The sequence below is a fragment of the Engystomops pustulosus genome, chromosome 7, assembly GCF_040894005.1.
Source record: "Engystomops pustulosus chromosome 7, aEngPut4.maternal, whole genome shotgun sequence".
Taxonomy (NCBI): domain Eukaryota; kingdom Metazoa; phylum Chordata; class Amphibia; order Anura; family Leptodactylidae; genus Engystomops; species Engystomops pustulosus.
Window position 1 is genome coordinate 14130475 of NC_092417.1, and position 128415 is coordinate 14258889.

The 128415-nt window shown below is 44.8% G+C and overlaps 3 protein-coding genes across 13 annotated transcripts; 2 read left to right on the plus strand and 1 right to left on the minus strand.

Moving 5' to 3' along the window:
- Positions 1-7407: 7407 nt before the first annotated feature.
- LOC140069320 (SLAM family member 9-like) lies at positions 7408-38948 on the minus strand. 2 transcript variants are annotated; one of them, XM_072114872.1, is made up of 6 exons: positions 38847-38948; positions 17956-18276; positions 17379-17429; positions 15273-15413; positions 9120-9178; positions 7408-8121 (listed from the first exon to the last, which is right to left on the minus strand). In XM_072114872.1, the coding sequence occupies exons 2-6, from the start codon at positions 18137-18139 to the stop codon at positions 8110-8112; spliced, it is 447 nt and encodes a 148-aa protein (XP_071970973.1). In that variant the 5' UTR covers positions 18140-18276; positions 38847-38948; the 3' UTR covers positions 7408-8109. The 2 variants fall into 2 exon arrangements, with proteins under 2 accessions (XP_071970973.1, XP_071970972.1); XM_072114871.1 differs by lacking the exon at positions 38847-38948 and adding an exon at positions 23247-23340.
- LOC140069319 (uncharacterized) lies at positions 38521-60057 on the plus strand. 9 transcript variants are annotated; one of them, XM_072114862.1, is made up of 7 exons: positions 38553-38628; positions 41620-41683; positions 51308-51377; positions 55082-55405; positions 57939-58238; positions 59452-59533; positions 60029-60057. In XM_072114862.1, exons 3-7 carry the CDS (start codon positions 51329-51331, stop codon positions 60033-60035), a joined length of 762 nt encoding a protein of 253 aa, XP_071970963.1. In that variant the 5' UTR covers positions 38553-38628; positions 41620-41683; positions 51308-51328; the 3' UTR covers positions 60036-60057. The 9 variants fall into 9 exon arrangements, with proteins under 9 accessions (XP_071970964.1, XP_071970963.1, XP_071970965.1 ...); XM_072114864.1 differs by having other exon boundaries at positions 38610-38628; positions 41617-41683; XM_072114861.1 differs by lacking the exon at positions 38553-38628 and adding an exon at positions 38890-39028.
- A 24353-nt stretch (positions 60058-84410) lies between these two features.
- Positions 84411-109707, plus strand: LOC140069321 (uncharacterized). 2 transcript variants are annotated; one of them, XM_072114874.1, is made up of 8 exons: positions 84411-84521; positions 86518-86574; positions 96599-96706; positions 98097-98402; positions 101234-101355; positions 105902-105932; positions 106330-106389; positions 106779-109707. In XM_072114874.1, exons 2-8 carry the CDS (start codon positions 86538-86540, stop codon positions 106880-106882), a joined length of 768 nt encoding a protein of 255 aa, XP_071970975.1. In that variant the 5' UTR covers positions 84411-84521; positions 86518-86537; the 3' UTR covers positions 106883-109707. The 2 variants fall into 2 exon arrangements, with proteins under 2 accessions (XP_071970975.1, XP_071970974.1); XM_072114873.1 differs by lacking the exon at positions 84411-84521 and adding an exon at positions 85328-85470.
- Positions 109708-128415: the final 18708 nt, after the last annotated feature.

The window sequence follows — 128415 nt, forward strand, 5'->3', positions numbered from 1 at the left end:
AAGGGATTTCCAAAGATACCCTCACATCCTTGCAAGCCCTACTTGAGTTACAATTTTAGATCAATTCAGAATAAAGGCATCTAGAATGATAAGGAAACCGTTGACCAAATGATAGACATTGGGGGTCATTTACTAAGGGCCCGATTCGCGTTTTCCCGACCTGTTACCCGAATATTTCCTATTTGCGCCGATTTCCCCTGAATTGCCCCGGGATTTTGGCGCACACGATCGGATTCGGAAAAACCACTGCATTTAAAAAAAAAAAAAAAAGTGTTGCGGAGCTTGCACTTACCTTCACTAGGAATAGGCCGGTGAACTTGAGTGCGTTCCGATGCTCTTCAGCGCAGCAGCGCCACCTGGTGGACGTCGGAGAAACTGAATCCCGGCCAGACCCGAATCCACCGCAGAGAACGCGCCGCTGGATTGCGAATGGACCGGGTAAGTAAATCTGCCCCATGGTGTCTTACGTGGTCAAGATATGGTTCTATTTTTTATAGTTTTCCATTGATAATACTTCTATGATCTAAGGTTTTCCTGTTAAGTTTAATTCTGGTATTTTTTGTAAGCTTTTCCCCAGCAATTATCTTGTGGAGAGGAAAGAAACGCGTCAGGTGTGGTGGGAGGAGAAGTGACCCTACATGTGAATCAAGCTGGGACCAGAGATATCACTTGGATGACTCTACATAATTTAGATGTAATTGCTACAACAGAACCAGGAAAATTAAAACGGGTTATGAACAAGTCGTATGCAGGACGATTGACGGCGACTTCTGATGGCTCCTTAAAGATAAGCAATCTGACTGGAGGAGACCAAGGTATTTACATGGTTTATGTAAGGAGACAAAGCGCCAAGTCGTGTAAACAACTGTATAGACTTACAGTGTACGGTAAGTTCTACCCTTTAATAGGTGGTTCCTTAGATTCTAAATCAGTGGTGGCGAACCTATGGCACGCGTGCCAGAGAGGGCACGCACAGCCCTCTCTGTGGGCACGCGTACCATCTTCCTGTTCCATTTCCCTGTTAATCACTGCAGCTCAGGCAATGTAGGAAAATCTGCCGCTTGCCGAGAGCTTCAGTGATCTCTCATACTGTAGTCTGCATCTGACCTGCTCTGTGCTCACAAGTGCTGCCTTAGACACAGAGCAAGTCAGTGCCCGCCCCTCAACTCCCTCCCCCTCCTCCCCTGCAGCCGGGAACTCCGTGAGAATGAGGGCAGAACATCCAGAGCTTACACAACGCTCCGTGAGTACATGGAAGTAGGAGCTGTTCTGTGTGCGTTACACAGGCAGCAGGCAGCTTTGGGACACTAAACAACTACAGGTCCTTATTGTTTAGTGTCCCAAACTGCCCTGTATGACAGCTTCCCATGGTCACATATATACTGCCCCTGGCTGGATCCCTTGTTGCTGTGCCATGCTGCCAGTGATGCCAGGGTGCACTACACTGCCCTCACTGACAGCATGGCACAGGTGCCCCCCTCCAAATTGAATTCAACAATCCTTCATATTGCCCCTGATATTTGGTCACTGTATGGGGGTAGTGCTCTTCACTAGATGGGGGTAGTGCTCCTCTCTGGATGGGGGTAGTGCTCCTCTCTGGATGGGGGTAGTGCTCCTCACTGGATGGGGGTAGTGCTCCTCACTGGATGGGGGTAGTGCTCCTCACTGGATGGGGGTAGTGCTCCTCAGTGGATGGGGGTAGTGCTCCTCAGTGGATGGGGGTAGTGCTCCTCAGTGGATGGGGGTAGTGCTCCTCAGTGGATGGGGGTAGTGCTCCTCAGTGGATGGGGGTAGTGCTCCTCAGTGGATGGGGGTAGTGCTCCTCAGTGGATGGGGGTAGTGCTCCTCTCTGGATGGGGGTAGTGCTCCTCTCTGGATGGGGGTAGTGCTCCTCTCTGGATGGGGGTAGTGCTCCTCACTGGATGGGGGTAGTGCTCCTCACTGGATGGGGGTAGTGCTCCTCAGTGGATGGGGGTAGTGCTCCTCAGTGGATGGGGGTAGTGCTCCTCAGTGGATGGGGGTAGTGCTCCTCAGTGGATGGGGGTAGTGCTCCTCAGTGGATGGGGGTAGTGCTCCTCAGTGGATGGGGGTAGTGCTCCTCACTGGATGGGGGTAGTGCCCCTCATTGGATGGGGGTAGTGTCCCTCACTGGATGGGGGTAGTGCTCCTCACTGGATGGGGGTAGTGTCCCTCACTGGATGGGGGTAGTGTCCCTCACTGGATGGGGGTAGTGTCCCTCACTGGATGGGGGTAGTGTCCCTCACTGGATGGGGGTAGTGATCCTCATTGGATGGGGGTAGTGTCCCTCACTGGATGGGGGTAGTGCTCCTCACTGGATGGGGGTAGTGTCCCTCACTGGATGGGGGTAGTGTCCCTCACTGGATGGGGGTAGTGTCCCTCACTGGATGGGGGTAGTGCTCCTCACTGGATGGGGGTAGTGTCCCTCACTGGATGGGGGTAGTGTTCCTCGTTGGATGGGGGTAGTGCTCCTCACTGGATGGGGGTAGTGCTCCTCACTGGATGGGGGTAGTGTTCCTCACTGGATGGGGGTAGTGTTCCTCACTGGATGGGGGTAGTGTCCCTCACTGGATGGGGGTAGTGTCCCTCACTGGATGGGGGTAGTGTCCCTCACTGGATGGGGGTAGTGTCCCTCACTGGATGGGGGTAGTGCTCCTCACTGGATGGGGGTAGTGTCCCTCACTGGATGGGGGTAGTGCTCCTCACTGGATGGGGGTAGTGTCCCTCATTGGATGGGGGTAGTGCTCCTCACTGGATGGGGGTAGTGCTCCTCACTGGATGGGGGTAGTGTTCCTCACTGGATGGGGGTAGTGCTCCTCACTGGATGGGGGTAGTGTCCCTCACTGGATGGGGGTAGTGTCCCTCACTGGATGGGGGTAGTGTCCCTCACTGGATGGGGGTAGTGTCCCTCACTGGGTGGAGGTAGTGTCCCTCACTGGATGGGGGTAGTGTTCCTCACTGGATGGGGGTAGTGTCCCTCACTGGATGGCTGTAGTGTCCCTCACTGGATGGGGGTAGTGTTCCTCACTGGGTGGAGGTAGTGTCCCTCACTGGATGGGGGTAGTGTCCCTCACTGGATGGGGGTAGTGTCCCTCATTGGATGGGGGTAGTGTTCCTCACTGGATGGGGGTAGTGTTCCTCAGTGGATGGGGGTAGTGCTCCTCAGTGGATGGGGGTAGTGCTCCTCACTGGATGGGGGTAGTGTCCCTCATTGGATGGGGGTAGTGTTCCTCACTGGATGGAGGTAGTGTCCCTCACTGGATGGGGGTAGTGATCCTCACTGGATGGGGGTAGTGTCCCTCACTGGATGGGGGTAGTGTCCCTCACTGGATGGGGGTAGTGTCCCTCACTGGATGGGGGTAGTGTCCCTCACTGTATTTGCTCCTGCTTAGTGATATTATTAGTGATATTGGTCTGTTTATTATCAGTATGGTGGTATTTATCATGTTGTACTGGTAATGGTCATGATACTACTTTATTATATGTCCCTTATAGAGGGGGATTGTCAGTAATTATAGGCTCAATAGCCGGGTTGGCACTCTGCAATGATAGCGTAGACTTTGGTTTGCAGCTTGGGCACTTGGTCTCTAAAAGGTTCGCCATCACTGTTCTAAATCATTGTACTCTTACAGCACATCTGTAAGCCCAGATTTTCTAGAAGAACTACTATATTTCATTGCTAAATCAAATCTTCTATATCCTTTTGATGTAAAATTATGGAAACCTTCCGACCTATAAAGGAACAACTTATCACATCAGTGTATTAACGTTACATGACAGTACCGTAATTTACAGTAGTGGGTGGTATTATTTTACTAATATTACTACCAACTGGTGGCAGTATGACACAAATACTCATGGTGTAGACTTGTACCATGTTAGCCAGAGGAGAATGTCAGGCTTCAGGGGTAGTGGACCCACTGGACCACAGTGGACGATGACATAAGCCGACACCTGGGACCGGACTATAAGTGGCACCCGGTTTTCACCAGAGCCCGCCGCAAAGCGGTTTGGATTGGCTGCCCTGTGGGACCACCAGGCCGTTCCACAGGTGCGACATGTCCATGGTGGTAGCCAAGGCGAGGTACAGGGACGCAGGAGGTCAGGACAGGCGGATGAGCGTAGTCAGGAACGGAACCGGGGTCACAACAGGAAATCACAATAACAGCACAGAGCATGGAACACAGCTATCTCTAGGGCACAAGGCACGAACATCCGGCAGGGTGTGCAAGGAGAGGCAGATTTATATAGAATTCTGGGAAATGGGCAGTTCCAACTAATTGTGCACTGGCCCTTTAAATTTTCTGAAGCCGTCGCGCGTACCTTACATGATGCACGGCCCAGGGACCGGGATCCGGAGCGGGGAGAGGTAAGCAGCGCGAGTGCCCCGCTGGCGTATATCGAGGGGCATGGTTGAGCCCGTAACCCGAGATATGGGTCACGGGAGCACCCGAGACACAGAAGAGTAAAGGAATCGGATGAGTACATGAACTTTCGAGAATACTAGTTCCCTTCGTCAGACATGATGTTATGCCATCCTGTTCATTTTTATAGGGCTCCTGCCAGTTTCCACCAGTCTTTACCAGTTACTTTACAATCATTTTGTTCCTTATTCTACAATAAGTAAAAAAAGTACTTTTTATTACATTTTTATATATATTAATGTTCTACAGTCTAAGTCATCATCATCAGTCAAATCATGAAGCAACATAGTGCATGTATACATAATTGCGCCTTTAATGGAGCCGACCTGGGTGTGGTCCTTATCTAAATATAGGGATACCGGTGTCTCTTTACCTCTCTTACCATTGTAAGACGAGCTAGCCAGCTTTGGAAATAAAGATAGGGGGTTAAACGATTCATAGAACAGGCCATCAATGTAGGATTGGTGGGTTCCCTTACTTAGAACCCCTATAGATCAGCTGCCATTTATATGGCAGTAAAGCTGTAGTGACTTGGTTCAGCCACTACAGTATGAGTGGCGCTGTCTGCTTCCATTCTCTGTACATCAGCTACTGAGAATTGCTGTTCTGTGGGGGTGTTGGGGATTAGACCTCTACCAAAATGATATTAAAGGAAATTTACCATTTGTTTTTATGCATTGTGAACCAAACATACCTTGAGAATGCTGTAGCTACCCTGATGCAGAAACATATCTTGTTTAATCCCTGCGCTGAGTGGTTTTGCTCAAAAAACTGTTAGAAAATTCAGGACTTGGGAATGCTGGATGCAGGCTGCCTACATACATTACTACCACAAACACAGAAGCTTCCTGAACAGTCCAGGACTAATCAACCTGAGCTGCATGACTTATACACAGCAGCTGGGGGATGGTGCAGCGATTGATTACTTCTGACTGTCAGGGACAACACAGTGATGACGTATTCTCGGCTTATGCTGGGCAGGACTAGGCTGGAGCAGCACATAATTAAGTTAAGAGGAGAAGCGCCGAGCAGCCACAGGAGTGACAGAGCCTCATTATCATAATTTTATAGTAGTTTTTTCAGCAAAACCCCTTGGTTCAGGGATTAAACAAGATATGTTTCTGCATCAGTGTAGCTACAGCATTCTCAAGGTATGTTTGGTTCATAATGCATCAAATCAAATGGTAGGTTTCCTTTAAGGACCTATGCTATGGATATATTATTAATAAGTTAAACTATATCTGCATCGCAACGTAACTATAGATCAGAATGCAGACACACGGCTTGATCCCTCCCAATGCAGGGTGAGAACTAGACAGCAGTAGCTTCAGCCAATCGGCAGTCCCTATGATGTTATTGTGGAGTTTCCATTGGTTGCCAAAACTTCCCGGAGCCTCTCCAACTTTTTTAAGATTTCTAAATCGGTTTGGCGACCCGTCTCACTTCTATTTTTCTGTTTCCCTTATGCTGACCGGATGCTCGGGGCAGATTTTAGGACGATAAATATCATCCGCCTGTCATTGTCGGCCTGTGTGCTGGGTCTCACCTGCTTCATACTGATCCATCACATGATGTATGTAGTAGAATGGTCCTGTGATCAGCGTGGAAGATTGGAGACGATGGAATTGGGGACGAGAAGATGTGTGCAACCATCAAGAGCCATGACTTGAAGATTTTATACTACGGGATCGGAAAAAATTACCCCAGAAATTTTCATAGTCTTGTCGGTTGTTGCTCTTTTTTCTTTTAAAATAAAATATTCATTGTCAATGTAAAATTCATATTGACTTAATTTCTCTTTACATCGTTCCATTCATGACCAGAATCAAGGTCTAGTCTGTCGAGCGAAGGGAATAGATAGAGACCCTGTTCCCATTAGAGGGGGTGTGTGAGAGGAGCATTCTTCTCTTTATATATGTACACAGGATGGGTTAGTAAAGAAAGAGTTGAAGTTTCATGCAGTTAGGGATGGGTAGGTGATGGGTTTTAAGAGCACGTTTTAGGTCAGAATAAATAAAATCAGCCTTTACGTTAATTTCAACCAAAAAATAGGACTTGATGAAAAGTATCCAGATATTCTTGTAAAGTTCTGCATGACTCTCTCTCTCTCTCTCTTTGACTGTATCCTGCTCCATGTAGCTATTAAGTGTGGGAAATGCCAGGGCGTGGTCACGACTATCAGGACCGGGAACCTGACTTTGCTGGTCGTGGCCATGGGCCTCACACGAGAAGGTAGACGGTTACCAGGGGCGGATTAAGATTGCATGAGCCCCGAGCTGTATGAATATTATAGCCCCTACAAGTCTCGGATTCATTTACATATGGCACCCGAATAAAGCTTCTTGGGAAATGGAGGATGTGTCTCCTGGCTACTCCTGAGAGTAGAAACAGATGTACTTGGATTTCATGTGTGAGGGCTCTTCTTGGTATAAAGTTTGATGGGTGGCCATGGGCCCCTTGGAAATCATGGGGCCCAGTCTACCACCCAAACCACCTATAATATAATCCACTACTGGCGGTTACTGATGGACCTCCTATGGGTCCTTCTGCTTTCCCACTACTATGCCAAGCTCCTGTTGTTGGCCTCTGGTACCAGATCTTAATTCCCTGAATTTGGGATCCTGAAACTGTTCCCTGCAAGGAGGTTTTGTCCTGGCTGGACACAGTGGCATCAGGTGCCTCCATGCAGGTGCCACATTTTGGTATATTTAGCCTCATTTATTATGATTCTTCTTGGGCACAGACTGATCATAATGAATGAGGTTATCAATGTATTATACATGTTGTTACTATAATTGTTATTAAAGTTTTTTTCTTGTAATAAATAAGAATATCCAAAAGTAATATGTTATAGGGTTATAGAAAGAAGCATAATAAAATAGAGGATGCTATACTATAAAAAATGATATTTTATTTATACAAAAACATTTGTATATAAATTACATTAATACAATATATTACACCCTATGGTGATATTACATTTGTTATGCTAGTACAATAAATGCTGACTTCTCGGAAGAGGGGTGGGTCAGGGGAGGGTCACTGGCAGCTCGGACTTCACATTGGGGCTCATTTACTAAGGGTCTGCGGACCGTGATTCCGTCGGGTTTCCCGAATACTTCCATTTTGCGCCGAATTGCCCTGGGTTTTTGGCGCACACGTTCAGATTGTGGGGCGCATCAGCGCCGGCTTGCATGCGACAGTAATCGGGGGGCGTGGCCGTCAGACAACCCGGCGGATTCGGACAAACTGCGGAATTTAAAAACGGAATTGTGTAGCAAGAACAAGCACTCACATGCACCAGGAAGAAGAAAGTGAACTCCGGCGGACCTCAGCGCAGAAGCTACACATGCAGGAAATTGGACGCACAACCTTAGTGAATCGCGGCAGACCTGAATCCTCGTCGGACAACGCACTGCGGGATCGCAACAGGAAGTAAATCTGCCCCATTGTCTGCTTGCAAAGACTAGAACATGTAACCTGTGACATAGAGCTCCTTGCCCATTGTGTGATTGCATGGGGCCCAAGTGCCTCTGTTGTAGTACAGCACAAGCCCTTTAGATACTTCCTATACAAGAGACTGAGGACACACAAGGCTCATTGTTTCCTCCATATTATCTGGAAAATGTTTTGTGAACAAAGAATTTCTTCAGCCATCGGATGCATCTTAGCTTTCACCCTATTCACATGAATAAAGATGGTTAATGATTAGTAACAATAATGTGTATCACCATCCTGCACCCCAAGTGTCCCTGTCCTGTCCCCCCACATGTCAGTGTGTCCCTGTCCTGTCCCCCCACATGTCAGTGTGTCCCTGTCCTGTCCCCCCAAGTGTCAGCGTGTCCCTGTCCTGTAGCCCTAGTGTCAGCGTGTCCCTGTCCTGTCCCCCTAGTGTCAGCGTTTCCCTGTCCTGTCCCCCAAGTGTCAGCGTGTCCATGTCCTGTCCCCCAAGTGTCAGCGTGTCCCTGTCCTGTCCCCCTAGTGTCAGCGTTTCCCTGTCCTGTCCCCCAAGTGTCAGCGTGTCCCTGTCCTGTCCCCCAAGTGTCAGCGTGTCCCTGTCCTGTCCCCCAAGTGTCAGCGTGTCCCTGTCCTGTCCCCCCAAGTGTCAGCGTGTCCCTGTCCTGTCCCCCAAGTGTCAGCGTGTCCCTGTCCTGTCCCCCAAGTGTCAGCGTGTCCCTGTCCTGTCCCCCCAAGTGTCAGCGTGTCCCTGTCCTGTCCCCCAAGTGTCAGCGTGTCCCTGTCCTGTCCCCCAAGTGTCAGCGTGTCCCTGTCCTGTCCCCCTAGTGTCAGCGTTTCCCTGTCCTGTCCCCCAAGTGTCAGCGTGTCCCTGTCCTGTCCCCCAAGTGTCAGCGTGTCCCTGTCCTGTCCCCCCAAGTGTCAGCGTGTCCCTGTCCTGTCCCCCAAGTGTCAGCGTGTCCCTGTCCTGTCCCCCAAGTGTCAGCGTGTCCCTGTCCTGTCCCCCCAAGTGTCAGCGTGTCCCTGTCCTTTCCCCCAAGTGTCAGCGTGTCCCTGTCCTGCCCCCCCACCCCCAAGTGTCAGCGTGTCCTTGTCTTGTAGCCCCAAGTGTAAACATGTCACTCTTAGCACCCCAGGTGTCATTGTGTCCCTGTCCTGTCCCCACTTTCATTGTAAATACAAATAAAAACATATTATATAATAGTAATGGTAATAACTGACCTGTCTCTCTAAGTAGTAAACATCATTGATTTTAAAGACTGGTCCTTCCATTTCATCTTCTGGAAATGAAGAAATATAAGTGTTATCTCTAAATAACATTTCAGCTCCCTGTGCATATATTAGCAGTGCATGGTGTGTATAGGAGGAGTGACACTATGGCAGGTCATTATAGGACTTGTATAGGACTGGTTTAGCAGTTTTCCTTTCCGCAGCCTCTATCTGTAATTCTCGGGTGTCTCGGAGCCGGTGGCTGGAGACTAGATGCTATGATGTCTCCCATACACTGCACACAGAAGGTAGAAGAGAATCTGATCCATAACTCTCACACTCATCAATAGGATCATTTAGGACAGGTAGGATTACAGTCCACCAGTGGCCAAGGTAACGTGGCCAATCATAGTTTATATCCCCTGAGCCTCTGTCAGACAGTAATGCTTTCTACGGAGGGTCACCTGATGATCCATATAGATGGTGCCATTATTTCATTTATGTTCAATGAAAATAAATCACCCAAAATGTGTCTCCATTGTAAGGTTTCTTGAAAAGGTGCTCTTAAAAAATACATTTTGCTTAGCCAAGTATGTTGAGAAAAAACATCTACCACCAGGATGAGGGTTTGTAAACCAAGCACACTGACATACTAGTGTGTGCCCCCTCTGGCAGGATCAGCTCTTCTTTTAGCTTCTTATGTCCTTGTTTTTATGAAAATAGGCTTTAAAAATTATGCAAATGAGTCTGAGGGGCTCCAAGCTCAATTAACAGCTATGGAGCCCGGAGGCACTCAGGCTCATTTGCATAATTTTTAAAGAGCATTAGAAACTAAAAGAAGAGCAGATCCTGCCAGAGGGGGCGCACACCAGTATGTCAGTGTGCAGGGTTTACAATCCTTCATCCTGGTAGTAGATTTACTTTAAGAAATGAAACCTTTATTGGCTAACCAGATAAACCAGTTTGCTGCAAGTGTTTAGGGCACACAGACCCCTTCATCAGGCACGTTACAAATGAAGCCCTGAGAGAAATACACAACACTTGAGAGATGTTACTCCAAGATAATTATTACATATGGAGAGGCATAATTAAGATAAGCCGGGGAAATAGAAGTAGAGGTTATGTTACACAATGAAGGGCATTAGCGGGGATGTGTCTCTGAGGTTTGAAGTTTATCCATGTAATGGGCCATAAACCAAGGTGGGGGAGATTTATCAGAAGTGTCTGGGAGCAGAACTGTTCTAGTTTCCCATGGCAACCAATCAGAGCTCAGCTTTCATTTTCTTACAGCTGTTAAAAACATTTAAACCTGAGCTCTGATTGGTTGTCATGGGCAACTAGAACAATTACCTCAGACACTTCTGATAAATCTCCCCCCTTGTGTCAGTGAATGTGAATGTTATCATTAGCTTGAATTCCCAAGATCTTCTATCTGTCCTTCTTAAATGGATATTCTCATCTGGGCATTCAAATTTTATTTAATTCATCTAACATATACAAACATTTCTTCAATTGGATGTTATTTTTAAAAAATTTACCTACGAGAAAATAGTTTCCCATGAATGTGGTCATGTTGTCCTTGATAGTTGTCCTTGTATACGACCATTCCTGCACTCTATGTCCTATTGAGTCCTGCCCGACCACCTGGATTCTGCATTCATCACCACAGGACGGCTGTGGGGCCTGCAGTATCTCCCGGACATATCATATGCAAAAACTATTTGTTTCTTTGTTCAATCATCCCAGCAGCTGTGGTCGTATCCAAGGACTTCTGACCTTTGTTTCCCACATGACTACATTTATGAAAAATTATCTTTACATCTTTTCATAACATCAAATTGAAGAAATGTATCAATGTGGGAAATGAATTAAATGTGAATGTTCAAGGAGAAAACCCTTTTTAAGGCACCTTTCTGTATTAGGGCCTTTAAATATTTTACCCTGTGGCCTGTTCCAGAGAAATGTTTTCCTGCAGGTGTTTTCATCTACTGGCTTATGGTCTGTCTGTGTGACTACATCCTGCTCTGTAGTTTTTGTTGAGTCCCCACAATGAATATAACAAAAACATAAAGAGGACAAGTGCAGAGCGCCCCTAGTGGTCATGTACAAATCATAAATGAAAATCTTGAAGAAAATTGGTGCGGATCTCTATGCCATTCTTCATATTGACAACCAACTACAAGCTGTCCACTACTTAAGGACACCCGACTTACAGACGACTCCTATTTAGGACCGGGCCCGGTCCTGTTTTTTCATGTCCATTTTTCACTCCCCACCTTCAAAAATCTATAACTTTTTTATTTTTACACGTAAAGAGCTGTGTGACGGCTTGTTTTCTGCGTAATTGCACTTCATAGTGATGGTATTAAATATTCCATGCCATGTACTCGAAAGCGGGAAAAAAAATTCCAAATGCAGTGAAAATGGTGAAAAAAGCGCATTTGCGCCATTTTCTTGTGGGCTTGGATATTACGTCTTTCACTGAGCGCCCCAAATGACAGGTCTTCTTTATTCTTTGGGTCGGTACGATTAAGGGGATACCACATTTGTACAGGTTTTATAATGTTTTCATACATTTCCAAAAATTAGAACCTCCTGTACAAAAATAATTTTTTTGATTTTGCCAACTTCTGGCGCTAATAACTTTTTTATACTTTGGTGTACGGAGCTGTGGGTGGTGTCATTTTTTGCGACATTTGATAATATTTTCAGTGATATCATTTTTAGGACTGTATGACCTATTGATCACTTTTTATAGATTTTTTTATATTTTTCAAAATGGCAAAAAAGTGCCATTTTCGACTTTGGGCGCTATTTTCCGTTTACGGGGTTAAACGCATTGAAAAACCATTAATATATTTTGATAGATCGGGCATTTTCGGATGCGTTGATACCTGATGTGTTTATGATTTTTACTGTTTATTTATATTTATGTCAGTTCTAGGGAAAGGGGGGTGATTTGAATTTTTAGTTTTTTTTATTATAATTATTTAAAAAAAACTTTTTTTTATTTTTATTTTTACTATTTTTCAGACTCCCTAGGGTACTTTAACCCTAGGTTGTCTGATCGATCCTATCATATACTGCCATACAACAGTATGGCAGTATATGGTGATTTTCCTCCTCATTCATTACAATGCACATTGTAATGAAGGGGTTAAAACGAAATAGCCTCGGGTCTTCGGAAGACCCGAGGCTACCATGGAGACGGATCGCCGCTGTGATAACACCCGCGATCGGTGCTAGCAGCCCGTGAGCCCTCTCCATGCAGCGGGACCCGACCGCCGCCGTGAATACACGGCGGGTGGTCGCGAACCAGTTAAAGACGGACCCCTCTGCCCACTGTGACCTCTGGTGAAGCTCTCTGGATGTTACTATAGTCCCAGACTGCAATGTACAGCTGTAAGGTGTCTGCAATGAAGCTTTACTGGTCCCAATACAGTAAAAAATTTTGCAAACTCCAATTGTCACTGGGGCAATTTCGACTTACATACAAATTCAACTTAAGAACAAACCTATGGACCCTATCTTGTATGTAACCCAGGGACTGCCTGTAAAGGAAATATTCCTAGATCTACCCCTCCAGGCTTACAAAAAGCCACAAAATGTGAGGAATCTTCTGTTCTTCTGCCCTCTCACTACCAACAGAGACGTTTCTCTGCAACAGCAAAAGACTTGTATCTATGTTCCATCATCGACCACAGTCAACAAAATGTGCACTGCAGGAAATAGCCCTTTGTGAAAATGATCGCCTCTCACATTTTATCCGGACCAGTAAGGTCTGATGTGATGCAGATAATTCCTTAGCATTTATGTGTCATCACACCAACTCATCGGACAGTTCTGAAAGCAAAGGTTAGGAAGAAACTGAAACGGTCTGGGACACCAGGGAAGGTCCTTAAAATGTAACTAAGCTTTTGCCAAAATTGTGTGAATCTATTGTGCAGATGATGAAAATTAACTTTGTAATATATTTTATTAAAGAAATCAGTTCCCATGACCTTCTTTTCCCCCTGCCTTTCTTCCTCATTTATTTAGTTTGTATAAGTCATCTTTCTCTCTATATATACCACTGACAGCTGATTCAGAACCTGATAATGTTCCTAATTACTTTAATCTATACAGATCACTGGATTGTCTAATGTCCTCTAGGGGTCCTTACTACTATTCCTTTTTCTAACTTCCGACAGACCTGATACGCCATCTGTTAGAATTTAAAGGTCCTTAAAATGTAACTAAGCTTTTGACAAAATATTTGTGAGTCAACTGTGGAGACGATGAAAATGAACTCTGTAGTATACTTTATAGAAGAAATCAGTTTCCATGACTTTCTTTTCCCCCTGCCTTTCTTCCTCATGTATTTAGTTTGTATAAATCATCTTTCTCTCTCTGTACACCACTGATAGCTGATCAAAACCAGATAATATTCCAAATGACTTTACTCTTTACAGATCACCGGATAGTCTAATGTCCTCTAGGCGTCCTTACTACTATTCCTTTCTCCAACTTCCGATAGGCCTGCGATGCCACCTGTTAGAATTTAAACGTCTTTAAAGTGTAACTAAGCTTTTGACAATTTGTGAATCAACTGTGGAGATGATGAAAATGAACTTTGTAATATACTTTATTAAAGAAATCAGTTCCCATGACTTTTTTTCCCCCTGCCTTTCTTCCTCATGTATTTAGTTTGTATAAATCATCTTTCTCTCTCTGTACACCACTGACAGCTGATCACAACCTGATAATATTCCTAATGACTTTACTCTTTACAGATAGTCACCAGATAGTCTAATGTCCTCAGAGAGCTGAATAATCAAGGGAAATATTCTCTAGATATTGAAAGAGTTAACATGAATATTCGTATCTGCCTAAGGTGGACTATCTCTGAATGTTTTCTGATACACGCCAAAAGGAATTGCAGAAAATAAGACACATTAGTATATATTAATGCTTACTATTATTATCTGCACTATCCATTTATGAAGTTACAAAATGCTTCAAAAGTTTAGTTGCTCTTTAAAGGGAACCTGGCACCTACTTATACCCCTCCAGGAATTACCACTATTTCAATTCAAAACTGGTGTACAAGCTTTGAAAGCCCTCCCTAAGTGTTTAACTTCCTGTATCTCAGGTTCTGTAGCTCACAGAACCACAAGTCGATGCGATTTGAAAAAGGAGATACTATCCTATAATCTGATACCATGGAGACCATGATTCAAAGTATAATAAATGGGGATCTGAAATTATGCCAAACCCCTCTAACCTCCCACCCTAACTCCTTTCAGGTAAAGGTGAGTCAGATTGAGAGGTCATGAGGGGGGGATCACTTTAGACACCTAAATATTGGGTTCTATAGTAGCTAGAACTGTGTTTCTGGTACCAGATATAAGATAAGTCTCATCTTTTGAAATGCATTAGGCCAGTGGTTCTGTAAGCTCGAGAACCAAAGATACAGGGAGTTAAAAAAAAGTCTGGAATGGGATCTTTATTTGTAGCTTATATTTCAAACTATGAATCTACTTGCTCTACTTGCTACTTGACGAAATTCTCTTTTCTAATATGATACTAGAATCATGGTTCTAGCATGACTAGTCTCTGGCAAAAGATTTCAGCTTTCAGCTCATTTCCACAACTTGGTCTTCAAAACTTGGTAACCGACCACTGAGCTCAACTTGTCTGTGACCTGGCCCCTGTTACCTCACACCAATGTCTACCGGCTCACTTTAAGACTACCCAGAGAGGAAAGGTCCATTTCATACTGTAGAAACATCCAGAACCCGATGTCCTAAACCAAACCAGTCTGGTGGCACAGTGGGTCTACAATCCATTGTCCATTATACCTAACAAAAGCAATGGCAGAAGTTTGAGTTAGTGGTATTATTGAACTGTCTTCTTCACCTGCAAACTTAGCTCTGGTTCTGATGAAAATCCAAACCAAAATTGGCAACTCAAGAATATAATTGGGAAAAAACACAACAAATACCCAGGTTCCACAGCAAGTGAATGAGATTTATCTATCGTGGATGGGCAACCCTTAGGACCCCACTGATGGATTTCATGGAAGTTATCGAAGCCAATGAGTTTGTGATTGAGAGTCTACTCCCATTTGAGGTCCATAGACCACCAGCACCATCAACTAGGATCAGGAAAGCTCCACTCACTCACCTTTCCCGACAGGCTCTTCAGACTCACATGGATCTTGTAAATGTAGTTTGTGATGGAACTTCAATAACAAGATCAAGCTGACAATTATTATCGGAATAATGACAGCCGGCACTACCATTGTCACAAGATGCTGTGGCCGACCTAAGAGGGTGAACACAAATGTTTTGTATTACACAACTTTTTTGGTTATGAAGTATAAACAACTTCATCTATAACAACTTAATCTAATTTTAATCTCAGGTTATGGTAATTTAAGGTACTTATCACTGGTATAAATCCTGCCACGTTTATGAAATTAGCAATATACAGATTTTTGTATTATTATAACGTTCATAACCATATATATATCTTTTCACTGTTTATCGCACTTCCTATATGACTCTAGTTGCCATATTCATCCTTATCAGCATTATAGCCAAAGGTTTCTATGCGTGGGGCGTTTCTCACGCATGCGCTCCAGGTCCCATAAATTTCTGTCAAGATCAAGTGCCGTGGTCTCGCGATACTACATACCTGTGCGGGCCGACCGCGTTCCCGAGCTCTCGCGGGATCGTGACACGTGACCCGAGTTCTCGCGGGATCGCATCACGTGACCCGAGTTCTCGCGGGATCGTGGCACGTGACCCGGGATTTCCTGAGCACATGGTCGTCCATCCGCCCGTTCATTGGCTCATGTTTCCTTTATATTTTTATGGTACTAATTAGACGCTACCCCCCAGACGAAGGCTCCTCCCGAGCCGAAACGCGCGTCGGGGACGCGGTTGAAACCTGGCAGCGGAGCTCTGCACTACCCCTCACTGGTAAGAGCTGGCACACATCCACAGACAGCCACAAACTCCGGTACTTACCTCTTACAGGAGTTGTTGCGCATCTCTCATAGATACCCATTCTATGGAGATACTATACACCCATTACACCTCTGTGTCCAGCTCCACATTTACTTGCTTGAGTACAATTTTTCTCCTCTGCCTAGGTATATCCGCTTTTCATCTGTGCCAAACCACTGTGTTTTATACTATATATTACATTATATGTATACACACCAGCGCCATTTCTATTGGCATTTTTTATGTTTTTGTATTAATAAAGATTCAAATTTTATATCAACACTCCTAACTTTGTTTGTGTCCATTTCCCCTGCAAGTAAGGGGTACCCGTTGTTGCTTATGTAGTCTTGGACTAAACAACCTATGTACGTAATGAGAGTGGGCCACGCTACACAAGGATTCCGTTTAGTTACCATACACACCATAACTAGTGCAATTTGCAAAATCAGTGGGCCTTCATTTCTGTATCCATTCTGCTTTTTAATCTATAACAACCAAATTTTAATTTTTTAAGATGAAAAGGTACCGGGCATAGAGAGAAATCGGTCAATCATGAGTAGCACAAGACAGGGGAAGACCGTAAATTGGTCAATCATGAGTAGCACAAGACAGGGGAAGACCGTAAATCGGTCAATCAATAGTAGCACAAGATAGGGGAAGACCGTAAATCGGTCAATCATGGGTAGCACAAGACAGGGGAAGACCGTAAATCGGTCAATCATGAGTAGCACAAGACAGGGGAAGACCGTAAATCGGTCAATCAATAGTAGCACAAGATAGGGGAAGACCGTAATCGGTCAATCATGTGTAGCACAAGACAAGGAAAGACTGTAAATCGGTCAATCATGAGTATCACAAGATAGGGGAAGACAGTAATCGGTCAATCATGAGTAGCACAAGATAGGGGAAGACAGTAATCGGTCAATCATGAGTAGCACAAGATAGGGGAAGACAGTAATCGGTCAATCATGAGTAGCACAAGATAGGGGAAGACAGTAATCGATCGATCATGAGTAGCACAAGACAGGGGAAGACCGTAATCGGTCAATCATGAGTATCACAAGATAGGGGAAGACCGTAAATCGGTCAATTATGAGTAGCACAAGACAGGGGAAGACCGTAAATTGGTCAATTATGAGTAGCACAAGACAGGGGAAGATCGTAGCTCATAAATAGGCCAGAGTGATCAAGAAATAATAAGAAAACTTTGACACTTTAGCAGAGCAAACACTGACAAGTTCCCTTTAACAATTATATAGTATGTTAGAGGTTTTCTCACCTGTAAACTCTTCGCTGGAGTTGTGATAAGACACGTTGTCATACACCTTATCTACAACAAATCACATGTGAAAATTGTAAAAAATATAGAAGAAAAATCCCTGAAAGGATTGGCAAAAATAATAAAATGAAAAAAAAAAAAAAATTCAAAAAGAAAACCATCTACACTCTACCAAATCCCTGAATGAGTTTTCACATCTTCAACCAAAAACTGAAGTGGCGTGAGACACATATCACCCTGAACCCCAAACTTTATGCTTTTGGTTGTGACTTCCTTTCATATCAAACAATTTGCTGCATTCACATTGTGGTTAACCTTCATATGATCCCACAACATGACGTCCTACATCGCCAACAGCCCCACAGTCATATAGATCTTGGTCGTGAAGACTCATAGACTACTTATGATCCTTTCAAATACAAATATCCCAAATCTAGGACACTCCTCAACAATGTCTACATCACATCTCCTAATAAGTTGGCATCAGCTTTATCTCTGCTTAGATTGCATTCAAAATGGCAGCTTGAAAAATAAACACTTAAAAAAGATAGACTTTAAGGAAATAAGTACAACTCACCGTACACCGTGAGATTATACACCTGTGTGCATTGCTTCGTTGTCCTTATATTCGCCTTATAGGACCCTTGGTCCTCTCCGGTCAGATTAGTAATTACTAAGGAGCCGTCACTTGTAGCTTTCAGTCGTCCTCTATAAGGTTTTACTATATTCTCAATGATGTTTCCTGGTTTTGTTACAGCCATAGTGATCACATCAGGATCTCTTAGAGTCACCCAACTGATGTCTCTGATGTCAGGGAGATCCACATGTAGAGTCACATCTCCTCCCAACACTCCAGTCACGTTCCTGCTGTCTCCACAAGACGACTCACTAGCCCCATCTGAAAGGAAAGAGGAATCTCTGTTCTTAGAACATGGCCTAGAGATGCAGCCACAATTCAGGAGAATCCAATGGGAATACAATATATATTAAATACATTTATATATATGGCCGTCATAGGTGGCCATAAACTCAAGATGGAAGTTGACCGATTGGTGAACTATGGGTTCGTAGACTCAAATAAACATTTTAGCCCATCACAGAAGACACTACTGTGGTGTATGAAGCCTATAGGAGGATCATGTGACACTATAGATAATACAGTAAAGTACAAGTAGACCCCATACACATGTAACAGCTGTTGGGTGAAAAATTGTTGATCTTATTCAACTTTCTCCGACACGTAAACGATCTGCTTGGATGAAAGTGCATGTGCAGTCGGAGGTGGATTTCCTAATAACGTGTCCCATGCAACTGTCTTGGGCCCAGAGACCAACAGGGCAACACAAATTTCACCAGGCAGATCAGGGTGTTTAGGGACACCCAACAAAACATCTACATCTACATTAATCAGGCGCCCCCTGCACTGCTCAGGGAGTCTGCACCAATTTTTTTGGTGCACCTTTAACAAAGAGCATACGACACATTTCTGTCGAGTCACAGCAATAAATGTAGTGCTTGGTACGACTCTGCGCCGGAATGTCCTTTTATGGGCAGAGTTTGGTGGAGCGGTGGATATAGTGCAACCGCAAGACAAAACTGGCGCATATTTTGGCATATGATGTCAGAACGTCCACTGCTGCAAACAGGATGTGATATCCACCTTATTGGATATTGTGGAGATTCCTAAAGACTTTAATCTTGCAAAATGCCTTTTTGGATTACTGGATGAACTATGGCCTTGTGATGTGAGAATTCGCCTACGTGAGACTTTATTTATGGCTCGTAAGGCCATAGCCATTACATAGATGGATCCACCTAATTGCTCCCAATGGAAAAAACTACTTAATGCCATAGTTGCAATCAGGATATAAACAGTGGTGGAACTAGAATCTGATGGGCCCCAGTGCAAAGTCTGTGCCAGGCCCCCCGACTATAATGTATGGCTTATAGTAATAGTCTTCTCATATGGGAAAGTGACACCTTATGGGCCCCCTAAGGCTCTCGGGCCCTGGTGCGATTGCAACCTCTGCACCCCCTCATGTTTCGCCCCTGGATATAAAACCAGATGCCACACTGAGAAATTTGGCAAAATGTGGGATAAGTGGTGTGGTTCCCCTGTGACTTTGTACTCGACCCTTTCCTCCGCGCTTGGTAACTTTTCTTGATATTGTGTTTGATGCCTCCAGACTGATTGTTATTTTGTTTATTTTAGTGTTTAGTGTACCTGAAGCGCAAAGTTTGGGCTTGTACCAAACTTGGCAGGTATGGATCCCCCAGACCCGACCCTGAACTTGGGTTGGACTCAACTTCCTCCACGGTGAATGGCCGCCATCATTGTCAGCACTGATAGCCGTTATGGTTTAGGGTTTTCTTTCGGTAACACACCCAAATTGAATTTTAGAATTTTGGTGGCTCCACTTCATCACCATTCCTTACCCAAAAGATATGTTCAGGGGAATCTATTTGAAGGGGACTCCCATATCAATTATAGCTTTTCAACCATTTACACCACTCTACAGATCACAATACCTGTAGTTCATACAGAATAGAATTTGCTTAATGCTCCCTTAGCACTTTCCCCCCCCATCTGCCTAATATGGGAGGGAGGAATTCTTCTGCATAACAGTATAACAGCCTGTGAGTCTACATTATGGTGGGGCTCTGGTAACGTCCCCCATAGCACTTCTGGCTTATTAGCATTATATCATCTATTTTTAGTCGAAGATATAAGAAGCTAATATAAGAAGATACCACAGTCACGGTGCCTGGATCTATGAGTAATGTCCTTGGTTTATCATGGCTGATGTTTAAGGTAGATTTCCTTTAAAGTATATTAAAAAAAAAACATATAAATTTGTTATTTTTCTGATCGAACTGACCCAAAGAATAAAGGGGAGGTGTCATCTGGAAAATCTGTAACTACAAACCCCATAAGACACAACTGTGTAGTGGTCATTTCGTTGGTAGTAACTGCCATTTTATAGTGTTTTTTGCTGTTTTTCTACAGAATGGAGATAATATTTTGGCTGGCTATTGTGGTTATATCTGATATACTTCAATTTTTTTAAAAAAATTCTGTGGGTGCAGCAGACAATATGCCATAGGAGATGCGTTTCTGACCTTTAAGCAGTGACCACACAGGACATGCACACAGTCACACGAATAATGGGCAAACCCCCCTGCACTAATCAGTAACAGGTCAGGTTATGCTTCAGGCTTCCACGAGGATGCACCCATCACACCGTTGTCTGAGTCTACCCAATGACCCAATCTTGTAGCTGCAATATTTTAGGATTCTTCGCTTCCTCTATCCCCCCTCTCTGCAATCTCACGCTTCTACCCAACGTCTCTGAGTAACATAAAAGGAACTTGAAAATCTGGACTGTTCTCGTCTGTACTAATCAAATGAAGGTCAGTCTAAGGGTATGTCCCCATCGAAGTTCTTCAAAGGCTCACAATGGCCAACTGGACCTCTAACCACTACCCTACTTGATCAACCACTACAGTGCCGATACAACAGCAAATGAGCTATTCATGGATACTAACTGCTCCCACTACCCGCGCTCCACCCCACACCACATGTTACCTGTAGTCATGCTCAGTCTGTTTAAAATTTGTAAAACTTTTTATATAAAATAAGGTTTGAAAAAGGAACCAATTGAAATAATGATGGATTAACAGAACGCATATGACTACATATGTACTAACTGCACATGCCCCAAGAATCTATCGACATGACAACAGTGGCCCATTTCAAATATATCTAATAAAATGTTTCAGTGTCATATTAAAGAGGAAAATCTCTTCTTTAAGATTGCATCGGGATTGTGTTTTTGGGTGCAACAGAACCAGAGGTATCCGCTGTTGAATTTGTAGAAAAAGTTGCAGTCACAGTAAATTTGAAGGTTTTCTCCATTAATAGCGAGTTAGGCCCTATCCGCAGGGGGTCTCAGTGATGGGACCCCCATGGATCATGAGAATAGGGGTCCACTATATCTCAGTTGCAACCCAGATGACCAGACCTGCCAGTCACACATGCACCGGCTGCTCCATTCATCTCTATGGCAGTACCAGAGATAGCCAAGTAAAACAGACTTCCGTTCTCATGATCCGTGGGGGTCCCATTACTGAGACCCCCACCGATCTGCAAGTTGGGCTTTATCCTGTGGATAGGGCCTAACATGCTTTGACTATAGAACCCCTGTTCTGTAGAACTGTGCAAATCTCTGGGTCGGTGATACGTAGAAACACAATCTTAATGTGATAGGAAAGAGGAGATTTCTAGGTGCCAGGGTTCAGGAGATATAGACCTTTTAAGTCTGCCTCATCCAGCCTGTCTTCTGAAGGCAGAATGTAGAACAAGAATCTGCAGGGCGACAGAGCTGACAGTCTGCAGAAGTATCTGCACCCTCTGAATCTGTAGGAAGGGTGACGGATTGACACCATGCATATGACGTGTATCATATTTGGGTAAAGATCTATCTAGTTTTACTGCTTATTAAAAAAAACTTCAATGGGGAAAGGATAGAAAAAAACCATATTTTGTCATTTATCTGCTAATTTTATGAAGAAAAAACATGTTATTAACCCCTTCACACACCAGGACGTACTATAACATTGTGGTGCTGCAGGGGGTGTATGGAGAGAGCTACACAGTGGGTGATGGCTGTATATCACAGCTGACAACCACCTTTAACTGCCCCAGTTGGTGGGGCAGGTAACGTGTTCAGATTGGGTAACGGCACCTCATAGGCCTGCTATGCATAATGATCTCCAATAGTCTGCCGATGACAGGCTATTCGAGAGTAAAATGACTACTGTATATACTCGTGTATAAGCAAAAAATGCACTGAAAATACCTACCTCGGCTTATACACGAGTCAACAAAAAAATAAAAAAGTTAATACTCACCCTCCAGTGTCCGGATCATTGGCATGGGTGCCGATCTATAGCGCGAGGCTCCCGATCTTCTCCGCGGGTCCCAGCGGCTTCTCTTCTTTCTTCTCTTGCCAGCAGAGTCGCATCCATGTGATCTGCCGGCGGGCGCACACTATAATGCGGCGGTGTTGCTGTATACTACATGGCGGCTGGCTGTATACTACTTGGGGGCTGGCTGGCTGTATACTACACCCTCGGCTTATACTCGAGTCAATAGGTTTTCCCAGTTTTTGGTTTTAAAATTAGGGGTCTTGGTTTATACTTGGGTCGGCTTATACTCGAGTATATACGGTATATACTGCATTACAGTAGTATTGCAGTATATAATGTGAGCAATCAGATTCTCCAGGGTTATAGTACCCTAGAGAGTTTGGAATAATCGAAAAAAAAAAAAAATTAGAAAAAATAAAAATTAAAAGTTAAAATCACCCGCTTTTCCTAGAACACATATAAAAATAAACAATAAAAATCCTGAACATTTTATTGCGCGTCCCAAAAAAGCCTGATCTATCAAAATATAAATAAGATTATTTCCAACTGCGAACGCCGTAATGGAATTTAACGCCCAAATGTCTGAATCTCCACTTTTTTGCCATATTACCATCCACGAATATTTGAATAAAAAGAAAAAAAATTATCAAACAGTCATTAGGTCGCAAATACAAATTAAAACATAAGTGAATCCCACAAATAATGACACCTCACATAGGTCCGTACAAGTGTGAAAAAGTTATTAAAATTTGGCAAAATTCTATTTTTTTGTACAAAAGATTAAAAAAGTTTTAAAATCTACTAAAACCTAATAAAAACTTTATGAATTTAGTATCCCTGTGATCGTACCGACCCAAAGAATTTAAGTAAAAAAAAAAAAGTTTTTCACCTGGACTAAAGAAAAGTAATGAATCACGACGACAAGGTGATCGGACTTACCGGCGTGATAACAAAGTACGACGAAGGAGCAAATGAAGAATCTCTCCATCACTTACTTCTCCTTCCTGTGTGACTGATGTGCCTCAGACGTGTTATGAGCAGCCTGAGAAGATGACTAAATGATGTGAGACTTCCGTTTTTTTACAGTAAAAGTAAGAAGCAACATTAACCCTCCGCTGCCCAGGGGGGGGCTGGACATTGGGGCCATATTCATACTACTAAATATCCGATGTAACCCTACACTCAGCACATTCTACTAACTGGCGCCTTCATACAGATTTACATCAGATTTTCAGCATATCTCACGGCAGCCACATGCTAAGACAATACGGAGCGATTATTATTAAGATCGGCCATTTTTTTTGTGTGCATTGGACAGCAAACACCCTGAGGGGCTTAATGAGATTTAGATCTCATTCTTATCAGTGATGATATAGTAAACTTTGTAGCTTGTCTAAGGCCTATTGCACACGAATAAAGAACGTATAAAAACGTCCAGCATGCGGCCTCATGCATTCCGACGGGCAAAACGGCCATCCATGTACATGACCGTATTGTCCACCGTACTGTTAGTGGGACGTAAAAATATATAGAGATGTCCTATTTTCCACCTTATTTCCGTCCATATGTGCCATAGAAGTCTATGGGAACGTAAAACAATACGCGCTGCATGTGTGCTGTAAATGTTTGTGCACCGTATGCTGCCGTATATTCATTCAGTATCCAGGGAGACCCACTGGCCAGAACACCATATTTTTATGGATATGGTGCCATACAGGTGACATACGTTCTTTATTTCCGACAAGAATACAGCTGTATATACAGAAATATACAGGGGGTCATTTACTAAGGGCCCGATTCGCGTTTTCCCGACGTGTTACCCGAATATTTCCGATTTGCGCCGATTGTACCTGAATTGCCCCGGTATTTTGGCGCACGCGATTGGATTGTGGCGCATCGGCGCTGGCATGCACGCAACGGAAATCGGGGGCGTGACCGAACGAAAACCCGACGTATTCGGAAAAATCGCCGCATTTAATAACCGAAAATGTGTCGCTTGGGAAGCGCTTACCTCCACCTGGTCCGGCACAGTGTATTGCACAGATGCATTTCAGCACAGCAGCACCACCTGGTGGACGGCGGAGGAACTGCCATTATAAATCCCGTCCGGACCCGAATCCTGTTCAGAGAACGCGCCGCTGGATCGCGAATGGGCTGGGTAACTAAATCTGCCCCACAGTGTATACAGAAAAGACCATATGGTCGTGTGCATAAGGCTGGACTTAATCCACCACCATGAGTAAAGCCTCATGTACACGAATGTATGAAAGGGTAGCTTACGGCTCATTCATTTCAATGGGCAATACGGTTATCCAATTACATGGTGGTATTTCCCACCGTATCGTAAGTGAGCCGTATAAAAATATAGAGCATGTCCTATTTTCTCAACTGTTTCTGTTCCATACAGCCCATAAAAATCAATGGGAATGTATAAGATACGGGCTAAGGCTACATTCAGACGGCCCTATGGGCGACGTATATACACCCCCCCCATGGGCCAGCAATGGGCGCGCGGCGCCATAAGGAGCGGTACCGTACCATTCCGTAGAAAGATAGGACATGTGCGCTGTGTATTCCTATGGAAAGGGGCGGGGGTGAGCAGCGCTCTCCCCCTCCTCCTCTCCCCCGGCGCCGATGTATGCCTGTCGTACTATGGTATGGCAGGCATACATTGTGTGCATGTAGCCTAAATATGCGCTGCATATGTCTGTGCACCGTATGCTGCCATATATATATACATATGTGCAGTATCCAGAACCAGTCAGCCATCCATATTCTACCGGCCCACCGTATTTTAAACGGTGACATACAGATGAAAATCGTCACGTATATAGGGATTCATACATAACGGAAACACAGGACTGGAGAAATCACACGTTCACATGAATGCAGCCTATATTTGTCTTATTGTTTTTATGTTACCCTAACCTGGCGCCACGAGAGGGAGGCACCACGTGATCATTCGTCATGGTGGTCACTTCCCCACGTGAGGTCATAGGTGGGCCTTTTAAATCAGTTTGTTGTACTAATAGATCATGAATAAGACGCTTCACGTCAAAACACGTTGATCTTCAGGCCAGACTGTTTGTGTTCTTGCAACTTTTTATATAATAAAGACGACTCGTTTACCATATTCATGGGAGTCTTGAATGTGCCGGACAAGCTTGGATTGTACACAGTTGGAGCATCCGTGGACTTCGGAGGTGTGACATGCAATACTTACATTAGAGATCAGGTTCAAGTCGAAAAAGCCTTTGGAGATATGGCTTATATGTGATTTTTTTTAACAGCCACTTTTTTGATTGTAAAAAAGCCAAAAACGAAAGCTTTGCAATTTTTACACCTCTAGTGGCACAACAATTCTGTTACTGCTACTCTGCTACTTTGCAAACTCTTGCTTGCTCTTGACGCATACATCTCAGAAACTTCTCTAGAATCCGCCCATTTCTCACACTGAAACTTGGGCCACCCGGTGTGAACACGAGGTATTGTTGGTGAGAGAAGGCACTCCCTCCCCACCTAACACCTCTTTTGAATCAACCACGGACCCCTATGGGCCATAGGTATATATATATATTCTCCCTCTGATGAAGCTTGATGGTGGAAACGCGTCAGGGAGGTGTGTTTTGTGCCACTTAGGACAAGGGACAGATTCTTGGGACTGCCCTTGTAAGGGCGGGAGACTTTTGGGGTGTAGGGTGAACTTAGACCACATTTCACACCTCCCCCATCGGTCCATGAAAAACAGAGGATGGACCTTCTTCCGTCTTAGGCCCTTTCAGAACTGGCTACACTAGGAGTGGTAAGTGTGGATCCAAGAGGGGTCTCATGCAGTTTACGCCCCCTCAGGGTATGTAACTAACCCAACTTACCAATCTCCAGTTTTTTCTGAGGTTAGTCTATTTTGTACTTATTTGTTGGCAATATATTTGCCCTTGTACTTCTGTGCATTTGTTCATATAAGGGTGAATTTGCACTAGGGTGCCATTGCTTGGTGCGTTTTTGAATTATCACTGTGTGTGTGTGTGAGCTCTTGGTACGTTAGGTACTTTTTAGAGGAATATAATTAAACTTATACCTTTTAACTGTCAAAATTTTGTCTTGCTGAGATTTTTGTATATACTTGATGACAGAATTATTTATGAAAAAGACTGCTTTTGCTATTTGTGACTTAATTCGAATCTCCCACACGTGCCTCCAAGACTTTTCTAGAGCTGCACCAATTCTATAGAATGCTCTGCCCCGGGCTATCAGACTAACACTTGCTCTTGTGTCACCCCCACATCCTCATAGACTGTAAGCTCTTGTGTCACCCCCTCATAGACTATGAGGATGAGGGGGTGACACGAGCTTACAGTCTATGAGGGGGTGACACAAGAGCTTACAGTCTATGACAGTGATGGCGAACCTTTTAGAGACCGAGTGCCCAAACTACAACCAAAACCCACTTATTTATCGATGAGTGGCAACACAGAAATGTAATGACTGATTTATACTCCCTTCTCTGTCACATCTTTCATTCATACCGGCACCTGAGGACACCAATAAAGCGGAAAATAGAAGAAATTTGGATGATCATTGTAGCTTCCCTCCAGGGTCCTATAAACAGGAAGAATTGTCAAGGCCGGAGCAGGAGCTACAATTATAATCCAGATGTCCACACCTTCCCACTCCTCCAGTAGTCCCAGGTAGCGCTGTCACTTTAAAATAGCTCTGTGCACAGCAAGTCCTGGGCTGTCTTGACTGTCTTGAGTCCTCTCTGGTGATGGCCTGGGTGCCCACAGAGAGGGCTCTGAGTGCCACCTCTGGCACCCGTGCCATAGGTTCGCCACCACTGGTCTATGAGGATGAGGGGTGACATAAGAGCTTACAGTCTATGAGGATGAGGGGGTTACACAAGAGCTTACAGTCTATGAGGATGAGGGGGTGACACAAGAGCTTACAGTCTATGAGGATGAGGGGGTGACACAAGAGCTTACAGTCTATGAGGATGAGGGGGTGACACAAGAGCTTACAGTCTATGAGGATGAGGGGGTGACACATGAGCTTACAGTCTATGAGGATGAGGGGGTGACACAAGAGCTTACAGTCTGTGAGGATGAGGGGGTGACACATGAGCTTACAGTCTATGAGGATGAGGGGGTGACACGAGCTTACAGTCTATGAGGATGAGGGGGTGACACAAGAGCTTACAGTCTATGAGGATGAGGGGGTGACACAAGAGCTTACAGTCTGTGAGGATGAGGGGGTGACACATGAGCTTACAGTCTATGAGGATGAGGGGGTGACACGAGCTTACAGTCTATGAGGATGAGGGGGTGACACAAGAGCTTACAGTCTATGAGGATGAGGGGGTGACACGAGCTTACAGACTGTAATCTCCAGTCCGGAGCTGAAACGCATTGCAAGTATATAACAATAAAAGTGATAATATACTCTCTAGGTACCTCTTTTCAATGATAATAATTAGAGAACAGCAATGACTGGAGCACAGAGAAAGATTATAATTACATTATGTGAAGGTCCCAGCAGTCACCAATCAGGAGGGAGGGCACAGGACCTCCGCACCGGCCACAGGACATCACTAGTCCCTCACACGGCTCTGCTGGGATTCCACTCCACTCTTTTTCCTTGTCACCAAGGATTTTCCAAAGGTTTTCCATTGGGTTGAGATCAGAATGTGGTCATTTCATTGTTTCAATGTTTTTTTTCAAGGAACTGCTTCACCCATTTTGTGACAGGGGGCATTTCCCTGCATGAAAATTGCTGCAGATTGAGTGAATGACACTTGCACTCAATCTGTCATGAAGGCATATGAGAAGTCCAACTCCTGCTGAAGAAAACATTCCCCAAACCATGACACTTTTTCCACCACCTTTCACTGACTTCTTTGCAGACTTTGGATTCAGTTTTTCCCCATTTTGTCAATGTTTCGGAATGGCACAACATTTTTGCAATCAATAAAATCTGGAAAAGTATGTGCCAGGTAAATTGAGTTTGTGAAATTACTAAGCTAATTAGCATCGGGTGCCACATAAACTCCAGTGTCACGGGTGGTCCCGTGCCCCTCGCAGGAGCAGCGCCAGCGCCTCTCACCTGTCGCCACTCCCGAGTCCCGGCCTCCAGAAGTTGAAAGAGCCAGCGCAGCATTAATTGGCGTTGGCCATTTTCCCACAAGGCCATTTAAACCTGCCCCTCCCATCACACCCTGCCGGATCTTTGTGCCTCAAAGCTCCCTAGCAATTATCCTACGTCCCTGTGCCTCCAGTGTTCCTGTGTATTCCTGCGTTCCAGTGTGTTCCTGCTCCCAAGTTGCCGTGATCTCCTGTAGAAATTCCTCTAGCCCAACAAGAGTGGGAGGCCGAAGGGGGGGTTCTGTGACGGGTGCTTCCGCGAACCATATCGCGGCTCACCCGTGCCCCTCGCTCCCCACAGGCGCAGGGCCTCTCCCCGCTCCCGAGTTCCAGCCTTGCTCCGTGTGCACGCCGGCTTCAGGCAATTGAAAGGGTCAGCGCACCATTAATTGGCGCTGGCCATTTTCCCTTCACCTGCCTCTACTATCACATCCTGCGGGATCTTTGTGCCTCACAGCCTTAGAGAAAGCTCCATAGCAATTATCCTATGTCCCTGTGCCTCCAGCGTTCCTGTATATTCCTGAGTTCCTGCTCCTGAGTCCTGTGTTGCCGTGTCCCTCCGTGTTCCTGTCTTACCAGTGTTCCTCCGTGTTCCGCGGGCCTGTGTTCCTGTTCCCATCTACCATGACCTCCAGTTGCTGATCCCGGATTGGACTTGACCCTGCATCTCTGCCGTCTGCCCTGACCACGAGACTGTCTTCAGTTAAGGTACCTCGACCTCGGCTGTCACCACAGGCTAATCACACCCGTGGAGCGACCTGTTGGTACCCTGCTGCAGCAAGTCCATCCCGCTTTGCGGCAGGCTCTGATGAAGTCCAGGTGCCACTTAGACTCCGGTCCCAGGTGTTGGCTACTACCATCTCCCGCGGTGGTCCAGAGGATCCACTGATCCCGAATCCTGACAACCAGTTACTGGCAGGTATCTGAAAGTGTTCTCTAAATTTGATCAGTCTTCTGTTACAATTATGTTACATATTTTTTGTGCTTTAGAATATATACACTTTATGAATACAATACTTAAATGCTGGTCTGTGCAGGATGTGCTCTTCTTTCAGCTTCATTTGCCCAGGTTTTTACACAAAAAGGCATTTAAAATTATGCAAATGAGCCTGAGGGGCTCTGGGCTCCATAGTCGTTAATTGTGACTGGGGCCCAGAAACAAGGGCATAGGAAGCTTAAAGAAGAGGTGGACCCTACAGGTCAGATGTCAGTGTGCTTGGTTTATAATCCTTGATCTTGGTGGTAGATGTCCTTTAAAATACTGATATATTACTCATGTTAGGATATAGTCACATAGGGCGGCACAGTGACCTTTACATTTAGGAAATTGTTTGTTTTCTCATTTGTATCTCCAGTATATCACCAGGCACTTCATTTTTATGGTGTATAAATTGGGCTGATTCAAAAAAGTTACCCACCTGGAAGTTGCATATTTCACCAAAATAATGTGCGACAAAAGGTACTTGACCACCACACCAGCAATCCAATTTTGGCATCAGCTTGCTGAATAGTAGTAGTAATGAGTTAGACCAACTTTTTATGAGTAATATTTATTTTTATTCATTGTATTTTTATAAAAGCGGGTTTACCCCTCTACTCAGTTATACATATACTCAGGCCAGCTATTAAAGGGAACTCCCGTCCAGCCACCACTGTACAACACTATACCTCCAGGCAATCCATATCTGAAGGTCTTATTATAGACCAAAACATCACTATTGGAGTAGATATTTGTTCTCTTTATGTGAATCTAACATTGAAGCACTAAAACATAATCCAAACATGAGGGAGAGGGGGGCCTCACTTGTGTAATAAAGAACTCACCTGCATTTACGTGTACTATAGGTTCTGGTTAAAAGCCTGAGACCTAGTGACAAGCTGTTGTCACTGTAGTATGCCAGAGCCTTTCAAGTGATACAAGGTACCACGATCACTACACAACACCATGGTCTTCAGGCCACAAGGAAGGTTTCCCATTTCAAAAATCTTCTAGGGCCAATGATCCTGTTGAAAGTTGAATATGCTGGCAGCAAAATCACAAAAATCATCAATGGGAATCAAATTTTATAACCAATAGAGTCCTGGATTTTAAATCACCCACAAAATTAAAGCTGAAAAACACAGTACAGGCTGATCCAACTTTGTAAGACAAAATGAGGCTCAGTATTATGTGTGGCCTCCACGTGCCTGTATGACCTCCCTACAATGCCTTGGGAAACCACACAAGTGGCTCAGGTAGAGTAGCTCATCCAGGATGACACATCAATGCGAGCCGTGGTCAGATGGTTTGCTGTGTCTGTCAGCGTAGTATCTAGGCACTGGAGGAGCTACCAGGAGACAGGCCAGTATACCAGGAGATGTGAAGGGGGCTGTAGGAGGGCAACATCCATGCAGCAGGACCGCTATTTCCGCCTTTGTGCAAGGAGTAGGGCGGCACGGTGGCTGAGTGAGTAGCACTTCTGCCTTGCAGCACTGTGGTCCTGGGTTCGAATCCCACCCAGGTCAACATCTGCAAAGAGTTTGTATGTTCTCTCCGTGTTTGCGTGGGTTTCCTCCGGGTACTCCGGTTTCCTCCCACACTTCAAAACATACTGTTAGGTTGTTTAGATTGTGAGCCCCATGGGGACAGGGACCAATTTGATATGCTTGTGCAGCGCTGCGTAATATGTGTGCGCTATATAAATAAAGAATTATTATTATTATTAAGGAGGAACAGGAGGAGCCCTGCCAAAACTCTGGAAATGTGCATGTGTCTGCACAAATGGTTAGAAACCGACTCCATGAGGATGGTATGAGGGTCCGACGTCCACAGATGGGCGTTGTGCTCACAGCCCAACACTATGCAGGACGCTTGCCATTTGCCAGAGAACACCAGGATTAGCACTGGTGCTCTGTGCTTTTAACAGATGAAAGCTGGTTCACACTTAGCTTGTGACAGACGTGAGTCTGGAGACGCCGTGGAGAGCGATCTGATGCCTGCAACGTCCTTCAGTATGACTAGCTTGGAAATGGGTCAGTAGTGGTGTAGGGGCCACACAGCCCGCAATGTGCTCACCAGAGCTAGCCTGACTGCTATTAGATACCGAGATGAGATCCTCAGACCCCTTGTGAGACCATATGCTGGTGCGGCTAGCCCTGAGTTCCTCCTTATGCAGGACAGTGCTAGACCTCATGAGCGTGTCAGCAGTTCCTGCTAGATGAAGACATTGAAACTATGGACTGGCCCGCTTGTTCCCTAGACTTGAATCCGATTGAGCACATCTGGGACATCATGTCTTGCTCCATCCACTAATGTCACGTTGCACCACAGCCAGTCGAGGAGTTGGCAGATGCTTTAGTCCAGGTTTGGGAGGAGATCCCTCAGGAGGTCATCCTGAACCTCATCAGGAGCATGCCGAGCATGCCTCATTTTGACTTTTAAGGACATTACACAAATTTGGATCAACCTGTACTGTGTTTTTCCACTTCAATTTTGTGGGTAACTTCAACTTCAGGCCTCCGTTTGATTTCCATTGATGATTTTCTTTGGCAGCACATTCAACTTTGTCCAGAACAAAGTATCCAATGAGAATGTTTCAATCATTCAGATCTAGGACGTGTCATTTGAGTGTTCCTTTTATTTTTCTGAGCAGCGTATTTCAATGTCTATGTCTAATGAAAGTCCTGTTTTTGTGATCAGGGGAGGTGTCTGGAGTCGGACCATCATCGATCTTCTGTAGTCTGCTTCTCCTCATTAGCACCTCACTGCAGAACATGCAAAGCAAGATAACACCACCAAACTCCGGCACTGTGGCTTTTGACACATTACTGAGCATGTAGCATGCTACCAGCCTGTAGCTACACCCTTAGGCCACTTCCTTATGGTTAGAATTTGGTTAGTATTTCACATTAATATTTGTCAGCTGAAATTATAGAAGAGCCACTACAGAAAAAAATCTAAAAAGCAGAAATTGTCCAGCAGAGTTCTGCAATTAGTATTTTAATAAAATCCAATACATCCAGGTGGACAAGAAGATACCACACAACGTATTTCAGCAACTGGCCTTAACCATGGTCTCATCATGATCTGCCCGACCCAACTGCTGGGGAAGGGGGATTTATCAGGGCTTGTGCAGAAGTTTCTGACATGAAATGGGAGCAATATCCGGCGTGCAGGAATTGCACCCTTTATGTCACCTCTATGCCAAGGGGCAGGAGTGGGTCGTTCCTGCCCCATGTCTGCACACTACTCGTAGGAGGTCCACAACAAGGAATTTCAAAGCCAAATCCCGTCCATGAAATTTAGCTCCCATTAACGGGTACACCACAGGCATACTCCTAGGGGGCAGTCATCTTCCTTTTTACTATGTTGCAGATACTCTCCTAGCAGCACTCATGCACATTTACTGAACAAGAGGACAAAACATCAGATCGGTTTTGCCTGGAAGTGATGTGTCTGCCCCCAGGATTTTACTTTAATTCAGCAATTCCTCTGGCATTGAGCTCACCCTCTTCACCCTTACCGCCCCCTTTTTTTACACATGCCCACCTTCTCCTACGTGGCTTTACCCCTGCTCATCAAATTCTTCTTCAAAGTTCTTGTGAACTGACAGACAAGGACCCGGATCCTGCTCTTTCATAATGCACAGAACATTGAATTAAGAAGTACAATCTGTACCAAATTTTAGGCCTCGCGCAATTATCACTACTCCCCCTGTAGTTCTCTGTAACATACAGTCCCATGTAAATCATTACTCCTCCTCCTGTAGTTCTCTGTATCATACAGTCCCATGTAAATCATCACTTCTCCCCCTGTAGTTCTCTGTAACATACAGTCCCATGTAAATCATCACTTCTCCCCCTGTAGTTCTCTGTATCATACAGTCCCATGTAAATCATCACTCCTCCCCCTGTAGTTCTCTGTAACATTCAGTCCCATGTAACTCACTCCTCCCCCTGTAGTTCTCTGTAACATACAGTCCCATGTAAATTATCACTCCTTACTTCTGTAGTTCTCTGTATCATACAGTCCCATGTAAATTATCACTCCTCCCCCTGTAGTTCTCTGTAACATACAGTCCCATGTAAATCATCACTCCTCCCCCTGTAGTTCTCTGTAACATACAGTCCCATGTAAATTATCACTCCTTACTTCTGTAGTTCTCTGTATCATACAGTCCCATGTAAATTATCACTCTTCCCCCTGTAGTTCTCTGTAACATACAGTCCCATGTAAATCATCACTCCTCCCCCTGTAGTTCTCTGTAACATACAGTCCCATGTAAATTATCACTCCTTCCTCCTGTAGTTCTCTGTAACATACAGTCCCATGTAAATCATCACTCCTCCCCCTGTAGTTCTCTGTAACATACAGTCCCATGTAAATTATCACTCCTTACTTCTGTAGTTCTCTGTATCATACAGTCCCATGTAAATTATCACTCCTCCCCCTGTAGTTCTCTGTAACATACAGTCCCATGTAAATCATCACTCCTCCCCCTGTAGTTCTCTGTAACATACAGTCCCATGTAAATTATCACTCCTTACTTCTGTAGTTCTCTGTATCATACAGTCCCATGTAAATTATCACTCCTTACTTCTGTAGTTCTCTGTATCATACAGTCCCATGTAAATCATCACTCCTCCCCCTGTAGTTTTCTGTAACATACAGTCCCATGTAAATCACTTCTCCCCCTGTAGTTCTCTGTATCATACAGTCCCATGTAAATTAAAACTCCTCCCCCTGTAGTTCTCTGTAACATACAGTCCCATGTAAATCATCACTCCTCCCCCTGTAGTTCTCTGTAACATACAGTCCCATGTAAATTATCACTCCTTACTTCTGTAGTTCTCTGTATCATACAGTCCCATGTAAATTATCACTCCTCCCCCTGTAGTTCTCTGTAACATACAGTCCCATGTAAATCATCACTCCTCCCCCTGTAGTTCTCTGTAACATACAGTCCCATGTAAATTATCACTCCTTACTTCTGTAGTTCTCTGTATCATACAGTCCCATGTAAATTATCACTCCTCCCCCTGTAGTTCTCTGTAACATACAGTCCCATGTAAATCACCACTCCTCCCCCTGTAGTTCTCTGTAACATACATTCCCATGTAAATCATCACTCCTCCCCCTGTAGTTCTCTGTAACATACAGTCCCATGTAAATTATCACTCCTCCCCCTGTAGTTCTCTGTAACATACAGTCCCATGTAAATCATCACTCCTCCCCCTGTAGTTTTCTGTAACATACAGTCCCATGTAAATCACTTCTCCCCCTGTAGTTCTCTGTATCATACAGTCCCATGTAAATTATCACTCCTCCCCCTGTAGTTCTCTGTAGCATACAGTCCCAAATAAATCATCACTCCTCTCCCTAAAGTTCCCAGTAACATACAATTCCATATAAATCGTCACTCTGCCCCCTGTAGTTCCCAATAATATAAAGTCCCATGTAAGTTATCACTCCTACCCCTGTAGTTCCCAGTAGCATACAGTCCCATGTAAGTCATCACGCCTCCCCATGTTGTACCACACTATCCCATGTATATCATCCCTCTTCTCCCTCCCTGTAGTTCCCAGTAACATGCAGTCCCATGTAAATCATCACTCTACCCCCAGTAGCTCCCATACAATTCCATGCAAGTCATCACTCCTCACAACATACAGTCCCCAAAAGGTTATCACTCCTCCCCATGTAGTTCCCTGTAACAGCGGGACAGGCGTTAAAAACCGGGACCATCCTGCTAAATCCCATGTAACATACAATCTCATGGTTTGGAGCGATGTTTTTGGTCCTAGTTACAATATGTGAAGAAGTCAGTGCCAGATATTGTACATTTGTCCATGTGGAGCTTGGAGGGATAAAAGATTTTCCACTCAAGGCTGATGTCAAGGTTCTGGGTGAAAGGGAACTACTATGATGACATCTCTCTGCTCTCTCTCGGAGCTTCTTCTCCAGATCTTCATTGTGTGGAACAAAAGAGCTCCTCTATGAATATATATCCATCCCATGGAATGGAGTAGCAGCCCACAGAAGGGTGTGTTACAGCCCCATGTCCAAGATAGGCTGCATCCTGTGTCCTGCACCACGTCGAAAGCAGCTCAAAAACTCTAATATTTATTCAAATAATAGACATATGTAGATAAGCTATTGATCGGTGTACGGAACTAAAGAGATATTTTCCTCACTGAAGGCACCATCTGGAAACTTTCCCAAATGACACCAATACAACTATATAGAGGTCACTGTGCTCTTAGGAACCTTGAGTGCTGCAGACATTCTTTTGTAACCTTGGCGAGATCTGTGCCTTGCCACAATTCTGTCTCTGAGCTCATCGGGCAGTTCCTTAGACCACATAATTCTCATGTGCTCTGACATTAAATAAAAAAAAATAAAACTTAATACTCACCCTCCAGCGATACTCACACCCGATGATCTGCGCTGTTCCCGATCCTCTGCGCGGTTCCCGGCGGCTCCTCTTTAATATTATGAGGGCATTTCAAGTCACTACAGGCAGTCCCCGAGTTACACACAAGATAGGTTCTGTAGGTTTGTTCTTAAGTTGAATTTGTATGTAAGTCGGAACTGTATACTTTATTATTGCAACCTAAATTTTTTGGTCTCTGTGACAATAGGATTTTAAAAATGTTAGATTGTCATAAGAACCAGGATTAACAATAAAGCTTCATTACAGACACCATTGATAACATTTATAGCTGTTTATTGTAGTCTAGGACTAATGTACAGTAACTTACCAATATCCAGGGGTCGTCTGTAAGTCAGGTGTTCTTAAGTAGGGGACTGCCTGTATATGATTTTATTTTTCAAGGATTTGTCTTGAAAGTTGTTCTTTTGTTAGCAATATATCCAGCTCCCCGCACAATTTAGTAACAGATTCTCATTCATAACTTACAGTCTGCCGATATCATCATTTTTTATTACGTCAACGAGGGACCTATTGCTTCTCTCTTGGAAACAATAAGGCCGCGTTCACACGGTGTGTTGCATAACGTGTTTTCTTGCGTTTTGGACGCATGCTGAGGTAACATTGGGTTTGCTCTGCATTTGGTAAAACGCAATGAAAACTCAGCCTGTGATCACGATTTAAGCCTTTGGAATAGGTCAACCGCAGCAAAAAAAGGTGACGCAACGCATAAGGTAGCGTTCATACCATGCGTTGAGTTTTTGACGCAGCAAAAGACCAGTTTGCAGATGTGTTTTATAATCCTAATCAGGTGAAAGCAATTGTCTTCTGCAACCTTGTAAAAGGCATAAAAGTTTGATGACTTTAACCCCTTAACGCTCTGTGCCGTAGCTCTACGGCGCAGAGGTATAAGGAGTGTATGAAGAGGGCTCACGGGCTGAGTCCTCTTCATACAAAGGTGGGGGTTTTTGCATTTTGCAGAACACCCCCATCGCTAAAAACCGCGGTCGGTGCTTGCACCGATCGCGGCTATTAACCCTGTCATTACCGCCGGCAAAGTCGCCGGCGGCGTTTAAAAAACGGCGGTGCGCGGGCGCCGCCATCTTTATTGCGATCGCCACGCCACTGAACGCCATCGGGGGGTGGCGATCGGTTGCCATGGTAGCCTCGGGTCTTCGTTTGACACGAGGCTACATGGCTTATGCAGGTTCGTCACAATGAGCCAGTGGCTCATTGTAATGAATGACCTGCAAAAATGCCATATATTGCAATACAGAAGTATTGCAGTATATGGTAGGAGCGATCTGAGCATCTAGGGTTAATGTACCCTAGATGGTCTAAGAAATAGTGGGAAAAAAAGAAAAAAAAAAGTTTAAAAAATAAAAAAAATTAATAAAATATTAAAAATTCAAATCACCCCCCCCCTTTCCCTAGAACGGATATAAAACATAATAAACAGTAAAAATCAGACACGTTAGGTATCGCCGTGTCCCAAAATGCCCGATCTATCAAAATATAGACTTTTACACCTTTTTACATCACATAAAAAATGAAATAAAAAATGGTAGCAATGAAAACGTCGGCTCATTTCGCAAAAAATGACACCTCCCCCAGCTCCGTGCGCCAAAGTATGAAAAAGTTATTAGCGTCAGAAGATGGCAAAAAATGTTTTTTTCTTTTTTGTACACATTCGTTTAATTTTTGAAAATGTATTAAAACACAATAAAACCTGTATAAATGTGGTATCACCGCGATCGCACCGAACCAAAGAATAAAGCTGAGCCCACAAGAACGTGATGCACGTTTTTTTACAATTTTTCCACATTTGGAATTTTTTTCAGCTTCGCAGTACACGGCATTTTAAAATAAATAACATTACGGGAAAGTAAAATTTGTTACGCACAAAATAAGCCCTCACACAGGTCTGTACACGTAAAAATGAAAAAGTTATGGATTTTTGAAGTTGGAGAGCGAGAAATGAGCGGAAAAACCCTGCGTCCTTAAGGGGTTAATGAAAAAGAAACGGCTTCCCAGCAAAACGCAAATGTAAAAACGCATAACAAAACGTGACGTAACACAATTAGAAGTTATTGTGCTTTTCAAAAATCCAACATAGAGACAGAAGGGTAAAGACATGCATTTAAAAGGATAAGGCTGCGTTCACACTTGGTGTTTTGAACTCGTTTTCGGTCTGTTTTCAAACAGTCCGTTAAAAAAAACGCATCTGCTTTTGACCGGTTTGACCCATTATGTTAATTAAACATGGGCCGTTTTGAGATTGTAAAAAAAAAAAACGCATCCGTATTTTGAAAACGCATGCGTTTTTTCTGAATTTGCGTAATTAAAAACGGACAAAATACGGATGCGCTTTTTTTTTTTTACAATGTCACATCACCCCAAGGGCACGTTCACACATTCACCTTTTCAGATGTGGATCATAGTCCCTCTCTTTTCATTCCAATCCCGCTTTGGACATCAATAACTGCAACTGAGAAAGCGAATTGTGTGATCGCACCCTCAGGCCCCTTCCCCAGAAGTGTAATGCATCCATCTCACATCACACTCGCTCTTGTGTAAGGCGTCTTTAGGGTTAGTTTGCTGTGGGAAGTAATGCAGTAAGAAGAAGAAGGGTGTAGTGGGCGGGGTTTCCAGACATGTGACTGTTTAGGGGCGGACACAACCTTTGTTATGGTTTCTGAGGCTTAGAAACCACGTGACAAGGAAGTACCAGTTATAAACAACAACATAGGAAAAGCACACTTGACAATTGGAATAAAGGTAAGTTCACGTTCAATAGGATTAAAGATTTAGGATCCCTGATGACGCCTTTCATGTTCTATCCATAGGAAATTTTTATAAAAAAAAGCATCATTTTGGTATTGAAAAATACTTCACTAATTATCAGTATTTGATTCCAAAGTATGTGTTTACGTTTTTGTCGAAAAAATGAGGTCACTAGCTTTGCCCCCAAGCAAAGGTCCGCGTGATTGTATTACCTTTGGAAGGCGGCCAGTACACGGAGTGGCACAGGCTGGAAATTGCTGAGCAGTATTGCTGACAGGCCAACTACTATGACAGAGTGAATGGACCCTCACCCTGCTGCTGTATTTATAGCCTCTTCCAAGGGGGCGGGGCTGGGGGGTGTGATTTTTACCACGGCCACCTCTACAACTTCACGGTGAGTCATTCTGGCTGGAGATGTTCTCCCCGACTACCGACTGCCCCGCGCTCGCTATCGCCGCCCGGTCGTGTGTGCTGTCACTGCCGTGCCGGAGCCCTAATGGCCGTAATAATGCAATATTACGGACAATAATAACAATAAGCTAGTAATAACCCGCGTGTAAGCAGCCGCGATGTGAAGCGGGTGTTATTTGTGAGGTTTGTGTGAGTTTTCCCGCCTCCTTTCCTCAGATAACTATAGAAGCGTCGTCCATGTTCTAAGATGGCGCCTGCAGCTGCTCGAGGCGGGTGACTCGTCTGACAGGACGTGTCTTAGCTGTATGACTGTGCATAGTCTCACCCTGACCAAATGCTCAAAATCTAGCAAAAAAACTACAAATTAGGTAAAAAAAATACAACATACATGAGAGATATATAGTCCCAAGGAAGAAGTCTGAGGTAAAATGTGGAAAATTAGTGCATGTGCTGAGGTAAATACACTGACAGGAGCTTTTTCTGAGATATTTTTCCAAGTTTCATAGTTTTTGTTGAGCGTTATATCATGACTAAGGGTGATGGCACACGTGGCGTTTTTAGTCCGTGTGCCATCACCCTAAATCACGTTCCAGACGCAGGCGTTTACACTTACGTAAATGCAGTGAAAGTGCGAATTGTGAACGCAACGTGACAGAAAAACTTTGCATATGAGCTGCAGATCTATTTACATGTCTCCTGTGGTGTGTGCTTTTTTTTGGGATGTGTTCAGATTCTGCTGTCCTGTGGTGCAGCAGCTTTATTTATTTATTTTTTTTAACGCAAGGGGGCACATGTACTTACCTGTCCTGTGTGATCCCCCGAAAGTTCATTGTCCGACCAAAATGCACATCTGCCGCGATTCACGAAGATCGTGCGCCCAATTTTCTTCATGTGTCCCCGCTCAGGTCCGCCAGAGTTCACCTTCTTCTTCCTGGTGCATGTAAGTGCTTGATCTTGCAACACAAATTGAAGCGTAAATCCCGCGCTCAGTCTGAATCAGTTGGATCGTCCGGCGGCACGTCCCCCGATTTCTGTCGCATGAAAGCCGGCGCTGATGCGCCAAAATCCGATTGCGTGCGACACAATCCCCTTCCAAAATGCTGTCACAGCGGCGCAATCACCGAAAATCCAGGCGGAAATTTGTCCGCAGGACCTTAGTAAATAAGCCCCAAGGTTCACATTCCCTCAGGGACATTTGGACTCCACTTAACCCCTTCCGTTTTTTTTTTTTTTACTTGCTGCTTAATTTCCAAAAAATCAGATTTTTTAAAAATATATATCTTTCTGTTTAGGATGCATTAACACGCATCAAAGTGACGGGGCCTAACTTACTGATCGGTGGGGGTCTCAGTAAAGATCACTAAAATGAGGGGTCTGATGGTATCCCAGGTACCTCAGTCAAACCCCACGTTGCGCCCAGAGAGTAATGGAGCAGGTGGCCGCGCTCTACGATCTCCCTCAGCTCCATAGAGATGAATGGAGCAGAACGGTCATGCTGGGCCGTCTGCTTCATTAATCTCCAGGAGCGACAAGGGGACCCCATCGGACCCCTCGTTTTCGTGATCTGTGTCGGTCTCATCACTGAGATCCCCACTGATCGGCAAGGTAAGCCCTGTGGATAAGGCCTAACTTGATTCGTGGGAAAATCCCTTTAATGACCATTTTCAGCAAATTTTCATTCTATTCTATGGTCTTTTTTTGTTGCATACTTATTTTTAATTGCTCCGACCTCTTACCAAATAAGAGGTCGCATCGTCGTACAGGTCCCCTAGCAATTGGCCGTATTCATTAGGAGCGTCGGCCGACACATCCCCTCCACTCCCCTGTCAGTCAGGAACCTGTAAGAATCGCCGGCAGCAGCACATGTATTGCGCAATTGCTGCCGGCTCTATGCAATGCGGCGCGCTGATAGCGGCTGCACCGCGCTTATTCGCAGCGCCGGTCGAATAAGAGACTTGGAGAGACTTGAAAATGGCCTTCACCAACATTCACCATCCAACCTGAGAGGATCTGCAAGAAGAGGCAGTTTTAGTTTTGGTGAAGAATAATCCAGAGCGTTATGTAGAAATCCCGGGCACAGCTTATCCCACCACTCCATACTCCCAGAGCTCCATTGTCAACAGCTTGTTAACGCAGTTCCGTGGCATTCAACTTGTTTCAATGACCGTGACATCACATTTCCGGTGTTGGCGCTATGTAAAGCGATTTTCCGTGTATTGGCCTGGGATTTTGGCTACACGATCGGATTGTGCGCCAGGTTGCACGCGACGGAAATCGGCAGTACGAAAACCCGACGGATTCGGAAAAACCGCCGCATTAAAAAAAAAAAAGTGTCGCTGGACACACGCTTACCTGCATCTGGCTTGGTGAAGTTCAGCGCACTCCGATGAACTTCAGCGAAGCAGCGACACCTGGTGGACGTCGGAGGAACTGCCTTAGTGAATCCCGGCAGAACCCGAATCCTCCGCAGAGAACGCGCCGCTGGATCGCGAATGGACTGGGTAAGTAAATCTGCCCCATTGTGATACAGCAGTTTGTTCTCACCTGCTTCTGATATGACATTTCCTTTAGCAGGCTTGGAGATCACACAGAATATTCGGGGGACCGTGCGACTTTTTCTGAAAATAAATATATATAGGTAAGGATTTATACTATTTCAAAGTTAAACAAGTATGGACCATAGACTAGAGATACATGGCTATCTACCTTTATCTGTGATTGTGGCTTATATTAACCCTTTAAGTGCCAGGATTTTGTTTTTTCTTTCTCACTATCCTCCAAGAGCCACAACTTTAAAAAAAAAAAAAAAAAAATTTCCACTTACAGAGATGCATAAGAACTTTGTCTCTGCTTATTGATGCCTAGCTAAATGTGGCACAGCTTTTCCCCTAAGATGCCCAAGTGCATCTGAACTACTGCACTGCTTTTGGCTACGTTCACACCTTGCATCTGACTTAAGTTTTGAAACCCAATTAAAAGGGAACCTGTCACCAGCCTAAACCCTGTTAAAGGAAACCTACCTTTTCAAAATGGTTAGTTTGACCTGAACCCTAAACACTGCTTGCATCCCGACCGGTCGGCACGCCCGCGCCGACTCTCGAACGTTTAAAGGGCCAGCACACCGCTGATTGGCGCTGGCCACTTCCGGGTTTCCTAGGTGTTGGCTTGTGTCATCGTCCGCGGTGGTCCAGGGGGTTCACTGACCCTGAGCCCTGACAGTGGTCTTGATAAGGCTCATAAATCCGCAGTTTCGCCAACAAAGCAGCGCAGTGCCCAGCTTCCGGACGTACCCGACACCCATCAGTCCCGCATATCCAATGCTGTGAATATGGACTGGTGGGCATGGCCGTCCACCTCGGCCGTTCAGAATCTGAATGTAGCGCTGCTTCCGTGTCCATGTTTGTTTACATGGGGCACAGACCAGAGCGATAGCTGCACGGGACACCCGGAGGGCACCGGGAGGTAAGTACATGTTTATTTTTTTAAGCAACCGCCTCTCGGACACCTTTGTTTTTCTGGAAAGTCTTGGACAACCCCTTGAATGAATTGCTGGGGTTGCTGTATGTAATCAGTTCAGGGTGTGCAGTATACATAGTAAATTGGGGGCGCTATACTCGCTACAGTTCATTCGAGGGGAATCTATATAGAAAAATGAATTCATGAAGCACTTCTATGTAATGTGGCATAATTGTATCCCAGCTGGTGGGGGCGCTGTACCTATTCTAGCTGTGATGGTGGGGGCGCTGTGCCTATACCAGCTGTGATAGTGGGGGGCGCTGTGCCTATCCTAGCTGTGATGGTGGGGGTGCTGTGCCTATCCTAGCTGTGATGGTGGAGGCGCTGTGCCTATCCTAGCTGTGATAGTGGGGGGCGCTGTGCCTATCCTAGCTGTGATGGTGGGGGTGCTGTGCCTATCCTAGCTGTGATGGTGGGGGCGCTGTGCCTATCCTAGCTGTGATGGTGGGGGTGCTGTGCCTATCCCAGCTGTGATAGTGGGGGGCACTGTGCCTATCCCAGCTGTGATGGTGGAGGCGCTGTGCCTATCCTAGCTGTGATGGTGGAGGCGCTGTGCCTATCCTAGCTGTGATAGTGGGGGGCGCTGTGCCTATCCTAGCTGTGATGGTGGGGGTGCTGTGCCTATCCTAGCTGTGATGGTGGGGGCGCTGTGCCTATCCTAGCTGTGATGGTGGGGGCGCTGTGCCTATCCTAGCTGTGATGGTGGGTGTGCTGTGCCTATCCCAGCTGTGATGGTGGGGGCGCTGTGCCTATCCCAGCTGTGATGGTGGGGGCGCTGTGCCTATCCCAGCTGTGATGGTGGGGGCGCTGTGCCTATCCTAGCTGTGATAGTGGGGGGCGCTGTGCCTATCCCAGCTGTGATAGTGGGGGGCGCTGTGCCTATCCTAGCTGTGATAGTGGGGGTTCTGTGCCTATCCTAGCTGTGATAGTGGGGGGCGCTGTGCCTATCCTAGCTGTGATGGTGGGGGCGCTGTGCCTATCCTAGCTGTGATGGTGGGGGCGCTGTGCCTATCCTAGCTGTGATGGTGGAGGCGCTGTGCCTATCCTAGCTGTGATAGTGGGGGTGCTGTGCCTATCCTAGCTGTGATAGTGGGGGGCGCTGTGCCTATCCTAGCTGTGATAGTGGGGGGCGCTGTGCCTATCCTAGCTGTGATAGTGGGGGGCGCTGTGCCTATCCTAGCTGTGATGGTGGGGGTGCTGTGCCTATCCTAGCTGTGATAGTGGGGGGCGCTGTGCCTATCCTAGCTGTGATAGTGGGGGGCGCTGTGCCTATCCCAGCTGTGATAGTGGGGGGTGCTGTGCCTATCCTAGCTGTGATAGTGGGGGGCGCTGTGCCTATCCCAGCTGTGATAGTGGGGGGCGCTGTGCCTATCCCAGCTGTGATAGTGGGGGGCACTGTGCCTATCCTAGCTGTGATAGTGGGGGGCACTGTGCCTATCCCAGCTGTGATAGTGGGGGGCACTGTGCCTATCCTAGCTGTGATAGTGGGGGGCACTGTGCCTATCCCAGCTGTGATAGTGGGGGGTGCTGTGCCTATCCTAGCTGTGATAGTGGGGGGCGCTGTGCCTATCCCAGCTGTGATAGTGGGGGGCGCTGTGCCTATCCTAGCTGTGATAGTGGGGGGCGCTGTGCCTATCCCAGCTGTGATAGTGGGGGGCGCTGTGCCTATCCCAGCTGTGATAGTGGGGGGCGCTGTGCCTATCCTAGCTGTGATAGTGGGGGTGCTGTGCCTATCCCAGCTGTGATGGTGGGGGCGCTGTGCCTATCCTAGCTGTGATGGTGGGGGCGCTGTGCCTATCCTAGCTGTGATAGTGGGGGGCGCTGTGCTTATCCTAGCTGTGATAGTGGGGGCACTGTGCCTATCCTCGCTGTGATAGTGGGGGTGCTGTGCCTATCCTAGCTGTGATAGTGGGGGGCATTGTGCCTATCCAGCTGTGATAGTGGGGGTGCTGTGCCTATCCTCGCTGTGATAGTGGGGGTGCTGTGCCTATCCAGCTGTGATAGTGGGGGGCATTGTGCCTATCCAGCTGTGATAGTGGGGGTGCTGTGCCTATCTTCGCTGTGATCGTGATGGCACTGCTGTATATAATCTGATGCATAGTGTAAGTACCCAGCTTACCTGTTAAGCGTGTCCTCCTCCCCATTATATTGGATCTGTGTGGCCTTAGTGACGTCGTCTGTAGTCATCATTGGCAGCAGTGCCAGTTCTGTCGCATTGTATGAGCTGAGTCTGTTGTACTGAGTCATGTCTGATCCTCCATTGCTGAGTGTCTGTTATGCACAGCAATGCAAACACGACGTATCATCGTCCCTGAGTGTTCACCGGCAGATACTCTGCTCTGTGGTACCGTTCTAGTATACTGGAGACATTGTCTCAGGTCTCGCCCACGTGCCACAAAAACACACAACAAAATTGTGTGTTTACCACATTCCAGGTGCTATTTGCCGTAGAAGCACATGGATTTAAAGTACAGGAACATATACAACGTGTGTGTGTGTGGGGGGGGGGGGAGGGGTACCGCGACCTTCACAGACATGCACTATCCTTACCGAGCAGAGTACAACACGACTATAACGGGGGTAACATGGACACAGGCAGCAAGTTGGTACATGTAACTAATAATAACGACGGGGGATACATACCGTGTTTCACCCGTAGACTTAATCCACATGTTGATATTCGGGCGTCCCATGGCAGGGAGGTCACGGAGATACACAGAGGACTATGACCTTCAGTGGTTTCTGTGAATTATTAAGGCAGCTCCAGGTGTGAAGACGAGGAGGATCTCCGTAAGGAAGCCTGTACGATATCTGATGGACTCTGTTCTCCTTGCATGTAACCCTGTTGCTTCCGGTAGAGTGGGTGGTGGAGCTTTCACCCGTTCTACTCCATGACTAAGAATGGTGGTCACGTGACTGTCGCTCTCCTTTGACGTAGAAAGTGAAAGCACAGACGACTAAAACTTCACTATTTCACCTACTTCCTACCTGCGTCCTGCTCCAATATGACTGTAACGCCAATCGTGTCATGTTTGTATATACAGGCGGTCCCCTACTTAAGAACACTCGACTTACATACGACTCCTAGTTACAAACGGACCTCTGGATATTGGTAATTACTGTACTTTAGTCCCAGGCTACAATAATCAGCTGTAACAGTTATCACAGGCGTCTGTAATGAAGCTTTAGTGTTAATATTGATTCCTATGACAACCCAACATTTTTAAAATCCAATTGTCACAGAGACCAAAAAAGTTCTGTCTGGGATTACAATGATAAAATATACGGTTCCGACTTACATACATATTCAACTTAAGAACAAACCTACAGACCCTATCTTGTATGTAACCCGGGGACTGCCTGTATTCGTGTTTCCTCCATCTGTTCTTACAAACCACAGACTACACAAGCATCTAAAGTTTTATGCGTCTGTAAAGTTTTGGGGATTTTAACAAACCTACTACTGTATAAAGTATGTTCAAATAAATTTAAATAATATAAAGAAAAAGCATGATACATACCTACGAATAAAAAGAGTCAATTTCATGGACAAAACGATTGAAATAATGTGAATAGGGACCAAACAGTGAGCACAAATTGTGCATTTCTCTATGTGAAACTCCAGCCATTTACATATAAATAATTCTCCAATGTCATGTGACAATGAGAAGAGTCAGATTTTGTTTCAGATGAGGCAAGTTTAGAGGCTGCGGCAGAAGAGGGGCTTCAGACACCCATATCTTTAGTTCTGTATAACCTAAAAACATGGTGCTGGTGCCATAGTAAAGATTCTCATGTGTCAGATAACTTCAGGCTTGTGGTTCTTTGATCTACATAATCGGAGATACAGACAGGTAAAGACATAGGGGGTCATTTACTAAGGGCCCGATTCGCATTTTCCCGACGTGTTACCCGAATATTTCCTATTTGCGCCGATTGTACCTGAATTGCCCCGGGATTTTGGCGTACGCGATCGGATTGTGGCGCATCGGCGCTGGCATGCACGCGACGGAAATCGGGGGGGCGTGGCCGAACGAAAACCCGACGTATTCGGAAAAACCGGCGCATTTAAAAACCGAAAATGTGTCACTTGGGAAGCGCTTACCTTCACCTGGTCCAGCTCGGTGTATACCGGCGCGTTCAGATGAGAATGGGCCGGGTAAGTAAATCTGCCCCATAGTTGGGAATGGGAGCTGCAGTTAAAGGTCCAGTTCCTGTCTATTTCTTTAACTCCCTGTATTTCTGGTTCTGTGGATGACCAAACCACAAGCCTGTAGGTCCCTGACCCCACCAGGCCCTACAGGAATGTCATGGTGCAGTAAGGGGTGGATGCAGAGGGCTTATGGGCTAAGCCCTCTTAATACAGGCTGGGTGTTTACTGCATATTGCAGCTAATACCCGCAATTGGTGCTTGGCAACAATCTGTCGCCATGACTGTGGACTTGTATTTTCTGAAAATCTGTTACAATGTGCCAATGGTCTAAATTGTCTGGGCTAATTTCTATTCGACCACGCCCCTTTCTTCAAAGCCACGCCCCCATTTGACGGACAAATCGGAAAAAACGGCCAAAAAATGCTCTTGATGCCTTCATAAATGTGTCGGTAGGTGTTCTAGACAGTTTGTTTTTTTTGCCGCAAACGGCATTTTCGGGTGCAGAAGCAATCATGAATCCCCCCAATGTTTTCATTTTTTAAAAATGTATTAAAACACAATAAAACCTGTATAAATTCTGTATCACCGTGATCGTACCGAACCGTACAATAAAGTAGAAGTATCATTTGGAGCGCACGGTGAAAGCAGTAAAAACTGAGCACATGCGTCAGCGAGAAGTAAAATATATTATGCAAAAAATTAGCCCTCACACAGCTCTGTACACAGAAAAATGAAAAAGTTATAGATTTCTGAACGTGGGGAGCAAAAAATCAAATTATATGTAAAAATAAAAAATCCCCTCATATGAGGAGCAAGGAGTGGGGGCACTTCCTCTATTTCATACACGCGGGGACATGTGCAGACTCCATGCCGTGTGACTGCACAGGTAAGTGTCACTTACTCACCTATAGCTAAAGACACCGCACATGAGAATACGACCCCCTGAGGAAGTCACTGCGGATATGTGTGGGGGTGGGGTGTTTGTGGGGTCTCCCCTTATCTCTGGCACCTTGTTTAATCCAAATCTAATAGTCACTGGGGCAAAGAAAATTTTGTCTGGAGCTACAATTATTATAAAATATACAGTTCTGACTTACATACAAATTCAACTTAAGAACAAACCTACAGAACCGATCTTGTACGTAACCCGGGGACTGCCTGTGTCTACACTTATGCACTTATCTTGTGTGTATTGGATTCTTGAGATATTACTAGTTGAAGAGGAAACCCACTATGGCAGATGAGTCTTATGGACCACGGCCGGGGACTTTTCAATTGCATATATGTAATTTAAATGTGTTTTGTTGTGTGCCTATGAACTAATAAAAGTTTTAACCCTTTCATGACCAATGGTCATTGGTGCCAGAAAAACCAGGGGTCCATGCACACTAACGTATTGGGGGACGTTTATACGGCCGCAAATTCAGGGCTGCATATACGTCCCCCATAGTTGTCTATGGTGCTCGGGATCGGTACGGTGAGCACAATGTGTGCTCTATCTTTGGCCGTCAGAATGGCCTTATTCTCTACGGAGAGGGGAGAGGCGAGCAGCGCTCACATCGCCTCCTCTCCAGCACGCCCGACGTGCGCCCGTACGATATCTCTGGAAAAGCTTTACATATCATAACAAATTTAACTTTTTTTTTTTTTTTTTTTTTTTTCAAGACATGTGAGACTTTATCTTGACACCATAATTTGCCAATAATTGACTACAAATGTAAAAAAACAAGATTCTGCTGTCATATTCAACATGGATTGTGTATAGATGCTCAACAGAACCGGAGATACCCACTCTTAGTTACAATCGGCAATAAAAAGCTGTACATAAAAATCCACTTTTTTAGTGCAACTTTAAGGGTTAATATCTCTGGCTCTGTGAAGCATCCATACACAGTTCATCCATATAGCATCCATACAACATATTAAAGGGGAGATCCTTTTGTTTACCGTATTTTTCGGCCTATAAGGCGCACCGGACTATAAGGCGCACCTCTAATAAATGCCTGCTAAGACATCTAGGTTCATATATAAGGCGCACTGGAGTATAAGGCGCAGGATCAAATGCAGTACCTAAAAATGACCAGCAGGTGGCAGACCTGTGCACAGTTCAAGCCAGCTACACTTCCCGGGAAACTTGTTTTCAGCGTGTCAGAGAGCTCCGATCTCAGAGGTATGGGCTGCTGGGGGTTAATGCAGGGTGATGCAGCAGGGGTTAAGCGGTCTCCCTCTGCCCCTTCTCCTTCCCTCCACAGCCAGGGTGTTATTCCCGTGGGGTTCCCTGTGGCTCCTTCTCTTTCCCCTGTTACAGGGCTGTCAGGTATGGGGGATTTCTTACTGATGATGATGATTGCCTCGTGGTCGGCACTATGGCAGCTCTGGTCTCTCCGTGCTAGGGGAGGGCAGGATGGGCACAATGTTAGTTGTGGTGCCAGGGCACTTCAGGAGCTAGGGACCCTGTATACTGTGTGAGAAGGTGCAGGAAATTTCTGGGGATGGAGCTATTAAACACTGGTAAATGTACAGTACATCTTGTCTGTAGTACATTTCTGTATAAGTTCATATATAAGGCGCACTGGCCTATAAGGCGCACCTTTGATTTCTGCGAAAATTAAAGGATTTTTGGTGCGCCTTATAGGCCGAAAAATACGGTAATTTGACACAAGACTTGTGTTTCTAGGTGCCAGGGTTCATGAGATATTTGTCACAGTAAAAGCTGCCGTATATTTACGTGGTGCGGTCCTGAAGGGGTTAAGTTTATTTGGTGTGCAGAGAGCTACTATGTGCTTGTTCTTGTTGTTTATTCGACTGACTCCTAGGACTACTTTGCACCCCTGCTGTGTGCTCACTTTCTTTAGGTTTGTGAAGTCAGTACATGTAAATTCTTGTTCATGGGAAAATAAGACATTCCCTGAAAAAAGTTAATAAAAAAACAATCTTATTTTCAGGGGAAAACGATAGTAGCGGTCAGAACCCCTAGAGCTAAAGTACCCCAGGGGGTTCTATAAATAAGGTAAAAACTATGTAAAAAGTTTTTAAAAATGTAAGAAGTTACCATTTGATTTGATGCTTTATGAAGCAAACATAGCTTGAGAATGCTGCAGCTACACTGATGCAGAAACATGTCTTGTTTAATCCCTGAGTTGAGTGGTTTTGCTGAAAAAACAATTCTAAAATATAGGACCTTGGGAAAGCTGGGTGAGGCTGGCTGCCTACATAAACACATTACACACAGGAGATTGAAATTACAAATGGAGGTTAGTCACATGACTTGACTAATGACTAATCAACCTGAGCTGGATCACTCTTACACAGCAGCTGGGGGATGGTGCAGCAATTGATTATTCTGCCTTCTGGCACAACCAAGAGATTACATCATCCTGTGAGCAGTGCATAACTAATGTGCTAGGAAAAGCGCTGAGCCCAGGCAAAGGAGCGACGGAGCTTCATTATCATAATTTTATATCTGTTTTATCAGCAAAACCCCTCAGCTCAGGGAATAACCAAGATAGGACCCTGCATCAGTGTAGCTACAGCAGTCTCAAGGTGTGTTTGTTTCATACTGCATCACATCAAATGGTAGGTTTCCTTTAAATCCCCATTTCACTAGAACTGATATAAAAATAATGAACATGTCCAGTAAAATTTTAATAAAAAGTGATCAACAAGTCGTACAGATAAAATGGTATCAATGAAAACACCAGCTCCTCCCACAAAAAATAACTCCTTACACAGCTCTGTACACCAAAGTATGAAAAAGTTATTACTGTCCGAATGGGGAGAAATGAAGACTTTGTTTTTTTTGCACGGAAGGTTTTCATTTTTTAAAATCTATTACTCCACCATGAGACCTGTATAAATTTGGTATCTCTGTGATCGCAGTGACCCAAAGACTAAAGGGGAGGCGTCATTTGGGGCACACAGTGAAAGCTGTGAAAACAAAGCCCCCGAAAATATGGCGCAAATTAGTTTTTTCACCAATTTCACAGCATTTGGATTTTTTTCCTGCTTCCCAGTACGACTGGAAGGAAGATAAAATAACGTCATTAGGAAATACAATTTGTTACGTAGAAAACAAGCCCTCGTAAAGTTCTGGAAACTGAAAAATAAAATAAAGTTATGGATTTTTTAAAGCTGGGCTGCGCAAAAATGGAATGGATAAAAGGGCATCGGAGGCAGGAAGGGGATAATGGGGCTCATTTACTAAGGGCTTTGCGCCAGTTTTCTGTCGGACTTTGCACGTTCTTTTCAGCGCAAACTGCTTGTACAGGTATTTAAGAAGTGTCTGAACCATATGACACAAATTAGGGGGGGGGGGGGGGGGGGGCGGTTCCGGTGCTCAGTCGGACCGTGCACCAGATTTATCATGCAAAGTCTTTTGCACGCCCCATGTTAAAGGTGCACCAAAACAAAAAAAGTGTTGCACTCTGTCGGAGCAGTCAGGGGGCGCCAGATTCATGAACAATGTGCATCACAAATCTTGAATCTGGCGCCCCCTGCACACTACACAGGACACTGCACATAGTGCAGTTTGCACTACTCTTGTGCCCCAATGTGTTGGGGTTTTGAATCAAATATTTCTTAATTTTTTTCCAGACGGTGAAGTCCTGAAACAATATGAGGAATCTTAGCTGCTGGCTCATCTTACTTCTCCATCTTCAGTTCAGTGAGTCTTTTTTTTTTTTTGGTGCTTTATAAAATAATGTTTGTTTGTTTTTTTTTCTCTCCTAAAATTACTTATCTGATAATTCAGTAAATCTGCCATTTATTTTCTGCCTGATTAAATTAGTGTAAAAAAATGTCAAATCGATTATAGGATCCACTTGTGACAATTGGTGAATTGGTGACCCCCCCCCCCCCTTGTTGCACAAGTTCTCTAGAAGCCAATAAAGCTTTGCAGATTATGACCCTCGTTGTAGAAAAGCATCTTTCAAAATGCTGTCACCGTAGCAGCAACCAAGGCAAGATGGCCGCCACTGCATTATCTCGTATAGAAAATAGAATAAAAATCATCGAAGCATCTCCTAGAGCAGTGCTGGGGAACCATTTGGAGGCCAAGTGCCCCCAAACTACAGCTGAAAGCCTATTTATTGATCACAAAGTGCCGATGCAGCAATTTAGTCTGCAAGTTACGGCTCCCTGCTTTTCTGCCCCGACCTTTAATTGTATTGGCGTCTTGAGGTCACCAATACAATTGTAAGAAATAGAGGAAATTCGGATTACCATTGTAGTTTTCATCCAGGGTCCCCCTGAACAGAAGGAGTCGCAATGATAATCCAGCCCTAGCCATACCTCCTTGATCCTGCAGTCCCAAGAAGCCCAGGAAGTGTTGCTTTAAAATAGCACTGAACACAGCATATATTGTGCTACCCAGGACTGCAGGAGGAGGCCTCAACTTGTCTGGCAAACTTTGTACCTGGGTGATGGCATGGGTCCCCACAGAGGTGACAGCGCGTGCCAGTGGTACTCCATCACTGTCCTAAAGCATTGGTGGCAAACCAATGACACGGGTGCCGGACATGGCGCTCAGAGCCCCCTCAGTGGGCTCCCAGGTTCATCAGACAGGACTCTAGTTTCCTCTTGCAGTTTGAGGCAGCCGATAATACGCCACACTCAGCGCTATTTGAAAGCTAACCACCCTTGGCTGCCCGGGACTAGAGGAGAAGTGAGATGGACAGAGCTGAATTATCATTGGAGCTCCTTTCTCTTGGCCTTGCAATTCTTTCTGTTTAGAGGACCCTGGAGGGAAGTTCCTCCTTCTTTTACTGTATCGTTGTCCTCAGGTCACTGATAAGTTACTGCTTAAATTGCATTGTTGGCGCTTTGGAATAAATAAGTGGGTTTTGGTTGTAGTTTGGGCACTGGGTTGCTAGAGGGTTCACCATCACCATCCTAGAGTATTTCTACCTTGCGGGTCACCTGATGTGCTCAGAGGTTGGGATCCAGGGGAGATGGGGGGTAAAGGTGCTATCCTAAGATCTTCATAAGTTCAACCATCGGGCAGCAGTGTCTAGCTTGTACTACCCCAGGAATCAGGGCCGCCTCCAGGTTTAAGTAGGCCCTGGGCGACAGAGCCTTGGGGGGCCCCTTTTCAGTAAACTCACGTCTCGATCCACACTGCCTCCCCCCAAGTAGCCACACTGTCTCCACCCCCACCCCAGTAGCCACAGTGTCCACCTCATCCCCCCACCGGTAGCCACACTGCCCTTATAAGCCTCCCATAAGCCACATTTTTCCTCATTCTTCCTCTCCCACGGTGGCCACAGTGTCCTTATAAGCCGTACCCCGGTGGCTACAGTGTGCTCATTCCTCCTCCCCGCCGGTGGCAACAGTGTCCTCATTCACCCAACCCCTCCCCCCACCTTGCTCAACGTTCCTCGCTCCCCCAAACAGCCACTTTCTTTATTCAGCCCCGCTGGCACCTTTGCCTGGGTAAGCCGGGTGCTGGTGCCGGGCCTGCCAGGAATGCCTGAATCAGGAGTCATTATTACAGCTACATGAATGGAGGAGCCCGGCACATAGAGGTAGCAGAGAGCAGGTGTCATTGCACGTACAACATATTATTAGTTACAGTTTTTGTAAAATGTTATATTAAGATACACTGCAGTGTGAAGAGCTCCTCCATATCATCATATTATAGTCTGAGCTGCCTCTGCAGACTATCGCACCTGCACTCATGTGACTCCTACTTGTGTTTCTGTACTTTGGGCTTGCGATTATATTATATGATCGCTGCACCAATCATGTTTGTGTTTCACCTGAGGACTTCTGAGCTCCTTCTTTCTCTCTAACTTAGCATAGTGGGACAACTCCTTTCATATACAGTATGGTCATTGAAGTCCAAGCAGGGCTGCAGTTCTCCAGCATCACCACCATAAGTGGATGGTGCCGTCTGTTTGCCGCTCCTTTTCTAGGGGCTTTATTGAACAGCTGATAACTTGGGTGACAGGCATAAACATACAGTTATGCTCAAAGGTCTTCACACCCCTCCAGAATTTTGTCTTTCTTGGCATTTTTTCAGTGAATATAAATCGTCACACAAAAACTTTATTTTATTTCCACTGATGGTGAACAGTTTGGTGAAGTCAAATTACTGAGCTTTCTCAGTAACCAAAAACATCCAAATGGCCACCGATCAAAAGTTTACACACCCCAGTTCTTAAACCCGCGTGTTGCCCCCCTCTAACATCATTGACGGCTTGAAGCTTTTTGTGGTCTCTGTATTTTCTCAGATGATAAAGCTGCGCGTTCTTCTTGGTTCCTGTACTTTCGTGCATGGACTGTGCGCTTCAGATCTCCCCAGAGTTGCTCAATGGTATTGAGGTCCGGAGCCCTAGATGGTCACTCCAGAACCTTCACTTTCTTTTGCTGTAGCCAATGACAGGTGGACTTGGCCTTTTGTTTTGGATCGTTGTCATGCTGGAATATCCAAGTAGGTCCCAGTCGCAGCTTCCGGGCTGAAGAGCGCAGATTTGCCGCCAATATTTCATCTGCAACTGCAACCAAGTTTCCTGTGCATCTCCACATCATCAGTGATCCACCTCCGCGCTTTACAGTAGGAATGGTGGTCCTTTCATCAAAGGCCTTGATGACACCTCTCCAAATGGAATATTCATGGTAGAATGGTGGTCCTTTCATCATAGGCCTTGATGACACCTCTCCAAATGGAATATTCATGGTTGTGGACGAAAAGTCTCATTTTGGTGTCATCACTCCAAATGACCTTCAGTTTTGAGGCTTGTCTCGGTGCTGTTTGGCGTATTCTAGGCGAGATACTTTGTGGCTTTTGTTTAGTAATGGTTGGATGAAGATGCCAGGTGGTCAGTGGCGGATGAAAGATGCCAGAGTCTGTCTGGTTCCCTGAGGATGCATTTGTTAGCAATGTTAAGAGCAACGTAATTGGGCAAATCTCCTCTGTTGCGATGCATTTGAAAACGCACGGGTTACTGCCACATGTGAACGCCTCCTAAAACTCTGCTTTTCTGCGCACTCTGACTACAAGCCAACCGGTCACAGGGGAGGAGGTTACTGAATCTTTAGTATCCATTTACATCCATTCGTGTCAACTTCTTCACATTTTATCAGGCCAAAATGACCCGGGTGTGTGAATTTTTGAACATTTGGATGTTTTTGGTTGTCATTATGATTTATAAAGAGAAAACGCAGTAGTTTGACAATAAATGACTTCACCCAACCACTAACCATGAGTGGAAAAATAGCCAACAAAGCCAAAATTCTGCAGGGGTATGTAAAGTTTTGACTACAACTATATGGCCCCCTTTTCCAGAGAATCCCTTTAACTCAAGAATACTCATTTTCTTTTCTCCGCAAAATTCAGTCAAATTGCATTTCTAATTTTTCTATTTACAGTTGTGCCAGAGAAAAACTGCAAAAAGTCACAACCTGTGTTTGCCGCCCACGGAGAAACGGTGACTCTACAGGTGACGGTGGTTGAGGCAAAACAAATCAAACAAATTTTTTGGGTCACTTCTCGTGGGGTCCACATTGCTACATCACAACCCAATAATCCTCTGGAGATCCGAGAAGAATTTTATGAGGGTAGATTGATCGCTTTTAGTGATGGCTCCTTGATTATAAAAGATCCGAAGATGGAAGACAGCGGGATCATCAAGGCCACCATATACTTGCTGGATGGAGAAGACTGCTCAGAGACCTATAACCTCACTGTCTTCGGTAAATATGGACAGTCCAGGTCCATGTGAAGTAGTCGCAGATGGTTTAGGTGCCCCTTCCAATGCAAAAGCTTTAAAGTATTTGAGTATCTATCTGTTTTAACTTTTTCATAATGGGAAAGCATTAGGGTTATCCCATGTGGACTGGGCCTACAAAAAACAATATTTGGGGAGCAATCAAGCCAAGAGTGAAAAGTTCCCATGTGCTTCCTTCTGGTATTCGAAATTGTGTCCCTGGTTCTGCTATCACAGTTCTATATAATAATCAGGGAGGTTCCTGTCACACAGTTATAAATAGGAAGCCCACAGCTTAGCCTCCCTGACTGCATACTCATGGTATGCAGAATATCGAAGTAGAGGATAATAACAACAGCACCTCTTGCTTACAAAGATGGTTCTGTCTCTGGCCGGTCATGTGCTAAAGTATCACAGATGATCTGTGCCAAACATAGCGAGTTCCTTTATTGGTAATCTACCATCATCGGAAATTTGCCCATTCAGAACAGGTAGGTTCCTATAAACCTACTAAACCATAATCTATCTTTAGCTAAACCTATAACGATTACTAAACTAGGCTAAACTTTATCTACAAAGTTTAATTTTTCCAGAGATGCTACTGGGGCGTGGAGTAACCTCTCCGGGCAGTGGGAGCAAAGGCTACGGTACTCCACCCCTAGAAAAATTATATATTACATTAACATATTAGTTAGTGTTCATCTTATTTTAGAAAACATTAAAGGGTTATCCAAAGATAGATTAGGATTTAGTAAATTAAGAGGAACCTCCCATCAGATTTAACAGATTAAATGGATTTTCGCACAAAGACAAGTTAGGCCTATCCACAGGATAGGGCCTAACTTGCTGATCAGTGGGGGTCTCATTGCTGAGACCCCTACAGATCCTGAAAAAGAGGGGTCCAATGGGGTCCCAAGTACCTCTGTCGGACCCCTCGTCACTCCATAAGAGTAATGGAGCAGCCGGCTCCGTCAGCTCTATGGAGATTAACCCCTTAAAACAGTGCACCGTAATAGTACGCCGTGCGTCGGGTGTGGGTACACGGAGAGGGCTCACTTAGCCGTCAAGTCTTTGCTGAATATTGCTAGTGCTTCAAAAAGATGGTGGCGCCCAAGCCGAAGATCGTCGCTCCCCGTGATGTCATCGAGGAGCAGCGATCCGTTGTATGACTGCCTCTGGTCTTCCGAAGACCCGAGGCTGTCTGGTTTTAACCCTTTCGTTACAGTGTGTGCTAATTGCACATTGTAATGAATTAGGAAGAAAATCTCCATATATTGCCATGCTATACTTTGGCAGTATATGGTAGGATCGATCAGACAGCCTAGGGTTAAAGAACCCTAGAGAGTCTGAAAAATAGTAAAAATAAAAAATTGGTTAAAAAAAATCTATAATAACAATTTAAATACCCCCCCTTTCCCTAGAACTGATATAAATAAACAGTAAAATTCATAAACACAGTGGGGCAGATTTACTTACCCGGTCCATTCGCGATCCAGCGGCGTGTTCTCTGCGCTGGATTCAGGTCCGGCCGGGATTCATTAAGGTAGTTCCTCCGCCGTCCACCAGGTGGCGCTGCTGCGCTGAAGAGCATCGGAACGCACTGGAGTTCACCGGCTCGGGCTGAGTGAAGGTAAGTGCAAGCTCCGCGACAGATTTTTTTTTTTAAATGCGGCGGTTTTTCCGAATGCATCGGGTTTTCGTTCGGCCACGCCCCCCCCAATTTCCGTCGCATGCATGCCAGCGCCGATGCGCCACAATCCGATCGCGTGCGCCAAAATCCCAGGACAATTCAGGGGAAATCTGCGCAAATTGGAAATATTCGGGTAACACGTCGGGAAAACGCGAATCGGGCCCTTAGTAAATGACCCCCATTATGTATCGCCGCATCCGAAAATGCCCGATCTATCAACGGAAAATAGTGCCCACAGTCGAAAATGGCACTTTTTTGCCATTTTGAAAAATATTAAAAATTCTGTAAAAAGGGATCAAACAGTCTTACAGTCCTAAATATGGTAAACATTGAAAACCGTCATCAAAATGACACCACCCACAGCTCCGTACACCAAATATTCAATAGCATCTCTATGAGGTGCAATTTGTAACGCAGAAAACAAGCCCTCACACAGCTCTGTACGTGTAAAAATAAAAAAGTTATAGATTTTTGAAAGTGGGGAGTGAAAAATGGAAATGAAAAAACAAAAAAAGGGCCTGGTCGTTAAGGGGTTAATGGAGCAGAACGGTCATGCAGGTCCGCCTGCTCAATTACTCTGACGGAGCGACGAGGGGTTGTTCGTTTTGGTGCACTGAGACCCCCAATAATCAGCAGGTTAGGCCCTATCCCTTGGAAAGGGCCTTGCTTGTCTTGGTGGGAAAACCCCTTTAACTGTTAGATTTCTGATGGAAGGTTTCCTTTAAGGTCTTGTTCAGACTTCTACTTCTGCCAGTACAATTGTTGTTATACTATTAGAATGAAGTTGTGATATTGCTGATCGCTAGAACTTTAATTTATCATTGAACAGGGAAGTGTGAAAACCTTGAAGTACACGTTTCAACTGGCAGGAACGTTACTCTTAACGTGAAAGAACTAAACATTGCAAAAGTGATGTGGGAAGGACCACGTGGGGTCATATTTGCTACAACAAAACCGGGTGGATACATTGATCCCCAAGAAAGCCGCTATAATGAAAGACTAGCGGGATCTCATGATGGCTCGTTGACCATACTAAAAGTGTCTGCCCCAGACCAGGGCATCTACAGAGCATTTGTATTCACCCCAGATGGAGTAGGCTGTGTCTGTGTGTACACAGTGTCCCTTGCAGGTAAGATCTGTTCTCAATTTTGCTTGGCTGTAATCTACAAAAGTCCTCACTGTTGCCCCAGTGGGATTTTTAGGTCTTAATGGTAAGTGCTGCAATCATCAAAGTAGTTCTAGTGCGGAATAAGCCAAGCCTACTTTGTAGGCAAAAACTGAAGAAAACCATGCCGGTCTCGAATGAGAAGAGCGGCATAGAAAAGCTCAGGCGCTTCCTATATGCATAATTATATATGCCCCTCGCAGCTCCTGAGGCACTTCTCCTCCTCCCTCCCATGCCATGTGAGATCCAAGCTCCAGCTGTGAGAGGCGTGCATAACTACATATAGGGAGCGCCCAAGCTGTTCTCCTCCTCTCTCCCATTCCTGTCTAGGAGAGCTGGCTCCAGCTGTGAGAGGCGTGCATAACTACATATAGGGAGCGCCCAAGCTGTTCTCCTCCTATCTCCCATTCCCATGTAGCCGGCTCCAGCTCTGAGAAGCGTGCATAACTGCGTATAGGGAGTGCCGAGCTGTTCTCCTCCTCGCTCCCATTCCTATGTAGGAGAGCCCGCTCCAGCTTTGAGAGGCGTGCATAACTACATATAGGGAGTGCTGAGCTCTTCTCCTCCTCGCTTCCATTCCCATGTAGGAGAGCCCGCTTCTTCTTTGAGAGGCGTGCATAACTATACATGTAGGAAGCGCCCGAGCTGTTCTCCTCCTCTCTCCCATTCCCATGTAGGAGAGCCGGCTCCAGCTGTGAGAAGCGTGCATAACTATATGTATAGGACGTGCTCGAGCTGTTCTCCTCCTCACTCCCATTCCTATGTATGGGAGCCAACTCCAGCTGTGAGAGGCGTGCATAACTATACATATAGGGAGCACTGGGCTGTTCTCCTCCTCTGTCCCATTCCCATGTAGGAGAGCCGGCTCCAGCTGTGAGAGGCGTGCATAACTATACATATAGGGAGCACTGGGCTGTTCTCCTCCTCTGTCCCATTCCCATGTAGGAGAGCCGGCTCCAGCTGTGAGAGGCGTGCATAACTATACATATAGGGAGCACTGGAGCTGTTCTCCTCCTCGCTCCCATTCCCATGTAGGAGAGCGGGCTCCAGCTGTTAATATTGTAAACATGTATATCAATATGATGGAACGTGCACTATATTACAATGTATCAAGATGACATTTATTTAGTGTTATTCGCATTATTATTTAATTATTGCATGTCATGCTATTTTCCAGAAGGCCGTTCCAGTACGAGCAGCAGTATCACCGTGTGTGTGATGACCGGAATAGTCTGTGGTCTCGCCGCATTGATCTCCATGTATGTAACGCTTCACTTCATTTGATTGTTTCTTGTACTCTCTAGTCCGACGTGCTTCTAAAAATTAGAGATGTGTTAGAGAAGGGTCAGGATGAAATATTGGCCCATATAGCCTATAGATTGTGGGATAGCTATTGGAAGCACCAGATGGTTACATAGTCCAAGTAAGGGGGTTCCTGAGATAATTCCTTTAATATTTACTGAGATGGAATATTCATTTGTGCTCTGCACATCTCCAGATTATTCTTTTAGTTTTTTTTTTTTTTAATAACCAAATTTATTTTTGTCCAGAGAACATAACAGACTTCTAATAACGTAATTATGGCAGACTGGCCGGCAGGAGAGTCCCATTGCAGGATGCCGGGGTTCCTGTATAATCTGTCCTGAGAGACTGGTGCAGCAGCCTTTATAGTAGCGATTTAAAGAGATTATTGTGTTATTTGTTAATTACATTTACATTTATTGCTGCGTTTTTGTTTTTTTTTTGCATTTTAGTTACTGAACATTGTTGGAGTGGAGAGCAGGTGAGTACTGTGGGATGTTATTTACTACACTTGTAGGTAGTACTCATTTGTGGTGGAGTAGGGAAACTGTTGTTAGTTTTGTCATGGGTAGTATAGCTGGCAGTAAAGATCTGTCCATCCTTTCCCATGCTCATAAGTAGATAACATGGAAGTGCATATTAAGCAAACATAAAAGCGGTGGTAACTTTCCCATCAGAGGGTGTCACAATGGTTTGCTACCCTTTAAAAGCAGCAAAGTGGATGTTGCCACCCTGTAGATCATGGATGCTTCCCTTGGTTAACACAAAGGGAGTCCTGCCCACACCAATCTAGTTTACTAGTCATTCATCATAAAGGATGTCAGGTGTAGCACTGTATTTGAAGAAAGAAGCCATCTTTTGTAAACTTTTTCAACCTTTTTAAGTCTGAAGCTGGGCTGCGGCCGTGCAGCCATGAAGCTGGGCTGCGGCCGTGCAGCCATGAAGCTGGGCTGCGGCCGTGCAGCCATGAAGCTGGGCTGCGGCCGTGCAGCCATGAAGCTGGGCTGCGGCCGTGCAGCCATGAAGCTGGGCTGCGGCCGTGCAGCCATGAAGCTGGGCTGCGGCCGTGCAGCCATGAAGCTGGGCTGCGGCCGTGCAGCCATGAAGCTGGGCTGCGGCCGTGCAGCCATGAAGCTGGGCTGCGGCCGTGCAGCCATGAAGCTGGGCTGCTGACATGCATGTAAGCTACACCAACAGACAGAGGAGTAAGCTGCAAAAATATGTTATTGATTTTCACTACAAAGTGGCACGTGTGTACTTTAGCATGCCATTTTGGCTCCAATATATCTAATATAAAGCGGTATACAAAGTCTTTAATATTCTTTATGATTTGGTTCTCTTGTGTTTGTCATTCCCCATAATAGTAACATTATGTAACTTGTATTATATATGTGATTTTCTTGTATTAAACTTAATATTTTTGTTTGCATCTTTTTTTTTTTTTTTGCAGAAAAACATACATGTGCGTACTGCAAGACTGACAAGTGCGGCGTGTATGATGGCGTTGACCTCTTTCCCTTCTTTAAAGACACAAAGAAGCACTATAATAATAATAATAATAATAATAATAATATATTATTATATTTAACTCATAAATCAGAAGGCACGGCCATTGTGTAACTCGCTGTTAAAGCAACATAACATCAGCCTGGGGTTCTGTTAGTGGAGATCTTAGCTTTTGCCTGAATGACTATGTATTTTCTCTACTTGACCCAATATACATTGTAATTTACTGTCCCTTGAAGGTTCTATGACTCAGGTACATGGTTTAATGTATGGCCATGATTTGTATTCATTTTACGCACAGAACCTCTGCTCTCCTGCCCCCCCCCCCCCCCCCCCTGGGCTGTATCCTGGGCGCTAGTAAATTCTTGACAAACATGATCCCCCAGGATGACTTCCTCCATGTTACTTAGGGTACTTACTTTTGACTACATAACTTGAATCAGACTAGTCCATAAAAGGGGTTTCCCAATCCCCCAGCTCCTCTAATGGTACCTTGAGAGTGCAGTCACACATGGCGCTTAACACATGCGTTTCAAAACGCACTGCAACAGCCGAAGATAGATTAAATAATGTTAACAATTGTGTTTACAAATAATACATGTCTGTATACATGTATTTGTTAACAAAGTGTTAACATGTGTGTTAACAGTTGCGTATTGTAAACGCAAATGTTCGCATCAATTTAATTTGGTAAATCTCTTCAGCTTTTGCAGTGTGTTTTGAAACGCGTGCGTTAAGCATCATGTGTGAATGCATCCTGAGAATTTTGTTTTGAATACACACTCCGCTAACAAGCTGCACCATTACTGAGGTCTCCTGGTGGTCACGTGATTGGGTGAAGAACATAATAAGGAGGAGGTTAGTTTGGGTGTACATATTAACCAGGGATGGATATAGACCACGGTGGTGATGATGTTGATATTACCAACCAGATTAATGGCGATGTGTGGTGGAGGATGGGGAATCGAGCGTTGGACGTGGAGTTGCATAGATTGTCTTCTAAGTGTTGTTTGTGTTTTTGAACTTCTGATACTTGGAGGTGTTTCATGAATACACCTGATACTGTTAACATTTTGCTAGGTTTGGACATCAGCAGTGGAGCTGCACATAATGATGGAAAGCACCGCTACTGGTGTCACACATGACTTATAGGAAGGATTTTTGGAGTTTGGTGAACAGACCCTAATCTACAAACTGGTTTGATGGCTCGCTGTTTGGATTAAGGTCAGCTTGGAGGACAGAGCTGCACCTGATGATAATGGTGTGTTTTCAAACCTGCACCTATTAGCCAGGTGATCCTGGGGTTGATCATCATTGGATGTCTTCCCTCAACTTGGGGTGGCTGCATATATTAACAGGAGATGGTAGGATTTTGGTGGACAAAACTGCATATTTTGCTGTGAGGGTAACACCGTTCTTATAAACACAATGATTGGGACACAAGGTTGGGTCACGTCAGAGCCTGTGTCACAAATGTATCTCTAAAACAAAGACTATTGTTGCACGTCGGGCACACGCAAGCGCAAGGGAGAGGATGAGGAGGTAGGGGAAGATAGGACATGCCCTATCTTTCTACGGGACGGTACGGTGCCACACGTTGGCCGTCGTCATCCATACGGTCGTGTGAATATAGCCAAAGACAGACTATATTTGAAGAGTGTGTAATAAAAATATATATCCTTTTTTCGGATTTCTCAATACCATGGAGTGTGCAGTCTTGGTAAACCATTGTGCTGTGCCAGAGATAAAGGGGGAAGGCATCACGTGAGCACCAGGAGACCAGCAAAACAGGACTTGGTTGTCAGCAGACCGGATCACATATACATTTACACTATATAAAGATTAGGACTGAAATAACCATCGGCTGCTTTCACACATTGCATTTAAACGCCCGGTCGTCCCGATCACGTATGCTTTTCCACTGATACGCATGCGATCAGTAACGAGCACCTGGGGTTTTCCTTGTATACAAAGCACAACACCGGGTGATGCTTAACGAACGTATGCATTTCAATGGAAACACATGTGTTTGGGCCGATCCTCACCCACTTGCTGCTGTTTTTCGAAGCGCACTTCAAACGCAATGTGTGAATGCAGCCTGGGAGGGGTGATCCCCTACCAATTATAAAACCAGGGATCCCGTGAATTCAGGGACATTATTTATTGGTTATTTAACGGTACTTCGAAAAATATTTGGTATACTTTATTTATTTTGATAAAAATTTTCTGTACGTTCAGTTTTGAGTTGTACAATTTGGAACTTTTGTAGAGCACTGGCATTTACACTGTGCATAGAAAATGGATCATTGACCTGCCAATCCTCTCATTCGGAGGAGCAGTGAATGGTTGTGTTCCCAGCAGTCGAATATCCACTGACCACAGTATTCAATATGCTCAGAAGACTTTATTCCCATGTTTACGAGCTACTTGTCCAGGTCGGGAGTTGTGGAGATGATGCACCATAGTTGGTCAACACTGTGTCCGTAACTTTATTTACGGATCCGATAAGAAGAGCCCAAATCTCTTCAAAACTATGACCGGTAAGTCTATGGTCATTATTCAAACGTAGTTTCAAAGAGATTTTGGACTCTTCTTATCTCGGCCACAAAGAGTTGGGATGGAATTAACCATTCAAGTGCATAGGGCTTAGAGGATTGCCAAATTTATTTTTCTTTTGTCCCACAGTATTACATTGCATACTGAAAAATGTATTAAAAGTTATTCACTAAGCAAACCACCTCCAGTGATGTTTTATTATATTCTAGGCATAAGTTATACGTCGCAACATGACATAAAGGATGTGACTACACATCTGGAAGCTTATCTTTGGATAGAAAATCTATATAACGTGAATTCTGAGTTAAGAAAGGGTTCGCCCCTTGGCAGGATCCTAACCTGAGTGGAGAGCTGCTAGAAAAAACATCTCTAGCTTTTGGAGGACCTTTCCTGTCCTGTATTATATATTTCGAGAAGAACTATGTAATGTTACAGGAAGAAAGCCTCATAGTTCCTGACCCTATTTAAAAGCCTCTCACTCTGACAAAGCAGTTCCCTACACTTTAGTCAAGAGACGCAACCCTATCGAAACAGGGCTGTCTGTTCCTTCTGGAATAGATATACTGATTTGGTTTTAAAGGGGTTTTCCCACAAAGACAAGTTAGGCCCTATTCACGTGATAGGGCCTAACTTGCTAATCAGTGGGGAGACCACCACAGATCGCGAAAACAAGGGGTCCGACTGACCGCTCACCGCTCCATGGAGCAGAGGGCCGCGGATGACTGCTCTGCTCCAGTCAATCTTCGGGGGGACTCAGCACATACCACCACTGATCAGCAATTTAGGCCCTATCCTAGTCTTCGTGGGAAAACCCCTTTAATCCCACATCATGGCATTAGGCTTCCTGAAAGTCATGCAAATCCATGGAGCAGAATGACTGCTCTGCTCCATTTCCGACGCTCAGCAATTTCCGTCAGCTTCATAGAGATTAATGGTGCAGAACGGTCATGCGCGGCTGTCTGCTCCAATAGTCTGATGAGCGGAGAGGGGTCAGTCGGACCCCTTGTTTTTGCAATCTGCGGGAGTTCTCAGCGCACACCACCACTGATCAGCAATTTAGGCCCTATCCTTGTCTTTGTGGGAAAACCCATGTCATTTCAGGCTTCCTGGAAGTCATGCATGATGTTAAGGGGGCTGCTTTACAAGGTAGCTAAGAGGCATTGGGGCACATTTACTTACAAGGTCACTGGAGGTCACTTAAAGTGCATTGTCCGTCTGTAACACTGCGTGCGGCGATTCACTAAGATCGTGAAATCATGAACGTGTCACTTCCCCGACTGGTCCAACAGCGTTCACCATCTTTTTTGTGGTGCATCTTTAACATAGGGCGTGTGACACAATTTGAAAATAAAATACCGCGCTCGGTCCAAATCTCTCGGGCCATCCGACACCACACCCCCTTATTTGTGTTGCATGGAAGCCGCCACAAAAGGGTCGCGTGCGCCACAACAACAGCGCAGAGACTTCTTAAATATCTGTGCAAGCCGTTTTAACCATGAAGAACGTGAACAGTCCAACTAAAGTGCAGCACAAAGCCCTTAGTAAATGTGTCCAAGTCTGAGGCTTTATTTCTCGAATGGTGTTAGGTCTAAGGTGGCCAAGCTTATTAGATGTTTCCCAAACAAGATGTCCTTGGTGGTCGTATCATAGGGAAGCAGGAGCTCCCTGCATCTTGTATAGCTAGAATGTTTGGACTCCCAGCACCAGTTATCGTTATCATATCTATCTATTTGTCTCATATCTACAGATGTAGCAATAGTTGACATGACTTCGGTTCCCTGTATTCAGTTAGTGGGTTGACCCTTTCATGTTATCTATCAATCTATCTATGTCATATCTATTTATCTACACCATATCTGTGTCTATCTAGTATATGTTAATTTGTGTGGATTGTAAGAAGAGGTCTAAGAAGAAGAAGAAATACGAAGAGCAACTTTTAAGATGATTGACATTTTGCGATGGAATCTGGAATATCATGGACACATAACTACAAAGTGATACAACTTACCGGCATGATAAAGTAAGAAGAAGGTGCACATGTAGAGCATCTTCAGCATCTTCAATCTCTTCTCTTTCCTTTGTCACTGAGTGGCTGATGTGTAAGAACCTCGGAGGTGTAATGTCTGTGGTAACATTTCCTCCGGTTATATAGAAGTTGGTGAGATAGACGGAGCATGAATTGTTTTACTACATTAATATCTCGCTGTGGACACTCAGCAGACCTGAAACTTTACCCCAGAAACTTAGGTGATTAAATATTTCATGTAATAAAATATAAATGAACTATAACAAGATGTGATTTTCTGGATTTTTATTAGATTCTGTCTCTCACAATTGAATTGGTCTACAATAAGAATTACAGACCTCTCCTTTCTATGAAGGTGGGAAAACTTCGTCAGGGAATTAAATACTTATTTTCCCCACTTTATGATACATAGTCAGGGCAGTTGTTGCAACTACAAATGCTGAAGGACCTGTAAAGTCTTCATGGTCACATGATGCAACGGTCCTCTAGCCTCGGCAGAGAGAGTGGACAGCCAGGGCTGATGTAGGGCAAAGAGAACATCACTAGAAGAGGCCAAGACCTGCAAATTCCTGCAAGACAGATTGCAGGAGAACAATGAAATTCCTATAGTACCTGATGTCAGGTACCGATCCATCTGTAGAGGGCAGAAGGGACATTTTGATGCTTTTTTTAATCCCTGTGACCATTAGAGAACAAGCTAAACTTTCCAAGGACCAGAGAGGGGGCTACAGGAGGAGGTTGAGACATGAACAGCTGCTGCCTGAAGGTTTGGTGGAGATGATAAGTGGTGATACTTCTGCTCCTCAACCTCCCACTACCTACAGCACTAGTACAACTGTACAGGTAGGGTGGGCAGTGGGACTTGTGAGGGGCAAAAGCTTTGAGCCTAAGTGTCATCACACCTTCAGTCAGCTACCACCCTTGGCTCATCCTTATCCTGGGGTTCTAGACTAAATGATGTCTGGCCATGCTTTGGGCCCTGGTTCGGTGGTTACAACTTTTCAATTTCCCGTTCCTTTTAAGATAGTTCCATCTGAGGAATCTGTGGATTGGCTTTAATGTGACAACAGGTAAGAAGGGAAATCAGTTGAACCAGTTCCCTACACTCTACTGACAAGACAACAAAAGACATCAAAACAGCTCAGTCTACATTTGGGAATCTGTTCCTTCTGGAGAAGATATACTGGTTTGCTTTAATCCGGTATCATTTCATTAGGCTTCGTGAAAGTCATGTTAAGGGGTTGTCTTACAAGGTAGCTAAGAGACACATTTACTTACCCATCCCTGGCACGTTCCCAGATGTGCGTTGTCCGACGAGAATGAACTCTGCCGCGATTCACTAAGATTGTGCGCCCAATTTCCTGCATGTGCCGCTTCCCAGCTCAGGTCCGACAGAGTTCACCTTCTTCTTCCCGGTGTATGTACAGTGCCTACAAGTAGTATTCAACCCCCTGCAGATTTAGCAGGTTTGATAAGAAGCAAATAAGTTAGAGCCTTCAAACTTCAAACAAGAGCAGGATTTATTAACAGATGCATAAATCTTACAAACCAAAAAGTTATGTTGCTCAGTTATATTTTAATAAATTTTAAACATAAAAGTGTGGGTCAATTATTATTCAACCCCTAGGTTTAATATTTTGTGGAATAACCCTTGTTTGCAATTACAGCTAATAATCGTTTTTTATAAGACCTGATCAGGCCGGCACAGGTCTCTGGAGTTATCTTGGCCCACTCCTCCATGCAGATCTTCTCCAAGTTATCTAGGTTCTTTGGGTGTCTCATGTGGACTTTAATCTTGAGCTCCTTCCACAAGTTTTCAATTGGGTTAAGGTCAGGAGACTGACTAGGCCACTGCAACACCTTGATTTTTTCCTTCTTGAACCAGGTCTTGGTTTTCTTGGCTTTGTGCTTTGGGTCGTTGTCTTGTTGGAAGATGAAATGACGACGCATCTTAAGATCCTTGATGGAGGAGCGGAGGTTCTTGGCCAAAATCTCCAAGTAGGCCGTGCTATCCATCTTCCCATGGATGCGGACCAGATGGCCAGGCCCCTTGGCTGAGAAGCAGCCCCACAGCATGATGCTGCCACCACCATGCTTGACTGTAGGGATGGTATTCTTGGGGTCGTATGCAGTGCCATTCAGTCTCCAAACGTCACGTGTGTGGTTGGCACCAAAGATCTCGATCTTGGTCTCATCAGACCAGAGAACCTTGAACCAGTCTGTCTCAGAGTCCTCCAAGTGATCATGAGCAAACTGTAAACGAGCCTTGACATGACGCTTTGAAAGTAAAGGTACCTTACGTGCTCATCTGGAACTGAGACCATTGCGGTGGAGTACGTCACTTATGGTATTGACTGAAACCAATGTCCCCACTGCCATGAGATCTTCCCGGAGCTCCTTCCTTGTTGTCCTTGGGTTAGCCTTGACTCTTCGGACAAGCCTGGCCTCGGCACGGGAGGAAACTTTCAAAGGCTGTCCAGGCCGTGGAAGGCTAACAGTAGTTCCATAAGCCTTCCACTTCCGGATGATGCTCCCAACAGTGGAGACAAGTAGGCCCGACTCCTTGGAAAGGGTTTTGTACCCCTTGCCAGCCTTGTGAACCTCCACAATCTTGTTTCTAATGGCCTTGGAATGCTCCTTTGTCTTTCCCATGTTGACCATGTATGAGTGCTGTTCACAGGTTTGGGGAGGGTCTTAAATAGTCAGAAAAGGCTGGAAAAACAGATAATTAATCCAAACATGTGAAGCTCATTGTTCTTTGTGCCTGAACTACTTCTTAATACTTTAGGGGAACCAAACAGAATTCTGGTGGTTTGAGGGGTTGAATAATAATTGACCCACACTTTTATGTTTAAAATGTATTAAAATTTAACTGAGCAACATAACTTTTTGGTTTGTAAGATTTATGCATCTGTTAATAAATCCTGCTCTTGTTTGAAGTTTGAAGGCTCTAACTTATTGGCTTCTTATCAAACCTGCTAAATCTGCAGGGGGTTGAATACTACTTGTAGGCACTGTAAGTGCATTGGATGCAACACAATTTGAATGTTTAATCCCGCGTTGAGTCAGAATCGGTCGTATCGTCCAACGGGCCGCCCAAATCCCCGATTTCTGTTGCATGCAAATCCCGAAAATGTTGGGAGGTCCGACTGAAATGTGATCTGCGGACCCTTAGTAAATAAGCTCCAATGTTTTTCCTGGAAAATGCATTTGCAAATTTCCCAAAATTCCACAGTTGAGTGTCAGTGTCTCTACACCTCCGCATGAGGCGGCCTCTTACTTCCTGACCCAAGTAAGAAGAATATTCCACATGGGAATGATGGTATTGTTTTGCTATGATGTCTGTTAGTTGTTCTACTAGTGCTCTAGTATATATTTCTGCAATTGATCATTACCCTAGAAATCGTGGGTGATGGCCTAGTGGCTTTGCATTGCTGCATCCCCCCTCCAAAATTACAAATAGAACAAGTGTTTTTTTTAGGCCATTACAACTAAGGTTATTCAAAAGGTATTTACCAGTTGTAGGAAACCCCTTAAAGGGAACCTACCACCACGAAACTACCTATAAAGGTAGATCGGGTGGTAGGTGGATCAATAGGACGTGAGGATAGCCCTTTTAAGGGCTAATCCTCACGTCCCCGCAATGTTTTGAAAACTTTTATTGCCCCAATATTAAAATTTTCTTATGTGGCTACTGGGGCGTGGAGTAGCCGCATCTGAGGTTACACGAGGCGGCTACTCCACGCCCCGGTAGCCTCTTTTCTCCTCCTACCAAAAATCTTCGGCGCGCAGCTACGAGGAGCTGCGCGCCCTCGTCCGGCACATCTGCTGTCTGCGCATGCGCAGAACAACAGGCCCGCGCCTGCGCGGTCACTGCTACGGAGTCGGAGCTGCACAGGCGCGCCTGCTGTTCTGCGCATGCGCAGACAGCAGATGTGCCGGACGAGGGCGCGCAGCTCCTCGTAGCTGCGCGCCAAAGATTTTTGGTAGGAGGAGAAAAGAGGCTACCGGGGCGTGGAGTAGCCGCCTCGTGTAACCTCAGATGCGGCTACTCCACGCCCCAGTAGCCGCATAAGAAAATTTTAATATTGGGGCAATAAAAGTTTTCAAATCATTGCGGGGACGTGAGGATTAGCCCTTAAAAGGGCTATCCTCACGTCCTATTGATCCACCTACCACCCGATCTACCTTTTATAGGTAGATTTGTGGTGGTAGGTGCCCTTTAAGGGGCAGAATTGGGAGGAAACACAGTAATGATACAATTACTCCATCAGAAATCCCTAGTGGCAACTGTGTGATCCTCTGTGCTTCTGCTCCCAATGGCTCACCAGTTATGATGCCATGTTCCTTGCACATGTCATGAAGCTTCAAAAGTGACTGCTGATGCCAGAGATTGGCCCAAATGTCACATATACAATGACCTCTTATGGTCATACAGTAGCAGAAGACCCACAGAACAGTTTCCCTCTTTTACTCCTTTCACATTAGGGTTGGGGTTGTTCTTCTGCTCCATTGAGTGAGAAGACCACTTAAAAAAAAATAGCCCCACCATTTCTCACTAGAGGTCATGGCCGAAGCAATTTGTTGTATGTTGGACCGGACTCATTTTTAATGTTTCATCTATTTTTATTGAAAATTCATTTACATAGAAAGGAAAAAAAATATCTGGACACACTGGACCAAAAATATGTAAAAATTATTTGGGTTTTCATATAAACAGGGTGTAACAGAAAGGTCGGGACGGTGGATTATCTCGTAAAATTCAAATCGGATATCTAAAAATATACCTGTCAAATGTTTTTCAAAGATCTATCCAATTATACCAAACTCAGCCTCCTACCATGAACCCCTGGGGGTGGGCTGAGGGGCAACTTTAAAATCTTTCATGGTAATCCCCATTTTTATTGCAGATTTAGATTCCCCAAAATTATTCAATCTTTGATTCAAGTCATTTTTATTGCCAGATGACCAAAATCAAAATGGGCAAAAAATTGTGGGAGATAAACATTAGATGGAAAAACAAAAAAAAAATTGAGGTGTAATGTGACTCCCCACCTCTCACACATAAAGTACAGGTGTAATGTGAGTCCCCACCTCTCACACCTCGGGGGCTGGTGTAATGTGAGTTCCCGCCTCTCACACATTGGGGGCTGGTGTAATGCGAGTCCCCGCCTCTCACACGTCGGGGGCTGGTGTAATGTGAGTTCCCACCTCTCACACATTGGGGGCTGGTGTAATGTGAGTTCCCGCCTCTCACACGTTGGGGGCTGGTGTAATGTGAGTCCCCGCCTCTCACACATCAGGGGCTTGTGTAATGTGAGCCCCCTCCTCTCACACATCAGGGGCTGGTGTAATGTGAGTCTCCTCCTCTCACACATCAGGGGCTGGTGTAATGTGAGTCCCCGCCTCTTACACATCAGGGGCAGGTGTAATGTGAGTCCCCGCCTCTCACACGTCGGGGGCTGGTGTAATGTGAGTCCCAGACCTCTTATACATCGGGGCTGGTGTAATGTGAGTTCCCACCTCTCACACATCGGGGGCTGGTGTAATGTAAGTCCCCGCCTCTCACACGTCGGGGGCTGGTGTAATGTGAGTCCCAGCCTCTCACACATCAGGGGCTGGTGTAATGTGAGTTCCCGCCTCTCACACATCGGGGGCTGGTGTAATGTGAGTCCCCGCTTCTCACACATCGGGGGCTGGTGTAATGTAAGTCCCCTCCTCTCACACATATTAGGGGCAGGTGTAATGTGAGTTCCCGCCTCTCACACGTCGGGGGCTGGTGTAATGTGAGTCCCCGCCTCTCACACGTCGGGGGGCTGGTGTAATGTGAGTCCCCGCCTCGCACACATCGGGGGCTGGTGTAATGTGAGTCTTCACCTCTCACACATCGGGGGCTGGTGTAATGTGAGTTCCCGACCTCTCACACATTGGGGGCTGGTGTAATGTGAGTCCCCGCCTCTCACACATTGGGGGCTGGTGTAATGTGAGTCCCCGCCTCTCACACATTGGGGGCTGGTGTAATGTGAGTCCCCGCCTCTCACACATTGGGGGCTGGTGTAATGTGAGTCCCCACCTCTCACACATCGGGGGCTGGTGTAATGTGATTTCCCGCCTCTCACACATTGGGGGCTGGTGTAATGTGAGTTCCCGCCTCTTACACATCGGGGGCTTGTGTAATGTGAGTCCCCGCCTCTTATATATTGGGGGCTGTTGTAATGTGAGTTCCTGCCTCTCACACATTGGGGGCTGGTGTAATGTGAGTTCCCGGCCTCTCACACATCGGGGGCTGGTGTAATGTGAGTCCCCGCCTCTCACACATCGGGGGCTGGTGTAATGTGAGTTCCTGCCTCTCACATATTAGGGGCTGGTGTAATGTGAGTCCCCGCCTCTCACACATCGGGGGCTGGTGTAATGTGAGTCCCCGCCTCTCACACATCGGGGGCTGGTGTAATATGAGTCCCCACCTCTCACACATTGGGGGCTGGTGTAATGTGAGTCCTCTCCTCTCACACATCAGGGGCAGGTGTAATGTGAGTCCCCGCCTCTCACACATCGGGGGCTGGTGTAATGTGAGTTCCAGGCCTCTCACACATCGGGGGCTGGTGTAATGTGAGTCCCCGCCTCTCACACATCGGGCGCTGGTGTAATGTGAGTCCCCGCCTCTCGCACATCGGGGGCTGGTTTAATGTGAGTTCCTGCCTCTCACACATTGGGGGCTGGTGTAATGTGAGTCCCCGCCTCTCACACATTGGGGGCTGGTGTAATGTGAGTCCCCACCTCTCACACATCAGGGGCTGGTGTAATGTGAGTCCCCACCTCTCACACATCAGGGGCTGGTGTAATGTGAGTCCCAGCCTCTCACACATCAGGGGCTGGTGTAATGTGATTTCCCGCCTCTCACACATTGGGGGCTGGTGTAATGTGAGTTCCCGCCTCTTACACATCGGGGGCTTGTGTAATGTGAGTCCCCGCCTCTTATATATTGGGGGCTGTTGTAATGTGAGTTCCTGCCTCTCACACATTGGGGGCAGGTGTAATGTGAGTTCCCGGCCTCTCACACATCGGGGGCTGGTGTAATGTGAGTCCCCGCCTCTCACACATCGGGGGCTGGTGTAATGTGAGTTCCTGCCTCTCACATATTAGGGGCTGGTGTAATGTGAGTCCCCGCCTCTCACACATCGGGGGCTGGTGTAATGTGAGTCCCCGCCTCTCACACATCGGGGGCTGGTGTAATATGAGTCCCCACCTCTCACACATTGGGGGCTGGTGTAATGTGAGTCCTCTCCTCTCACACATCAGGGGCAGGTGTAATGTGAGTCCCCGCCTCTCACACATCGGGGGCTGGTGTAATGTGAGTTCCAGGCCTCTCACACATCGGGGGCTGGTGTAATGTGAGTCCCCGCCTCTCACACATCGGGGGCTGTTGTAATGTGAGTCCCCGCCTCTCGCACATCGGGGGCTGGTTTAATGTGAGTTCCTGCCTCTCACACATTGGGGGCTGGTGTAATGTGAGTCCCCGCCTCTCACACATTGGGGGCTGGTGTAATGTGAGTCCCCACCTCTCACACATCAGGGGCTGGTGTAATGTGAGTCCCCACCTCTCACACATCAGGGGCTGGTGTAATGTGAGTCCCAGCCTCTCACACATCAGGGGCTGGTGTAATGTGATTTCCTGCCTCTCACACATTGGGGGCTGGTGTAATGTGTGTCCCCGCCTCTCACACGTCGGGGGCTGGTGTAATGTGAGTCCCCGCCTCTTACACATTGGGGGCTGTTGTAATGTGAGCCCCGCCTCTCACACATTGCGGGCTGGTGTAATGTGAGTCCCCACCTCTCACACATTGGGGGCTGATGTAATGTGAGTCCCTGCCTCTCACACATCAGGGGCTGGTGTAATGTGAGTCCCCGCCTCTCACACATTGGGGGCTGGTGTAATGTGAGTCCCCGCCTCTCGCACATCGGGGGCTGGTTTAATGTGAGTTCCTGCCTCTCACACATTGGGGGCTGGTGTAATGCGAGTCCCCGCCTCTCACACATCGGGGGCTGGTGTAATGTGAGTCCCCACCTCTCACACATCAGGGGCTGGTGTAATATGAGTTCCCGCCTCTCACACTTCGGAGAGCTCGATTACCTTCTAAAGATAGAGATATTTCGTGTTTTATTTTTTGTTATTTTGTGTGCACACATTTCATTTATTTGGTGATTATACTGCCATCTGTCACCGAAATTGATTTTTCTGATTTTTCCCTGGGGAAACAAAATCTTCAATAAATAGGGGTTCCCATTAAATATTTTTTATGTTGCCCCCTGCTGCCATCCCCCAGAGGGTGGAATGATGGAAGGGGGGCAAGTTTGGTGTCATTGGATAGATTTTTGAAAATTATACAACAGGTATATTTTTAGATTTTTGATCCGATGTGTATTACATTCTGTATTACTGACTTCTGCTATTGGCTTGTCTCGTAACATTGCAGAAATCCCTTTCAAGTCAATGGAGCCGAGGGCGATCATCTTCATAGACAGGGATTCCTTCCTATAAGAGCAGTGAGACTGTGGACCTCTTTGCCACAAGATGAAGCCACGGCTGATATTGGCCGATAGTTCCAGCAGTAGAAGTCCATGTACTGAATACATAATCAACACTACCCAAAGAGAAGTAACACATTTTAAGAGATATTAATAGATAGTTGTATGAGGAAGCAAAGCCTCACATATTTTATGATTCCACTTGCAGAGGATGAGGGTCACTTTAAGATTTCAGTTTTTAATTAAGGATCTTGATTGTGTTCCGCTAAACTTGCAACGATCGTCCTGAAATCCACTGAAGTCCCAACACTCAGTTTTTGGTAGGAATTCTGATCGATGGCTTCATCTCTTTCTTTCAAACACTTCGCTCTTCAGATGGTGGACAGTCACACAACAGGTGATAAGAAACACACAAGCCGAAAGTACAAGACGCACAAATGTCAGGTCTCTGCCATCTGTGAGCTCCTCGTCTGAGGACGGAGAGAAAGAAGTTTATGTATATGGTAGCTCTTTAATGGAGTGATCCCCTTAGCAAGGGCGTAACTAGTAAGAGACAGTGCCCCATAGCAGACATCTAAATGGGGCCCCCTTTACCCCTTAACAAAAATATATATATTTGTACACTCACACTTGTGAGTTACAATCACATACATTTAGACACACATTTATATCCTTATATACACACCATATATACACACATAGCATACACGTAAATACAGTATACACACACCACATATACATACATACATACATACATACATACATACAGCATAAACACACCATATATACACACATAGAATAAACATACATACAGTATACACACCAAATATACATACAGCATATACACACCATATATACACACATAGCATAAACATAAATACAGTATACACACACCACATATACATACATACAGCATATATACACACACCATATATACACACACCACATATACATACATACAGCATATACACACACACACCATATATACACACATAGCATAAACATACATACAGTATACACACACAACAAATACATACATACATACAGCACATACATATAGTACCACATGCACCCATGCAGCCTATACACACCACATATACAGCAAATATACACATACATACAATGCCATATACAGACGAACAACATATACATACACACACAGCATACCCAATACACACCCAACACCCCAGATGCTGGGGCCCCCTGACTCTGCGGGCCCCTTAGCGGCTGCTATGGCTGTTACCCCTGTAGTGATGCCCCTGTCCCTCAGTACAACTCTATAAGAGTCTAAGATACAGTCTAATGTGATATAGTCATCCTGTTTCTCTGGGCCCCATGGAAGCTTTTACTACTGAGATATTCCCCTCAGTATTGTCAGACGCCTTCTCATAGGAATAAATACTGAAAATGGACTTTCTGACAAGAACTTGCCGAAAACTCTTACTTTTTGCCTTATGTCTTATTACATCAACTTAAATAGTTGTAACTATAAGTCTATGGAGATGCATTAATAGCGCACTGCACCCTGAGACACATGCAAGTGCAATGCGTTTTTTCACTCTTCCATTTTCCGAGATAAGATAAAACCAGTCATCAGGTTTTTTTTTCATGCTTTTTCTATGCGCATGAAAATGCAGTAAAAACTGATTAAAGGGAACCTGTCACCACATTTTTCACTAATACAGGTTCCCATAGAGCCCTATCAACTAAATGACACCCTTCTTTTAGCTAATCATTGTTTCCCTTACATCTCCATAAAATCAATTTTGTAATCTTGCCTTTCATACAGCCAGATCGAGCTGGAGTCACAGGGTACGAGGCCTACTCAGCTTGGCGAATGCCTTCATCTCAACATTCAGCACTTCATGTCATGTTAACAGGGTGATGTCATCTAAGGTCCTTTACCCAATAACATTTTTAACATTTACCCCATGTATGTATCTGATCACATGAAATCACAGCATGTCTGCACAGACTTCTTCTCCTTCCCATGCCCCCATGGAGGCTTTCATGTGATCAGATACAAACAAGGGGTACATTTTAAAAATGTTGTTGGGTAAAGGTAACATTACCCTGATCACATGATATGAAGCCCTGAATGGTGAGAAGAAGACATTCACCAAGCCGTGAACGTCCCCTTTGACCTCAGCATGATATGGCTGTATGCCAGGCAAGATTACAAAGTTGTTTTTATTGGGGTGTGAGGGAAACAATTTTTAGCTAAAAGAGGGGTGTCATTTAGTTATTATGACTCTAAGTGGACCTGGGCCTGAAAATCTGAGACACTAAACAGATTCTTAATGAAAATTGATGGAACTCTGATGGAAAATGTCTGTTTTTTTACTGACCAAACCCTGATCGCTCCCTGATCAGAGTCTGTGAAAACTCTGAAGTGTGAAAGGGGCCTTATGTTTACATGAACCTGTAGAAAGTTGAGTACTCCTTTTCCATAATCTGACATTCGGCCCTCATTTTAGGGTCAGGAAACCCTATTATGGGGTGGTACACTAGAGATTTTAAGTTGTGTTGACCCTGTCCTGACCCTCAGTGTCCTTCAAGGCAATTACAAATTAATTGATTGGAGATAAATATCTAATCATTGGAAGTCCACACCAGGAACAGACCATGGCAGAGGTCTAGTAAGGATTTGATGTTTCTCCATAGCATGTTTGTCCAAGAAGACAACCAACTGTGAATATGGAGTCCTTCATGAAAAGGCTACCAGACCTTCAAACCAGGCTGCTGCCAAGTTTTTCCATGTTTTTATTATTAGAGGTCACTTACCTGTCACCCTGAGATCATACAACTGCACACACTGACTGGAGGTTCTCCATATCTCTGCTCTGTAAAGTCCTTGGTCCTCTTGGTTGAGTTGGGTTATTATTAAGGATCCATCGGCTGTGACTTTGAGGCGTCCTGTATATGGACCATCTTCAACGAGGCCAAGTTTACCGGGTGATGTTTTTGCAATATATGTTGTATCGTTCTCTCTTCTCCAGGTACTTTTTCTGATTCCAATGTTATCAGCAAGAAGTGTCACCTGTCCTCCTTCTACAGCTGAGACTTTCTTCATTGCTCCACAAGATTCCTCGCCTAATACAGCTTTAAACAACCAGAAAAGAGACAAAGGGGACCATATTGTCTTCTTATCTACTTATTACAATTGTTAAGGGACATTCAAACAATGGAAGACATACACCTAGAGAGATCTTCATGTTATGCTCCACATTCTTCTACTCTACAATGAGCATGGAGTTCCTTCAAGTTATTAGACCAATGTGGACATATTACAACTGTCTTCATTTTGCCTGGAATGTTCCTCAGAACATTAGGGGAACCTCGTACAGGTTACATACTTTACTTGTGTATTTTTTAACATTTCTATCAGACGTTAATGAAATTGACCAGCCTCATGCACCACTCAAGGTCCGTATTGTCCCAACGTTGTCCCATAACAATGGATGATTGGTAGAATGGAGCCATATGTTATCCACTACTCCTACTGTGTATCAAAGAAGAAGAATAATGGAAATTATGGAAGTTCTGGATCCACACCAACCATGTTGACTATCGGCATTAAATCTCGTTGTCCCACAATACATCTCAATGAATTTTTTAGTATTTCAATACTGTTTCCTTTTTGGATGTAGCGCATCGTACAGTAACCCCGTCATTTCCCAAATAATTGTGCGTTTTCATTATTTTGGTTAACAATATACAGATATTTTATGATGGATTCTACACAGAACTAAACCTCTTGATGTATCGGGCTGTACCGGAAGATCGGCGGGACCATCATACGCTGTTGCACGAGCGCCGATGTATGGTAAATACCCCCTATGTGTGTAAATAGGGGGGCCCCATGCAGATATCTGCTATGGGCCACAGCCTCCCCTTGTTATACCCCTGGCCCAAAACATAGAAAGCAGATGATGGGCAATTTAATAATGTTTTTACTAGAAAATCTAACCCATCAGGAATTGAAGAAATGTCATTCACACAACCAGCCAGTAATACTGATAGATACAAGACTTACCTCTCTGAAGACAAAAAAATATAAAGCCACATATCAAGGAACTTCCCATAATTAGAATAAGAAGTTCTCCCAAGTAGTCAGCTCTTCTATCTAAAACACCTTGTTCTGAAGCTTATTTCCGGTGTCACATACTATTGGTACTTCCCACCCGTAAGAACTACACAACCACCACCTACTAACCACAGGCTCAGCTTGAGGAAATGTGTCTCGCCTCATGCACATTGTCCAACAAAGCAGAACCTGTCCTCAATAGGTCTGTACATTCTTCAGTTTATTACACTTTTCAGCCCTTGAAAATCGGCTAAAATAGCAAAAGTATCATTACATGTCCAGTCCCTTCTAGATCCGGTGCTAGATCTCCGTTGGGCACCCCAGTATGTAGATGGATAGGCTGTTAGTGACCACAGTGATTCCAGTCTGTATACATGCATCCATTTTGGAGCTACAATGATGACAGTGTGGCACGTGACCAGTGTGACTACTGATTAGCTGTATCCACCATGGACCATATGCCCTCACGAGGGCCGACCAACGGAAAGGCAGTGCCGGCTCTCTATAGGAACAGACAGTTGAGTAATAATCCTTTTCTTACTATTCCCAGGTATTTTTAAAAATTTCTTAGAAAAGACACCCAATTATAACACAACGTTCCTTCCCTGCACCCCTCAACCACACTGTATATCACACTCTGCTCCTCTTTTATACATGATGTATGAAAAAAGGCTCCACCCTTCCATGTATTCTCTTCTGCTTGGCTCTCAATCCCATGATGTATTACAAATTACCAGCCAGAGACACAACCATCTTAAGATGGTGCATTGTTATCATATCTATCTATCTATCTATCTATCTATCTATCTATCTATCTATCTCCTATCTATCTATCTATCTATCTATCTCATATCTATCTATCTCATATCTATCTATCTATCTATCTCATATCTATCTATCTATCTATCTATCTATCTCCTATCTATCTATCTCCTATCTATCTATCTATCTCCTATCTATCTATCTATCTATCTATCTATCTATCTATCTATCTATCTATCTATCTCCTATCTATCTATCTATCTATCTATCTATCTATCTATCTCCTATCTATCTATCTATCTATCTATCTATCTATCTATCTATCTCATATCTATCTATCTATCTCATATCTATCTATCTATCTCATATCTATCTATCTCATATCTATCTATCTCCTATCTATCTATCTATCTCCTATCTATCTATCTATCTATCTCCTATCTATCTATCTATCTATCTATCTATCTATCTATCTATCTATCTCATATCTATCTATCTCCTATCTATCTATCTATCTATCTATCTACGTAGGGAAAGTCCAAAACAGCACATCAAAGAAATAGCAGTGGTGGGTGCAGGCACTCAGAACCAGGCTTTAGGTCCTCCAGAGGTAGGTAATTGAAAATAGGCAGCACTCCAAGGTATTCAGTGAAAAAGTGGTGTTCTTTATTTCATGTTAGAGTACATTAAAGTACATAAGCAGCGACGTTTCGGCTCCAGGGAGCCTTTTTCAAGCCAAGTGAAGACAGTGGAGCTCATATATATACCAAACAGAGTGATCACATGATTAAGTAGCCCCACCCCCTAATTTGCATATCCCGTCTAAATTTACAAACATGATAGGCATTAAATATCCACAAAATCATCAATAAATATATACATAGTGAAAGTGCATGTGCTGTGGTACAGTACATACCATTGATTTTACACTGTACCACAGCACATGCACTTTCACTATGTATATATTTATTGATGATTTTGTGGATATTTAATGCCTATCATGTTTGTAAATTTAGACGGGATATGCAAATTAGGGGGTGGGGCTACTTAATCATGTGATCACTCTGTTTGGTATATATATGAGCTCCACTGTCTTCACTTGGCTTGAAAAAGGCTCCCTGGAGCCGAAACGTCGCTGCTTATGTACTTTAATGTACTCTAACATGAAATAAAGAACACCACTTTTTCACTGAATACCTTGGAGTGCTGCCTATTTTCAATTACCTATCTATCTATCTATCTATCTCATATCTATCTATCTATCTCATATCTATCTATCTATCTCATATCTATCTATCTATCTATCTATCTATCTATCTATCTATCTATCTATCTCATATCTATCTCATATCTATCTCATATCTATCTATCTATCTATCTATCTATCTATCTATCTATCTATCTATCTATCTATCTCATACCTATCTATCTATCTATCTCATATCTATCTATCTATCTCATATCTATCTATCTATCTATCTATCTATCTCATATCTATCTATCTATCTATCTATCTATCTATCTATCTATCTATCTATCTATCTATCTATCTCATATCTATCTATCTATCTATCTATCTATCTATCTCATATCTATCTATCTATCTATCTATCTATCTATCTATCTATCTATCTATCTCATATCTATCTCATATCTATCTATCTATCTATCTCATATCTATCTATCTATCTATCTATCTCATATCTATCTCATATCTATCTATCTATCTATCTCATATCTATCTCCTATCTATCTATCTCATATCTATCTATCTATCTATCTATCTATCTCATATCTATCTATCTATCTTTGCTTGAAAAAGGTGGATACACCGAAACGTCGCATCTGAAATAAAGACCACCCTGATTTATTCTACCAACTGGAGTGCTGCTGCCTTCCTTGTATATACCATTTGGTCCTTGCCACGGACATCCAGATTTTTGCACCCAGGCCGTTGGGTTGTGCTGCCTTGGACTTTTTTTGTTTTACATATCTATCTATCTATCTATCTATCTATCTATCTATCTATCTATCTATCTATCTATCTATCTATATCTATCTCCTATCTATCTCATATCTATCTATCTATCTATCTCATATCTATCTCCTATCTATCTATCTATCTATCTATCTATCTCCTATCTATCTATCTATCTATCTATCTATCTCATATCTATCTATCTATCTATCTCCTATCTATCTATCTATCTATCTATCTATCTATCTATCTATCTATCTATCTCATATCTATCTATCTATCTATCTCCTATCTATCTCATATCTATCTATCTATCTATCTATCTCATATCTATCTATCTATCTATCTCATATCTATCTATCTATCTATCTATCTATCTATCTCATATCTATCTATCTCTCTCATATCTATCTATCTCTCTCATATCTATCTATCTCTCTCATATCTATCTCATATCTATCTATCTAACTATCTATCTATCTCATATCTATCTCATATCTATCTATCTAACTATCTATCTATCTCATATCTATCTATCTATCTATCATTCTAAATAAGTATACAGTCAGGGAGGCTGAGATGTAATATACTTATTTATAAAAGTGTGTCTGGAACCTACCAAGTTATTATGAGTAACTGTGAAAGGAGTATACGGGCAGTCCCCGGGTTATGTACAAGATAGGTTCTGTAGGTTTGTTCTTAAGTTGAATTTGTATGTAAGTTGGAACTGTATATTTTATAATTGTAACCCCAGACAGAATTTTTTTGTTTCTGTGACAAATGGATTTTTAAAAATGTTGGGTTGTCGTAAGAACCAGGATTAACAATACAGGTCAATTGCACACACTGATCTTTGTAGCCCATGGCAAAAGTACAGTGAATGACCAACATCCAGAGGTCCGTTTGTAACTATGCGTCGTCTGTAAGTCGGGTGTTCTTAAGTAGGGGACCGTCTGTATGCTGCCTCCACCCCCAATATAGCGCTAGAAAGATCTCAGGCGTGTGATGGTGAGACCTAGATCTCCATAGACACAAGTATAGAGAGCGTGTCACCGGAGGCATGGTCGCAGTGCTGATAGCTGACCATCCCAATATCACGTATAGAAACAGTAGAAAGACTCAGCACATGCAAACATTTTTTGTTCTTTGTGTTGACTCAATAAATCAATTAGAATGAGTTTCGTCCTCTACAAGTCAGTTCTCAGTTCTGCTTCCTATTGGAGACCTTTCTACCTGTACCTATTGAGGTCAGTATGAGGATGTTATCATGTGTGTATTCTGAGACCACGCCTGGGGTTTTAGCTGAAAATGAAATGACTGTCGGTTCCACCAACCATTTTGTAGAGTTTATCTTGTAGTAAGAGATGTCCACATTCATCAGCTCATCTCACAATAGATCCTGTCTTTGATCAAATCTACACATCCCAACTTCCAGAATTGGTCATTTATTTTGATCCAAAGAATCCTAAAAGTATATAAATATGAGCTTTCAGTCCAAAGGGACCTTCATCAGATACGGATTGTAGTGGGAAACAATATAAAGAGGAATTTGAGCATAAAGAAGTTCCTAGCATGAAGGTTCCATGTGGAGGTGCCCCTTGAGAAGTATATTCTTCTCTAGAGACAATTGGAGAATGTCTTCTCTAGAAGACCAATTGGTAGGGAGTTACAGTCTTCTAGCCGAGAGTGAATCAGAGCAACAATTAGTGTTTTAGAGGTTTCAACTGTAAGAAATGGGCAGATTCTGGAGACATTAGAGACAGTAGAGAGACAGTCACTAGTGTTCTGGAGTAAGGCAGAAGTATATAGCTGGGTATCATCAGCATAAAGATGATCCTGCAAACCAAATCTGCTGAGGTTTGTCCGATGGGGGCGGAATAGATCGAAAAGAAAAGAGGACCTAGAACTGAGCCCTGAGGAACCCCGACAGTAAGAGGAACAGAAGAAGAGAAAGATCCAGAAAAGGAAACTGAAAGTGCGGTTACAGAGATAGAAATAAAACCGCAAGTAAAAATAAAACCGAGTGCAGTGTCCTTCAGGTCTATGGGCTCATGTAGGACCAATGCTCTCACTAGTTGGGTTAGGGGTGTATTTACCCATAATACAACTCATGTTATTGCTTAGGGCTGCAGAAATACCAAATCTACCCCAGAGCTAGTTATGTACAGTAGTATACAGTCATAGTCTAGGTGGTTGTAGGAGTATAGTAACTATAGTTGTCCATACAGTAGATTTGATATATAACAATCTGATATGGTCTTGGGGTGCTGCAGTATTAATATCTCTAGAACTCTAGAACTAGGGAGATTAGGATAACCTCTGAACCATTCCTCCCTACCCCCGCATCATCTCTTCTCCTGTAGTTGGCACATGGCTGCTGGCACCCAGCAATCAACATAATCAGTTTCCATCAGACTGGCAGATGTGTGATCTGAGAACATGAGATGTCACCTTGGTCCAATGGTGGGATTGTGCTTCACAGGCCTTTATTCGAGTCTTGGCGTTATGTCTTGGTAATGTAAGGCTGGAATCCAACAGCTTGAGCATGGGAGACCCCATGGAGGTGGATAAGAGTTTCACTTACGTTGGATATATCCTTGTTATCAGATTTGGGGGAGGCTGGCACTTGGGGCTCAACCAACCCTGGTGAGGAGTATCAAACAAGTAACTGGGCCTGAAAAAGACCGGAAAAGTGCAGTTCTGCTACTACACAGAGAGCAGCTCCGCTCTTCTGACTCCCTTCTCTGTGTTGATTCCTCTGTCAGAGGTTGGGAGGGTCAAAGTGCCGGACACTCTCTGAACTTTATGTTCGATATCTTCAATAAGCTGATAACAAATGTGACTTGTGCCAAATGTTGTTTGACATTTCCTGTAAAACACGGAGCCTTGACGTAATTACAAAAAAATATCTAAAACGCGATATATATTGACATGTATGTCAGAGTCCATGGTATTCCTATGTGTGAGGCTGCGTGTGTCTGTGTCTTTCTGAGAGTGTTCTTATTTTTATCCTTGATAATATTGTTTATATGAGTAGGACTATGACAGTATAGTCTGTATAATATATGATAGAATACTCTCCTTATACTGTATGTGTGACATATAGTCCCGGCCGTATACTTTGTGGTTGTGTACGATACACCGAGCCGGGTCCTGTACATGTGTAAGAAAGACAGAGCCTTAGTATACGATTGTATGTATTGTGTGTATGTGCTTTTTTATGTTTCCATTGTATAGGATCTGGAGGATGTATTTCTGACTTCCTGCTGAGATATGTGGTTATGGACGTCTCTAGTTTTCATCCTGTGTGGTTTCTTGTCTCTTTAGTCTAAGCCCTGTTACGTTGTATGTGTGTGTTACATGCAGTATAGTATGACTAATCGACATTGTGTAAGAGCGGGGAATGGACTCCTGGTTTATGATCACAGGCTGTAACAGATGTCAGGAAAGGGGAGGGGAGTCCTCAAGTGAAAGTGAAAGCAGGATCGAGGCCCTAGGAGGATGGTAGGACTGAAATCTTTATTATTCATAGACTAATTATCGATTTATTTTCTATATGCTGTCTCTGCACTTTTGTCTTAAGACCTGAGTTGGATAGGACCTGAGTTGGATAAGACCTGAGTTGGATAAGACCTGAGTTGGATAAGACCTGAGTTGGATAAGACCTGAGTTGGATAAGACCTGAGTTGGATAGGACCTGAGTTGGATAGGACCTGAGTTGGATAGGACCTGAGTTGGATAGGACCTGAGTCGGATAAGACCTGAGTTGGATAAGACCTGAGTTGGATAGGACCTGAGTTGGATAGGACCTGAGTCGGATAAGACCTGAGTTGGATAAGACCTGAGTTGGATAGGACCTGAGTTGGATAAGACCTGAGTTGGATAAGACATGAGTTGGATAAGACCTGAGTTGGATAGGACCTGAGTTGGATAGGACCTGAGTTGGATAAGACCTGAGTTGGATAAGAACCTGAGTTGGATAAGACCTGAGTTGGATAAGACCTGAGTTGGATAAGACCTGAGTTGGATAAGACCTGAGTTGGATAAGAACCTGAGTTGGATAAGACCTGAGTTGGATAAGACCTGAGTTGGATAAGACCTGAGTTGGATAAGACCTGAGTTGGATAAGACCTGAGTCGGATAAGACATGAGTTGGATAAGACCTGGGCGTTCTTTGATCTTCACAGATATTCTTAATCTCCACTGTAGATGCTCTTCACCTCTCAGGTTTTCAAAATGGGAGGAGGTATCTAGAGGAGAACGTCCAGTCTAACAGAGATTTTTCCTTCTTTTATACTATTTATCACTAGGGTAACCCATAAATATTGAAACACTGAGGATTTAACTGATGAGACCCTCAAGAATCCTTGTGTCCTTTCATGTCCCATTCATTTCTTGCAGTAGACTTGTCCTGTAAGACATATGGTGGGCTGTAAACATTCACGAGTCAGAGGTGAGTAGCACTTCTGCTTCTCACCATCTAGTTGTATTGGTGTTTTTTAAATTATGATTTACTACTCTATGTGGATACGGAGTTGGTTTCAATGGCCTATTTGTGTGCTATTTTTTTCAAGGATGTGGATCACGGAAGGCTGGGAAACCAGGTGTGATGTTTTCAAACCAATGTTAAACCTTCAGGGTTTTTTGTGGATATGGATAAAAACTGGAAGCTAAACATAGACACAAAGGAGACAATACGCAACAGAGGCGCAATGGAAGCTGAGAACCAATGGCAATGTGAAAAAGCCCAAGGGTGGACTCACATTGGCGTTTTTTTTTTCACATCAGTGATTTTTCACTAAACCCATTTTGGCTTATGGACACATTGGGGCTCATTTACTAATGGTCCGCGAGCACTTTTGTTGGACTTTTCAACGTTTTCGGGGATTGCATGGCTGCGACGGGTATTTAACAAGTGTCTGCGCTTGGATTGTATCGCACGCGATTGGATGGTGTGCTGCTTCCATGCGACAGAAGTGGGGGGTCGTGCCGCCGAACGATCCGACTGATTCGGACTGAGCGCGGGATTTAACTTTCAAATTGTGTCCAAGCCAAGCACTTACATGCACCAGGAAGAAGGTGAAGCGACACATGCAGGATATCGGGCACACAGTGCATTATGGTTGGACAATGCACTTTCGGTGAACTCCTCCGGATGGGTAAGTAAATGTGCCCCATTCTTTTCAATGTCCTTTTCACACTTTAGTTTTAACACTGATCCAATATTGTTAGTGAACAAAGAAGGGCAGGTCCTAACTTGACCACTGATCAGTGAAAAACCACCTGAAACCAAATTTTAAAAAAAACTCAAAGTGAAACTATCGTGAGGGAGATATGAATTTGCATAAGTCCCAAAAAGTAAATGGTTCTCCGGTCAGTTTTCACGTACTCATGATCGAATGAAGAGGTAAAGAGGATGAATGGATGACACAGCGCCGGTAAAACCATGGAAATTAATCAACATTTATCAAAATGTTTTCTTTCTCTTTTTAACTTGTAGTTATAAGAAGACAAGTGAAGATGGAGACAATGTACTCCTTGATGTCTTTGTGTATGTGTAAGTATACCATCCTGTGGCTTTAAAAATTTAAGTATTTAAACAATCTGAATCTCAATTGTCAAACCTCATAATGGCTTATATTATAGTCTTAACCTGTTGAGGTTTACAGTCCTCCACGAGCCCAATTCGTTGATGACCCATAATGAATGATGTCTCGTGATGGATATTGATGGTAAATTTTCTTTAAGCATCAACTTCTTCAAGGGTCAATATTAGAGATGAGCGAGTATACTCGTCCGAGCTTGATGCTCGTTCGAGTATTAAGGTACTCGAAACGGCTCGTTGCTCGGACGAGTATTTCCCCTGCTCGAGATCGAGCATTTAATTAAAAAAACACAGTGAAGAACAGTGAAGAATAGAATAAAAACAGTGAACACAGGATCATTTAAGTGAAAAAGACAGTGAAGAACACAGTGAAGAATAGATTACAGATGTTTGGCACATCTGCTTACTTGTAGGAAGATACGCGCGGAACGGCAGCAGGGAGACATCAAGCAGCAGGGAGACATCAAGCAGCACGGGGAGACATCGCGCAGCACGGGGGAGACATCGGGCAGCACGGGGGAGACATCGGGCAGCACGGGGGAGACATCGGGCAGCACGGGGGAGACATCGGGCAGCACGGGGAGACTTCAGTGGAAGAAGAGGAGCGGATCCCGGGACAGCGGATCTCCCGACAAGTAAGCAGATGTGCCGAACATCTGTAATCTATTCTTCACTGTGTTTTTCACTTAAATGATCCTGTGTTCACTGTGTTCACTGTTTTTATTCTATTCTTCACTGTTCTTCATATCTGCTAACTTGTCGGGAGATAATATACGCGCGGGACAGTGAAGAATAGATTGCAGATGTTTGCATACATCTGCTAACTTATCAGAAGACATTCTTTTTCAATTAAATAACACATTTTATTCCCGAACCATGGTCCCTTTGAAAAATGCTCGGGTCTCCCATTGACTTCAATGGGGCTTGTTATTCGAGACGAGCACTCGAGCATCTGGAAAAGTTTGTCTCGAATAACGAGCACCCGAGCATTTTAGTGCTCGCTCATCTCTAGTCAATATTTAATGACTAGAAGTAGAAGAACATCAACATCAATTATGGAAGCAGTTGTAGGTGTGTAGGGTCAACATATATCCTTATCCTTGAAATGTTGACTAGCGTTGAGCAGGCCAAACTTCATTAGAACTTCACTAGATGTTCAGGTCCGGGTGTTGAATCCTGAAGAAGGTAGCTCCATCTTTGTCTTCCACTGGTTACATCTTTACTAGAGATGAGCGAGCACTAAAATGCTCGGGTACTCGTTATTCGAGACGAACTTTTCCCGATGCTCGAGTGCTCGTTTCGAGTAACGAGCCCCATTGAAGTCAATGGGAGACTCGAGCATTTTTCAAGGGGACCAAGGCTCTGCACAGGGAAGCTTGGCCAAACACCTGGGAACCTCAGAAAAGGATGGAAACACCACGGAAATGGACAGGAAACAGCAGGGACAGCATGCATGGATGCCTCTGAGGCTGCTTAATCGCACCATTATGCCAAAATTATGGGCAACAGCATGGCCATGACAGAGTGACCGAATGAGGCTAGATAGCATCTAAAACATCCAATAATTGACCCTGACACTATAGGGGACGGCATGCAGAGGCAGCGGCAGCGGCAGCAGCGGCAGGCTAGAGTGTGTCATGGCAACATACCCTAAATGGACTCAGGTTTCAAACCAATGGGTGGCAGAGAGGAACCAAAGGAGGTGAGCAAGAAGCGCTCAAATAATATCGGTACATGATAAAAGTTTGCCAGTATATTTTGTGGATTACACAGCAGGGTGGCGACAAAGTTAACAAGTTTGATGTGGAAGCCATGAAAACAACCCAAAATTCTGCCTGACACAGCTCGTTTGATAAGGGGACCATGTATGGAGGCAGTGAACTAGTAGTAGATTAAAGGTGCTGCAGTTAAAACTATGTTAGTTGGATCTTGGCATGGAGCTGGCGCTCCGCTGCCAGGCGAGCTTTCGCCAATCCAAGCCCCTGTCTCTAGGCTACTCCCCAAACAGCACTTCTAAGAACCTTTTGTATAAGATCAAGTGTAGTAGCGTTCTTATAAGTTTGGGATATGGCGGGTGAGGGGAATGTAAACATCTGCGCAAGAAGCGCTGAAATAATATCCGTAAATGAAAAAAGTTTTCCAGTATATTTTGTGGCTTACACAGCAGGGTGGCGACAAAGTTAACAAGTTTGATGTGGAATGCCCTGCAATAGCTCTTGGGTGGTGTGCCTTTTATCACCTAGGCTCAGCAGTTTGAGCACCGCCTGCTGTCGCTTAGCGACGGCACTGCTGCTGTGCCTAGAGCTACCGACTGATGGCGCCATGCCCACGGATGGTAATTCGGAGGAGGAGGAGGTGGAGGAGGGGTGGGAGGATTTGGAGGTATAGTAGGCCTTTGAGACCTGGACCGAGGTAGGCCCCGCAATCCTCTGCGTCGGCAGTATATGACCAGCCCCAGGGTCAGACTCGGTCCCAGCCTGCACCAAGTTAAGTGTAGTAGCGTTCTTATAAGTTTGGGATATGGCGGGTGAGGGGAATGTAAACATCTGCGCAAGAAGCGCTGAAATAATATCCGTAAATGGTAAAAGTTTGCCAGTATATTTTGTGGATTACACAGCAGGGTGGCGACAAAGTTAACAAGTTTGTTGTGGAAGCCATGAAAACAACCCAAAATTCTGCCTGACACAGCACGTTTGATAAGGCGGGCATGTATGGAGGCAGTGAACTAGTAGTAGATTAAAGGTGCTGCAGTTAAAACTATGTTAGTTGTTTCTTGGCATGGAGCTGGCGCTCCGCTGCCAGGCGAGCTTTCGCCAATCCAAGCCCCTGTCTCTAGGCTACTCCCCAAACAGCACTTCTAAGAACCTTTTGTATACGATCAAGTGTAGTAGCGTTCTTATAAGTTTAGGATATGGCGGGTGAGGGGAATGTAAACATCTGCGCAAGAAGCGCTGAAATAATATCCGTAAATGGTAAAAGTTTGCCAGTATATTTTGTGGATTACACAGCAGGGTGGCGACAAAGTTAACAAGTTTGTTGTGGAAGCCATGAAAACAACCCAAAATTCTGCCTGACACAGCACGTTTGATAAGGCGGGCATGTATGGAGGCAGTGAACTAGTAGTAGATTAAAGGTGCTGCAGTTAAAACTATGTTAGTTGGTTCTTGGCATGGAGCTGGCGCTCCGCTGCCAGGCGAGCTTTCGCCAATCCAAGCCCCTGTCTCTAGGCTACTCCCCAAACAGCACTTCTAAGAACCTTTTGTATAAGATCAAGTGTAGTAGCGTTCTTATAAGTTTGGGATATGGCGGGTGAGGGGAATGTAAACAGATGCGCAAGAAGCGCTGAAATAATATCCGTAAATGGTAAAAGTTTGCCAGTGTATTTTGTGGATAACACAGCAGGGTGGCGACAAAGTTAACAACTTTGATGTGGAATCCATGAAAACAACCCAAATTTCGGCCTGACAAACCTCGTTTGATAAAGGGACGATGTATGGAGGCAGCTATATGGACGACTTTTGGAGGTAGCAATGGAGACAACGTGTGGAGGCTGCTATGGAGACAATTCAATTTGGATAGTGCCTGTATGTGGCAGTCCAAAAAATTTTTCAAACCAGAGGAGCAGGTAGGTGGCCCTCCAGAAAAATGGAATAGATTGAGTGCCTGTATGTGGCAGTCCAAAAAAGTTTTTAAACCAGAGGAGCAGGTAGGTGGCCCTCCAGAAAAATTGAATAGATTGAGTGCCTGTATGTGGCAGTCCAAAAAAGTTTTCAAACCAGAGGAGCAGGTAGGTGGCCCTCCAGAAAAATGGAATAGATTGAGTGCCTGTATGTGGCAGTCCAAAAAAGTTTTTAAACCAGAGGAGCAGGTAGGTGGCCCTCCAGAAAAATTGAATAGATTGAGTGCCTGTATGTGGCAGTCCAAAAAAGTTTTCAAACCAGAGGAGCAGGTAGGTGGCCCTCCAGAAAAATGGAATAGATTGAGTGCCTGTATGTGGCAGTCCAAAAAATTTTTCAAACCAGAGGAGCAGGTAGGTGGAGCTCCAGAAAAATTGAATCGATTGAGTGCCTGTATGTGGCACTCCCAAAAATTGTTTAAAACAGAGGACCGGGTCGGTGGCCCTCCAGAAAAATTAAATGCATAAAGTACTATAGGTAGAGCCAGTGGGCCCTGTCAAAAAATAGCCAGTTTCCTCTACTTTACTGTACAAAGAGCAGGAGAAGGAGGAAAATGAGGAGGAGGAGGAGGAGTGGATAAATTATTCAGGTTGAGCTTCCTTCACCTGCTGGAGATTGGAAATTAGGAGAAATCCATGCTTTATTCATCTTGATAAGCGTCAGCCTGTCAGCGCTGTCAGTCGACAGGCGTGTACGCTTATCGGTGGTGATGCCACCAGCTGCACTGAAAACCTGCTCGGACAAGACGCTAGCGGCAGGGCAGGCAAGAACCTCCAAGGCGTACAGCGCCAGTTCGTGCCACATGTCCAGCTTTGAAACCCAGTAGTTGTAGGGAGCTGTGTGATCATTTAGGACGATGGTATGGTCAGCTACGTACTCCCTCACCATCTTTCTGTAAAGATCAGCCCTACTCTGCCGAGACTGGGGACAGGTGACAGTGTCTTGCTGGGGTGACATAAAGCTGGCAAAAGCCTTGTAAAGCGTACCCTTGCCAGTGCTGGACAAGCTGCCTGCTCGCCTACTCTCCCTCGCTACTTGTCCCGCAGAACTACGCACTCTGCCGCTAGCGCTGTCAGAAGGGAAATACTGTTTCAGCTTGTGCACCAGGGCCTGCTGGTATTCATGCATTCTCACACTCCTTTCCTCTCCAGGGATGAGAGTGGAAAGATTTTGCTTGTACCGTGGGTCCAGGAGAGTGAACACCCAGTAATCGGTGCTGGAATAAATTCTTTGAACGCGAGGGTCACGGGATAGGCAGCCTAGCATGAAATCTGCCATATGCGCCAGAGTACCAACGCGTAAGAATTCGCTCCCCTCACTGGCCTGACTGTCCATTTCCTCCTCCTCCAACTCCTCCAATTCCTCTTCTTCTGCCCATACACGCTCAACAGTGAAGGACTCAACAATGGTCCCCTCTTGTGTCTCGCCAACATTCTCCTCCTCTTCCTCCTCATCCTCCTCCACCTCCACCTCCTCCGATATGCGCTGAGAAACAGACCTAAGGGTGCTTTGGCTATCAACAAGGGAATCTTCTTCCCCCGTCTCTTGTGAGGAGCGCAAAGCTTCTGACTTCATGCTGACCAGAGAGTTTTTCAACAGGCCAAGCAGCGGGATGGTGAGGCTGATGATGGCGGCATCGCCACTGACCATCTGTGTTGACTCCTCAAAGTTACTCAGCACCTGACAGATATCAGACATCCACGTCCACTCCTCATTGTAGACTTGAGGAAGCTGACTGACCTGACTACCAGTTCTGGTGGAAGTTGACATCTGGCAGTCTACAATCGCTCGGCGCTGCTGGTAAACTCTGGATAACATGGTCAGTGTTGAATTCCACCTCGTGGGCACGTCGCACAACAGTCGGTGAGCGGGCAGTTGGAGGCGGCGCTGCGCTGCCCTGAGAGTGGCAGCATCTGTGCTGGACTTCCTGAAATGCGCACAGATGCGGCGCACCTTCGTGAGCAAATCAGACAGATTGGGGTATGTCTTGAGGAAACGTTGAACTATGAGATTTAACACATGGGCCAGGCATGGCACATGTGTCAGTCTGCCGAGTTGCAGAGCCGCCACCAGGTTACGGCCGTTGTCACACACAACCATGCCTGGCTTCAGGTTCAGCGGTGCCAGCCACAGATCAGTCTGCGCCGTGATGCCCTGTAATAGTTCTTGGGCGGTGTGCCTTTTATCGCCTAGACTCAGCAGTTTGAGCACCGCCTGCTGTCGCTTAGCGACGGCACTGCTGCTGTGCCTAGAGCTACCGACTGATGGCGCCATGCCCACGGATGGTCGTTCGGAGGAGGAGGTGGAGGAGGGGTGGGAGGAGGAGGAGGCATAGTAGGCCTGAAACACCTGGACCGAGGTAGGCCCCGCAATCCTCGGCGTCGGCAGTATATGACCAGCCGCAGGGTCAGACTCGGTCCCAGCCTCCACCAAGTTAACCCAATGTGCCGTCAGAGATATATAGTGGCCCTGCCCGGCAGCACTCGTCCACGTGTCCGTGGTCAGGTGGACCTTGTCAGAAACGGCGTTGGTCAGGGCACGGATTATGTTGTCTGACACGTGCTGGTGCAGGGCTGGGACGGCACATCGGGAAAAGTAGTGGCGGCTGGGGACCGAATACCGAGGGGCGGCCGCCGCCATGAGGCTGCGAAAGGCCTCTGTCTCTACTAGCCTATAGGGCAGCATCTCCAGGCTTAGCAATCTGGAGATGTGCACATTAAGGGCTTGGGCGTGTGGGTGGGTTGCACTATATTTGCGTTTCCGCTCCAGCGTCTGGGGTATGGAGAGCTGAACGCTGGTGGATGCTGTGGAGGATCGTGGAGGCGACGATGGGGTTTTTGTGGCAGGGTCCTGGGCAGGGGGCTGACTATCAGCTGACACAGGGGAAGGAGCAGTGGTGTGCACGGCCGGAGGTGAACGCGCTTGTTGCCACTGAGTGGGGTGTTTAGCATTCATATGCCTGCGCATACTGGTGGTAGTTAAGCTATTAGTGGTGGAACCCCTGCTGATCCTGGTTTGGCAAATGTGGCACACCACAGTCCGTCGGTCATCCGGTGTTTCCTTAAAGAACCTCCAGACTTCTGAAAATCTAGCCCTCGCCGCAGGAGCCCTTGCCACGGGAGCTTCACTAGTTGACACATTTGGCGCTGATGCACCAGCTCTGGCCCTGCCTCTCCGTCTGGCCCCACCACTGCCTCTTCCAACCTGTTCTGGTCGAGGACTCTCCTCCGTCTCAGAAGCACTGTGTTCACCCAGCCTCTCAACCCAGCTTGGGTCTGTCACCTCATCATCCTCCGATCCCTCAGTCTGCTCCCCCCTCGGACTTCCTGCCCTGACAACAACTTCCCCACTGTCTGACAACCGTGTCTCCTCATCGTCGGACACCTCTTTACACACTTCTTCCAGTACGTCAACAAGGTCATCATCACCCACAGACTGCGACTGGTGGAAAACCTGGGCATCAGAAAATTGCTCATCAGCAACCGGACAAGTGGTTTGTGACTGTGGGAATGGTCCAGAAAACAGTTCCTCAGAGTATGCCGGTTCAAATGGCAAATTTTGCTGGGAGGGGGCAGACTGGGGGGGAGGAGGCTGAGGTGCAGGAGCTGGAGGAGTGCCGATTTCGGTGACATGGGTGGACTGCGTGGAAGACTGACTGGTGGACAAATTGCTCGAAGCATTGTCGGCAATCCACGACATCACCTGTTCGCACTGTTCTGGCCTCAACAGTGCTCTACCACGATTCCCAGTAACTTCAGACATGAACGTAGGGAGTGTAGCTCTGCGGCGTTCCCCTGCTCCCTCATAAGCAGGTGGTGTCTCACCCCGCCCAGGACCACGGCCTCTGACCCCTGCAGTAGTTGGACGCCCACGTCCCCGCCCTCGTCCTCTACCCCTAGCCCTCGGGTTAAACATTTTGAAAATGAGAGTTATAACTTGAATTTTTTTTTTTTGTTTTTTGTGTTTTTTAGTTTTTAAAACCAAACGATGCTATCCTATTGCTATGGCTATTTTATAGCCAAGTATGAAAGCACACTGCTATGCCAGATGAGATGACGCTGAGTTATGAAAAAAATAAACGTAAAATAAAAAAGGAAATGGCAGACTGTGCCTAATTGAAATACAACCCCAGGCCCTAATAAATTTTCCCACTTCGGTCTTTGCGATGGATATGTGCGTCACTAAGCGCAAAACACAGTGGTCGCAAGTCTGACTCCAAATTGCTCACAATTTGCTAGTAGATGCACTGCAACAACTACAGCCACCAGCAGATCAACCAGAAATCAAATATATATAACGCTACTGTAGGCGTAAGTAAGACGTTTGGATTCTCCTATGGCTATTTTCTAGCCAAGTATTACAGCACACTACTATGCCAGATGAGATGACGCTGAGTTATGAAAAAAATAAACGTAAAATAAAAAAGGAAATGGCAGACTGTGCCTAATTGAAATACAACCCCGGGCCCTAATAAATTTTCCCACTTCGGTCTTTGCGATGGATATGTGCGTCACTAAAACACAGTGGTCGCAAGTCTGACTCCAAATTGCTCACAATTTACTAGTAGATGCACTGCAACAACTACAGCCACCAGCAGATCAACCAGAAATCAAATATATATAACGCTACTGTAGGCGTAATTAAGCCGTTTGTATTCTCCTATGGCTATTTTCTAGCCAGGTATTACAGCACACTACTATGCCAGATGAGATGACGCTGAATTATGAAAAAAATAAACGTAAAATAAAAAAGGAAATGGCAGACTGTGCCTAATTGAAATACAACCCCGGGCCCTAATAAATTTTCCCACTTCGGTCTTTGCGATGGATATGTGCGTCACTAAAACACAGTGGTCGCAAGTCTGACTCCAAATTGCTCACAATTTACTAGTAGATGCACTGCAACAACTACAGCCACCAGCAGATCAACCAGAAATCAAATATATATAACGCTACTGTAGGCGTAATTAAGCCGTTTGTATTCTCCTATGGCTATTTTCTAGCCAAGTATTACAGCACACTACTATGCCAGATGAGATGACGCTGAGTTATTAAAAAAATAAACGTAAAATAAAAAAGGAAATGGCAGACTGTGCCTAATTGAAATACAACCCCGGGCCCTAATAAATTTTCCCACTTCAGTCTTTGCAATGGATATGTGCGTCACTAAAACACAGTAGTCGCAAGTCTGACTCCAAATTGCTCACAATTTACTAGTAGATGCACTGCAACAACTACAGCCACCAGCAGATCAACCAGAAATCAAATATATATAACGCTACTGTAGGCGTAATTAAGCCGTTTGTATTCTCCTATGGCTATTTTCTAGCCAAGTATGAAAGCACACTACTATGCAAGATGAGATGACGCTGAGTTATTAAAACAATAAACGTAAACTAAAAAGAAACTGGCAGACTGTGCCTAATTCTACTCAAACCCCTAATAAATTTTCCCACTTTGGTGTTTGAGGTGGATATGTGTGTCACTAAGAGCTAAACACAACGGTAGCAAGTCCCCCTGCTAATTCCTCACAATATGGTACTAGCTGCAAATAATAAAAAAAAAAAAGTATAACGTTATTGTAGCCCTAAGAAGGGCTGTTGGGTTCTTGTAGAATCACTCCTGCCTAACAGTAAGCTAATAGAACACCCTAACGCTTTCCCAGACCTGCAGCAGCTCTCTCCCTAGCGGCATCCAGACAGAGAATGATCCGAGCAGCGCGGGCAGCGGCTAGTCTATCCCAGGGTCACCTGATCTGGCCAGCCAACCACTGCTATCTACGTGTAAGGGTACCACGTCATGCTGGGTGGAGTGCAGAGTCTCCTGGCTTGTGATTGGCTCTGTTTCTGGCCGCCAAAAAGCAAAACGGCGGGAGCTGCCATTTTCTCGAGCGGGCGAAATACTCGTCCGAGTAACGAGCAGTTACGAGTACGCTAATGCTCGATCGAGCATCAAGCTCGGACGAGTATGTTCGCTCATCTCTAATCTTTACATCTTTACATCCATCTTCAGTTGCTAGAGCCAATAGTCATATAGAGAGTTGTGTCGGCCTAAAATTTTTAATGCTTTTTGATGAAGCATTGGTGGTCCTAAGAAAATATTACAAATTATCAACATACAATTATTATTTGTCTTCTTCAGACGTGACCATTGCTGGTTATTGTTGATTTGTGTCATGAGTAATTCCAGTATACAAGATTGTGAAATGTCTGGACTAGAATCCAATGACGAAAACGATTAAAATCCCACAAATTGTATTTTTCAAAAAAATTCCCACTAATGTGTCATGTGCTTGTCTAGTTCTATACATGAGAAGTACTGGAGGAGTGTCTCCGGGAACTACAGAAACAACAAAGAACAATAACAATTTGAATGGAAAACAGAACACGGTGTTATCTTCGGAGACAGGTAAATAATGTTGTGATTACCGTTCTGTATATTTAGACAATCTGTAGACATGGGGGGAACATTTTTGAGAGAAAGCAGCCATGTTTTTAGGACTTTGATAAAACCCCTCTAAAGAACTGTCTGACTCACAACAATGGGGGAGATGAATTAAGTCTTCTCTACCAGTTTCTGGCAGAGAAAGCACATGAATCTCCCCCTCCTTGACAGTTTTCAGGCTGCTCTGACCGAAACACCATTTTGGGTGTGTCGGGGAGTAGGCAAGGAGCAGGACAGGTGGAGGGCAAGCAGGGGTCTGAACGCTTTGTCTGACACATTTACTATGGTCTCTGGAAACTATAGAAGAAAAACTCCGCCACTTCAGATCTGGTCTACAGGTCAGGACTGGCATAGTTTGCACCGGTATCTCCTAAGAGACCAGAACCTCTTAGTGGATAGCCTCGGAGGGCCAGCGGGAGGAATTATGAGATTGGCACTCAAACACGTAGGTCCAGTCAATGGATAAATTCTTCAGGAAACTGGGCAACCCCCTTAAATTTATTTTCTACTACCTTCATTGCACATATGAACTTCTCCGTAAACGTATATAAACTTATATACTTTCATATAAATGGTAGGCCAGGGGGTCTAGGCCACGCCCTACTGCTGACATCTTGCAGCTTCATAAAACTTGAAGCCATGTTAAGATAAGGCGCAAAGATTTTTTTAATTATTTTTGATCAAGTAACATAATGGGAAGTGCAAAAAACAAATGAGAAAACATGACAATATTTGGTGAGACCACCCATTTCAGGAAGTCCTTCAAGTGATGATAAGGCCGCGACATAATCCTAATCTCCAGTCTGTCTGGATGTACATAATGAAGTTGTTGGTTCTCCAAGATGTTTGAAACAACCTCTGTGACAAGTTTCTTCAACTTAGATGTACAGGCGGTCCCCTTCTTAAGGACACCCGACTTAGAGACGACCCCTAGTTAAAGACAACCCCCTCTGCCCACTGTGACCTCTAGTGAAGCTCTCTGGATGTTACTATAGTCCCAGACTGCAATGATCAGCTGTAAGGTGTCTGTAATGAAGCTTTATTGATAATCCTTGGTCCCATTACAGCAAAAAAATTTTGAAACTCTAATAGTCACTGGGGCAAAAAAATTTTTTGTCTGGAACTACAATTATAAAATATACAGTTTCGATTTACATACAAATTCAACTTAAGAACAAAACTTATCTTGTACATAACCCAGGGACTGTCTGTACCTAGAAGAATTGACATCTTTCTGAAGAATAAGACAAATACGGGTCAGATTTCGCACACTGGCATGCATATGTATCTATAGGAATCGGGTTAGGGGTTCGAATGGATTGAATTTTCCCAATAAAATGTGTGTGTTTTTTAGGTGGATTGTTGGAAACAAAGAATCTCTCTGCTTTACCTGGTCAAGAGGTGACTCTGGTAGTAGACAACATCAAAGAAAGTGAAATACAGGACATCCAATGGGTTCGAAATGGAATCAATTTTGCTACAACAAAACCATACAAAGGGGTCACCATCCGCGAGAGAAGTTATGAGGGAAAACTGAGCAGCACCAGTGAAGGATCTCTAATCCTAAAGAAAGTGACATTGGAAGACCAAGGAGAATATAAAGCCGATATATTCACGTTAAACTTGAACCATGAAATAACATTTATCCTTCACATCTCTGGTAAGTTTCATGTTAAACCAATACATTATTGAGAAAAGGAGGGTCCTTCGCCTTGACATCAGTCCTATTCCATATGTCTCTTTTGCCAATAACTTAATATTAAATTGTTCTAATATCTAAGAAGAAATGATCAAACTCAACCATGATCTTGCAAAACCCATCGCTGAACTGCTCTGTTTTGGCCTTCTTGGACCTCATCAGCATATACTGTAGTAGAGATCTGGCCAGGGGCATAACCACAGTGGTAGCAGTCATAGCAGCTGCTATGGGGCCCGCAGTGTCAGGGGGCCTGGCACCTGACCTAACACACTAAATAATAGAGCATATGCACCATATTAAGCTGCATATTGTACAGCACAATATGTATATAACAGTACACATCATCCACAGTACACAGCTGAACCAGCCACTCAGATGAGAAATGACAGGAGAGGGGATGGGGACAGCAGGACTAGAAATATTTAATCTCTACTTCCTGTCATCTACTTCCCCTCATGTGGTAAGCAGCTACTAGGTAGCATGAATTCAGATCTGTGGCCTCTGACACTGTTAGGTAAAGAAGATTGGCTGATGAGTATATACATGTGTATATGAGAGTATAAATGTATTTATGTGTATGTTTAAGCGCATTTATAGTGTGTATGTATGCTCTATGTGTGTATATGTGCTGTATTTTTCTGTATGTCTTTCTATATCTGCTGTCTGTGTGTGTATATGCTGTTTGTGTGTATAGTAAATACTGTATGTGTGTGTATATGTGCTTTATCTTTGTGTCTCTTTTTATATCTGCTGTATGTGTGTATATGCAGTGTATATGTTGGCTGTGTGTATAGTACAGTACATGCTGTATCTGTGTGTATGTCTTTACATCTGCTGTATGTGTGTATATGCTGTTTGTGTGTATAGTATATACTGTATGTGTGTGTATATATGTGGTATCTGTGTGTCTTGTTTTATATCTGCTGTATGTGTGTATATGCAGTGTATATGCTAGTTGTTTGTATAGTATATACTGTATGTGTGTATATATGCAGTATCTGTGTTTATGTCTTTTTACATCTGCTGTATGTGTGTATATGCTGTCTGTGTGTATAGTGCATATACAGTGGGGCAGATTTACTTACCCGGTCCATTCACAATCCAGCGGCGTGTTCTCTGCGGTGGATTCGGGTCCGGCCGGGATTCATTAAGGCGGTTCCTCCGACGTCCACCAGGTGGCGCCGCTGCGCTGAAGACCATCGGAATGCACTCAAGTTCATCGGCCTATTCCTAGTGAAGGTAAGTGCAAGCTCCGCAACACTTTTGTTGTTTTAAATGCGGCGTTTTTTCCGAATCCGTCGGGTTTTCGTTCGGCCCCCGATTTCCGGCGCCGATGTGCCAAAATTCAATCGCGTGCGCCAAAATCCCCGGGCATTTCAGGGGAAATCGGCGCAAATTGGAAATATTCGGGTAACACGTAGGGAAAACGCAAATCGGGTCCTTAGTAAATGACCCCCAGTATGTGTGTATATGCTGTATTTGTTATGAAATAAACTCCATACAATAGTCACATAGCTGAAAGAGAATCCGATCAGGAGGTTCTTGGCAGTACTTCGCGAGAGCTTAAAGTAAACTTTCCTAATCCACTAAGATGATGAGGACCAAAAGACACAGATATGTCCATAGGAAGAATAAGGAAACGGCAGCAGCACAAGCAAATAATTTTGACCACAAAACAATGAAGCAATTTAGGGATAATTATCATATTTAGATAATAATAACCATTTCTAGATATGGAAATTAGTCTGTCAGTGCACCAGGGGCAGGCGCATTGTTCTCTGCCATTTTCTTACATTTTTGCCCTTAAAGGAAAACTCCAGTCAATGCGAATCATGGAATAATCCATGGTGCAGGGCCTGAAGGGAGGAGCAGAACATTTGTATTGCGTCCTGCTCCTCCCTTCAGGTCCTGCATAAAGTAAAATTCAATAATTGAGCTATGTATTACATTTTAAGCTTTTGTCTGCTATATATAAGCATATGGGGCATATCACTTTGAATCAGTGATCGGCGGGGGTCTTAAGGGAAGGGTCATCTATATCACAAACGGTCTCGCGAGACTACGGAACATGCCCTTGGCGATTGTGCGTGCCTCCATATACTCCATCTATAGGTAGGCTTCATGTGTATGTGTTCCTATATATATTAAGGACACACACATGGAAAACACCTTTCAATAAAAGCTTTACATGTGAAGCATAGACCCATTCATTGCCTAAGGAAGAGTGTTGTGGGCATGCTCTGTGACCTGTGAAAAAGGTATTATTTGGAGAGAGGTGATGGGAGTGAGCGGAGACCCGTACAAATTGGGAACGGTGGATCCTTAAGTTGATAATAATAATTCCGTTATTTATATAGCGCACACAGATTACGCAGCGCTGCACAGAGTTTGCCAAATCAGTCCCTGTCCCCATGGGGCTCACAATCTAATCATCCTACCAGTATGTTTTGGAGTGTGGGAGAAAATCAGAGGACCCGGAGGAAACCCAAACAAACTCTTTGCAGATGTTGACTTGGATGGGACTTGACCCCAGGATCCTAGCGCTGCAAGGCTGTAATGTTAGCCACTGAGCCACCGTGCTGCCCTAGATAGAACTATATTATATACATCCAACTAGTGGTAAATATATGTGTATTGCCGTTAAAAAGGAGTCATCACTGGGGGATTCTGTTGCAGTAGTGTGTAGTACCTCCCAAACCCCCCATTCATCATGGCCTGGAAGTAACTGGAGAACCCCCTTATTCTCTTTCCATTTTGCTTCTGATGAAGAAATTATTTTTTTATTTTACTAGGAGGAAACGATTCTAAACCTGTAAATGCCGCAGCAATAATTGTACCAGTGATTTTGTTGCTGGGAGTAGGAGCAGCAGGAGCCTTTGTGATTTGGAAGCGGAAGAAGCGCTTTCGAGAAAACGTATGTATTATTTTATTCAAAGTTTTGCAAATTTTTTAATACCTGTTTCCGTAAACTGATCTGGAACCCAGGTTTATCTGATTTTCATGGCCCCATTTCACTTTCAGGAGTGTCCAAAAATATGGGAATAATTTTTAAAACTGGTTAAAAGGCCAACAGCTAGAAGACACCCATTAAGGTTTGGGATACAGCTTCTATGTGTGTTCAGCTTCTCCTCAACCTCTAATAACTGTGACTTACACACAGAAAAATAGGTGGAAGGGAGGAGCACGTCACTACAGGACTACACATGGTCCATAGCTATATAGAAACATAGGTGGTGCGGATGGTGGCGGAGTCCATAGCTATATAGAAACATAGGTGGTACGGATGGTGGCGGAGTCCATAGCTATATAGAAACATAGGTGGTGCAGATGGTGGCGGAGTCCATAGCTTTATAGAAACATAGGTGGTGCTGATGGTGGCGGAGTCCATAGCTATATAGAAACATAGGTGGTGCGGATGGTGGCGGAGTCCATAGCTATATAGAAACATAGGTGGTGCGGATGGTGGCGGAGTCCATAGCTATATAGAGACATAGGTGGTGCGGATGGTGGCGGAGTCCATAGCTATATAGAAACATAGGTGGTGCAGATGGTGGTGGAGTCCATAGCTATATAGAAACATAGGTGGTGCGGATGGTGGTGGAGTCCATAGCTATACAGAAACCTAGGTGGTGCGGATGGTGGTGGAGTCCATAGCTATATAGAAACATAGGTGGTGCGGATGGTGGTGGACTCCATAGCTATATAGAAACATAGGTGGTGCGGATGGTGGCGGAGTCCATAGCTATATAGAAACATAGGTGGTGCGGATGGTGGCGGAGTCCATAGCTTTATAGAAACATAGGTGGTGCGGATGGTGGCGGAGTCCATAGTTATATAGAAACATAGGTGGTGCGGATGGTGGCGGAGTCCATAGCATTATAGAAACATAGGTGGTGCGGATGGTGGCGGAGTCCATAGCTATATAGAAGCATAGGTGGTGCGGATGGTGGTGGAGTCCATAGCTATATAGAAACATAGGTGGTGCGGATGGTGGTGGAGTCCATAGCTATACAGAAACCTAGGTGGTGCGGATGGTGGTGGAGTCCATAGCTATATAGAAACATAGGTGGTGCGGATGGTGGCGGAGTCCATAGCTATATAGAAACATAGGTGGTGCAGATGGTGGTGGAGTCCATAGCTATATAGAAACATAGGTGGTGCGGATGGTGGTGTAGTCCATAGCTATATAGAAACATAGGTGGTGCGGATGGTGGCGGAGTCCATAGCTATATAGAAACATAGGTGGTGCGGATGGTGGCGGAGTCCATAGCTTTATAGAAACATAGGTGGTGCGGATGGTGGCGGAGTCCATAGCTATATAGAAACATAGGTGGTGCGGATGGTGGCGGAGTCCATAGCATTATAGAAACATAGGTGGTGCGGATGGTGGCGGAGTCCATAGCTATATAGAAGCATAGGTGGTGCGGATGGTGGCGGAGTCCATAGCTATATAGAAACATAGGTGGTGCGGATGGTGGCGGAGTCCATAGCTATATAGAAACATAGGTGGTGCGGATGGTGGCGGAGTCCATAGCTATATAGAAACATAGGTGGTACGGATGGTGGCGGAGTCCATAGCTATATAGAAACATAGGTGGTGCAGATGGTGGCGGAGTCCATAGCTTTATAGAAACATAGGTGGTGCTGATGGTGGCGGAGTCCATAGCTATATAGAAACATAGGTGGTGCGGATGGTGGCGGAGTCCATAGCTATATAGAAACATAGGTGGTGCGGATGGTGGCGGAGTCCATAGCTATATAGAGACATAGGTGGTGCGGATGTTGGCGGAGTCCATAGCTATATAGAAACATAGGTGGTGCAGATGGTGGTGGAGTCCATAGCTATATAGAAACATAGGTGGTGCGGATGGTGGTGGAGTCCATAGCTATACAGAAACCTAGGTGGTGCGGATGGTGGTGGAGTCCATAGCTATATAGAAACATAGGTGGTGCGGATGGTGGTGGACTCCATAGCTATATAGAAACATAGGTGGTGCGGATGGTGGCGGAGTCCATAGCTATATAGAAACATAGGTGGTGCGGATGGTGGCGGAGTCCATAGCTTTATAGAAACATAGGTGGTGCGGATGGTGGCGGAGTCCATAGTTATATAGAAACATAGGTGGTGCGGATGGTGGCGGAGTCCATAGCATTATAGAAACATAGGTGGTGCGGATGGTGGCGGAGTCCATAGCTATATAGAAGCATAGGTGGTGCGGATGGTGGTGGAGTCCATAGCTATATAGAAACATAGGTGGTGCGGATGGTGGTGGAGTCCATAGCTATACAGAAACCTAGGTGGTGCGGATGGTGGTGGAGTCCATAGCTATATAGAAACATAGGTGGTGCGGATGGTGGCGGAGTCCATAGCTATATAGAAACATAGGTGGTGCGGATGGTGGTGGAGTCCATAGCTATATAGAAACATAGGTGGTGCGGATGGTGGTGTAGTCCATAGCTATATAGAAACATAGGTGGTGCGGATGGTGGCGGAGTCCATAGCTATATAGAAACATAGGTGGTGCGGATGGTGGCGGAGTCCATAGCTTTATAGAAACATAGGTGGTGCGGATGGTGGCGGAGTCCATAGCTATATAGAAACATAGGTGGTGCGGATGGTGGCGGAGTCCATAGCATTATAGAAACATAGGTGGTGCGGATGGTGGCGGAGTCCATAGCTATATAGAAGCATAGGTGGTGCGGATGGTGGCGGAGTCCATAGCTATATAGAAACATAGGTGGTGCAGATGGTGGCGGAGTCCATAGCTATATAGAAACATAGGTGGTGCAGATGGTGGTGGAGTCCATAGCTATATAGAAACATAGGTGGTGCGGATGGTGGCAGAGTCCCTAGCTTTATAGAAACATAGGTGGTGCGGATGGTGGCGGAGTCCATAGCTATATAGAAACATAGGTGGTGCGGATGGTGGCAGAGTCCATAGCTTTATAGAAACATAGGTGGTGCTGATGGTGGCGGAGTCCATAGCTATATAGAAACATAGGTGGTGCAGATGGTGGCGGAGTCCATAGCTACATAGAAACATAGGTGGTGCGGATGGTGGGGGAGTCCATAGCTACATAGAAACATAGGTGGTGCGGATGGTGGCGGAGTCCACTTAACGTGAAAACTGATGAACTGATCACTGACGAATGAACTCCGCGCATAATTTTGACATTCAATATCTATGGGAATGTGGGAAATAGCAAGGAAAAGCACTTAACTATTTTCAACACTCCAAGTTATCATCTACGGGGGTTTCGGACAGTTCAATGTCTATGAGAATATCAGAAATTGCTTGGCACTCCAGTATCTCCAGGACTCTCATTTATCGTCTATGGGGGTTTGGGCGTTTATAGTCTACGATTTGGCGGCTCCTTTGGACAGTTTAATGTCTTCCCTTGGAGCTCCTTTGCCCGTCAGATTTATGACGTGTACGTTCATATGTTCAGTTTTTCAGATGTAGTTTTTTGAAGTCTAAACCGGGAGTGGAGTAAAAAAATAAAAAGGAGGAGCAGCTCCTCACAATGTTCTCAGCCATCATTTTGGAAGCCACACCTGCTTTTGGCTTCAAAAACTGCATCTAAAAAACTGAATGTATGAACGCACCCTAAAGTGGTGTTGGCCCTTTATTACATCGGTCAGCAGTATTTTTTACAAAAATAAAAGGAAAATGATTACAAGATGAGTAAAAAAAATTGCAGCAGCCACACACATCAGGAGGGGAGCCGAGTGAGCTTGCAATTATTTTCGATTATTTTAAAATATTGCAAGTCATAATTCTGGCGTTGCATGGTGTTGCACTACCAGTGGTTCTATGTATAAGCCATCATTTTTGAGTGATGGAAAAACGCTCTGGGGATTTTTTGCCATCAGAAAAAAATTTTTACACCAAAAAGTCAAGAAAATTCTATGACAAATGTTCCCTTATGATTACTGGAGAAAACTGGGTGCGTGCACCTGGCTTGCTTGACCTGTCGCTCCAATATTGACCGGCAATATACCCCTTCTACCTATATGACAGACCAAGTCCTGCTGCAGCTATCACCACAGTAGCCGGAAAAACTGCAGCAACACCAAAAGACATCACTCTGGTGGGGATTTCTACTATAGTCTCCACCGGTTTTCCATCAGAGACTATAGTAAATTTGACAGGCCAAGGCATTCACGCCCCTGCCCACCCCCACCCGATCTGCTTTGGTCAAGAAGCCATAACGCATCTCCCCCAGTGAGTGGATCAAGTTAAAGAAGAATGGAACACACATTCTCATGATTGATGGGGGTACCGTCCTCAGCCCCAGACCTCACCGATCAGATTTTTTTTTGTATAGGAGATAACAATTAAACTTGGTTTAGCCACTAAGAAAAAATATATTTAATCCCATCTACCACAAATTCATAAATTTATGGAATAAATTGTTATAGTGGTCTAAAATCTTAGATTTTTCTCCTTTTAATGCAGGTAACCATGGAAAAAGCACGAACTGACCCAGGTAGGTCATATTTTGTACCTTTACTGCAGAATGGAGGGGAAATGAATAAGCTTTGTACGTACTAGAAGAGATTAATGATATGTACTTACCTGTTCTCGGAGGTCAGTGATATTCCAATGATTATGCCTAATTAGCATAATTCCATAATCCCAGTGACAAATATGCTAATAAAGCTCTCTACTGTCAGGTGGGTGATCCTAAGCCGAAGCAGGCAACTTGGCTTCACCCATCTGATACTAGAGAGGTGAAAATAATACCGATACCGATTCCACGGGAGAGGCTTGAGTAAAAACAAATTCAAGTTTCCTGATGCAGTTTTTTAAGACCGTTTCACGTTTCCAGTATTTATAATAAGGAAACACGTCAAGCTTCATGAGTTCTTCTTGTTCCAATCTAGAAGGTCGAGAGCCAGAGGAAGAAGAACTGCAACAGAAAGACTCCAGTCAAAGCCTTCAAAGTAACGTATTATCCTTATCAGTGTTTCCTGCTAAATAAGTCTCTACGTAACATCTTGTGTTGTCCAAACTTAGATCCAGTTTGGTCCAGGTCTCAAATTTCTCCAAAAATCATGTTAATACAATATCACAATATCATAGGCTGTAATCCACATCACAACCACTTGGTGGCCTGGCCCATAACCACATTCGGGAGATCAGATTGTGACCAATTCTTAGTTCTATGATCCAATATGGCCACCACCAAAGTTCTAGAACTAATTTGTCCAGTTTACTAATTATCACCTGTATTACTGCACTACTATTATTTGTCTAAAATTACAAAATCATATTTATTTTTTTTTGAGAGCCCAGGATGTAATTTTTTAAAAAATATATATTTTTCTTACAGATGTTTTTAGTAATACAAATGATGAAGAATCTGAAGTTTTTCATGATGCCTTAGAGACTCATGAAAAGGAGGCCATACAAGGAGAAGGAGGTGATACAACTTAGATTCTTCGTGAGCTTCTACTAGAATGGAGGAGGACACCATACTTCATCCGTGATCGGCCAGTTTATGTCAAAGTAGTCAATTCAACTGACTTACAGCAAACGTGTATAGACATTGGGGGTCATGTACTAAGGGTTTTCCCGACGTGTTACCCGAATATTTCCGATTTGTGCCGATTTTCCCTGTGTTGCCCCAGGATTTTGGTGCATGCGATCGGATTGTGGCCCATCGGCGCCGGCATGCACGAGACGGAAATCAGGGGGGGGGGGGTGCGTGGCCGAACAAAAACCTGACGGATTCGAAAAAACTGTTGCATTTTAAAAAAAAAATTGTCGCTCAGCATGCAATTACCTTCACTCAGCCCGGCTCGGTGTACTCCAGTGCGTTCCGATGCTCTTCAGCACAGTAGCGCCACCTGGTTGACGTCAGAGGAACTACCTTAGTGAATCCCGGCCGGACCTGAATCCACCGCAGAGAATGCGCCGCCGGATCGCGGATAGGCCGGGTAAGTAAATCTGCCCCATTGTATACATTGGGGGTCATTTACTAAGGCCCCGATTCGCGTTTCCCGACGTGTTACCCGAATATTTCCGATTTGCGACGATTGCCCCTGAATTGCCCCGGGATTTTTGCACACGCGATCTGATTGTGGCACATCAGCGCTGGCATGCGCGCAACGGAAATGGGGGGGGGGGCGTGGCTGAACGAAAACCTGACGGATTCGGAAAAAACGATGCATTTAAAACAACAAATGTGTCGCGGAGATTTCACTTACCTTTACTAGGAATAGGCCAGGGAACTTGAGCGCATTCCGATGCTCTTCAGCGCAGCAGCGCCACCTAGTGGACGTCAGAGAAACTTCCTTAATGAATCCCGGCCAGACCCGAATCCACCGCAGAGAACGCGCCGCTGGATTGCGAATGGACCAGGTAAGTAAATCTGCCCCAATGTGTATAATTAGCAGTACAACCCCTGAGTAATTAATGTGGAGGGTGGCAGCACCCTTTCAGTTCCCCGCTATTAATGCACAGTTCAGCCCCCGTTTTAATATTGCACAGTTCAGCAGTTCCCTCATTGTCACCAAAGTTAATAATTAGGTTCAGGAGGACCTATATAAAAAACAAACTTACTACAAGCATTCTGCAGTGTCGGCGCACCCTCCACTCCCTCTTCTGACTGGGTGCCTTCCTACTATACCGGACCCAGGTGACGTATTACACTACACACAGATGGGCCTTTGCCTGAAACCCTTCAATATTCAATTACATCTGTGTCTTAATGACATTCATTTCATTGAATCTCTCTGCTTTGCTGTCAACCCAAAATCTACCAGATGCTGGCCCCCTCCATCTCCGGGCCCGGTCACAGTCTCATCCTCTCGGACTGCGATTCTTATGCCTCTGTATACCCCTTATTCACACTAGTGGTAAAAGCCTCCGATAACTTTCCCTTTATTGGGTTAAATGATATAATTCTTGTTCAATGTGATGTATTTATGTAAGTGCAAGGGGGGGGGGGGGGGAAGGCGGATACTTTTGTGAGGCACTTGGTGTTTAGCACAGTTTATGTTCTTTTTAAGCATTTATGTATCTATTGTGCAAAAAAAAAGATTGTCTGTGTATTTTAGACCAATACCGTTTTTTTTTTGCTGACATCGGCTTCAGCTGCCAGACTCTCGATGTGCAGCGGTATGTATTATATTGTAGGAATCGGGAAGACAAGCTGCACATGTACCAGAGCTAACAGAGCTATCAAGGGTACAGGATATTGTACTGGGCAGTGTTATAGGGCCATTGTCATTTACATCAACGCGATAATTACACGGTAATTAGGTAAACACAATTAGAACATTTTGCTTACACCACATCTCCATAAACGCAGTGTGAACAGGATGTCCGGCTGCGTCCACAGGTCGCATTTACATAGCGATGACATCAGATTGATTTAAAACGTGTTTACATAAACACCATGTGAACGCAACGCTTACACCACATTTATGTAAACAGTTCTATCCAAGGACAACAACCTTGTTTCGAAGGGACAAAATGGTGACATTTGTGAGAAATTATCCTCACACGGGGAATTTTTTTTAAAACAAAATGTAATTGAAAAAATGTAAGTACAGGCGGTCCCCTACTTAAGAACACCCGACTTACCCAATATGTTGCGGTAAGCTGCTGTATGGGCCCCTGACCAGGCATGGAATGGAAGGAGCTCCGTCCAGAGCAGATTTGCTATGTCACATTGTACAAGCTATAATTTTTTTTCTTTTTTTAATGTGGACCTATAGGGGCTTATTTTTTGCCACATAAGATGCACTTTTCTGGTACGTAATTTTGGGGCATCTATAGCTAATTGATAAGATTTTATTAAATCTTTGTTGGTGGAGGAAAGGAAAATCATCAGTTTTTGGTCAGTTTTTTTGTTTTGTTTTTTTCGTTCACTATACTGTAAAAATAGTATATTATTTTATTCTATGGGTCACCATGATATATTTTTTGGCTGACAAATCTGGTTAAGGGCTTATTTTTTGCGAGTAGAGCTGTTCTTTTTAGTGGTCTTATTTTAGAGTGTGTGACATTTTTAAAATCACTTTTTAGAACATTTTATGGGTATTACCCCCTTCAGGACACAGCCAGTTTACAGCTTAAGGCTCAGCCCCATTTTTGGATTCTGACTTGCGTCGTTTTAAATGGTTATAACTTTTGAACGCTGTTATTTATCAAAGCGATTATGAGATTGTTTTTTTTTTCCACATGTTGTTCTTTGTTTTAGTGGTAAAATTTGGCTGATAAGTTTTACATTTATTTACAAATAAAAGGGAAAAATGATGGATTTTTGGAAAAATTTGCCATTTTTGAAATTCAAAATCATTGCGTTTTCAGGCAGATAGATTTACCACCTAAATAAGTTGCTGAATCACATTTCCCATATGGGACTTTACATTTTTTTTTGGTACAATGATTTTTATTGGTTTTTGAACAAAATTACAATAATACAAGTAAAAACAAGTAGCCTTAGAATTGCGTTGCAAACGCTACAGCAGAAGAAGAACGAGATCAGAATATGGCTATTTGAAAGAGCAAAGGCTGTACATAGAACCATTCAAGATCCGTATTTGCCCATGCTGACCTTCTATTCTCCTCTCATATTTAGTCACATATGCTGACTTTTTTGTTATAACTTCTATCTGAGGTCAAGTGACTCTAACCACTTAAGCTACATTAGAGACATATACTAGCAGATGAAAACAATAGAAACAATAAAAACAATAAAAAACAATAAAAACAATCTCACAGATACCTCTGGTCACGACTTTGTAGCTTAATACTTAAATAGTAAGTATTTTTTGGGGTGTTTACTAACCTTATATCTTTCTTTTTAACCTTTTCATACCCAGGAAGGTATGTACTGGCTCAAACCACATTAGAAGCACATAGCTTATGGGCTATCCATGGTGTCCATATCTTTTGTATTGGTTGTCCCTTGAGGAGACTATTTGCAAGACACATTTCATAACTATAACATGTATTCATTTCTTTCACAAATTCTGTTATATCAGGGGGTGTAGAAGTTTTCCAATGGCGAGTAATAACATTTCTTGCTATGGTAAACAGCTTACATAGAAGGATTCTACCAGTGTATGTATATTGCTTCATACCCACGTGAAGGAGTGCTTGCGCAGGCCGGGCTGAGAAGGGTTTACCAAACATCTGTTCTACTATCTCATAAAGTGCATTCCAAAAATCCCGGATTTTAGGGCACTCCCATAATGTGTGCAGTAGTGTGCCTCTGGACCCGCATTGTCTCCAACAGAACATTGAAGAATTAGGATACATCTTATGTAATTGGTCTGGAGTATAATACCAATATAATAACACCTTAAGATAGTTTTCCATTTGGGAGCTACACCTAAGTGCTTTGTGTGATATGCGTATTGCTCCAAGCCATTCTTCCTCACTGAATGATCGTTTTAGAGTGCCTTCCCATTTTTGAAACGGCTTGGATTTGGTAAACTCTGCACAGGCTGTAATATGCTGGTAGTATGGTTTAAGGCCCAATCCTTTAGAGGACAGGATCTTTTCTAGTTTTGCATCATATCCCATTTTCTTTAATGCAGTAGACTCTATTAAGTGCTTTACTCTGAGATATAGGAAAATATCCCTGTTTGGAAGCCTAAAGGTTTCTTGAAGCTCTGGGAATGGTTTAATTTTTTCGCCTGACAAAATTTGGGAGATGCTTGTCACCCCCTTCTCTTTCCACTTTTGCAATGCTCGATGTCCCAGTGCTCCTTCCAACGTTTCCAGAGGTAAGACTTCTGCTATCCTTATTAGATTTGGAATTGGGGGTGCCTGTGCATGGAGCTCTTCCCAACATGTGTATAAGGCTGTGGTAAAAGGGGATCTTGGAGCCGCTGTGGGTATATGCCATAAATTCACCATAAGCTGGACTTTAAGCGCTATGTCATGTGTCAGAGCTATTTCTGCTCTTATCCATGGCATGTCTCTTTCTCCTTTCCACCATTTAGCTGCCCTAGCTAGGATAGAGGCTTGGTAATATGCCCTGAGATCAGGTAGGCCTAACCCTCCCATGAGTTTATGTTTTCTCATTATATTCTTTGCAATTCTAGGTTTGTGTCCTCCCCATATACATCGGGACATCATGGATTGTGCTTCTACAAAGAAGCGATTAGGAAGTGGGATCGGTAGGGTGTGAAAGAGATAGAGTAGTCTACGCAGTAACAACATCTTAAATGCTGCTATTCTTCCCGTCCAAGCTATTTCAGCTTTTTGAATATGCAATGCTTCTGTGCGAAGCTTGGAAAGGAGAGGAACATAGTTTTGTTTAAAAAGGTGATGTATGTTTTTAGTTACCTGTATGCCTAAATACTGTATGTGGTTTAGTTGCCAATCAAAGGGGTATTTTTTGCGGAGTTGGATTAATAAATTTTCTGGAATGTCTATGGGCAATGCCTGTGTTTTTGTTGTGTTTAGTTTGTAATATGATATTTTGCTGAAATTTTCAATAATTTCCATAATTGTGGAAACTGACGGAATTGGGTTAGACATGGAGAGAATAATGTCGTCGGCATAGAGGGAAATAAGGTGTTGTTCTCCCCCTAATTCTATGCCTTCTATCTCAGGGGTGTCCCTCAACTGTGCTGCCAGCGGTTCCAAGGAAAGAATGAATATTAATGGGGACAATGGGCACCCTTGGCGTGTGCCATTCGTAATTTGGAAAGAATCGGAGAGGGTACCATTAACAAATACCCTTGCCGATGGGGCGGAATATAGGGCTCTTATGCTCCTCAATATATTCCCCTCAAAGCCCATTGTTGCAAGAGCCGAGAAGGCGTACCCCCAATGGATGCGGTCAAACGCCTTCTCGGCGTCCAATGCTAGCAGTAAAGCCGTTAGCTTCTGGGTCTCTATGTGATGCATCAAGTTAATAACCCTTCTAGTATTGTCTGCTCCTTGCCTCCCTTTTATAAAACCGGTCTGATCGGTGGCTATTAATTCAGGCAATAAGGTCATTAGTCTAGCCGCCAACATTTTTGCATATATTTTTGTATCTACATTAAGTAGCGAGATTGGGCGGAAATTTTGGGGAGTATCTGGTGTTTTGCCGGGTTTAGGTAATGTGACAATTAATGCTTGTTGGTTTTCTGCAGGCAGCGTTCCTGTAGTCATGGCTTGCGCAAATGTTTTGGTCATGAGATCAATTAAAATATGGGCAAAGGCTTTATAGTATTCCCCTGTGAGCCCGTCAGGGCCTGGAGATTTATTTGCCGGCGAGGCCTTGATGGCCCCCATCACCTCTGCTTCTGTTACCGGGGAGTTGAGGTCCTCTAGTTGTTGAGGAGAGAGTTTTTTCAGTTTTAGTTTACTCAGAAACCCTTGAATTTCATTTGCACTAGGTTGGTGTGTAAGGGGGTCTTCTCTCAGGTTATATAGACCCTCATAATATTTTTTAAAGCTATTGGCTATATCGGTCGGGTGTGTTATCTTCCCCCCATTTTGTAGGTTCTTTAAGAATGGGATTTTTGATTTTAAGTGTCTTGCTTTGAGTTGTGCTGCCAACTTCTTCCCGGCCTTATTGCCTTGGTTATAATACCAGGCTTTAGTTCTTTGTAGTTGCCTCTCATAAGAGTGGAGTAAGAGAGTTCTTAGTTGGTCCCTTGCCTCTTTTAGTTTTTCTGCTAATTCAAGGGAGGGGGAGCTTTTATTTTGCTTTTCTATTTTTTGGACTGTTGCTAAAGCTTCCTCCATTTGGGCTGCTAGCTTCTTTTTAGCTATGTGTCCCAATTTGATGCCTATCCCTCGTATAAACATTTTGTGTGCGTTCCACAAAGTAGAATGGGATTGGTTTTCAGGGGGATTTCTGCCAAAGAACTCTTTCAGTTCTCTCTCCATGGTTTGCTTATTATGGCAATTATTCAGTAGATGAGGACTGCATCGCCATAGATAAGTTGGGGGATATGAGTTGGATTCTGTCAGTGTGAGGGTTATAGCTGCGTGGTCCGACCATTTTATTGTTTCTATTGTGGATGCTGTAGCATTCATCAGTGTTTCCTTGTCTGTCACAAACATGTCTATTCATGAATATGAATTGTGCACTGGGGAATAAAACGTTTAGTCCCGTTCTGAGCTATGTTGGGCCCTCCACACGTCATATAGATCGTTTTTCCACCAAATTGTGTTCAAGTTTATATTTTGTTTAGTCTTATTTGAGGAACAATCATAGGTAGGGTCAGAAGGTGCGTTTAAATCCCCTCCTATTATCAGTGCCCCTTTTTGATGTTTTTTGGCAAGTCGAAGGGTTTTCTTTAGAAAATGGGTCTGTTTGCGATTTGGGGAATACATTACTGTGAGAGAGTAGGGTATATTGTTGAGAAGGCAATTCAGTATGATATATCTCCCTCCCTTGTCTTTGATAACTTCAACCTCTTGGAATGCCACTGTGTTTTTTATTGCTATCATCACACCACGGCTCTTCCTTTCAAAGTGGGACATATAGATATGCGGGAAGGACGCATGACTGATCCTGCTTGCGTCTCTATGCACAATATGTGTTTCTTGAATAAATAAGACATCACAGGACAGCAGGCGTGCCTCTCCCCATAGCTTATTCCTTTTGTATGGTGTGTTCAACCCCTTGACGTTTAATGACATAAATTTCAGTACCATATTATATCAACAAATAATGCTGCTTTGCCCAATGCCACATTCCCATTTCCCAATTTTCCCCTCGTAACTACCTTCTTTAGGTTACCTACCCCTTTGATGTTTTCTCGAGCTGCGTGCCAGGGATCTGTGAGATAATAACAATGATAACTACAAACATGTCCAACAAATATAAATGGAGACATAGGAGCAGTAGGAGTCCAGGCTGCTCCGATTTTCGGGGTCAAAAAGTTTTCCATCAATTTGAGGATGGAGACCATAGTCTCCTCACCAATTCGCCGTCAGATGATGTTTTCAGACGGCACTGGGTCATGAAGGAAGGAAACTCTCACAACTCCAACTAGTGACTACCCTGATGTTGGATGTCCTTGGTTCCTCCGTTCTTTCCTGGGCGGAACGACTTTCCAATCCTCCTCCACTCTGCGGCGTGGTGGGGCCTCCGATACTTCCAACGTGTCTGGCAGCTTTATGCCCCAAGCCTGTAGAAGTTTTCGGCCTTCTTCTGGGCTCCTGATAGTGTTGATCCTTCCATTTCTATGCACAAGCAGGCGCACCGGGAATCCCCATTTGTAGGGCAGTAGGTTAGCTCTCAGCACTGATGTTATGGGTGCCAACTGACGCCGAGCTCGTAAAGTGGTGGCAGATAGATCTATATACAGAGCAACGTCCTGAAATGGTGCCGGTAGGGGGTGGTTTTTGCAAGCTGCTTCCATTAGTCTATCTTTAGTGGTGTAGAAGTGTATGGGTGCCAGCACGTCACGTGGTGTGGTTTCTTCTAGGTGCTTAGGTCTGGGTAGCCGATGAGCTCTGTCAATTTCTAATTCTTGCTGGTTGCTATTTGGAAGCAAAATTTGGAACAAATCTTGTAGATATTTTATGAGATCATTTTGGGATATCAGTTCTGAAATGCCGCGAAATTTGATATTGTTCCGACGGGACCTATCTTCTAGGTCTGCGATTTTGGCTTGCATGCGTTGTACTTCCGTCTCTAAGCCATAATGGGCATCTATGAGCTCGTTGTGAGATGAAACAAGATCTCCCATTTTATTTTCCAGCTTGTTGACTCTGGCACCTGTTTGTTCTAATTCTGCTGTAATTGGCTTCAACAGAGAAGTGATGTCTAACTGGAATGAACGCCTAAGAGCGCTTAGCATTTGTTTCATAGTAGATTCTGTCATAATCTTGTCTGAAGCTGGTATGTGCATAAGGGCATCATGCTCCTCAGATCCAGTTTCCCCTGCTGGCTCTATCTCCCTGCGCTGCCTCTGTTTTGCTGGGCTTGTGGATGGAGTCTCAGCCTGCAACGTACCTCGTGGTGATTGCGGACCTCCGGTGTCCACCTCCCCGCATGCCGATACAGCTCCTCTGGAACAACCTTCGTCTTCCGAGTTGTCCGCGCTGTTGTTTGGGGAGGTCGGAGTGGACAGCGATCTCCGCTGCGGTGAGTGTACTTGCCTTGCTTTCAAAGCTGTTTGTGTCGCCCGTAGCTGAGGCGGGATTCCGCTGTTTTGGCGGGCCGCGCCATCTTGGATTTTCTCCGCGGCCGGAGCAGAGTAGAAATCTGTTAATTTACGGGGCCCGGGGCCGTTTCTTCTCCTCTTAGATGCCATCGGGAGGTATGTGTGCTCTTCCTACTTAAGATTAAGTAGTTTTGTAACGGGGTATGCTGTGTTAAGTCGCTTTCTCCAGGGTTTAGCACGGGAGCTCCTTCCTCACACGACCATACGGCTCTGCTTCCAGGCCACGCCCCCCCGGACTTTACATTTTTATCATTTTTGAAATGTCTGGATAATTTATTTTGATGTCACGCGGCTTACAAATCAAATATCGATTTTTCGTATTTTCAAAATTTACTATTTTGGGGATAATTACTGTTTTTCATGACATTTTTTATATTAAACATTAAACCCCCCCCTATATAATCAACCCATTTTCAAATCTGCACCCCTCAAACTATCAAAAACAGCTTTTAGGAATATTGTGAAATTTAGAATGGTCAAATTATGCCGGTTATATGTTCATTTAGCCCTAAAATTTACACATTTCCAAACAATAAAAAGAGAAAACCCACCATACAATTTGTTCTGCAATTTCTCCCGAGTACTGAGACCCCCCCACATGTGGTCGTTACTTGTTTTAAGGGCGCACAGCGAGGCGCAGAAGGGAAGGAGCGCCCTGCAGCTACCAGGATTTTAGTTTCCTCATTGGCCCCTTTTGTAGGCTATAAATTTTTGGGGTCATGTTATGGCATTTTTTTTGCGGGATGAGATGCTTTTTCCAGTGTTGCCATTTTGGGGTTGGTATCTCCTATTGTTGAAAAGAGATGAATAGAGATGAGCGAGTACTAAAATGCTCGGGTACTCGTTATTCGAGACAAACTTTTCCCGATGCTCGAGTGCTCGTCTCGAATAACGAGACCCATTGTAGTCAATGGGAGACTCGAGCATTCTTCAAGGGGACCAAGGCTCTGCACAGGGAAGCTTGGCCAAACACCTGGGAACCTCAGAAAAGGATGGAAACACCACGGAAATGGAAAGGAAACAGCAGGGGCAGCATGCATGGATGCCTCTGAGGCTGCTTAATCGCACCATTATGCCAAAATTATGGGCAACAGCATGGCCATGACAGAGTGACCGAATGAGGCTAGAAAGCATCTAAAACATGCAATAATTGACTCTGACACTATACGGGACGGCATGCAGAGGCAGCGGCAGGCTAGAGAGTGTCATGGCGACATACCCTAAATGGACTCAGGCTTCAAACCAATGGGTGGCAGAGAGGAACCAAATGAGGTGAGCAAGAAGCGCTGAAATGATTTCCTATGTGAACAAAAGGTTGACGGTATATTTAGTCGATAACACAGCATGGTGGCGACATAGTGACCAAGTTCCATAACGTATCTGGTGAAACACCTGAAATATGAGCCTGACACAGCTCTTTTGATAAGGGGACGACATGTGGAGGCAGCCATGGAGACGACTTCCATGATTAAGAGCAACAGTATGGGGCATTCATATTGTGCTGCTATGATTGCAACTTCAGGTCTCCAGCATGGCGGCGACAGATGGGCCGAGTTCCACTATGTATGTGGTGAAACACCTGAAAATTCTGCCTGACACAGCTTGTTTGATAAGGGGACGATGTATGGAGGCAGTGAACTAGTAGTAGATTAAAGGTGCTGCAGTTAAAACTATGTTAGTTGGATCTTGGGATGGAGCTGGCGCTCCGCTGCCAGGCGAGCTTTCGCCAATCCAAGCCCCTGTCTCTCGGCTCCTCCCCAAACAGCACTTCTAAGAACCTTTTGTATAAGATCAAGTGTAGTAGTGTTCTTATTATGGCGGGTGAGGGGAATGTAAACAGATGCGCAATAAGGGCTGAAATAATATCGGTAAATGATAAAAGTTTGCCAGTATATTTTGTGGATTACACAGCAGGGTGGCGACAAAGTTAACAAGTTTGATGTGGAAGCCATGGAAACAACCCAAAATTCTGCCTGACACAGCTCGTTTGATAAGGGGACCATATATGGAGGCAGCTATATGGACGACTTTTGGAGGCAGCTATGGCGATGACGTGTGGAGGTAGCAATGGAGACAACGTGTGGAGGCAGCTGAAAAGACGACATGTGGAGGCTGCTATGGAGACAATTTAATTTGGATAGTGCCTGTATGTGGCAGTCCAAAAAAGTTTTCAAACCAGAGGAGCAGGTAGGTGGTCCTCCAGAAAAATTAAATAGATTGAGTGCCTGTATGTGGCAGTCCAAAAAAGTTTTCAAACCAGAGGAGCAGGAAGGTGGTCCTCCAGAAAAATTAAATAGATTGAGTGCCTGTATGTGGCACTCCCAAAAATTTTTAAAACAGAGGACCGGGTAGGTGGCCCTCCAGAAAAATTAAATACATAGAGTACTATAGCTAGAGCCAGTTGGCCCTGGTAAAAAATAGCCAGTTTCCTTTGCTTTAGTGTACAAAGAGGAGGAGAAGGAGGACAATGAGGAGGAGGAGTGCATACATTATTCAGGTTGAGCTTCTTTCACCTGGTGGAGAATGAAAATCCGGAGAAATCCAGGCTTTATACATCTTGATAAGCGTCAGCCTGTCAGCGCTGTCAGTCGACAGGCGTGTACGCTTATCGGTGATGATGCCACCAGCTGCACTGAAAACCCGCTCGGACAACATGCTAGTGGCAGGGCAGGCAAGAACCTCCAAGGCGTACAGCACCAGTTCGTGCCACATGTCCAGCTTTGAAACCCAGTAGTTGTAGGGAGCTGTGTGATCATTTAGGACAATGGTATGGTCAGCTACGTACTCCCTCACCATCTTTCTGTAAAGAACACCCCTACTCTGCCGAGACTGGGGACAGGTGATAGTGTCTTGCTGGGGTGACATAAAACTGGCAAAGGCCTTGTAAAGCATACCCCTGCCAGTGCTGGACAAGCTGCCTGCTCGCCTACTCTCCCTCGCTACTTGTCCCGCAGAAGTACGCCCTCTGCCGCTAGCGCTGTCAGAAGGGAAATACTGTTTCAGCTTGTGCACCAGGGCCTGCTGGTATTCATGCATTCTCACACTCTTTTCCTCTCCAGGAGTGGAAAGATTTTGCTTGTACGTGGGTCCAGAAGATTGAATACCCAGTAATCGGTGCTGGAATAAATTCTTTGAACACGAGGGTCACGGGATAGGCAGCCTAGCATGAAATCTGCCATACGCGCAAGAATTCACTCCCCTCACTGGCCTGACTGTCCATTTCCTCCTACTCCAACTCCTCTTCTTCTGCCCGTACACGCTGAACAGTGAAGGATTGAACAATGGTCCCCTCTTCTGTCTTGCCAACATTCTCCTCCTTTTCCTCCTCATCCTTCTCCACCTCCTCCGATATGCGCTGAGAAACAGACCTGAGGGTGCTTTGGCTATCAACAAGGGAATCTTCTTCCCCCGTATCTTGTGACGAGCGCAAATCTTCCAACTTCATGCTGACCAGAGAGTTTTTCAACAGGCCAAGCAGCGGGATGGTGAGGTTGATGATGGCGGCATCGCCACTGACCATCTGTGTTGGCTCCTCAAAGTTACTCAGCACCTGACCTCAGCATATCAGACATCCACGTCCACTCCTCATTGTAGACTTGAGGAAGCTGACTGACCTGACTACCAGTTCTGGTGGAAGTTGACGTCTGGCAGTCTACAATCGCTCTGCGCTGCTGGTAAACTCTGGATAACATTGTTAATGTTGAATTCCACCTCATGGGCACGTCGCACAACAGTCGGTGAGCGGGCAGTTGGAGGCAGCGCTGCGCTGCCCTGAGAGTGGCAGCATCTGTGCTGGACTTCCTGAAATGCGCACAGATGCGGCGCACCTTCGTGAGCAAATCAGACAGATTGGGGTATGTCTTGAGGAAACGCTGAACTATGAGATTTAACACATGGGCCAGGCATGGCACATGTGTCAGTCTGCCAAGATGCAGAGCCGCCACCAGGTTACGGCTGTTGTCACACACAACCATGCCTGGCTTCAGGTTCAGCGGTGCCAGCCACAGATCAGTCTGCGCCGTGATGCCCTGTAATAGCTCTTGGGCGGTTTGGCTTTTATCACCTAGGCTCAGCAGTTTGAGCACCGCCTGCTGTCGCTTAGCGATGGCACTGCTGCTGTGCCTAGAGCTACCGACTGATTGCACCATGCCCACGGATGGTAATTCGGAGGAGGAGGTGGAGGAGGGGTGGGAGGAGGAGGAGGCATAGTAGGCCTTTGAGACCTGGACCGAGGAAGGCCCCGCAATCCTCGGCGTTGGCAGTATATGAGCAGCCCCAGTGTCAGACTCGGTCCCAGCCTCCACCAAGTTAACCCAATGTGCCGTCAGCAATATATAGTGGCCCTGCCCGGCAGCACTCGTCCACGTGTCCATGGTCAGGTGGACCTTGTCAGAAACGGCGTTGGTCAGGGCACGGATGATGTTGTCTGACACGTGCTTGTGCAGGGCTGGGACGGCACATCGGGAATAGTAGTGGCGGCTGGGGACCGAATACCGAGGGGCGGACGCCGCCATGAGGTTTCGAAAGGCCTCGGTCTCTACCAGCCTATAGGGCAGCATCTCCAGGCTAAGCAGTTTGGAGATGTGGACATTGAGGGCTTGGGTGTGTGGGTGGGTGGCACTATACTTCCTTTTGCGCTCCAGCGTCTGGGGTATGGAGAGCTGAATGCTGGTGGATGCTGTGAAGGATCGTGGAGGCGAAGATGGGGTTTTCGCACGGGAGGTGTTTGGGCCAGGGTCCTGGGCAGGGGGCTGACTAGCAGATGACACAGGGGAAGGAGCAGTGGTGTGCCCGGCCGTAGGTGAATGGGCTTGGTGCCATTGAGTGGGGTGTTTAGCATTCATATGCCTGCGCATACTGGTGGTAGTTAAGCTAGTAGTGGTGGAACCCCTGCTGATCCTGGTTTGGCAAAGGTTGCACACCACAGTCCTTCGGTCATCCGGTGTTTCTTTAAAGAACCTCCAGACTTCTGAAAATCTAGCCCTCGCCACGGGAGCTTGACTACGTGAAACATTTGGCGCTGATGCACCAGCTCTGGCCCTGCCTCTCCGTCTGGCCCCACTACTGCCTCTTCCAACCTGTTCTGCTATAGGACTCGCCTCCGTCTCAGAAGCACTGTGTTCACCCGGCCTATCAACCCAGCTTGGGTCTGTCACCTCATCATCCTCCGATTCCTCAGTCTGCTCCCCCTTCGGACTTCCTGCCCTGACAACAACTTCACCACTGTCTGACAACCGTGTCTCCTCATCGTCCGACACCTCTTTACACACTTCTTCCACTACATCAATAATGTCATCATCACCCACAGACTGCGACCGGTGGAAAACCTGGGCATCGGAAAATAGCTCAGCAGCAACCGGACAAGTGGTTTGTGATTGTGGGAAGGGTCCAGAAAACAGTTCCTCAGAGTATGCCGGTTCAAATGCAAAATTTTGCTGTGAGGGGGCAGACTGGGGGGAAGGAGGCTGAGGCGGAGGAGCTGGAGGAGTGCTGATTTTGGTGACATGGGTGGACTGCGTGGAAGACTGACTGGTGGACAAATGGCTAGAAGCATTGTCCGCAATCCACAACATCACCTCTTCGCACTGTTCTGGCCTCAACAGTGCTCTACCACGAGTCCCAGTAACTTGAGACATGATGAACCTAGGGAGTGTAGCTCTGCGGCATTCCCCTGCTCCCTCATCAGCAGGTGGGGTCTCACCCCACCCAGGACCACGGCCTCTGACCCCTGCAGTAGTTGGACGCCCACGTCCACGCCCTCGTCCTCTACCCCTAGCCCGCGAGTTAAACATTTTCAAAATTAAAGTGTAAACTTTAAATTTTTTATTTTTTTTAACCTACACTGACAGCACACAACTGGATTTTGTGCTGTGCCTGATGACTTTGAGTTATAAAAAGAAATAAACGTAAAAAAAAATAAATCAGCAGACTCTGCCTAATTCTAATCAAACCCCTAATAAATTGTCAAACTTAGGTGTTTGAAGTGGATATGCGTGTCACTAAGAGCTAAACACAACGGTCGCAAGTCTCCCAGCAAATTCCTCACAATATGGTACTAGCTGCACTACTAGTGGCAGCAAGCCCAGCCACAAGCAAACCAAAAAAAAGTAAAATAACGCTATTGTAGGCCGAAGTAAGCCGTTGGGGTTCTCCTATGGCTATTTTCTAGCCTACACTGAAAGCACACTGCTTTGCCAGATTACTTTGAGTTATAAATAGAAATAAACGTAAAAAAAAATAAATCAGCAGACTCTGCCTAATTCAAATCAAACCCCTAATAAATTGTCCCACTTCGGTGTTTGAGGTGGATATGTGTGTCACTAAGAACTAAACACAACGGTCGCAAGTCTCCCAGCAAATTCCTCACAATATGGTACTAGCTGCACTACTAGTGGCAGCAAGCCCAGCCACAAGCAAACCAAAAAAAAGTAAAATAAAATTATTGTAGCCCTAAGAAGGGCTGTTGGGTTCTTGTAGAATTACTCCTGCCTAACACTATTCTAATAGAACAGCCTAACGCTTTCCCTGACCAGCAGCAGCTCTCTCCCTAGCGGCATCCAGACAGAGAATGATCCGAGCAGCGCGGGCAGGGGCTAGTCTATTCCAGGGTCACCTGATCAGGCCAGCCAACCACTGCTATCGACGTGTAAGGGTACCACGTCATGCTGGGTGGAGTGCAGAGTCTCCTGGCTTGCGATTGGCTCTGTTTCTGACCGCCAAAAATCACAACGGCGGGAGATGCCATTTTCTCGAGCTGGCGAAATACTCATCCGAGCAACGAGCAGTTGCTCGAACGAGCATCAAGCTTGGACGAGTATGTTCGCTCATCTCCACTTATGAACTTTTTTTTTGAGGGCAGGAGTAGAAAAGCTTCAATTCTGTACTGGATTTTTTACTTTTTTTTTTCGTTTTCACCGTATAGCCCAATAATCATGCTATCATTATTCTATGGGTCAATACGATTACGGAGATACCATACATGAATATTTTTTCTTTTGTTTTACTAAATTTGCCAAATAAAACCCTAATGTGGAGAAAAATCTATCATTTTTTATTGCCGTCTTCCGAGTGGCATAACATTGTTACTTTTTTGGCTACAGAGCTGGTTGATGGCTTGTTTTTTGTGGGACATGTTGTACTTTGCAACAGTATCATTCTGGAGTGCATATGTTTTTTGATCACTTTTAATTGCATTTTTTGTGGGTTTAAATAGGTAAATACCATAATTTTTGCCGAGTTTTCAAAGTCTTTTTTCTGCGTTCATCAAGCGGGTTCAGTAATGATCTTTTTAAAATCTACCGGTGGTTATGGTTGATCATACTTCAGGGCTGCCAGGGGAACGACCGGTGCCCCCAAAGAAGGCACTCGCGGGACCAGCCAGAGACCCCCCAGAAGGCAGTTTAAATGCTGCGGTCGCGCTGACAGCGGCATCTAACGGGTTAAACACCCGTGATCAGAGCTCACTCTGACCGCGGGTGTTACACTTGGATGTCGGTTATTAGTTACAGCCGGCACCCCGTGTATCCCAATGCCGGGTCAGCTTAGATCTCGAGCTGAGCCGGCATCAGCTCTGCGTCCGATATATCACTGCTTTTTATGGAACTTTTTTTTCGGAACTTTTTTTTAAACTTTTTTTTCTTTATACAAACTTGAAATTAAACCAGCGATGCTCTGTTCGCTCTGATCACCTGACAACCGCTGCTTCTGGTGCCTGCTCCATTTGGGAGCCAGTGCCAGAAGCTGGACATAATAGAATGTCCAATTGCACATAGGGGTAAAGAAAGATACTCTGTTTTCTGCATTCCTCGTATTTTGATCGTGGCTCATGTTCTAGACTACCCTTCTATTTACGTGATTTGTACTTTGTTGCTATTTCTGTTGTGACCCGGGCTGTAGACTATTTTTTTCAGTTTGTGTTGTTTGTCCTGTTACGCATTTGCGCTTTTTCGTAGTGAGGGACCCCCTTCTAGCTGTTCTGTACCATTTAGTGTAAAAGAGGCAAGTTGGTAGGGCCTTTTGGGGGTTTGAGATTAGGGCTCACTGCCCTGCTTATGTTCCTGATCCTGGTCCCTTCATTAAATTTAGGTTATATTTTAGTCAAGGCCTGCACATGGATCAACCAGTGTTATTGGGGCATCCATTGTCTGTTATTGCAGCACCCATGTGCGATCCTTGCTAGTTGCTTCATTTGCTACCATGACTTTATGTGGGCACTACTGAAGAGACTAATGCCTTTCTGTCCAAGAGCTAAACAAATTGCATGCACCCATCTGTCACACATACCATCACAAGCAATGTTCTCTATCTTTGGTCAAGAACACAAGTGAGGAATAGGTTGTGGGGAGGATTTTTTTTCTTTTATTGACTGGGCTGCAGTGCAATGGTTGTGAGGAAGGAGGAGCTAACTACACACAATCTGCTATGCAAGGCTTCATTGGAATTGTTGTCTCGGCATGTAAACAGACATTGTAAGAAATACAGTGTGTACTGCAAAAGGTAAATTTCCACTTTTTTGTGTTAATTATGTGTGCTTGAGGAAGGTTTTCACTTCATTTTAGGAATACTTCATAAAAACCCTTCTATTAACTGGATACCCCTCCCTCCTTCTAAGGCGAAATATGAACAATGAGAAATATAACAACAAATATGAAAGATGTAGATCAACTATAGCAAGAGCTTAAAAAGAAAGGAGGGACGACCTATGGAGAGTGAACAACCCGACGGCCAGGAGCTTTACATTTTATTCCCCCCCGCACAGGACTCACACGCGAATAGACTATTTTTTTGGCAACTACCCGACACTACGAGCCCTAGGGGATGCTGAAATTGGCCAAATTACATGGTCAGACCATGCACCGATCTCCATAGACTTGAGGTTGGAAGATACCTCACTTAAATCTCCCCACTGGCGTCTTAATGAAACCCTCCTTTCCTCCCCACTCTCAAGAGAATCCCTGAGGACGGTTTTGATTAATTATTTTAAGGAAAACACCCCGACGGCACCATCCGTCCCAATTCTATGGGAAGCCCATAAAACAGTTTTTAGAGGTGAGGCCATATCTATAGCCACCAAGATAAAAAGAGATAGATTACTTAACTACTCTAAATATAAACAGAATCTTAGGCAAGCCGAAAGAGATCTAGCCACCTCCCCCACACCTTCCTTACTAAGACGAATCCAGGTTCTACGTTCTAAACTAAGGGAGTTAGACCTTTTAGATGTGGAGCGCATGATTAAATACTCTAAACGGAAATTCTACGAATTCGGTAATAAGGCTCACACATTTCTGGCCAGGCAGCTTAGACATAAATCATCTTCCCAGGCCCCCTTTGCCATAAGAGACAATAAGGGTATTATGCACTATCATCCCTCCAAAATAGCTGAATTATTCCACACCTATTATTCCGCTCTTTACTCTCTAGACTCCCCTTCACCGTCTTCTTCTTTAGAGCAAAACGCGGCACTAGACCATTACCTGTCTCAATGCTCTCTTCCCCAGTTGTCGTCTGAGGCATTGACTCACCTGAATCAAGCCATCACGGCAGAGGAAATAGAGGATACAATAAAGAATTTGCCCGGAGGTAAGGCCCCTGGCCCAGACGGGTTTACGTACCTATATTATAAAACGTTCCTCCCTCTCTTGCTCCCTAATATGGTTGAACTCTTTAATGGATTTCTCCAGGGCGAGCCGGTTCCTCAGACGATGCTTGCTTCGCATATCACGGTAATCCCCAAGCAAGGAAAGGACCCATCCGAATGCTCTAGCCCATTAGTTTGCTCAATGCCGACCTTAAAATTTTCACCAAACTACTGGCTAACAGACTAGGCGATTGGCTCCCGAATTTGGTGCATAAAGACCAAGTCGGATTCGTTAAATTTAGGCAAGCAGGGGACAACACGCGCCGAACCATCGATTTAATAGATGTGGTCCAAAAATCAAAATCAGAGGCCCTGCTCCTTAGCCTTGACGCAGAAAAAGCCTTTGATCGGTTAAACTGGCAGTTCATGTTCAAAACCCTTGCTCGTTTCGGTTTCAGAGGACCATTCATAAAGGCGCTACATGGTTTGTATGCCTCCCCCACGGCGCAAGTTAGGCTTACCCATGCCCACTCTCCTTCCCTACCTATTCGAAACGGGACACGCCAGGGCTGCCCCTTATCCCCCTTGTTATATGTCCTGAGTATTGAGCCCTTAGCAGCTCTTATTCGTAACTGCCCTGACATTAAGGGTATTCAAGTGCGTGATAAACAGTTTAAGATTGCCCTGTTTGCGGACGACGTTTTACTTACCATCACAGATCCCCTGATATCACTACCAAATTTGCACTCGATTATTACAGAATATAGTGTGATGTCAGGATATAAGATAAACCATACGAAGTCCGAAGCTCTGCCTCTGAACTTGTCTGCCTCATTACTGCGGACCCTACAGGATAATTTCCACTACTCCTGGTGTAGCTCGTCCCTCAAATATTTAGGGACAAGACTTACGCCATTAGTATCCTCCCTATATAAAGAAAATTTTCCCCCTTTAATCCAGGATGTTAGGAAACAACTCCAGAGTTGGCGCCCCCTATACTTATCCTTGCTAGGCAAAATAGCGGCGATTAAGATGTCTGTCCTGCCCAGGTTTCTCTATCTATTTGAGACCCTTCCGGTTCGAGTCCCAGTAGTTGCCCTGCGCACAATCCAATCGCTGTTTTTGGACTTCTTGTGGAACTCTAAGAGGCATAGAATTCCTAAAACAGTGCTGGTAGCGCCAAAGTCTAGAGGTGGACTAGGTCTACCGGACATAACCTTGTACTACTATGCAACCCACCTACGCCATATTACCTCTTGGACTTCCCTACCTGCCTTTAATAGGTGGACAGAGGTAGAGAAGCTTTGGATAGCCCCAACGCATCCTAGTGCCTTAATTTGGGGACCACCTATAGAGATTCCGCCTAAATCTTTGCTGGCCCCAATGTCCTTCACTAGAGAAATATGGCGTAGTTGCCGCATTAAATACTCCTTGGCTACGTTGAAGTCGCCTTTGACCCCCTTCCTCTATACGCCGAACCTACCTCAGGGTCTGGAGTCTGAGTTTGTGGAATTCTGGAAACCCATACAGGCCTTTCGCATTAAAGATGTTGCCCATCCGACGTCAAAACGGTTACTTACCCTTTCAGATCTCTGCGCGGCGTCTGACCAGTTTAGCCAGGTTTCAGACTCCTACCCTCTAATTTACCGCTTCTGCTCCCAGACACTAGGCTCTACTACAGTACCACCCCTCACGGACTTTGAGAGGATTTGTCTTAGGAGTTCCTCATCTAAGGGTTTGATTTCAGACCTTTACGCCCTACTACTGACCCAGACGTACTTAGAACCAATTCAACATGCATATATGCAAAGGTGGGAAGACTGGCTGGGGAGACGGTTACCGGTACCCATCTGGAAAGCTATATGGGACAAGGCCCCTAAAGGTTCCTTATCAGCATTATACAAGGAGAACCAGTATAAAATCCTTATGCAGTGGTACCACACCCCAGCACTGCTTCATAAACTTAATCCACAAATACCAGACGTTTGCTGGAGGTGTAATGCACATGGAGCTTCCGTGTTTCATATTTTCTGGGACTGCCCGCACATACAACAATTTTGGAGTAAGGTCCAAAATGTGTTGGAAAAGACTCTAGGAACCACACTTGAGAAAGACCCTGTCGCTTTCCTTTTAGGCCTCCCCCCTAACAATCTGGGTAAACATCACTCTAAACTGTTTCTCCATATACTTTGTGCCGCGAAGACCCTGATCTCCGCTCACTGGAAGCGAGCCGCTCCCCCTTCACAACTGGATCTATGTGCCCGCATACGCCATATGCGGACACTGGAATCCATGACTGCGACCTTACAGGAAAGGTCGGATCACTTTCTTAAAGTCTGGTCCCCTTGGGATGCGATTGAGGACAACTTTCCCTATTAAACTATATCCTTAACCGCTTAGAGGCTCATGGACGTGTTAGGTTGAATTTTTTGTATAGTTGGACCCACGGAAATGTTGTTTTTTTTTCTTTTTAAATCTTCTTTTCTGAGGTCCGTGTCCATTTCTGTGCTGTTTATGTTTGTAATATTTGATGTAAATTTGATTAACAGGCACTACTGTATGTGGTGGACTCTTGCTGTCCTGTCATTGATCACGATCTCTGAAGGGTGGCAAGGCCCCCCTTCTTTTTTCTGCTTTTTTCAGAACAGATGTATCTGACCTAAGGTCCTTTAGCTTAATACGTCTAGTTGGGTCCTGTGCGACCCGGATGTGATTATTTGCTGTATAACACTAGATATGTCTTTGTTCCCCCTATAATGTACATGTCTGTTTTTATCATTCTTGGTTAAAAAATAATAAAAAGTAAGTTGGAAAAAAAAAAAAAAAAGAAAGGAGGGAAAAACTAATGTTACAATAAAGAAGGTTTCACATTACTGGTGTCAGTTCGTGAGCGATGGACCATTCAGTGTCCTGTATCCTGGACTAATAACAGATGGGGACGGGACTCTATGATGTAGGGAATGTTGGCTGCAATGTTTAGTCCAGGAACTCCTTACACAATAGATTGCTATGTTGCCAGCAGTGTTGTTGACCCGGGTCATAGGATTCTGAATGGTCCATGATTCACGACGAATAACTCAACAAAACTGAGGTTCATAACATGAGACATCAGAAGTGGAGCCCAAAGGCCGTTGAACATGTACGGGTTTGGGCTTACACACTCATTCTAAGGGCCCCTGCACACAAACATGAAATGAGGACATGTGCTGGACGTTCTTCAGCGGCTTGTACACATTTTATATTCAGGTCCT

Coding starts and splice junctions, on each gene's coding strand:
- LOC140069320 (XM_072114871.1), bottom strand. CDS start 23,295: ATGGAGAGATTCTTCATTTGCTCCTTCGTCGTACTTTGTTATCACGCC. Junction 18,277..23,246: donor CGTACTTTGTTATCACGCCG/GTAAGTCCGATC, acceptor CTTTCCTTTCAG/ATGGGGCTAGTGAGTCGTCT. Junction 15,414..17,378: donor CTCCAGCGAAGAGTTTACAG/GTGAGAAAACCT, acceptor TCACCCTCTTAG/GTCGGCCACAGCATCTTGTG.
- LOC140069319 (XM_072114863.1), top strand. CDS start 51,329: ATGAGGAATCTTAGCTGCTGGCTCATCTTACTTCTCCATCTTCAGTTC. Junction 51,378..55,081: donor ACTTCTCCATCTTCAGTTCA/GTGAGTCTTTTT, acceptor TTCTATTTACAG/TTGTGCCAGAGAAAAACTGC. Junction 58,239..59,451: donor GTACACAGTGTCCCTTGCAG/GTAAGATCTGTT, acceptor GCTATTTTCCAG/AAGGCCGTTCCAGTACGAGC.
- LOC140069321 (XM_072114873.1), top strand. CDS start 85,440: ATGGTGGGCTGTAAACATTCACGAGTCAGAG. Junction 96,707..98,096: donor GGTGTTATCTTCGGAGACAG/GTAAATAATGTT, acceptor TGTGTTTTTTAG/GTGGATTGTTGGAAACAAAG. Junction 106,390..106,778: donor CTCCAGTCAAAGCCTTCAAA/GTAACGTATTAT, acceptor TTTTTCTTACAG/ATGTTTTTAGTAATACAAAT.